Source organism: Clarias gariepinus, chromosome 11, assembly GCF_024256425.1.
Source record: "Clarias gariepinus isolate MV-2021 ecotype Netherlands chromosome 11, CGAR_prim_01v2, whole genome shotgun sequence".
Classification (NCBI taxonomy): Eukaryota; Metazoa; Chordata; class Actinopteri; order Siluriformes; family Clariidae; genus Clarias; species Clarias gariepinus.
Genome location: NC_071110.1, coordinates 23,941,391 through 24,062,188, shown reverse-complemented (window position 1 = coordinate 24,062,188; position 120,798 = coordinate 23,941,391). Strand labels below are relative to the sequence as shown.

General features: G+C 40.0%; 1 protein-coding gene and 1 pseudogene across 1 annotated transcript; both read left to right on the top strand.

Annotated features, from left to right (window-relative positions):
• Positions 1-12,000: 12,000 nt before the first annotated feature.
• sorl1 (sortilin-related receptor, L(DLR class) A repeats containing) lies at positions 12,001-98,898 on the top strand. Its single transcript, XM_053507264.1, has 48 exons — positions 12,001-12,310; positions 32,051-32,167; positions 38,120-38,242; positions 41,795-41,956; positions 42,268-42,335; positions 50,470-50,650; positions 58,009-58,110; positions 58,428-58,597; positions 60,522-60,714; positions 61,559-61,676; positions 64,856-64,929; positions 65,025-65,113; positions 66,447-66,625; positions 67,064-67,250; positions 69,489-69,617; positions 69,729-69,814; positions 72,170-72,342; positions 73,531-73,662; positions 73,762-73,853; positions 74,926-75,172; positions 75,267-75,405; positions 75,514-75,687; positions 77,483-77,596; positions 77,703-77,825; positions 78,062-78,181; positions 78,273-78,398; positions 79,114-79,224; positions 79,835-79,966; positions 80,138-80,269; positions 80,360-80,497; positions 80,684-80,836; positions 80,935-81,105; positions 81,821-81,949; positions 82,043-82,169; positions 85,215-85,384; positions 85,471-85,583; positions 85,954-86,058; positions 87,515-87,581; positions 87,770-87,846; positions 87,934-88,021; positions 89,509-89,693; positions 91,470-91,589; positions 91,689-91,853; positions 91,955-92,129; positions 95,215-95,321; positions 95,429-95,630; positions 96,199-96,411; positions 96,551-98,898. Exons 1-48 carry the CDS (start codon positions 12,044-12,046, stop codon positions 96,616-96,618), a joined length of 6,633 nt encoding a protein of 2,210 aa, XP_053363239.1. The 5' UTR covers positions 12,001-12,043; the 3' UTR covers positions 96,619-98,898.
• LOC128533745 (uncharacterized) lies at positions 86,517-86,677 on the top strand (annotated as a pseudogene).
• Positions 98,899-120,798: the final 21,900 nt, after the last annotated feature.

Here is a 120,798-nt window from a genome sequence, read left to right as displayed (position 1 = left end):
GTTCTCCCTGTGCTTGGTGGGTAACCTCTCAAAGTAAAAAAGACATGTAGATTAGCCTAATTGACGTTCCCAAGTTGCCCGTAGTGTGTAAATGAGTGTGTATTTGTGTGTACTCTGTGATGGATCGGCACCCTGTCCAAGGTGTACCCTGCCTTGTACCCTGCCGTAAGTCTCCTGGAAAAGGACCCTGTATACAGGATAAAGCAGTATAGACCATGAATGAGTGAGTGAGTGATCTATAAGAGCATTAGTGAGATCAGGTACTGATACAGTGTGAGTCTAGTATTCAGTCAGCAATCCAGTTCAACCTAAACTTGTTTAGTGGTGGTATAGTGGTGTTAAGGTCAGGGGTTGGGCCCAATTGGGGTTCTTCCACGCCAATTTTTTTCTTCATGGAGCCTTCATGAACCTCATTTTGTGTACCGTCATGTGGGAACAGGTTTGAGTCCTGTAGTCTCAGTGATGGGAAACTGTAATTCTACCACGCCCAAAAACAATAGCGCCCTTCCACTTTTTTGGGCATATATTAATCAGTCATCAATACGCAAATTATTATGCTTAACTGTGGTGTCAACCACCAGAACATTAGCAGCGGATCCTTTGGGTGCTGTGGGTTGCAGGATGAGGGGTTCGTTAATTAGACTTTTATCGAGACTTTTTTTTAGACGTTTATCCAGTGCATCCGTGGGTGTTGGATGGGACTGTGATCTATGGATAGCTGTGCTGCACCGGGTGTTCCAGTGGCAGCATTGACTTTACCAAGTTGTGCTGTATTCGCTTTTCGTGTGGGATTGGACAAGACAGGCGATCCTTGCTCCCTACAGGTATAAATGAGCCTTGGGTGCCCACGATCCGGTTTCCTGGTATATAATTGTATATGATTATATCAATAAATGTTAATCAAGGAAATTATACTTGGCTTGTTTATTATCTATTAAAAAGGACACAATATTTATTTAGCTGTAAATGTTATCTTGAATTGTGTGATATATACGTATAGTTTCAATTCTTGGTGTCTGAGTTTGGGTGGCATGGCACGTGACAGATGATGTCCAAAATTTCACTTCACTTCTCCAGTGCTTCAGAATACATATCGTTGGGTTAATGTCAATGATTTGGAGCTAAAAGTACCCTATATATGCAATGCTTTACTCATACAAGACAATGTTGTGTGATGAGAAGGAGTTACTGTGGAAAAATGGTGACCTTTAGTGGAAAATGAGGATGAGATTTTTACTTCATTCCACCAAATAAGATAAGTATCCTTGTTGTTCTGCATAATCATGTACTAATTACATCACAAGCATTCATTAGTCACAACATTCATTTATTTTCTATGCCGCTTATGCTGTACAGGGTCACTGGAAGCCTGATGGTGCTTTAGTAAATGGCAGCTTAAATTTCCGCAAAACCATCAGATGTCGCTGATGTCAGATCTTTAAAAGGCTTAATTCTTCATCTGCCCATTACTAATTATAATTTCTATATTTGAAGTGTAAAAAAGTAACATTTTAACCCTGGTGAAAATGTTAATATTAAAGTTTTTAAATATAGCAGTCAAATGATTTATTATGTATACAAATTATGTATTAATAACATTTTACCTTTCCTTTAAGGCACTGCAAAGGAAAACTACTTGAAATGTCTTAAAATTTCTCTTCCGACGTGGATAGTGACTTGCTTGACCAAGGGCATTTTAAACAAAGAGAAAGAGGTGTTGTTCTTTTTGATGCATTTATTTAACAATTTTAAATTTTAATACTTTAAAATGAAATTTTTATCATAGTTTAATAAACATTAATTTTTCTAGTTTACATAGAGTTTCAATCAGGACTCATTGTTAATAAATCTGTCAGTCTCATATTTAAACACAGCATCCTAGACTCCGAGACAATATTCACTTTCTCTACACTACTACACTGTACTTTCTCTTTACTACTCTATTTATTGTTGCCACAGGAACACCTAGCAGTGCTAACATCGATCTCTTTGTGTCCGCTGACTCCGAAGTATCTCGCTAGTGAAAATGAAATGTCATTAAATCTCTTGCAGAAGACACAATACCCTCTTGCGGAGAAGCACAAGAAGTGATGGATGACAAAAACAAATGTCATTTGTCCTGATTTTAGGGCCTATGTTAATACATTTGTAAGCCGCTTTTTGATTGACAGATTGTTTATTTCACTTTCAACTAATCTTTCCGGGAAAAAATTCATCAGAGGATTTTGAAATGGTTAAGGATCATTTCAGCCTATACACAACAGAAGAAAGCACCAAAGGAGAAGACAGCATCTATAGTACCTGAGTTTGTTTGTGGTGCAATTAGAAGAGGACATTAAAGGTGCAGTATAACAGATAGACTTTGCTGTTCTTCCAGATGATACAAGAAAGATATGGCCTACAAAAAGGTTTTTTCAGGTACGTGCAACTTGGATATATTTTTTTTTATTACAGATACAGTAGTAATCATTAATACTACCTCTGGTATGTAAAGGGCTTTTTGTTAATTTTCAAAATAATGCAAACAGTGTATAATTTTATTTTATAGATCTTTAATTCCTAACTTCTCTTTCTCCTTTGATGCTACTAAGCAAAGCCTGAGAAAGAGGTCTAAGCCTTTCTATTGATGACACAGACCAGTAGGAAGTCTAGAACTATGCAAAGGATATATCTTGTCTGTAATTAACCAAATCTACTCAGTTTAAGATTCTACATCGTATATAACAACTGCTCTCAGAAATAAGATGGATCCTGGTGTATCCCCAATCTGTTGTAAATATAAATATGAACGGTATTGTGTTTGCCTTATCCATTGCTTGTGGTCATGTGTTAAAATACAAAGGTACTGGTCTAGTGTTGTGGATGATAAGGGTGTATTATTATTATTATTATTATTGTATTTGTCTGGTTGTTGAGTTTAAATATTAACAACAATTCTCCAGGATCAGTTACTGCACCTTTAATTCTTAGATTAACTCTTATTGTGAATCCTCCAAAGAAAAACAAACAAAAAAAGTGCAAAAAACAATTCTCATAATATTAATCCAATAACCCTAACATTAAATAAGACATATAGAAATTATTTGGATGTGCGGTGTGATTTCTGATGTCTAACTCTGATTACTGGGTTTACCTCTGGCACTTTCTGTTTACCTCCTTTAACGTCTGCCCCCCTGAGTGTCTTTGGTGATCCTGTACCCGTCATTGTCCTATTCATGAAACATAAAAGGTGTTTAGAAATGTCAGATATGTCAATCCAGATTTACTCATTAAACCGAATGACACTATTAGAAATAATAATGAATAAATAAATATTAGATTAAATATGTCCATTTCAAAGCGGGCTCCTGATATTCTTTAATAACGTATGCTTTAATAACTGTCTCCATCTTCTTTTACTCTGAACAGTTCTTGGACAATCATTGTATTGCAAGTATGTTATTTTCTCTGATCTTTTCGTAGATAATTTTTGCAAAAAACAAGACTGTATCGAAAAGTTGAGATTTTGCACACCACAGATCTGTTCGCTTTTGCTGTATGTCCTCCCTTAGACACCTTAAAACCTGCCAGTAGAATTCGCTATCGACGGTCTGGCCCCTGGGGACGAATTTCCGATGGAGAATGCCGCGAATGTCGAACAAGACGATGAGCATGCACTTGGTTGAGCTGTAGACATGCCTCGCCTTTTTCAGCTGTGGGAATTATGGGCTCTTACCCATCATGCGGAGACTGTTGCTTCATCTCAGGGTCATACCCATACACCAGTTTGGGTTTTATCACCAGTAATGATCCTCGAAATGAAGTACGGGTCATTCACGGCATGCTGATGGATCTAGTCTATCTAGTCTCTTGGCAGACTTTGACGAGATGTTTCTTCTGCTCCTCGGTCAGCAGCCTGGGGACGAACTTGGCAGCAACACATCACATGTTCAAATTACACATGAGGATTGCCTGGACTATTATGTATGACACACCGACAATGGCAACAATGTTGTGGATTGTTCTCCAACAATCATCATGCACAAGTTGCTAACTAGTGTTCCTGATCTCTTGCCGACTTCCAGTAATGTTCTTCCGCTCTTGAAGCATGCATGCCAGTCCAAACACCTTAAAACGACTCATTCAAATTATGTGACACTTCTCTTTGACACAGTTTCAGACAGTTTTCTAACTAGCTGTCCATGATGACACTGCAGACGTGGTAACGCACATGGTCAGAATAGCTCTAGTTACACAGCATCCACTGTCCACAGGACGATGTCTTTTGGCTCACTGACTTATGAATGTCAGTGCTCCCTGTGACTGTGCGTGCAGCCTTGTGCTACCATCTGTTGGTGTCAGTCCTGAAGCTTTTAATACCACCTTGTACTTTGTGACTAGAAACTATGGTGAGTGTAAGCTTTTGCACTTCATGACAACAGCGAAAAATAATAATAATCAATAATAATAAATAAATTGAAATGAATAGAAACAGGCCTGATTAATATGGTTGCAATAGGTAACAATCCTAAACCTAAGAGATATTTCAATTTTAAAATGTTTTTAGTAAATTATATATCAGGGGACAAACGATTTAATCTATCTAGCTAATTGGCTAAATTTTATGCTATCTGGCTAACACTCGTGTTTGCTAAAGTACATTAATTTACCTCCAAATGTAAATATTCGGTGTAAAACCAGTGAAATAATGATAAATTATTTTGAGAATTAGCAACTTTACTAATCTAGTTGATTTACTGCGATAAAAAAATCAAACGTTTCAGAAGAAAGCGGCGTAAAGTAACTGAGCTCAGGTGTCCTGCTCCGTTCAATGAGTCGGTTCATTTGATTCAACTTACCGATAGGAATCGACTCTTCTGTTTCCAAACGACTTGTTGATATTTTATCTAAACCTGTCAATGTTATTATATTATGTCTATCACAGCGTAGGAGTTTGTAAACACATACTTACATAATCGATAAACCAGCAAGAGATTACATGTATGCGACGTCAAACACTATAAACATCACTGTGTTGATGTCATTGTGCTGTTTGTGCTTTAGGATACCAATTTATCGTGACACACAAGGTACTTTTCACTAAACAAACAGTTAAAAATATTTAAACATCTGAAAGATGAGTTAATTACACTCTGTACAGACGAACATCTAACTTACAAAACAAGCTCAAGCATCTATATTTATATTTATGGAAGTCGGTTCTTAATGATCAATGAGCAAAGACTCGACTCCAAGAACCGACTCCAAGAACTGACTCGTTCGCCCACACTACAGTCTGGGTTTATTGTACACAACGCTGCTTAAGTTAAGAGGCTATAAATGCTCATAATATAACTATGATTATAACTAATATTTAGTCAGTCGTGTTTGTTGTTAGCTTAACTTTATTTAAATAAAACTACAAACGAGTCTCTCTCTCTCTTTCCAGTCAAAAGTATGGATTTATTTTCTACATTCTAGAGCAATACTGGATAATTGAAAATAATATTAAAAAAACAAACTATGAAATAACACATATGGCATTGAGTAATTAAGGACTACAAGAAAAACAGATATTTTAAGATATGAAGGGCAGTTGTTCTTGAATAGTTCTTGCAAGAATGGTATTGTGTCAAGTGCTTTTGCAAACCCATCAAGCACCATGATAAATCTGGCTCACATGAAGACCTTCTGGGGAAAGCAAGAACAAAACGTACCTATGCTGCAGAGGAGAAGTTCATTCAGGGTTACCCCCTTAAAAAAAAAATATTTTTTTTAAATTACCCAGCACCTCAGATTAGAGCCGATATGAAGGCTTAACAGAGCTTACAGTAAGTAGCAGACACGTCTAAATAACTACTGTTCAAAGGAGATTATTGGAAATTTTGAATGGCGATAGATAGATAGATAGATAGATAGATAGATAGATATGGAAAATTATGTTTCTTACCAATGAGAGTAAACTAAGGCAATTTTATTGTGCTGTAAGCGTGAGGATCACAATTATTTCAATTATTACAAAATTTAAGTTATGGAGGATTGAAGATTAAAAAGCCTGCTATTCCAAAAGAATTATTATTCATTCATTTATCTTCTATACTATTTACTATTTATACTATTTACTATTTATGTACTATAACTCTATACTAATACTATAACAAATAACATAACCTGCATTTCTTTGGACTGTGGAAGAAAACCGGTGTACCCAGAGGAATCCCACCAAGCATGGGGAGAACATGCAAACTCCACACACAAACCCAAGGTGGGAATCTAATCCTCAACCTTGTAGGTGCGAGGCCACAGTGCTAACCACTATGCCGGCCAAAAGGAATTACGATTTTTAAATACGTGCAACAATTATACAGAAGATGAAAAGCATGTATTACATGTCCAATATACAATCATCTTAGAAATGAAATGCTAAGAGAGATTTTACTGACTCATCTTTTTCAAAATAGAAAGAGCTTTCAAAAAATAATGAAACTCCTGTAAAAATAGCCATCAGTGAACTTACGGTCCCATAAATATAGCCAGTGCCAAAGTGGAAAAAATGACAAATTTATTAACTTAACTCCTTTGGGATTAACACTGGCGAATATGGGTAAGAATCACGTAAATAAACTTAGGTAAGTAAACTGAAATTAATCTTACAAGCGCTTGATTTGGTTTGTCTTTTCCACACGCTGTACTGCATATGGCCACTCGGGGGCGCTCTTAACCACACATCAGTCCTGTCCAAGTGTAAAGCTTAATATCAATGGAGGGAAAACAGTTCCTAGACAACTTGTGCTTTTGATTTTTCTTTTTGTAATAGATTAAAAAAATTCTTTTTATCTCTATATAAAAAGTTAATTATGGCAGTATTGATTATGTCATCTTTTGCAACATAATGATAATATTTACAGTTATGCCACAAGTCCCAGATTAAGGGTATTAAAAACATTGTTTTTAAAACCTTATGGCTGCATTACATGAATGTACTGTTTATACAGTATGTACTGCTTTTGAATTTCTGAAAATAGAAGATAAAAAAACTCCTTTATGCAATAGTCAACATCACAAATGCAGTTGTGTTGTACTTAAGCACCAGGGATTGGGCTTTGTTTAAGAGAAGCATGTCAGGAACAATCAAGCTGCTCCGAAGACAAGTGCAAATCAGGGTCTCGCTACTGAAATGTTCATATGGCCCATAGCCACTCTTTTTCCCATTTTAAGCCTGTGCACATTTTAGGACCCAATCCATTTCATCCTAATGGAACGTCAGCCCTATCAGAGGTCACACATTGACATCAATATTAAAATTAAATATTCAGCCTGGTACAACAATGGGAAACTCACTTAGAAACAGGGAGAAAATATACAGACAGAAAACTCAAGATCAAATCACAGCCCATGGAGCTGTGATGCCACCCTGCTGCTGGAATAGAGACTACATGCATATACCGTACACCGATCCTATCAACCATGGCATTATGATAACATGACTAATAGTAGGTCCCCCCTTTTGCCATCATAACAAGGTGTTCTGACACCTTTTTATAACAAATAGCATTAACCTTTTCATCAATTTGATCCACATAGCGCTTCTTTTGGATTTGACTACACAGACTTTACTCCCCATGTGCATCAGTAAGCCTTGCCCACCCATGACCTGTCGCCAGTTCACTGGTTTTCCTTTCTTGGATTAGTGTTGGTAAATCCTGACCACCACAGACCAGGAACATTCCACAAGAACTGCAGTTTTGAAGTTGTTTGAGCCATCACAATTGTCCCTTTTAAAAGTCACTCAAGTCCTTATGCTTGCCCATTTTTTCGGCTTCCAACACATCAACTTTAGAACTTAAGGAAAAAAGGTTCACATGCTGCCTAATATATTCCGCCCACTTCCAGCTACCATTGTAACAATAAAAAATGAGTCGAATAAAAAATGGCTGTTTTGGAGCCAAATGGGGGACCTACTCAGTATTAGGCGGCTGGTCCTAATGTTATGGCTGATCAGTGTATATGTTCATGCTTACAATGAGAATGTCACAATGGCTGAGAAAAAGGGACCAAGTAAATAGGACAGGAAAACCAAAAAATTTACCAGTCACGTAGATGTGTTGTATTATTGCATTACATTTGACATAGGTTTGTTGTGCATGTTTGTGTCAATGTTAATCTAAATTAATTTAGATTTAATTAAAAACCTTCATGCTGTGAAATGGGTTAAACATTTCTATCCTAATAAAAGTAGGAACAATGAAATGAGTGGCCGATATAAGGCTACACATGGCTAGTTTTCCTTTAAGTCCTCACCAATCCATATATATTGGCTTATCTACTGCAGTTAGAAAATGGTGTCTGCATGTTGTTTGCAACATAAATTGCTTGTCTTTCACTTTCTTTCTTTTTCTTCCTGTTTACCTATATTTGCATTTTTTTTGTGTGTGTGTGTGTGTGTGTGTGTGAAGTGAAAAGGCCTGTTTTAAAAAACGGCATCAAAATGAATAGTGAGTCTGGTCGTGCTTTGCCTGCCTTATGCTGAAAAAGCTTTCAAGGAGACATGCTGGAAACCTTTCAGGAGACATAATCTTGCATAATTTAACACAGTTCCCTGTGCACTTTAAAATACATCTGTGAAGATTGCAATAAAGTTCACCCTTAATTAAGCTTCTGTATGGGTAGTAATTTTATATGTTAATGACCTCCCATCACTGGTCACCTTGGTGGGGGGGTGAACATGACATTTTACAGTGGTGAGGAACTCGGCATTATCAACAGAAGCTAATCAACACTGTGAGAATAAAACTTTTTTTTTATTTTTTTATAATTTTTAAAAAAAATCCATTGTGAAATATCTATAGTCTTTGGATCAAACCTGAGTTTTGGTTACAGATTTTCTGTGATCCTTCTGTATACCGATGTCCTTTTGGGCTTCATTAGGGTTCTTTGCTTTCCTCCCAACTCCCCAAAACATACTAGGTGAACAGACTAAACTGAAGTTCCCCTAGAATGCATGTGAATGCATATATTTCAGTGTGTGTTTAATCCCTTGCAATGAACTGGCATCCCATTCAGTGTGTAATGGATGCTTCCTAGGTATTAACCCTGTGATAGCCTTCAAACTCACCACAACCCTGACCATGATAAAGTTCCTATTAAAGCTAATATACATAATGAGTCAATTAAAAATCAGATTTGTATGAATGGTCACAAGCTATAATTTAATAATAAGCTTCATCTTTCGTAAATAAAGCATAATTTAAGTATCCCTGTTGCTTTGAATCGACTTTAGTTTCCTGGATACAAATGCCTCGTTTCTAGGGGCGAAGAAACCTGAGTTTAATTTCTTATTAAAAAATGCACATAATGCTTCTTTTTTGTTGTTGTTGCCCTTTATTTGACCCACAGCTTCTTTTATTCAATTTTCTTTAATCCCTTGCCATTAATCCACTTTAAGATGTCCAATTCAAGGCTTACATGACCACTCGGTCAATCATGAAATCAGATAATTATGGGATTATTCATGTCTCTACAAGCTGACAGTGCTTACACAGGGAAGGATCCAAACTAGGCCAGGTAAAGACAACAGTCATGATTACAAGGCACACAGGATAGACTACTGTTTGTGGGACATTTAAAAACACATACTGTATGTATTTATTTAACAGCTCATTCCACATTTATCTCAATGGCCTGCGGTGCAATCAGTGCTTTAGAACGTCCCAAAGGTATTCAGAGAGGTTGAGGTCAGGGGTCTTTGTAGGACCCTAAAGTCCTTCCACTTTAACCTTTGCAAATCATGAGATATTGGTTTGTCCACACGGCCACTATCATGCTGGAACCCTTTTGTGCATCTTAGTTAAGGATATGTCTAAAGGAAGTGTATCATGCTACTGCATAGAAATATTCTAGACAAATGTCTATGCTTCCTATTTCGTGCTTACTGACAGTTTGAAGAAGATAACACATAAAGGTATGATGATCTGGGTCAGTTGTCCATAAACAAATTAGGTAGGAGTGTCCGATTAGGTGTGTGTGTGGGTGTGTGTGTGTTTATACGTTATATCTCCCTTTATTAATGTATAGAAATCTGGGCCTCCTCATAGTCTGTACTGCTTTATCCTGTGTACAGGGTTGCGAGAGGCATGGAGCCTATCTCAGGAGCCTTAAGGCATGAGGCGGGGTACAACCTGGAGAGGGTAGCAATCCATTGCAGGGCACACATATATATACACATACATGCTTATTCATACACTACAGGCAATTTGGGAACACCAATCACCCTAATCTGCATGTCTTGGACTGTGGGAGGAAACCAGGGAACCTGAAGAAATCCGGCACACAAAACCCATGCACACAGACCACAAGGCGGGAATCGAACCTGGAACCGGGAGGTGCAAGGCGACAATGCCACCTGCCTCCTGTTAAGTTCTCCTATAATCTGTTTGCTTGTCTATGGGTCTATATGTCTGTCTGTCTATTAGTTTGTTTATTTGTCTGTCTATCTGTCTGTCTTTCTTGTCTGTCTTTCTGCATAGCTGTCCTTCTTGCCTATCTGTTTCTTTCTTGATTTGTCTGTCTGTGTGTTTTCTGTCTTGTCTGTCTGTCTGCCTAGGTGTCTGTCTCTATATCTTTCTGCCTGTCTGTCTTTGTATATACCTATGTTTGTCTGTCTGTCTGTCTGTATCTAACTATCTTTCTGTCTGTGTTTTTCTCTCTGTCTGTCTATGTGTTTATAGGTCTGTCTGTCTGTTTTGCTGTTTGTCTGTCTACCTATATCTTTGTCACTCTGTCTGTGAATATCTATCTGTCTGTGTTTATCTATCTGCCACTTAACAATCAATCATAACACACATATGTACTTATTTAACAGCTCACTCCACATTTATCTCAAAGGCCTGCAGTGCAATCAGTGCTCCAGGTCATCCTAAAGGTGTTCAGGTTGAGGTCAGTGGTCTTTGTAGGACCCTGAAGTCCTTCCACTTCAACCGTTGCAAAACATGGTTTGCTTAGTCCTAGCTGTATATCTGTCTGTCTATCTGTCTGTTTCTTTCTTTACTTGTCTGTCCTCCTGCCAAGCTGTCTGTCTTGTCTGTCTGTTTCCTTCTTTACTTGTCAGTCTATCTCTCTCTGTCTTGTCTTTTTGTCTGCTTAGCTGTCTCTCTGTTTAGTTGTATCTGTCTTTGTATAAACCTATCTACTTGTATGTCTGTCTAACTATCTGTCTATTTTGTCTCTTCTGTTTTTGTCTCTGTCCGTCTTTGTTCATAGGTCTGTCTTTCTGTCTGCCTGTTTAGTTGTGTCTGTTATTGTATATATCTATCTATTTGTCTGCATGTCTAGCTGTCTTTCTATCTGTGTTTTTGTATCTACCTGCCTTGCTTCATATCTGTCTATCTCTCTCTTGTCTTCCTTGCTGTATGTTTATTATTTATTTGTCTTGTCTGTCTGCTTTGCTGTCTGTCTATCTGTTTAGCAGTATGCCTGTCTTTTTATATACAGTACTATTTATTTGTCTGTGTGTCTGGTTATCTCTATATTTATCCGTATCTAACTATCTTTCTGTCTGTTTTTCTCTCTGTCTGTCTTTCTGTGTTTAGCTGTATGCCTGTCTTTTACAGTATGTCAATCTATTTGTCTGTCTGTGACTATCTTTCCGTCTTTCTTTCTATCTGCCTACCTATCTGTCTATCTGTCTGTCTATGTGTTATCACTCTTGTCTTTCAACATATCTGTCTGTTTGTCTGTCTATCTGTGTTTTTCTCTCTGTCTTTTTTTTTAGCTGTATATCTGTCTTCACATATACCTATCTTTCTGTCTGTCTTGCCATCTCCTGCCTGTCTGTCTCCCTCCCTGTCTAGTCTCATGTCTGTCTGTCTCCCTGTCTATCAGTTTGGACAGACCGTTCCACACAAAGGTGTCGTGTGTTATCAGTACGGTCCTGACGCTCGAGGCGCTCTTAAACACACACACACACACTCACACTCCAAACCACAAACACTCGCTCGCGCGCGCATACTCACACGCCATGCGCGCGCACACACTCGCCGTCGCTCGAGCGCACACACAAACAAACATGGCGGCGAGGCGGACGGGTGAGATGCTCGCTGTGGGTCGTATCGCGGTGTACTTGCTGCTATGGCTCGTTCCCGGCTCGCTTTGCTCCACGCTGCGGCTTCACCGCGATCCGGGCTTCAGGCTGCCGCAGGACGAAGGCTTTTCGCTGGTCAGTGCCCTGGACGAGCTCCCGGAGAGACGCGCGGAGCAGCACAGCGCGAGCCCGCACCGACCCCGCGCTCGCAGGAGCAGCACCGACACCGCCGTGCCAAAGGTTTACGGACGGGTAAGACAAGTTCGCCTTTTAATCCGTGCACGATCCGGGCGAAGAACGAAGCATTTACACGTCCTCAATCGGCGATCAATCTGTGTGTGTGTGTGTGAAATCTTTAAGGTTTGCCACCTGAGTTCACCTTTCAGTACAGCAGTGATCTGCTGCGACCTGCCTGTGTTTATCCTCTGCCTTTATATCATGGACTTTTCCCCTGGGAAATAACAGAGAATCATTTATTCTTAGGATCAGAATGATTTTTCGATTCTATAACTTATTTCTATCAGTTAAGGTAAAACACAAACATATATCACCTGCATTGTCTAAAAAAACAGATACCTGATCAATGATGATTCAGTTCATCAGCTCAGTCCAAATGCAATTTTAAAAAATATATAATTTTATATCTATTTTTTTTTATTATTACTTACAGTTTTGTACACCATTTATAGTTGGATTTTAAGGTCGGAGATACCTATTGCACCATAAAGAGTTGCCTTGCTCCCAGTGGTGTAGGACATGAACCTATCAGGGGGATTTATTAACCCTTTCTTTAATATTTTAGTACTATATACTTTTATGATGTGCTAAAATTAGTGAGAAATATTTCGAATCAAAAGGCTAATTCAGATTCAGATAAAAAAAAAGCCACTCCAATGCCCCCTTACCCCCCAAAAAAATTACATAAAAAAAAAAAAAAAAGCTGTAACATAGTTTCAAGGCATGGGAATCACAAAGGAACACCCAATACAATATCATCACGATACCTATCCGCTGATTCATTTTGTATTTCGGTTATGTAATTTATAATGATTTTCTACGAATCCCAATTTTATTTTTAGGATTATAAATGGGATATATCAGATAATCACTGAGATTATTTATAAAATCATTGTTTGCATAATTGCGATTATCTAAACAAAAATGTGCTCCTACTACCCAATCTGCAAATACATAGTTCAGAGTGCACCACCTATAGGATCATAGAGGAACTGCACCATTTTACCAAATTCAAATTCAAATTTTATTTGTCACATACACAGTCATACGCAGGATGATATGGACTGAAATGCTACCACCTAGAAGACATAACATATATAAACTAATTTAATTTATTTTAACAAAATTTTGGAGTCCGCATGGCGATACATGAGTTGCCACATCAAAGACTCACGGAACGTAACCAAATTGAGCCAGTCGCATCTCTAGTTTCTTCATATTGGTTGACATTAAATAGCAAGAACATTTTATTTTTATTTTTAGACTTGTAGTATATTTTGCCAATTTAAGGGTTAAAAGGATGTTGTGTGAGTGACCTCCCATGCTTTATTATTAACCTGTTGCTGTTCTGTGAAAGAGATCAAGCCTTATGTTTTTTTTATTAGTTTCTGCCTTTATTGCACACCTGTGTAAAGGCATCACATTTATTGAGTGTAAGGTGGAAATCCGACCGGGAATTGTTGCAAGGTGTAAATAAGATAAATAAGACGAAGAAGTTTCGCGACGATGCCACAATGATGTTGCAGATGTGCTTGTTCAAGTTGTTTCACTTTTCTTTTCTTCTAGGATTCCGTAGTGTTGTAACATGGAATTGAAATGCAGAAGTTGAAATTGTGCTGAATTGTGTGTATAAAGGGTGTGTGTATATGTGTATATATATATATATATATATGTATATGTGTATATGTGTATATGTGTATATATATATATATATATGTATATGTGTATATATATATATATATATGTATATGTATGTGTATATGTATATATATGTATGTATATATGTATATATATGTATGTATGTATGTTCAACAATATTAAAACATACAGCAGCTACTCTGAACCTTTCAGTAGTTGTGGTGAAACTATTAGAAATAGAAATGTATGGGGTATTAGAATGAAAAATGTAATCCTGGACCTACAAACTCGTATGTATTCGAGGGATGTTTGGTTTGGCTGAGACGACGCAGTCATGTTTTTTTTTGAAGCCATACAGGAATGTCGGACCAAATTGGCGAGAGGAATATATCGTTCCAGCTCAGATGATCCCAGCGTTTTACACCTCTCATGCCGCATGATCGACCGTAAAAGCTCCCGCAGCCCACAAGTCACAACCAAGCGGCCATTAAAGTAATTGGTATTGGTGATTATAGAACACAAACCTACTCATGTGGCTTTATAAACAGTAGAGCAAGCTTAATAAGTTTTTCATGCGAAAAACGAAGGCTATATTCCCCCCATGTAAAAAAGAAACATCGCTCACACCTCCATGTATAACCCACTGTGACATACAGTACAGTTGTAGCAAAACTAGGTCAGCTGAAAAGGATGATGTTCCCTGCCTCTTAAACTGGATAATGATTTGAATGAGGGAACAACCAGTCCAACCAGTTAGATCATTCATAAAAGGTCTCAGCTGCTGGTTCTTTTTTAAGTCTTTTATCATAATTCTCTGATTATACTGTGATGAGACGCAGACCGGACTCCTCGTAGAAAAGCATCAATTCTTGAATAAATGAAATAAATAACAAAGAGAATAAATAGATGAAGTGGGAGGAATGGTCTCAAAATAGTGTATCGCCATGTAACAATTTTGGCTGGTGCCGAGAAATCCACCCTGAACGATTGCAGCTTCCAGTCTGTAAAAGGTTCAGCTTCTAAATAAATTCCTAATCTTTCTGGTTTGTTATTCTTTCATATGCCTGACTATTTTTACTTTGGTTACCTGTTCCTCCAGATTGTCATGTGACTACCTGCGCAGGACGGTGTCCAGGGCTGGTATGATATCCCGGTATTTATAGCCTGAATGCTGATACACGATACGTATCGCAGTATTTTTTTTAACGAAGTGTTCAATTGCATGTGGTGAGCAGTCACAAGCACTTTTATTTAAACAGACTGTGATCAAAACAGACTGTGGGAATTAAAAATCAACAGTCTATATTAAATAAACTGGTCTGCGTCTAAGAATGCTTCTTTCTCAGGTTTATTAAAATAGAGTTAAATGTAAAAATAAAAAGATATAAGTACATATTTCCACCACAGCAGCTCTAACCCCTCAGGACATACACCTACAAGACCTCTGGAAGATGTTAGTAGCACATCCTTTAAGTGCTGTAAGTTGCAAGGTGAAGGCTCCATGGATCAGACTTGTTTGTCCAGCACATCCCATGGATACTCCATTGGTTTGAGAGCTGGGGGATTTAGAGGCCGGATCAACAACCCTGAACTCTTTGCCCATATGTAGCAAGCTGTGAGTGTTCTGATACCTTTCTCTAAAGCAACAGTGCTTTAGTCCTTTAGGATGTTTTCACATTAGGAATGATTGATTTGTACCATGCCCAGGAATGTTTGCCTCCCCCCTCTTCCCCGCATCCTCACTGGCCAGAATTTGCATTATATTTGGTCTCTGTTCGCAGGTACCCTTGCGTATTTACATTCTCCTATACAGCAGGTGGCAGTATGCTCCTAACTTGGTTCGGGAACCGCCATTATACAAGAGAAAAAGGGGATGTTAATCTTCGCGCTATGCCTTAGTTTATTGATATTTCAGGGAAAAAAATTATGAGCAATGATCTCGCATGCCTTCCTACTATATCAGCAAGTTCAGAGGATAAGATTGGCGCGTTCTACACGCACACTGAGATTTGGGAGGAGACAGAAGGTACCCATCTTAACAGCGATCTACCTCCACTATCGGGTACGATTGCTTCTATATCTGATTTGATCTGTATTGCTCCAGCAGACTCAGCCATGGTTCCCGAGCGTGGAACGATCATGTTCTCACTGATCAAAAAGAACCAGACTTTAATGTTAAGTGTTCTGAGATGATCCTGGGTCCCTAATGTAAAAATGCTGTTAGTCTGTTCAGCTCCTTCACCTCCTGATTTAAGCTTTTAAAGATCACTGAAGGGTGTCGTCCTTATTATGGCTAAGTAGCTAGGCTGAGCACTGCCGTAACTTAGCACAACTACTTTGTAAACCTTGGTATAATTACATTCTGGAACTCTATAATTACATCAGTTGGGATCAACAAAATTTCTGTGTTTGAGTTTTTTATTTATTAATTTTTTCCCCCAGTTTTCTACCTAATTTGGTCGTATCCAATTCCTCCCAGTTTGGAGGGCCGAAGACTATCAGCTCTCTCTAGACCTCCGGCTGCGAGAGGTTACAGCATCACCCGGAAATCAAACCCGCTATCTCCGGATGATAGGGCGAGCACTTTACCACTGCGTAAGAAGTTTTAGTTGTTCCTTCTTTCAACGCTAACAGCAAAATCTGCCTGGTTGTTGTCGTGGTACTTTTAAAAAGCTGTTTTTAAAACTAAAATAAGCGATGGGGGAGAAATGGTGTTCAGCGTAGTGGTGGAGAGAAGACAGTACAGGGTATTCCAAAGTCTGGAAAGTGTATTTAAACACATGAATTAGGACAAATGCTCATATTGCAGGCATCAAAAACCAAGGCACTGGTGTAAACGCTAAATACAACATTAATAATGTATCAGAGGTGGTGATGTTACACGCAGAGACGATTTCCTTCTTCAGTGCAATGATAGTTCTGGGCTGATTCAGATAGACTGCTGAAAAAAGCCGAGGCCTGGTTCTATTTAATCTTCTGTTGTTGTATTTGTTGTTTTGAAGTCACTGCATGTCTAAATTAAAAGGATTAATATCAAACTCCATAAAACTAACAATGCTCGTGGAGCCAGACGTTTGGGCCTGTATAATCTCTGTATCTTCTATTGATAATTGGATCAATGAAAAGCATATTGTATCGATGGATTAGGATGGAGAGAGAATGAATTCATTAGTGAGCTTGTAATCAAACTTTGCGTTTCCTCCATCGTTTAGTAAAACAGGAAGAACAGCTTTAGCAGCAGTAAACACACAGAACAGCTGACAGACTCTCACTGCCGTGCACAGGAAATCCTTTGTGAAGTGCTCTCAGAGGTCGGCATGGAGATCATATTAGTCAATATTAATAAAGATTCTCGGGGTGTTTTCTATTTCTGTTCACTTTATCGCTTTAGTATTAAAAGTCTGAAAAGTCTATACCTTCGAGGCTAGATACCGATGCGACCATGAAATGAAAATCTAACTATAACGAAACCAGTCTCAGAAATGAGTAAGTGAAGATGCATATACTGATATGACGTTACCAAATATACAAATAAAGGAATCTTCCCAATGTTTGTCAGTACCAGTAACCTTCTCGTTTTAGCTTGTGGTTTCCTGTCGTCACTGGTTTGTGTTTTGCTAAGACTCTGTTCCCAGGAGTTCCTCACTGATGACGCGTTAACACTTGAGCCTTGTTTTGACACGTTGGTAAGCATGAGAGCCACTAAACGTTTTCAGAACAGAAGCTTGATCTGGTGATGCACCGAACAAACAGAAGCTTGCTAGGAAAGCGATCTAAATAAAAGAAACACTTCTTCAATTCAGGCACTTCTCTAGACTCTAGTCCTGTTTTATGAAAGCAACACATTAACACTGATTATCAATTATGTACCAGGAAACGTGACCGGGCCATTGGCACCAAGGCTTACCCATGCCCGGGAAGAGCAAAGACCAGCCTGCCTGGTCCGATCCCACAGAAAAGTAAAATACATCACAGTCTGATTAAGTACTCATGGGACGTGTTGGACAAACAAGTCAGATCCACCTTGCAACCCAAAGCACACAAAGATAAGCACTAATGTTTCAACACTAGATACCTCAGCATTCAAGGGGAACCCACACAATCAATACTGGGCGTAATGTTTTGCTAGGGATGGGAATCACCCGTCACCACCAGATACAATATTATCACGATACCCAGGTGCCAATTCGATTAAAACTTCTTTCTATAAATATCCCGATTTGATATTACATTTTTATCCAATATTTTACAATTCTAAACCTTTAAAAAAGTTTTAAGGATTAAATATAGTTGCAAGCAACGATGAGCGGGCACAAACACCTTGTGCCATCGCCACCTGGGCATAACTGTGCCATCGCTTTTCTGCAAAAGCTAAAGGCATCATCACGTTAAGATATCAAAAATCCCTCCACAATTTTGCATGTCTATTTGGTGTATGTGTATTGTGCATATGTATATGTCTATATACTGTGTGTATATAATACAGTATATAATGTGTGTGCATTTCCTTGGAAGACACCCATACTTTTCCATGTTACTGGGAAACATTGGAATTTTGGCTGCAGTATAGATTCACACCAAGAATCATAAATACTAATGTGACAACTTCTCCTTAAAACAAACAACCGACATGTTTTTTGGAAACATTTCAACTAGCTTGTCATTCATATGGCTTTATGAGAAATGCTGCTTCTGTACTAAAGCCCTTGAGGCTTTGCATATGCCAGGAGCCGTACAGGCCCGCCTGAGGGTCTTAACCAGGAATCGGCCTCTTTATATACGTTCTAGACGGCTTTGTGCTTGGGGTCTTTCGCCCAGAAGGATGAGTGCAAATAAATGAAAAGCTTATGATAAAAGCAGACCAATATAAAGTGGGCAGTAGGTGAGGAGATTTTATTGAATTTCTGCTGAGAGAGAAAGAGTGTGTGTGTGTGTGTGTGTGTGTGTGTTACCAGTCAAAATAGTATGCTGGTTTTTTTTTTTTTTTTTTTTTTTACACACACTTAGACCTACCAGCTTTCATTTCAAGCGTGCCACAAGAAAGAACACAGTGAGTCATCGCTAGAGTAAAACCAACACAGCCCCCATGTCCCTGTAGTACAGGACGTTCATACCTGGCCATCATGATAGTGCCGATGAAGCCAGTGTGTCATGTGTTTTAACACATCTAATTAAAAAGAAATGGCTCCCCAGTGACCCAACAGATTAAACTTTACAAGTTCTGCTTTCAAACGCTTTTAAATGGGCGCCTCTTATTTATTTATGAGGACGGCTTTTTAGTTTGGCGTCCGGTTGATTGCATGCAAATCGAACTGCTGGCCGCGGTATCAGTGCTGCAGAGATGATGTCATCTTCATCGGCTTAATGCTTGCAGCAGTGGCTGTAGCAGCACTCGTTCTGTCCCCCCACCCCGGATAGGCAGGCGCACACACACACACACACACACACACACACACAAAGTGAGTTTGTAAAATTTTCCCGCACAAAAGATTGTAAACGTTCTCATGCAATTTTTGTACATTTTCACTCCTGCAGTCGTAATATTCAACATTGTAAAGGTCACGCAGCTTTTTTTGATGCTGGCATACTACGACGTTTGCCTGAAAAAAAGAAAGAGCTCAGCAAACTGTCCAGGTGAATACCATCCTCTTTCTGTCATATGCCAGGATTATATTGTCATGAGTAGATGATTGCAGCGTTGTAAACTTTTACGTTATTTGTCTTTCGTTCAGTGTAATGTTGAGTCTGAGAGCACGGCTGCTAAAGCCAACAAGCAGCTTTTTTTTTTTTTCTTTTTTCTGTGAATGTCAGTGGGCCATGGCAAAGGAAGAAAGCTGTGATTTACGCATCTTGGAGCACAAGTACTCTTATTCAGCAGCAAGAATGTTCCAGCTTCTAGATGGCGGGACAAGGCGGTAGGTAGTGAAAGCCAGCCGGTGTTCAATTATGGTAATTAAAGCCCTGGTATGAATGGTGTGAATAGCCGAGTAGTGGTGAGGCCTTGAAAAGCATCGTGTTTGTTCAAAGAGGAGATGGAGTTCCTACTTAATTATTAAGGTAATCGACTTTGAAAAAAAAGAATTTGGTAAAGCGATGAAGGACGTAGGTCTGGTTTATTTCTCACACGCTGTTGTAGGTTTACTTGGACGTATTTACATTTTAAGCTTTTGGCAATTCAGCCTTCTCCATCCAAAGGAAAAAAAACTGCTCACACAAAAAGATCAGGGTTTAAGAATGCTACCGATCAAACGCCAAAAAAATGTTTGTTTTTTTAAGTGTTCATATGAGGCTGTTTTTCACATACAGTATTTAGCATTGTCTCAGTTTAAATCAAACACTAGTATGTTTCCCCAGTGAGCAGGCCGAGAACGCAACAATCGCATTCTTTAGCGGTGAACCAGACATGCTGTGTATTTTTGGATGGGAGCGATGACTTTTTTTTAATTTTATTATTATTGCTTTGTAGTGCTGATGAGGTGCAAACTGATTTGGTATAGGACTGAGCTGTGGAAATGCAATGTTTTCTGGCTTTTTGGAAAGACGAGCGAAAAACTTGTTTTTTTTTTTTTTTTTTTTTTTTAGAAGATGCATCCACTAAAAATATAAATGTAAAATTCTACATGGTTTCCAAACTGATCTAGAGCCACTGAGGGCCACAATCGTTATCGCTGGTCCCAAATTACTGGATAGAAATGCGTGGGTTGCATCTGGAAGAGCATGTGGCATAAAACCTGTGCCAAGTTCAATATGTAGATCTGATGGTCTGCTTTGACAACCCCTTAACAGAAGCAGCTGAAACAAACAAACAACATTGACCATTGCTATTATCTAGGGGAGTAACAATGCATCGAGATGATGTGCTACATGGAAATGTCCAATTTACATTGTGGAAATCCGAATTCTATTTATGACTTTGCGCCATTTGAATGCCAAATGACCCAATGTGTGCATCCCTAGAGTTAGATACGGAGCACATGGTGGTCACATGATTTTGATATTTTGTATGGCATTATCAGAAATCATCCCCTCTTAACATGATCAGTGCTTCCTGATCACGATGAGCGCATTAGGTACGCCTGTTCGACTGAACGTTAATGAAAAAACCTAATTAGCCAATCACATGGCAGCAACCCAATGCATTTAGGCATGTAAGTATGTTTGTGATGATCTGCCGAAGTTCAAACGGAGCTTCAGAATGGGGAATAAAGGGCACTTTAAGTATCTTTTGAATGTAGCATTGTTGTTGGTGCCAGATGGGCTGGCCTGTATATTTCTGAAACTGCTGATCATCTGGGATTTCCATCTCAAGGATTTGAAAAAGTGAGCAACAGTTCTCTGGGTGAAAATGCCTTGTTGATGCCAGAGGTCAGGGGGAGAATAGCCAGAGTGTTTTGAGCAGATAGAAAGGCAATAGTAGCTCATAGAACATGTTGTTCCAACCGAGGTCTGGTGAAGAGCATCTCTGAGTAGTCAACACAATGAACGTTGAAGCAGATGGGCTACAGCGGCAGAAGACCACGCTGGGTGCCAGTCCTGTAAACGAATGACAGAAAACCGAGGATACAATTCGCATCCGCAGTTGGACAATAGGATGGAAAAGGGGAAAAACAGTGCCTGATCTGTTGAGACTCAATTTCTGCTGTAACATTCAAATGTTACGGTCAGAATTTGGCATAAACAGCATGAAATCATGGACACAATGATTTTATGTTGTCATCCTGACTTGTATTAATGGTAAGGCTGCCCGTGGTGGTGGTATGAGAGATGTTTTCTTCGCACGCTTTGGGCCCCTTAGTACCAATCGAGCAAGGTTTAAATGCCTGACTGTTGTTGCTGATCATGTCCGTTCCATGTCGAGCAGGATAACTGGTTTCTTGAACATGACAGTGAGATCACTGTATTCAGATTTCCTCCACAGTCACCAGATCTCAATCCAACAGAGCGGCTTTGAGATGTGGTGGAACAGGAGGTTTGCATCATAGACGGGCAGCCAACAGATCTGCTGCAACTGAGCAATGCTTTAATGTGAGCATGGACCAGGGGATCTCTGAGGATTGTTTCCAGCACCTCGTTGAATCTATGTCACAAAGAATTAAGGCAGTTCTGAAGGAAAAGGAAGGGCCAACCCAGTACTAGCACAGTGTATCTAATTGAAGCTGCCTGTGAAGGTGTATGGGCACACAAACCACGTCATGGCTGTTATAAAGGAGCTCTTCAGTAGGTCTTGAACAACACCTGCCCTGGAGCCTTTTTTCCCCCTCATTATCTGAGAAGCTTTTGATGTTTTAATCAATAATTTTCCCCAGATCAGCCATTCTGTTTACTGTATTTTTATGCATTTATTTATTATAAAGGTATGTTGAGCCTGTAGTACATTTTATTTTCAGTATTAAACCTCTGAGTCAAAAATTATTCTCACTCCGATTATATCAACTTCTGTTGGTGGCGTCTTATCAGCACTTTCCATTCGAGCCTACTGTCCTTGCTGTGCAGGTGCGAATGTGTTACATCGGTTCATTACAGTAACTGTGGTGCGAGCAAAAATAGATGCCTCACTTGTAATTTGTACGAAAGAAGAGTTTATTTTTTTGTGGTTTAAGGGTGTACCTGGTGCTAAAACAACTCATGGAAGAGCATAAACAGAAGGGTTTTGGATATTTGCAAGAAAATTTTGGACCGATACTCCAAGAAAGATGAAAATTTCTTAAAGAGAATCATTACTGGCGACAAGACATGGAATCATTACTTTGAGTCTGAGAGTAAACAGCAGAGTATAGAGGAACGGAAACGCCGACTAAGACAAAGTTCAAAAGTCATCCATCAGCTGGGAAATTGATGCTTACAGTTTTCTTAGACTCTCAAAGGCTAGTATTATAACATTATCAGGAAAAATATTCAACAATCAGGACTGCTATCCAAGGGCGTTGTGATCTTGCATGACGATGGCTGTCCACACACTGCTTGACACTCTTCGTTTTGAGGTGTTAAAGCATCCTCTCTATTATCCTGATCTTGTCCATCAGAGTTTAATTCGCTTGGTTCCCTAAAAGCAGCCCTACGAGGACAGAGATTCACTTCTGATGAAGAAGCGAAGACAGTAATGTTTTTATTTTTATTTAATTATGTTCTGTGAGAAAATGAAACAAGCTAAGCAGGAAAAAAAAAAGTGTTAATTTTGCTGCATGCAGCCGTTGATAGAGATGTGCAGACAGACTAGAATATCTGAGTGCATTACAGAGAAAAGTCTTGTTACATGTCTTGTATCTTGAGGGGTGCTGAGCTGTGCTAGAAGAATTGAAACACTACATGATGTACATCATATGTCAGTGGTGGATGTGTATAAATATTCTATTCAATTCAGTTTTATTTATATAGCGCTTTTAATAGCCGGTCACTGACGCAAAGCAGCTTTACAGAATCAAATAGAAATTATGGAAATGAGTTTGGAATGTGTGAGGAAATATGTATAAATCATAATGATCAGATTGTCTCTGATGAGTAAGCCGAGGGCAATGTTGATGAGAGGAAAAAACCTTGAGGAGGAGATGACAAAAGGAAGAAACCTTGAAAGGAAGTAAAACTAATCTTCATTTGGGTGACATCAAAAGGATTGATCACCAGTCATGCTGTTGTTCCGACCAACAGGGGAGGTGTTTAAGTTTATATGGAGTCCGGTTTCGTTGAAGGGCCAGGTACAAAAATGTTTGTAGGAAGTTCAGCCCTGAGTCTAAGGCCATCTTTACATAATCAAGTGGAACTATTTCCGCTCACCACAATGTGTGGGATCTGTGTCAGAAAATTTCCTTTCTGTCTAAGTAGGCATACTACACTTGCCAACTTTACAATTGCATCAGTAAGCTCATTATTATTATTTTTTTTATTCATCTTCCATACCACTTTTTCTGTACAACAGGGGTACTGAATTAAAATACAAAAAGGTGCAGTCAGTAAAATTTTCTTCGAACCTATCCAGATTTCATGTTTGTGTTTGGATTCAGATCTTCATGCAATTATTGTAAAAATCCAATCAATCTTTAGTGAATCTTTATCTGCACACTGCTGGGCTTTAAATAAATGTAATAGAACTTTTTTTTTTTTTTTTTTTTTAGAATTGCTCTGTCGTACAAGGCTCTCAGTTCAGGTTTTGTTTTCATCTCTAACGACCGGTATTTTGTCTCATAGTATCACTTCACATTACAGCTTTTTATTAGAGCCACTGTTTCGTAACGTATGAAACAAACTGGTTTTAGATTTCCGGCAGGAAGAATAAAAATCTACTGATCTGTTCATTTATCTTTCCAGTTCTTTCTTTTTTTTTGGAGTAAGCCGTGATGTGTCGAGCTTTTGTTTCAACGCAAACTATCGCATTAATTGGCTCTGTTTAGTGATGCGTATAGCCAGAGCTACTTCGAGGGAAAATTTTTTGATGCCTCCTGAAGTCTATTCCAGGAGACCCCTGGACTGGGCACATACGCAAAACAAACGCACGTTAAAAGCTATTTGCCTAATCTGTATGTCTTTGGACTGTCGGAAACTGGAGTACCCAGAGAAAACTCACCAAGCACAGGGAGCACATGCAAACACCGCACACACAGAACTGAGGCGGGATTCGAACCCTTGACCCTTGCTAACCACTACGCTACCATGCCGCCTTTTGTGAGCTCACGATTCTAAATGTGTAGCTGTCCAAGCACCAAAAATTTAGACATTACATTATAAGCTGTAGAGATTTGCTGCGGGGTCATGTGACAGCATTTGGATTGCAGGTTTTTTTTTTACAATGGTGCTGTAAACCTATTTTCTTCCTTGATGCATCCAAATATTATTATTTTTATTTTATTTTATTGTTTTGCCCAGTGGTTTTTACTTTGCAATAGAATATATAAAGGCTATAGAGTGAGGCTTGTGCTCGACGAGGGGAAGCGCTGCTAGTTTGTAGCATCAGAAGAGCCATCATATGAACAGCCCACACCCCGTCAGGGTTCTGAATTAAAGATGAGAAGGGCTTCGCCGCTCAGAATTTCAAATTGAAACGCTGACACATTTCATTTTCTTTTCCTCTCTCTCTCTCTCTCTCTCTCTCTCTCTCTCTGTTTCTTTGTCTCTGTGTCTCTGTGTTTTATTTTGCCCTCTTTAGTGTGTTTTGTCTAGGCGGAGGCTTGTTTGCGCTGTGTAAAATGTTCATGTGTAAAGTCAGGTGCTTGAGAGGATGGATTTGGGTCTAATATAGCTATCAGATACACACCTGCATTGCAGCAACAGGAGCAGCCACAGCAGGTGTTGAGGAGAACAGCCTAGAGAGGCATTTACTTCCGTTTAGCGTTTGTAATGGTGCACTTATACAGTATGACTGAACAGAGGAGGACTGGATGAAAAATAAACAGGATTTTTTTTTAACTTGCTCTTGTAGAATTTGAACTCTAGTATTTATAGAGTGGGAAAACCACCATGGTACATGAAACCCTGCCTGTGGGAATCCACAGTGGCTAGTTCGCTAGCTAGCTAGATTAGCTATCATCACTTTGTTTTGTTTTCCCCCCTGGCCAGATATTACAAATTTAACTATAAATATGCAAATAACTTGCTGTTTTTCTTCAGAACTACTCTTGGATCTACAAATCAGTAAGTTATTTGATCCATCTGAAGAAAAACAGCAAGTTGGGAATGCGATAGCTTGTTTCATACAACAAAATAAACTTTAATTAATTAGCAAATCTGGCTGACTAGCTTGGAAGCACCATTGGTAATCTCTTAGTAATTAGTGGATTGACAGACATGGCAAATTAGCAACCACAGACATTACGTTCCATATGTATATTTTTTCTAAAAAAGATTTTTTTGATTAATTAATTAAACGTAAAATTATTGTACAGTAAATCCCCTACATTCCGTCCGAAGAGATCATTCGTCAGTCCAATTTGTTCCACTCCAACAAACATTGTCTAGGTACTAGGATATTAACCCAATTTGCTATACACAGTAGAACACAGTACAAATCGTACCGATGGTTGAAAAATTTATGTTAAAAGAATAAGCAATGCCTGCCATCTTTTCACCTCGTTACATTCTCACTTTTGCCTCCATCTTAATTGCTTGACGCTACTTAGCAGTACAAGCTTTATCGCTGCTGTTTTACTCTTTCTTCCGGACATTCTGGGCTTGTACTGCACTTGCAAACGCTGCTCATGTGACAATGTACTGTACACGGGACATGCGATCTAACTTCCACGTTTGAACATGCACGAATGCATGTTCGTATCTTCGAACGTTCGTAACTCGAATTTTCATACGTAGGAGACTGTGTATTTTCTGATTTTTTTTTTTCAGTTTCATTCTTCATATAATTTTGATTTTCTAATTTATTTTAAATGTACAGGAGAAATGTAGCTTATTCAAGGCCCAGAATCAACATCTTAAAAAACAACTCCCAGGTTTACTCTTGTTTCATTTGTGTTGGCGCCATTGTGCTGTATCAGGGGTATAGCACCAGATTTGGGGCTCCTGGCTACAGTAGTGAGAAACACTGTCTGTCACATGAGCTACTTAATCAGCAAGCTATGACAAATAACAACATGCTGCACTGAACAAATCGACTCCTGTGCTGTTCTAGCATAAAATACTCATTCTTTCAGGCATATCAGGCTCACGTGTTCAGAATGAAACTGGGCAGAAATAAACTGCTCTCACGCTCTTGCTCTCTTTTTTTTTCTCTCTCTCTCTCTCTCTAGTGCATGCAGGGAGGTGGTGTGAGCATTATGTTGAGCGTGGTATGAGAGCAAATGAGCGTTTTCAAATCTTTTGAAAACTTTCTAACACTTTTGAGCTTGTGAAAACATAAATATATTAAGCATCTAACAATAGCGAGCACACAGCGTAATTAGTTTAATGCGCTGTTGTGTGAAGCTGTTGATCTCCTGGCGAAGTGCAGGGATGGCGGCTTACCCGAGCGATGGTGCCCGTCCTCTCTCACTCCGTCAAGGGATGCGCTGTGAGGAGCGGTGTGGTTTTAGTGGAGCAGGTGTTGCTGGCGGTGAGAGAATGTATCAGGTGTGACAGCATTGTGTCCGCATCGCGGATGAACAAGGCCGTGGTGGTGTTCGTTAAGGAGAGGGAGCTTGTACATCAGCTTATTGAAAATGGAATAAAGTTAAGTGGAGAACTTTATTCCGTTACTCCACTTGGTGCTACAAAAATGAAGGTTACCGTGTCGAACATTTCTCCTTTTATCCCCGATGAGGATATAGAGAGGGAATTGTCTCGATTCGGTAACATGGTGAGCAGTATGAGAATGGTTTCTCCTTTAGGCGTACAGTGCTCATGTTTCTGAGTAAGTCCACTCTGGACATCTCATTCAGAGTCACACATGAGGGGAAAATCATACATGCTGTACGCCAGCACATGGAGCATGAGGTGCTTCGAATGCGGGGACATTGGGCACAAAAAGTTCAGCTACCACATAGAGCACAGGTCAGGGAGAAGGCTGGGCCTAGTGGGTTCAGGGCAGTGGTGTAGGATGGAGCGGGCTTCAGTGTGGAGCATACAGGTGGTGTAGTGGTGCGGGATGGAGGTGTAGTGGTGCGGGATGGAGGTGTAGTGGTGCGGGATGGAGGAGATGCACAAACAGACAGTGAACAGATGACAGTAAATAAAAAAATGTGGTAAGCTAAATGATGGGTCATACAGGGAAAAAAGGCATGGAGAGCCCAGAGTGAAAGAAAGCACACAACACTCAGGAGGTCTAGTTTCAACAGGGGGCTCAAACACCGTAAGGGAACCAGTCTCATTGGGGGGGTTAAATAACATGGGTGGGGCAGGCAGTGTGGAAGAATCAACATCACTCTCAGAGCAAGATAAAGACTCGATGGATGAAGATTTAGAAGAAGACAACTTTTTTGATATATCAGATATCAGTGTGTCTTGTTTGGGGGGAGATTAACAGCTCTATACACTTAATGATATAGATGAATATCTGAAGAGAAAAATCAAAAGAAAAATCAATCAACATTGAAGACTATTTCACAGATGTTAAAAAATTTATAGTTGGTAGTAAAATTAAATGCACTACAAATTATGATCTTCTGAACAAAAGAAAGAGATGGCGCTTACAAAATCGCATAGTGAAATGGCGGCAGTCTCATGTAAATCACACTGGGTGCTTTCTGTTCTCTGTAATGCACTTTACATTTGTTTCTCCTTTCTTCTTTTACTTTCTTTAATGGATAATTTAAAAATAGGGTCCTTAAACATGAATGGTGGCAAAGGTAGAAGAAAGAGCAGTAATAGGAGACTTTATAACACAAAAGATCATCGATGTCTTGGTCATGGTTTCAATGTCAGTACTGGTGTGGCGATACTTTTTAATAAAGCAGTGGGCATGAGCGAGGTTGAAGTTACAGAATTTTTGAAGAGTCAAGTTTTAATGGTAAAAGCAGAAATAAAAAAAAAGTAAGTTTTTAATTTTTAAATGTGTATGGCCTAACAATAAAGGCGAGAGAATCCAACTTTTTAATAGAATAAAAAATACAATACAAAGAACCTTTAAATAAATCCACAATAGTAATGGGAGGGGACTGGAACTGGAGAGTAGACTTCACCCTAGACCGAAATAGTGAGGAACCACACCCAAAGTCTGCTGAGGTGCTCAACGAGCTTATGAAGCAGAATGGTCTGGTTGATGTGTGAAGGGATAAAAACCCAAATACAGTATGAGAAAATACACGTGGGTCAAAGTTAATGATACAAAGATCACTGCAGCGAGACTGCACAGGTTTTATCCCACAAAGCAGGCATTTCCCCCACTGGTTTTTCAGATCATCATCTGATTAGCATAGAGCTAATGATACCAAAAACAAAAAGGCAGTGCTGATACTGCATTTTAATATAAAACTATTACAGGATGAGATCTTTTTATAAAAATGTAAAGTTTTATGGAATGAATGGAAAGATAGAAAAAGGGTATTTTAGCAGTTTGGTGTAAGGTGGAAAAAATTCAAATAAAAATTTCTGCAAAAATTACACTGACTACACATCAGATGCTTTTAAAACCACTATAAAAGAACTCGTGGCCGAGACTATTCAAACAGAAAGCCAAATGGTCAGCAAGGACAACGTCAGAATGGGCTGTCTTCTGGAAGGAAAAAGAAAAGCTCTAAGCTTCTTCCTCCACAAACAAGGCAAAACAGCCCTGATCAGACATCGTATCTCCTGCATCAAGGACATGGATGCTCCCAGTGCTTTCTTCTTTAATCTGTCCAGAAAAATTAACCTCCAAAATCAGATAGTGTATCTGACACGAGTAGATAGAACAACAACAACTGAACCAAGTGAGATGATGAAAGCGGCCACAGACTTCTACACTCAGCTCTACTGTGCGGAGCCCTGTGATCCATCCTGCTGAGAGGAACTACTCGGGGAGCTTCCAAAGCTGTCCCTGGAGCTTAGCACTGTCCTGGATGCAGAACTTGAGCTACAGGAATTAACTAATGTTCAACAGCTCGCAACAGGACACTCACTAGGAATAGACGGACTGCCGAGTGAATTTTATAAACATTTCAGGAATGTAATAGGTGCTGATCTCTAAGTTTTTTAATCTGCTTTTGACAGTGGGAAGCTGTGAGCTGCACAAGGGCGGCTTTATCACTGATCCCAAAAAAGGAGACTTGGGGCAACTGAAGAACTGGAGACCAGTGTCACTACTATGCAGTGACCACAAAATACTATCAAAGTAGCTCGCAAACAGACAAACAGAGCATGCACTCAGTAGTTCACAACAGTCAGACCTACTGCATACCTCACCACACCATAACGGACAATCTTTATATAATAAGAGACATAATTGATCAATGTAAAACAAAACTGTATGAACTAGGTCTCTTATCGATAGACCAACGAAAAGCTTTTGATAGATATGACCATAAATACCTTTTCCGGACACTTGAATCCTTTGGTATAGGAAACTATTTTTTATGGTGGATTCAACTTTTATACTCTGGAGCTGCTCTTACACTTAAGATTGGCCTTTCCAAATGAAATGGGAAATTAGACAGGGATGCCCACTGTCTGGACAACTCTATAATCTCGCCATAGAATTGCTATACAAACTAAGAGTCAAGCTACAGGGTTTTCCTGTCAGAGGGTCATAGGAGAGACTTGTGCTGTCAGCATATACTGACGACGTAACAGTTTTTATTAAAAATCAAGGTGATCTTCAAGCTCTGACTAGTAACCTGAGCATCTACGCAAGAGCTTCCTCAGCACGTGTGAACTGGGAATTTTTTTTTTAATTGGGCAATGGCAAGAAATAGTACCCCCAATCTTGCCAGTTGGTCTCCAATGGGGCAAAGTCGGCCTCAAGTACCTTGAGGTGTTTTTAGGGACAGAAGATTTACAAAATAAAAACTGGCAGGGTGCAGTGGAAAAAGTGTGTGCCAAGTTGTCTTAATGGACCTGGGTCTAGCCTCAACTGTCCTACAGGGGGAGAGTACTGGTCATCAATAATCTGATCGCCTCCATGCTGTGGCACCGCCTCACTGTCCTTAAACCCTCTGAGACATTAATCAAAGAAGTGCAGAGGAAGTTGGTGGATTTTTTTTGGACTGGCCAACACTGGACCAGAGCCTCGGTGCTATATATACCTGTACAAAAAGGGGGGCAGGGCTTGATCGACCTGTCAGGCTGAATAAAAACCTTTAGACTGTAGGCTGCACAGAGGCTTAACTTTCAACTTTTAAAATAAATGTGAGATCCTTTTTATCTGTATTTTATTTCGTTTTTATGTGCTGGTTTTATAAACTGGGTGTATTTAATGTACCTTTTCGTACCTTTTAAACATTGCCCCAATACACCAGCTCAACACTGTATATACCATTTTTACTCAACCATTTTTAGTTCCAACCGTTTCATTGATCTGTTTTACTGAATTTACCTCAAAGTCCAATTGCTAAGCTTGTTTTCCCAATTTGCTAAATTAATGTTTTTGTGCCCTTTTATTAATCTATTTTACTTATTTATTAATTTATTCCCCTCCCCCTCTTCCACTTATTAATAACTAGTCTACCTTTTTCTCTTTGTACTCAAACACCTTGCCTTATTTATTTAATTCATTGATTATTTGTTTTTAGAAAAAGGATGAAGGAGAAAGAAATGTGGATACAAAAAACTTTGTAAAATAAAGGAACATTAAAAGTCAAAGTCTTTCTCGCTCTCCCTCTCTCTCTTTCTCGCTCTGCTTTTTTTTGTTTCTAAAATCTTTTATTGTATAGCACTGGATACCGCTACAGTATATCTATAACATTGCCTGAGGGTCCGTCACAGATTTGTTTGAACGTATACTAAGTGGCGGCGGTTCCATTACTGACCACAGCTCATAACATAAATTGTGCAACTAATTGAAGGTTCTCTATAGAGCTCTTTCAGTCACAAGATCCACAATCAAAACATTCTGGCAATCAGTCAGACCACAGATGATACCACCAAGACAAGTATTCATGAATCGTTGGCTGAATATTCCCCCATGGAATTTATTGACCATGTGATGAGAGGCCAGATGTTGAGAAACTTCAGTTACTGGATGTTATTTTTATCTAGCTCCAGCTGTTGTTTACGGCACTTCTGAGGATGGTGCACTGGTAGTGCAAGTATATTTTAGAAATGTACAGCTCTCTGATTAGGTTAGAATTTTAAACATGGATTTAATTGTAATCACGATTTAAGGTTAAACTACCATTTAGTGAAAATCGAAATATTGTTAAAGCAGAATGTTACCAACAGGGACTCATGTTTGTCAAGGGTTAGCCATGTGCCCCCACTGGATGGCTGATGACCACAAATCTCTCTTTTTTCTTTTTTTTTTTTTTTTGTCAAAGGAAAGCTGAAAAAACTGTCTTTGAGGCTTTTGACCCTTATGTGTTGTCTTTCTCATGCACTAAAATAGTCCTGTATTGAGAAACAGACGACAGGTTGTCAGACAAAATGGCGGCTGGCTTAGGATATGGATCTGAGCAGTCTTGTATTAATATACAAGAATAATATTAATTATCGTAAAAAATAATAATGTTTGCTTTAGTATGTCTTTTGTTTAGCCTTATTTAATGACAGTTGTTGTTTTTTGATTTTCAGGCTAACCTGAATGACTCTCATAACCAGATGGTTGTGCACTGGGCTGGAGAGAAGAGCAACGTCATCGTAGCTTTGGCAAGAGACAGCGTCGGAGCCACCGACCCCAAGAGCAGCTCGGTGAGTGTGTGAGATTGTGGTGATTGTGCTCGAAACTCATGACATTTCTTGCGAGTAGTGGAGAGAAAGCCTCACTCGTTCAGGTCTGCTACCCAGTGAAACCATGAGAGAACCGGGGCTTTATCTGTTCTTCATCTCAGATTGTGGAGGTCTCACAGGTCTCTCCCTGTCCTGTTGAAGCCACACTGTTATCTACACTGCTTGGCATCTTTTTTTTTTTTCCTCATGAAGTTGACACAATGCCAGCTTGTCTGACACAGCGGAGGAGCTGCTTTTGAATCAGCAGGAGCCATGGTGACAAATGCTGCTGTTTAACAGTTTATTCGTTACTTAAAAATGCTATTTACAGCTTTCCTACAGAAGGTGTACCATATTTGCACAACTCTTATTGGGGTATGAAACATTTATGTCTGTTTGGGACTCAATATATTTATTTTATGATGACAGTTGGTGCAAATGTTTTTCATATGCTGAAAACATCCCAGTGATTTTAGAAAAAGTTTATTAAAACTAGGTTTGCGAATTTCACAGATTTTTATTAACCAGTAGTCAAACGTTAACAATCAACTATCAGTTAATTATTAATAATTAATGACAACCAAACACACATTTCACTAAGTTTTATGAACAGTAAATCCCCTACATACGAACTTTCGAAGATATGAACATGCGCTCGCGCAAGAAGCGAGAGTAGAAGCAGCGGCAATGAAGTTGGTACTGCTAACAAGCGCCAAGCAATAAAGTTGAAGACAAAAGGGGAAATAATGATCAAATGACAAAGAATCAGTAAAAGAGCCTCTCCTAAGTGCTGCGTCTGCTAAATCCTCCAGTAATGCAGCTGAAACCCTGCTCAGTCGCTTCTTTTGACGTAACTGAATGGGTCGTCTTAGCGCAGGCCAATTATAAGATTATACGATCTCCGGAGGTTTACATTAGTGAGCTTCCTTATGCATACGTTTACACTAACTCTTGAGCATTTGTAGGATGTGAACTAACTAGAATTTATGAATGCAAACTTTTTTTGTGGTAAAACTCCTGCAAACAATGTAGAAGTTCTTTTAAGGTTTATTTATTAAACTGTATACCATAGGATATAATGGTGCTACAGAAGCTTATTCGTTTCTGCATTATAAAAAGTTTCAAGCGCAACTCGCACCCAGACGCATGAAGATTTTCAGCATAACGGCATGATGTCCGCCTTTTACGATTTGCTCCTCTTTACTTGCCTGTCTGCAGAATCTCTGTAAAATTACTCACTATAATAGTTTTGCAGTTACATGTCAGGAAATTGCAGTGCTGCCGAGCTATAGAGTGCTGACCTGTGCTCATGACAACATATTCTGTCTTTATTGGAGTCTGTCAGTTTGAAAAGCTCCATCTGTTTTTCACAGTCTCTGCATCTGACTTTGATTATATCATCCAAAAGCATGTCAGACAGTCAGTCGGACGTTTGCAACTCCCCAGTGTTCCCGGCTCTGTTTTTCATCTTGACCACAAGAAGTGCTGCTTTGTTTGGGTTCGGGGTTGAAAATTTACACAGAATGTGACATCGTTTAATGCGACATCCCATCTTTAAATGATCATGGTAGTAATCAACACACAAGCTGACGATTAAGGTTTCCAGAAGGCTGAGTAGGACTTAAATTAAAGAAACTTAAATTCCCAATATAGTTAAACCTTGGATTGCAAGCATACTTTCCGGTTCCGGAAGTGCACTTGTATATCAAGGTACTCGTATATCAAAGTGAATCTTCCCCATAAGAAATGATGGAAACTCATATTATTCGTTCCAAAGCCCAAAAATATTCATATAAAAATAATTAATACAAAATATAAAGTAAAAATAAAACTAATTATACTGCACTTTAACTTTGAAATGGATCGTGGCTAAAGTAAGATTAGTAAGGAGAGGACGAGAGGCGGCGACTTTCTTACACACGCACACACACACACACACACACACACACACACATATATATACACACACACTAATGGAATTACTGCTTTGTCGGCAAACTTCTTCAACAAGGAACGTCTCTAATGACACCGGCTTTTTATTCCTGTTAATAAAGAACAGTCACTACAGTTGGACACAAAGTAAAAAAATGCTTTACGCATACACACACACACGTGGTCACAATGGTATAGAAAACAGTATGCGCGCGCACAGATGTTGACTATACGAGATGACGCACATACACTGAGACATAAGCATGGGAGACGATTACCCACAATCTCACTGCATGAGAGAGAGAGAACAAACATTGGCTTAGTTGTGATCACATCACGCTCGGCAGACAAAGCATATATGTACAACTCGTATGTAAAGATCTCGCTCGTTTATTAAGTTAAAAAAAAACATGCCACTTTAGCAGCAATAGTTCCAGCAATAAGGATTAGCCTATTTTAGCGTAAAAGCAAAGCCCTGAGTTACAGTAAGTGTTATTGGTATCATGCAAGTATCTTTGCTTTCCAGGAAAAATCTAGTGCCACACATGCAAAAGTATGGAGTTTAAAAAAAGTGTACCCTTGACTAGGATTTGTTTACATGAGTGAGCTTTCTGACTCTACAGTGAAATGAGGAAGGTAATGAGAGGAAGTTTCCTGTCACCAACTTACTGGTTTCATGTAACTTCAGTATGTGTATTTGCGGAATCATATATGCTTTGATGTATTGTAGAACTAAGCCTAAGGCAGGAAGAGAAATTCGAGAACAGTGAGTTGACTTGACTCTAATTGTCTTCACACGGAAAATGGGGAAAAAATGGAGCCTGAATATAATGCATGCTGTAATGAAAGAGGAGCTAACTTCTTGTACGGTTTCATATTATTAGTTATACCACATTATTAGCGAAATATCATTGCTGTAAGGGAGGTACAATAAATCAAACATGTTCAGTAATCGGAGGGTGAATCACAGCTAAGAAATCGAAAAAGTAGAGGAAAAGATTGTGTTTTGTCCTATAACTTAAATTCCCAATATTTATGACATTAGACAAGAGAAATCAGACAGCGGTAAAAATATGACCTAATCGCAGTAAAAACATTCAGTTTAGCTTTTCTAATTAATATCTATTGATGCAGGTGTTTGTTTAAATTGAGAAAGTAGCTTTAAAGTTGATTATTCAATTCGGCACATAACTTTTTCAACATTTTGATTTCACTTATGGTGCAGGTCAAACTTTAGGCATGTATCCAAGTACTGCAAAAGTTTCAATAGATTGTCAATTTAAGGCGCATCCACCACTTACTTAGTTTGTAATCTTGCACATAACTGCTCATTACCTCACTTCTACTCAATATTTTGATTTAATTTATGGCACATGTTTAACTTCTGTCCAGCCAGTTTTGAAATCTGGCTGGACAGACATACAGACAGAACATTTTCTTAAACTTGTTTGTAAATAAACCTGAAAACACAAATTGGAATGACGAATAAGCTATGCCAACACAATAGTTGATTGTTTAAATAGAAGCTCTATTTGGTTAAGAGGTTAAGAGCTTATTTTGTAATGTACCTATGTAGCATAGCTATCATTGAACCAAGGTGCTGTTGAATCTTTAAATCTGAATAAAACAAGAGCGACTTGCATTACAATAAAGGTCAATACGAGAAGTTGATTGTTTTAAGGATGTACACAACACTGAAAACTTACATTTACAGGTAGTCCCTGACTTACGAACGAGTTCCATTCGCAAGTCGGATTTGTTCTCAAGTCTGACAAAGGGAGTCTTGTACGCTTTTGATTTGAATAAAGTGCATACAAATCTACTTGACTAAATCTTTGCCATCATGTGGCCAAAAACCATCAGGACAGCTTTATAGGACAGCCATTTTCTATCATCATGCTTCCAGACTGATGTATTCCGGACTGATGTATTGAACCCAGTGAGGCCGACTTATTTCTCCCGCACCCCATAGTATACATTCACTCATTTCTCCCGCACCCCATAGTATACATTCACTCATTTCTCCCGCACCCCAAGTATACATTCACTTGCACACTGAAAATATTGTGTATCTGGTGTCTATTTTTTGTACAATACACGTGAGCTACTTCCGTTATTTGTTCGCATCTACGAATGTTCGTAGAACCGTGGTCCGTTCATATCTGCGGAAATGTGTTATTTGAATATTCGTAAGTCTGGGACTACCTGTACATGGACCATATTTCTCCGATTAAAATCTTCCTATTTGAGATTCCATTTATTCTACTGTACAATCTAACTTTTTTTGACATGTGCAAAGTGCTTCTGCCCACTGTGAAGCATTTAATCTGTGAGAAATACAGCAGGAGAATGTATTTTTCTCCAGTTTTGAGGTTAGTTTAGGCTTCCCATCTTTTCCTTTATAGGCATGTTGCCTTCTTTGTTATGGTTGCTTACAAGCATCCAGTCTAAGGATGGATGCGTTTTACTATGTGTGAAATAGTGAGTCAAGAGATGCAGTGGATGAAAGCAGAGACAGGTGGGAAAGAGTGGTTTTCACCCAGTTTACAGATCAGAAATGGAAGCGAAATTTTCTTCCCGGAAACTAGTCATGTGAGTTACCCTGACATGGGGCAGACATGCGCAGAAATATATTTATTCCAAATAAAAAGGAACGATCGGATCCAACGTTTACATGGCTAATATTTACCTGTTGAACAGACGATCAAAAGTTTCACCACACCTCTAACAGCAGTCGTGCTGGATCGGGTCACACTGCTCTGACTGAAGTGTTTACGCCATGTGATTTTATTCCGATTGAGCAATACTTCCCATTATTAGTGGATATTAGGGCCTGTGTAAATGCATTTAATGTAACCATAAATGGATAAATAGTACAGCATGTCATTATTTAATCGATAAATCTTCTTGTACTTCTTTCTGTAAATCTCAACCATTGTGATTACACTCTAAAACGGTTTCAATTTGACTGAAAGAATTGCTGAGTTTTTTTTTTTTTATCTCTTTTCTTTTTATTTAAGCATAGCCATCTAAATTAATGTAAAGTAAATTATGTAATGACGTGGTTATTGCACACACAGCATTTTCTGCCTCTGCTCCTCCTGAATACAGAGGGATTTTTCCCGGCGGTTTTTCCCTCAGTTCGCCATGCCTCCCCAAAATACCTGTGATGCGTGAGAAACACTCCTCATGGATTCTCTGTTTAATCCATTTGAGCAACCATGAGCACACACAAATGACGCATTCTTCAGAGTTCTTTATATGTAGAAAATCAGTTTGCGCCATGTAACACAGTAGACATGATGGAATGTGCAGAACATCTATTATATTGTGAATTATGTAACCATGAAATTATAAATAGGACTAAAGATGATCAAACTTAAATATACATACCATCTTTTTTTTTAATTTCCAAATTGTAGTGTAAGAGAATAAAAAACAAATACAGTACATGACGGAGGATATGGGGTATATGATATATAAGGTATATAATGGAGTTGCTTTATTTCAATTCACTTTGTTGATTATTTTTTTGTGCCATCTGTTTAAGACTTTCCCGTGCAAGCTTTTCATCAGACTGTTATAAAGCACTGACACTCCTGTTATAAAGCACTGACACTGGAGACTCCTTCCATGTGACACAACCATCTTCAGACAACCTATGTAACAGTATCAACAATATCCTGTATTTGTTCCTTAATACATTTCGAAGTTGTTTGAATATTATTATATATATTATAATATTACATTTCAAAGTTGTTTGAATATTATTATATATATTAATTAGGCGTTATTGTAGAAATTATAAGTGTTGACCCTTGCACAGTTTTTTTTTTTTTTTTTTTTTTTTAAACACCCATGTCTGTTTTTTTTTTTTTTTCTCCATTTTTGATTTTAATGTTGTTAATAGCAATGCATACTACTACTACTATAAGTAAGTTTTGTTCAAATTGTGCGCAGTTATAACTATATTTAATTACTGTTTTCCTACGTTTCCCGCAGGTTTACGTGTCGTATGATTATGGAACTACTTTCTCCCACATATCAGATAAATTCGACCTGCCTAGTGGGAGCGGCAAGCAAGTGATCTCGCAGTTCTACCACAGCCCTGCTGATAACAGACGTGTGAGTATATACTTCTGCAATCAAATCTTACACATGGGCCTTAAAGCACTAATGAGTGAGAACAGTTCAGGTTGTTTTGATGTGCGAGTGACTGCTGTGGCCCATCCTTCTCTCAAGGTGCGAGAGAGAGAGCGCGAGGGAGAGAAAGAGAGACTGTTTGTAGAGGAGCTAGTTATGGGCGTGGGTGCATTCTCATGAGACCCAGTGTGACAGCGTGACTAATATGCTCGGCCTTGCCCGTAGCCGTCGCCCTTGGCACCCAACTTAATTGCCTGCTTCAGGGAGGAGTTGCCAGTTGCAAAGACACCTGGGAATTGAAGTGATGCTCTACTCCATGATTCTGCAATGCGGCTCCTCAGGTCATAGTCCTGAGCCAGACCAGGACCCTGAGGCAGGAGGAGAACTAACGATAGTATTTTGCACAATGCCGCGTTAGCGCTGTGCCATTAGGATAGCTTTCCATTTGTATTTTAATGGACAAATTTTCTTTAATAATAACTAAGAATAAGGATAATAATAATAATATAGACAAATGACTGACTAAATAAACAGCCTGTGCATGCTGGCGGGTTTTTTGTTTATTAATAATAATAATAATAATAATAATAATAATAATAATAAACCAAAAACCTGCCAACATGCACAGGCTGTTTATTTAATCAATCATTTGTTTATATTATCATCATCATCATTTATAATAATAATGATATCATTCTTCTTCTTTTTTATTATTATTATTATTACTATTATTAATATTATCATTAGTTAATATTAATAATCCTATCTGATCAGGGTTCATGCAAATCTAAGATAAGATAAGCGTATTCCCTAAAGAAAAAGACATGACTGTTCATGGACGTGTCTTTTTATAGCAGCTTGGTCTCATTAGTTTTACCTCCCTGTGGAAGTGTGTGTTTTAAATCACACATGGTCATCTGTGAGCAATGTGTTTTACTTCTTGCCTCTTTCCTCTGTCTCACTGTTCTTAATTTCCCGAACCTTGGTTCATCCTCCTTCACATTTCCTCTCGTACCGGAGTGGAAGCCGCTCTGCCGGTAGCAGGGGGAGGTTACAGGGCGAGCACGTCGATACAGGATCAAACGGATGACACAGAGGGAGCCTTACAGCTGCATAATTACATATAAAGAACCATGATCCTTTAACTATATTACGAATGCTTTCTTTGTAGTCTTTGCTTTTGATCTTTTTGTGTTATTCTTTCCTATCCAGGTCAGTTAGAGCTAAGGTAAAGAACTGTGGGCTGAAGAGATGTTAAGAATCTCTATGAGATTGTATGTATCACATATTTCTGTGGTGGAAATCAAATGATGATCCCAGTATAATTAAATGATGGGAGGATGGAAATTACCAGTCACTTCCCAATACAGTATCATGATACCTAGGTTCTGATTGGATTGAATCTTAAGATTTTATAAATGTTACATTTTGCTCTGATTTTGTTACAATTTTAAACCTTTAAAAAAGTTACGAGTAATTAAATGTAGCCTAAAACATTAATTTTCTTACATAGAAGTGGCTTTGAGCACCACGGCACGTGTGGCTTCTAATGTGTGATACATCGAGACCTGTGTAAGCGAGTACAGTTAGTAAGTTAAGACTAATTCAATGACGGAGTTAGAAGAAAAATGCAGATTGGAGAATTTTAACATGCACGATTTTTGATAATGTAACGCCATCAAAGTGTTTCTGTTGCGCCACTCGGAAGCTTCTGTGCTCTGTTTCTGTTATATTTCAGACTGATTGGCCAATCGACTGTCACGGCCAATCAAACTGACAACCACCCAATTCTGGTCACTGGCTGATCAACCCGGCCATCTTTATTATAAATGTTAAAATAGTTTTTAAAAAAATGTTTGTTTGGGGATACGCGAGTCACCCCGTAATTAAACTGCGATTCATAACTGGATCAGTTTTTGACTGTTTCTTTTGATGAGTAGTAATAAGCTCTGTAAATGTACAATACCCACTGCATGGCCAAAAAAAAAAAAGGCTAATGCTAAAAGTTTGCATTAGTGGCGGCACAGTGGCTTAGTGGTTAGCGCTGTCGCCTTGCACCTCCAGGGTCCAGGTTCGATTCCCAGTCTGGGTCGATTCCCGTCTGTGTGTGCATGGAGTTTGCATGTTCTCCCTGTGCCTGGTGAGTTTCCTCCCACAGTCCAAAAACATGCAGATTAGGCTAATCGGCTTTCCCAAATTGCACATTTCCAGTGTGCATGTGAATGTGCGTTGAATTAGCACTCTATCCAGGGTGTACCCTGCCTCATGTCCTAAGTTCCCTAGGATAGGCTCCAAGGCCCCCGCGACCCTATATACAGAAAAAGTGGTATTCCTGATGAAAGTAACTTTGTGTTAGACTATGATGTGCATTGTGGTCTCTTTTGCACACTTTTAAAATCCTGGAATCTGGTCATTCATTACATTCAGGTCATCAGCTGACTGTTTTTTTACGACATAACATTGCTGTGGGCGCTTTGCATGATGGGTGCATGCTCTTCACTTCTTACCCTGACGTGCCCATCGCTCTGGAATAGGGTCAATCTGGGCTCATCAGACCACATAATGGTTTTTTCCATTACTCCAAAGTTTAATATTTATTCTGGCTAATTGAATAAATAACTGAAGCATGTTTTTTTTCTGTTTAGCTTCACTTAGCAAGTGGTTTTCTTAAGGCCACACAGTTGTTTTTAGTCTGTGAGTTCTTGTCACATTGTGAGGGTGGACATGCCCTCATTTCATGATTAAACATAGCTGTGACTTCTACTGTTGATTTTTTATGACCAAATTATTCTTCCATGAAATAAGGAGTTACACAAGATAAGCTTTTTCTAGGTATTGTAATGTTGTCTTTGGTTGATGCAGGCTGATAATTTTTACTCTTTTGAAATAAGGGACTTTTTTTTTTTTCTCATCCGGCCACTGCAGTTTGTATAAATTTCAATAATGAGCCTAGTATTTAAATAGTTGGTTATGGAAGGATTCTACATATTCTGCATGTCTCAAATGGCACTACTCTATATGTTGATTAAAACCTACTGATACTAGATTATCAAGATTTAAATAAACGTTGAAATGCATGGTGCAGTCTTTTTTTTTCTTTTTTTCTTTTTTTTTTTTTTTGAGATGGCGATCATGACAATAGTCACACCAGCAGCAGAAAGGTTTTCTGTTGCTTGGTGCGAAAAAGCACTAAAACACTACAGTTTCGTCTTGGAAACCAGATGGACAGGGATGTTTTGTCCCTGAAGTGCAGTTAAGTGGACGTCGCATATAATCCCCCAAGCGAGTGTGTGAACAATTCTGATCGTCTAGCAGCTGTGCACATGCATGCAGTAGATGTGTGGTGTGATGAGTGGAACATATTCGCACCTTAAGTGTGAATGTGCATGTAGTCCTGTTTTCCTAGGATGAACTGAATCCACCCTAACCCTGACCAGACTTACTGTAATGTGCCCTCTAAACATGAATGACTAAACTGAAATGCATGAAAACACTAATTAGCTTTATATTTCTCCTCCTTCGTGTCGTCCTCAGTACCTTTTTGCGGACACCAAAAACAGTCACGTTTGGAACACCTTTGACTTCTGCAAGAGCGTCCAGAGATTCTCCGTCCCCTTCAAACCCACAGACCTGCTCCTGCACAGCAAGAAACCCAACCTGGTCCTGGGTTATGACAGTTCCCATCCAAACAAGCAGGTTTGTACCAAACGTTTAGACACGCTTGAGTGTTTTTGAAAGCAAGTTTTTCTTGGGAGTGATGAAATAGATGTTTGTTTTTTAACATGCAGGATAGCTATTTTAGTGTTCTGACTCAGTAGGAAATAAACTGTGCATTAAAATGTTATATTGCAAATCTTGGGCCAGTGGCACTTGTCCAAGCTGCGTGGTGATTCATCAGTGTTAAAGCCTTTAGCTAGAAGTTTCGGTCTGATTTTGCTGTATAATGAGTCATCAGCTGGGCTTGAAAACTCATGAACTTTTATCTGCTTCTCTTTTTTCTTTCAAAGCTTTGGAAGTCAGATGACTTTGGAGAAACATGGGTTTTGATTCAAGAACACGTCAAGTCCTATTTCTGGTAAGATCAATGATTGTAATTAAGTCCTGCCGGTGATTGACATAAGACACTCTGTGGAACTCTCTCCGGTTTTACTCCATCAAGAGTGGGAGGAGACCATGCATGTCCATTTTTATTATTTTTTTTTATTCCTAGTCATCCTGTGATGATGGAATATCCCCCATCATATCAAGGAAGGAAGGAATGGAAGGAAGGAAGGGATTAAATCCACTGATGGCATAAACTTGTCATTTGTTGTTGGAAGACCTGGCAGAATGTTTTGCTTTAGGTTTTGTGCTGGTGCAAAATTGACGGAGATACTAAGCATTTTGGTGAAACCGCTGGTCCATTAGAAAATAAAAAGTAAGCCGTTCCCAGGCGGCTGTCGTTTGTATCCGGTCTCTTTGCGAGAGAGTGAAAATGACCTTCAGTATTAACCGCAGAGGAAGTCGATGATGTACAACATTACAACATTCAGGTCGTCAGCTGACTTTAGTTTATTGCCACATAACGTTGCTCAGTCTAGCAACCCCAGATCATAACACTGTCCCCAGACAGGCTTGTACAGTGGCCACTATGCATGATGGGTAAATTACTTCATTTGCTTCCTTTCTGACCCTGACACGCCCATCACTCTGAAATGGGGTCAATCTGGACTCATTAGACCACATGACCTTTTCCCATTGTTCCAAATTCCATTCTTTATGCACAATAACACATTAAGGCCTAGACGCCTCACTGTTTACTGTCCAGATATCAATTTTCTAATTTTGTCAGTGTTTGTTGTATGTGGAAATGCTCTTACTTTTACTAATAAACATTACTGTGATTTCTACTGGAAATTTTTATGATGAAGCATCACCGAGATGTGTTCAAGTTTACTCTCAGCACTATCCTTATTGCACGGTTCATAATTCAACTCTTATTATTTCTGCAACCTTAGTTGTTATCTTTGCATGATGCAAACTAATAATTTGACCCTTCTGAAATGAGGGTTGTTTTAATTACAGGCATTGTTTCCAGGGTTTGTACTGTATGACTAATTCTATATTTAAAGGGGCGGTGGTAGCTCAGAGTGTTAAGGCACTGAGTTACCAGTTGGAAGGTTGATGGTTCTAACCGCAGCTCTACCACGTTTGAGCAAGGCTCTTAACTCTATCTGCTCCAGGGGCGCCGTGTAATGGCTGACCCTGCGCTCTGACCCCATGCTAGAATTTTTGCATGTTACCGTGAAGTGCGTGGAATGAAGGTGTGGGATTGTGTTTATTAACTAGATTTCACTTGCACCCTCATACTGTATGCGTGTATCAAAAAAATGTATTAAAAAATGCCTAATGATTTTTTTTTCCCCAAGGTTGATTTATTTTATTTATTATTTAGTGTATATATATATATATATATATATATATATTTTTTTTTTTTTTTGGATAAGGACGTTTTCCATTTAAATTTCAAAGTAGAATATCTTCTCTTCCTGTGGCCTAATTACCATAAAACAAAGCCTATACTGTATGTTACCCAACCCATTACAATTAATTCAGTTCATGCGTGCACAGACAAACACAGACAAAAATCCCCCAAACCATCTTGATGTGTTCTATTTCTTATCTTATGTCCCCGTAAATAATTTTGAGTAACTACCTTCAAAGTACAGACACGCCTACTTTACAGTTTTATTATATGTTTAGATCAATTTGGGGGAAAAATTATTTATTGATGATGAGTGTTTTTTAAACTTTTATATTTTTTTGTAAATGTTGAAATCTTGGTGTGTTGTGCTGTTAAATTACATTAAACTAAACCGTTTGTCAATCAGTTTAGATTTGATATAATAATAAATAGCAACAGAAAAATATATTTTTTTTAATTTCTACTGTGCGTGTTGTATACAGTTTGATCTTAAACTTGCGATTGAATGTAAAATGATCTTGGCATTAAATGCTGTACATTTTGGAAATTTGTAAGTGCCTTTGAATGTTAAACACTAACCTGCTGGCTGACATTCCACTATTATGTTTGTCTCTAACAGGCTAAAAATGGAAAGTTAAATGTCCTACTGGTTACAGACCAGACTGGTTTAGTTTAATTCAATTAAAATTTAGGACTTTTAACAATGGAAATTGGCGCAAAGCAGCTTTATAAAATGTATTTATTTAGGTTTAATCCAGGTATTAATTATTTATTATGTATATATTAATAAAGATATCAAATTTTTCATTCATCAGCCTGTTGCAAGTTCTGTAAAATAGGAAAAATAATCAATAACATATTGTATTCACATTTCTTATTCATGCCTTTTGGAAATGCGAAAGCACGAAAACATGCAAATTAAAACGTTCAAATGTAAAATGATTCAGATCAAAAATATAGTTAAAAATCTGTGAGCCAAGCTATATTAAGCTGATTTACTGAGATCTGATGTACGAAGTTGCTGGAAGTGCTTTATAAAGAATAGCTGTGTGAATGATGTCACATGCAGAATAGAGTGCGAAAACAATATGTAAATAAGGTTTAATTCTTCATATGCTGTTTGATCTCAGGAACCGTGACAAGTCTAAATATCCTGGAGGAGTAGATTAAAGCTAGCGTGTGTACACACACACACACACACACACACGAACACGTATGTATCTGCATGCCAATTATAACACTGCCTAAAGGTGGGAAGACATGTCGGAAAACTATTACAGGAACAAAACGAGTATAGACATGAATATGCGATCTAAAGGTAGATGAAAGTGAAAAAAATCATTTTTCCTGGTTTTCCTTTTATATCTTGGTATTTGGGATGCTGTTGAGTTCCTAATACGAAGGCAAATTTACTGCAGTGATGATGAATTAAAGTTTTAAGAATTGTTTTGCTGAATATTTTTAAATGGTAAAACTCAAATCAAACATTAATGAGTAAGCTAGATACAGTTCTGGAGAATTTACGAGATAAAGGTGTATAGATGCGTGGCATCCTGGGCAAAACGTGAAAACGGCTTTTTTCTAGGCAGTAGAGTTCCTGAGATATGGGCGTTCACCTATCCTGTGTGTGAGAGCGTGTGAGTGGAGGGGCGTGGCTTAGCCTGGTTGTCTTAGCAGTGGCTGTCACTCACACATCGAGATCTCTTCCAGTGACTTAATTGAAAGGTGACGGTGCTGATTTTTGCCCGGATATCTCGGGAACTGTTCATGCTCGAGCGTTCGTTTATTGGCGTACTCTGGAGATCCGGGTGAAGGTTTCGATCCAAGTTTTGGGGCAGTTTGTGCACAAAGCTTAGATCGAGATTCAGCGAGAGATAGAGAAACTGAGGTACTTTTTCACTGCTTCACTTTCTCTACGTTCTAGAAGGAGGTTCATTCCCTCTGGAGCATGTTTGGGGACACTTACTTATTTCTTTATCAATATGACCTTTTCCAATATAGTAAAGATGTTTTGAGCGGTTCGATGTGAAGTGTCCGTTTTTTATTGTTTTTTTTTTTCTGATCGGAACAAAAAGGAGCGAGCTACAGTAGAGCTGTGGGGGTTCGGCGCAGGTCACAAATAAGAAATTGAAACATAAACGATGCATTTTTATGCTGTTGCGCTTGGAAGATCTTGCAGAATGTTTTGCTTTAGGTTTTGTGTAGGTGCTTGCAAAATTGATGGAGATACTAAGGATTTTAGAGAAACTGCTGGTCCCTTAGAAAATAAATAGTGAGCCATTCCCAGGTGGGGAGGAGGGACTAGGCTGCTCCGCTTAATGGTCCAATCCCTCCATCTATACGATCATATGTTGACGTTTTGGGGCTAAAAAAGATGCAGTGGAGGACCTTCGGACGCCTCTACTTAAATAATTCAGATAAATAACGGCAAAACAACAAATTGGACAAAGCATTACACCTTGCTTACATGAAAACTGCTTTAAAGTATTCTATAGATTCTGTAAAATTATTTCTTTTTATAGAAATAATATATAGCAACCATAAAAATAGCATTAAGTAAATATCGCCAACCCCTATAGATATGTTTATTTTCCTGCTTTGGTTCATCTGTACTTTGTAAAAACCAATAAAAACCTCTACTGGTTGCTATTTAAAGCATACTTAAATACATTATTTCATATTTAGCGATGCAAAGGATCAGAAAGCGCAGAGCTTTTTATGAACACGGCTGCCGTTCGTATCCGGCCTCTTCGCGAGGGAATGAAAATGACCCTCAGTATTAACCACGGAGGAAGTCGATGATTATGTACACCACGTTTCAGGCGAGCTGCTGGGAGCTCAATTTGTTATTAGTGGGCATCAGCGTGCTGCCCTTTGATTAATGCCTGATTAATGGCTTTTGGGCTCGGCTGGACTTCTTTCTCGGGAAAAGCATCCAGTCATGAAGGCACCCCAGATTAGAAAATATAGTGTGGCTAATGAGTCTCGTCTCAGTGCTGTGATAAAGCCTTTGTCTTGCTCGGATGACGCAGCAGAGGTTTTATGTGGAACCATTTGTTTTATGTGAAACCACCTTAATACTTGATGGCGTATATTCATAAGATAAAAATATGAAATGTGTAGAATCCCTAAATCTGATTTGCACGACAAATAATCGGTTTGCAGGGATCATGTGCAGTATCTAAGCCTAATAGTAACCTGATTAAAAACAGAAAAGAAACATGTTGCTATGGTGAAGCCTTTTTCTTTTTTTCTTTTTTTTTTTTAACTATTAAAGAAGGAGTCTCTGGTGTTGGTGCTTTCCAGACTTGCGTCTTTTGTCCTTTTCCAGTCTCTTGGTAACATGACAAGCTGTATTATTTTTTTCAAGAAAGGAGAAAAAAAAAAAAAGAGATGTTTCGCAACACACACAGAAAAGCATTTCTTCTCTCTTTTGGTTTTCGATAACGCCACAGACATCCATGACCAGGGAGTCCAAGAGAGTGGGAGGAATGGCATTGTCTACTTACCATATTAATCACAGTGACTTTAGGCAATCATGGGCATCTATCATAAAGGCGTATATACAAAGTGGTGCAGATTGCGCTATCCTCTGTGTGTTGAGGCTGATTTATGCTTCTGCATCAAGTCTACGACGCAGGTCTCATGTAACCCCTGCGTACCCTGCGCCATACGCTCCACTCCACAGAAACATCACTATGTATCACGGCAATCGATGCTGACCGCAACAACTATGATTGATCCACTGGTCAGAAACCTATTTCCAGCTTTTTTTCCTCACCGAGTTGAACGTTGTGCTGATGGCCTCCTTTGACACCTTCTTTTTCTGCCTAGTTTCAGAAAACGTAATCGTTGCTCAACATGAGCTCCAACTCCAACAAGATCCGCTTGGGTTTCATTCACCAGTTTTGCATTACACCAAAAAAAAAGCACATTGGCATAGAAACCCCACTGCCAACTAGTGGTTTGGCGGTGTAATTGCAGAGCGATGCAGAAACACCAGCGCACAAATATCTGTTTTGTGAAAATCTGTTCACAGTGTTGTAGGCCACTTGTGTAGTCTGTGGTGTGGGCTCTGTGTGGACCTGACGCAGAGCAATAATCAGGATTTACTCTGCCTTGTGATGCAGTTTGAAGAGATGCAGTTTGCTGGCTTCACGTGTCTTTAGAGGAACCATGTAAGAGTCAGGTTCAATTTTTCCATGTTGATTGTTGGAGTATGAGAGGGGAGAGGTGGCTAAAGGATGAAAAGACTAAATTAAGGATGGAATTTTAAGAGGCAGGAAGATGATCAGCCATGACATTATGACGACCTACCCAATTTTAAGTAGGGCCCCCTTTCTGCAACCCAACAGTAATGCGCTGTGTTCTGACACCTTTCTGTTGGAAACAGCATTAATCTTTTTAACAGTCTGAGCTACAGTAGCTCTTGTATTGGATCGGACTACAAGACACAGGCCAGCGTTTACTTATGTCTTGGCTGAGCCTTGGCTGTCCATGACCCTGTCACCAATCCACTGGTTTTCCTTCCTTGGATCACTTTTGGTGCAACCTGAGAACATCCCACAAGAGTTTTGGAGTTGCTTTCACCCAGTCGTCTAGACATCAAAAGTTGGCTCTTGTCATAGTAGCTACAGTAACAGTATCTTATTACAGTGGCATCTGAAAGTTGGTGGGATATATTAGGCAGCAATTTAACATTTTCTCCCTGGAATTGATGTGCTGGAAGCAAAAGAATGGGAAAGTGTGTGGACTTTCATAAGGGCCAAATTGTGACTGCTAGACCAAAACTGCAGGTCTTGTAAGGTGTCTTTGGTTTGCAATGGTCAGAACCTGCCAGAAGTTGTCCAAGGAAGGAAAACTGGTGAACTGGTGACAGGGTCATGGGTGGCCAATTCTCACCGATGCACATGGGGAGTGAATGTACCCATGTCTTACGTACATCGCTGTTTTGTTTTTTAAAAAGGGGGACCCACTCAAAATTAGGCAGGTGCTGATAATGTTGGCAATTCACTAAGGTATAACAGGAATAGAATCAACTACAGGGTTGTAACAGAGTCACATCGTATCTTTAAAGTATGATCATATCTACAACCTGCCCCATCATGTTTTATTCCCTAACTGTAATATTGTACTCTGTGGATTTAATAATAATCCCCCAAGAAGCTTTGTTTTAGCTCGCAGCTCCACCTCAGGCGAATTACCGTTGCCGTTTCATGTCTGCCTCGAACACTTAGATTTCTCTAGCTGTGAATTGGGTGAGGAAAGGGTGGAACAGTATGCATTCTTGTCTCTTCCGTCTAATCCTTTCATCTGTTTGTTAGACGCTTCAAGGAACCGTCTCAACCACCAAGCCGGTGTATTTGCAGTAGGAGAGAGGCAGGCTTTTGTGCCAGGGTGCAACTGAGGTGATGAAATCTCATGACTCAAATCCTAGGCCTACTGTACTGAATCATTTCTACTCAAGGAGCTTCAGCGCCCTTGTGTGCCTCTGTGTAGAGAGAGATGTGGACCAAAGAAAGGAACCATTTCGAAAGAGATTCAATTTATCACATAGCATGAAAAATGATATAATTCTTAATATAAGTCTTTATTGAACAAATAATGTAAACATTTAGGGCAAATACAAGGAAGATTTTGTGAACATCTATATTTAATAACCAGGGGTGAATAATTTCTGTAGCTCCTGATTCATTAAACAGAAAGTAAAGGAGGTTAGGAGATATTACTGTATGTGAGAAAAATATATCTCAAGATTCATCTAACCAGGAAATCTCTACACAATTGCTCCCATTTTTAATATTTCGAATCATCTGATCCGCAACTGTTCTCCTAATACTGACGTCCTGTTTAATTTGCTTAATAAAGAAAAGTAAAAAAAAAAAAAAAAACGACATTTAAAAGCAATTTTTTTTTTAAATAAAATACTTCAGGAAAAGAAATATTGATTCAGATATACTGAATTTTTTCTGTATGTTATATATTGATGTACAGTATATATATTATTATTATTATTATTATTATTATTATTATATTTATATAATATACATAATACAATTTTTCTTTTCCTGTAGTTTTATTTACTTTTTGGTTCCTTATCCAAACAACATCATTAGTTTGTACTGTTGCTCTAGAAAAACTAGCTGAGATGGAAGATCACTGGGAAATAGGTGACTTTTATCCCTTCTGTGAGCACCTTTGGTGAAAATACAGCTGGACTGATTTGACTTCAAATTTAGAGCATTTAATGCACTCATCCAAGACGTTCACTGTTGCTTGGATACCATCAAGGTAAGACGTTTTCTCAATATATCGCAGCCATGATCTGATCTTCACCTTTGAAATGCTGGCCTCCCAGGAACTCCTTAAATATTCCAAACATGAGGAAATGGTTTGGAACGAGTTCAGGACTGTACGGGGGATGTGGCGATAACTCTCGGTCAGGTCTCTATAATGTGCAAGTGGTGTTGGTGAACGACTGTGTGTACAGTTAACACAGACAGTTGCATCCCTTCTGCATGTTGGTAACAAGTTATCCGTGTCACACTGTACAGTGGTTAAGGACTTCAATCGGTTGCATTCACAAGAAAGTTCCTCCAGTCCCGGTTTGACTCGGACGCCCCTTCGCACAGCTAGGGTGTTGACAAGATGGAGAAATTTGTGTTTATCTACGTTTCAGGGTGTCGATTGTACAGCATTTGTATAGTGCCAACTGTGATTTATACGACTGTGCATGTTTCCGTAGGGGAGTGGAGCCGTATGATAGCCCGACCACAGTGCTGGTCCAAAGGCACGAACCCCAGGGAGTCTCCAGCATTCTCAGCAGCACCGACTTCTTCCAGAGTGAGGAAAACCGGCGCATTATTCTGGAAAGGGTGGACAGCTTTCAGCTCCGAGACAAGTACATGTTCGCTACTACAACCAGGGTAAGACATCAATGGTGAAGCATTGCAAATCATGCGCTTTTAATGGAAGTACAATAGGATAGTGTAAATTCAAGTCTGGAGCCACCCACCATTTCTGTATAGTAAATTAGGTTATGTAGATTAAATGAACGAAAGGGGACAAAATGTTTTACTGTGACAGGCTAAATATGCAATTCAAAAATGTATTGTTTATGTAACAATCTCAGCAGCAACCTCATTTCCCCTCTCGTCTGTTCCAACCATTCAGCATCACCAATCATATGATCATCTGCATCTGTTTTTACCAATTCATGTCGTAAGCTTAACAAACAAGCAAACCTTCTGAAACTGGTCAGGTACAGGGACTAAAAAGCCGGAAAAGACTTTAATGAAGCCTGGAGAACTGTTCCTCATGAGTACATCAGTAATACTGGTGAACGTCTGTCTCTTTGGAAGCAGAATTAAAAGAAATGAGGTGTGGGTTAAGATTTTTGCACATTACTATAATTTGTTGTCAGTTGATGTTAATCTGTGCTCCAGCGTTCCCCCGGGCGGTGTATATGAACTGCAGCATAAGAATCATCCTCATCGGAAACCAGGCTCTAAAACCTCACCACAATCTCCGGGTTTTCCTCTCTTTGCGCTAGCGCTGGCTCAGTGGTTATGGCTCTGGGTTTCTGATTGGCAGGTTGGATGTTTAAGCCTCAGCACTGCCAAGCTGACACTGTTGGACTCTTGAACCCTTTCTGCTCCAGGCGCACAGTGTCGTGGCTGACCCTGCAGTCTGACCACAGCTTCCTAGCGAGCTCGGATACGCGAAGAAAAGAAGTTCACTATGCTGTAATTTGTGTGTGACATCATCTTTATTATGTTCTTGGGAGGAAAGAAAGTTTTAATTGGCTGATTGGAGATGTGTTATATTTAGTGCATGGCATGTTGGAGATTTGAATTAATAGTTAGTGATTTGAATCTCACTAGTGCCCAATGTGTGTTAGTGACTGTAGAACAATTGCCAGTTGTGCATGCTAATTAAACTGGTTAGTATAAAAAAAAAAAAAAACACTCATTTGGCAGCCAAAACTTTTGTTTTGCTGCATTCCCAGAAAGTAATTTTCCTCCCGCTAACAATGTAATAGCTTGGAAATTACAATCTGGCTTGTGATTTGTCGGACCATTTTTAAAGCTCTTGGCTTTGCATATGCAATATTTCTGGTGTGATGTGCATCATCAGTGGAAGGATAGAAGGACCAGAGGCCCCAGTGATGTGCTCATTTTTTTTGTTTTTACAGCACGCATCTGCTCATTGTTATCTCTACGGTCCTGTTGAATGAATTGAAGAATTAGTCGGGGGACAATGTGGAGACGCTCCTGGGCTTTTTGGCTAGAAAGACGATGTTAAGGGCCCACGTGAGATCCACTGTGATGTACAGACCGAGCAGCCAGGAGCCCTCGAGTGCCTCCATGACTGCTGTTTTTTGCGGCACAAACAGATCACAGTGAGTCTTGTGGAAGAAGGCAGTCGTCTGTTTTGCATTATCAAATTGTACAAAAGAGATTGTGGACTTGTAGATGGTGATCTCTCTCGATCTCTCTCTCTCTCTCTGGTCCAAATAAAACTGTAAAGGAAAGGAATTGGTTGCAGGGACTGATGGTTCCATGCAGTCCTGTGCGTCGAAGTACTAACGGGAACGAAAGTTCACAGAATAGAAAAGACAGTACAGGCTTTAGGCTGTTTTAAGGTATGTAAATGTTGTCCAAATATAAAGTTAGCATGGGGAAATGGCTCTATAAACATAATGCAAGGTTATTGATAAGGATGGGGGAAAAAAAAGCATCATGAAATCTTTTCAGTATATCCTTAAAACTAAAGGTTTGCTAATTATCTAGTTATTGTTTCTTTTCCTAGTTTTCTAGTAAAAATAAAAAACAAATAGTTCTGCTCAGCAATGCCATGTTATGATTAATGTCTCATGTGATGAAGTTATGAACGAAACCCAGAGGTGCCCTAAACATTGGGCGTAAATCCAAAGACATAAGTGACATGAGGGCCCTAAAAATGCTAAGGCAATTGAAAAGGCTTTGTCAAGGTTGGGGGCCCAGTATATTAGGCTTCTAAAGGGCCCAGAATCTCTAACAGCACCTCTTGTGGCAGCAGAGATAGCACTCCGACCATCCATCCATCCGTTTATCTATCTAGGATCTTATGTAGTCCAACTAGGGGGCGTGAAGGCCAGTGGTGACCATTGTTATTTATTCCCATTTTAACGTCCGTGGTAGGACCTCTGGTCAACTCTCACGCTAATAAGCCTACTCTGCATGTCTTTGGACTTTGGGAGGAAACCCATCAAACATGGAGAGAACATGCAAACTCCATGCACACAGACCCAAGGTGGGAATCAAACCTGGTGCGAGGATGACCACTAAGCCACCATACTGCCAGAGGTAGCTGTATAACATGATATCAGAACCGGACAAAGCCAAGAGATTTTATTTATTTTTTTTTTTTATCATAGTCCGTGTTGCCTGTGTGGAGAAAGTGAGGTTGTCCAGATGGTGGGGGTATGAAATCTACCCTGTACTGTATCTTGGGAATGTGACTTACATAATCATTGGAACGTTGGAAAAGGGTTTGGTTTCCTTCTTCATTCCTCTCATTAAGAGTTGAAATGCATGCTCAATTGATTCATCATCTTGTTACTAACTTGGTCAGTCTAAAACCTTTAGTTTTTCCTCCCTTGTAATATTGGCATGATGTTTTGGGTCATTGTCTTGCTTCATGATGACGTTCGTCCTAGTTAGATTGGATGTTTTTTTCTGTTAATTGAGACAGAACATTTTTTTTGGAGACTAGAATTTATTCTGCTCCTACTATCATGTGTTCATTGGCAGTCACGTGACCGCAAACCATGACACCAACCTCATCTTAATTGGCCGATGACGTTTGATGGATTGATTAACTTTTGGAAAAGACACGTACATATTTTTGTGACATAACCCCCTTGCTTTCGCATTCTCACATTATAAAAAGTGTTGCTGCGAACCAGAAATGCATCGCTGTCTTCACTTCTTCATCAGAAGTGAATCTTCATCCTTGTAGAGCTGCTTTAAGGGGACCAAACTGGCGAAAGTCTTATGGATCGAGATCAGGACTGTAGGAAGGATGCTTTAACACTTGTGCAGAGTGTCGACAGTCACACAGAAGTGTGCAGATGTGCATTATCATGCAAGATCCCGACGCCCTTGGGTAGCACTCCTTGAAGTTTAATCGGAAGTTTAGGCTTTAGCTCAATGAGCAACCTTTTTCCAAAAAAAACATAAATAAATAATTGCAGGTCAATTTGTTTTATTGGCTTTGCGCAATGCTTATTCGCCCTTTTATTCAACTCCTAAATGGCTCGTTTTTTTCCCTCCCTCATAGACATCTCGCTGGTCTTCATATTGGTTTATCCTGTTCTGTCTTAACATCAATCTTACAGAGTACACTTGTGCCAACAAGAAACCCCTGCCAATTAAAAAAAAAAGAAAAGAAAATGCTGTGGAAGTCATTTTTTAACGCATTTAGATTTAAATATCAGGAAATGAAAGCTGGCATTCTGATCCATCGTCTCATATTCAGATCTAGATCTCAAACCCGAATGCCTTCAGTGTAGAGCAAAAACAAAAGGATCAGCTTTGCTGTTTTGTTACAAAAGAGATTGTAAATCAGCTCTCCAGCCAATTTACCAGATAGTGCATTATAAAAATAGAAAACCTAGAGTAGTCAGCTGGGCGAGCAGTAGTCTAGCAGCAGTCATCCGCCGAGATTTATCACTTCGGCGGTGACGCTATGGTTAGATCCGGCACTTGCGTGCAGCTAAATGGAGCGTCTTGTGTTTAAGGCTCCTCCTGAGAAGACCAGGGTTTGTGAATAATGCACTTTGCCCATGCAAGGTTTTTTTTTTTAAACATTTTCTTGGCTGAGTCTTTACATCGCAGCTCTTGTAAAACGAAGCTGACATCTCACCAAAAATTGTTGCCGAGCACTTGGGGATAAAACAATCGCTCGTTGTTATGTTTATAGCTTTTAAAGCCACGCGTTGGTTTATTTTTCCTTCCTGGATTCCATTCCAGCCTGCGAGGGTTTGTTTCTCCACAAATTTTAGTTGTTACTCATGCCTGTGTCTACACTGGATCGTAACCAAGTGTGGCGACACAGTAAATGTTTGGACTGTTAAAATAAACCTTGGACACACTCATCTGTCGAACCCAGTACAGTGTCGGTTGGTCAGATCAGGCCGGAACCAGCTGTTCTGCACGAGTTACTGCGGTCTCCGATAATTGAACCTCCTTAATGAATAGCGTCGTACGTGAGCGTTCTTGGAAAGAGCGGCTGAAGTGCAGCTTATTGGCCCCGGCAGATCTATGTACTTTCGATGAACGTGTGGTTGGCGCTCCCCAGGGCATCTTTAACTGCTCGTGCACCGCTTACCCGTGTTCCGCTTACCCGTGCAGCCATATGGCCTTGGCATGTCTTCAGCGCTACGCTATACACGCATAGAGCTCATGCCAAGAAGTTACCGCGCACACAAATGTGAGGTTTCATAACTGCTAGGGCCTGTTGCATAGCCAAGGTTATGTTCATACTATGTTTTCATCACCTCTAACAAACAGGCGTTTTTTTTTTTTTAAATGCGCAGAAGAACTTACAAAAATAGCAAATCCTGTTTAAGTGCTAAACATACCAGTGAAACAAGAACTAGCCTTTCCTTATGTATTGCCACAGAAGTCTGTTTATAGCTCTGATTATGTTTCTGCATAACCTACAATACAGTTATTACAATAGCATAGTGTTCATATTTGAAGATGCCATGGGGAGAAATTACAGGGACGTCTAGACAAGCACGCAGAACTAGCGAGAACAATTGGCTGGAAATGTCCCCAAGCACAAGACGCAATTGCACAAGTCTTTAGGACTTGGCCCGGCTGCAGATTTCCAAGCAAAGCTGCTTTCTTATTGGCTCCAGAGTCACCAGCCAATCAGGGTGTATTTGTCCTTTTTAAGGAAATATCTGCGGTTCTCTTTCTATACACCGCTACGTCTCACTTTCTCACTAGTCCCCGGCTTGCTAATAGGATTAGTATAATGAATATCACAAGGACCTTTTGGCACCAAGACGCATAAAAGATTAATTAAAGCCCCGGAAATCTATAAAAGTACTGGTCAATTTTTTTCCTCTTTCATATGGTCATGTTAAACAATAATAATAATATGACTCAAACATCTCATTCTGCGCTTCCCACTTTTTTTTTTTTTTTCTCTTTCATCCAAGTAGATGGAGACGGAATGGGGGGAGAAAAAAACCACAAACAAAACGAGTTAAAATATTAATTATTCCACTTGCAAATGTACTGTGTGTACCGTGCTATTATTATCGATTGTTTCCAGGGCAGCTAGAGTGCGACTCAGGCTTGCTAATTGAGCTTGCAGGTCACATCACACGCACACACACACACACACACACTCAAACTTTCACTTTTCACGCAGCCTGATCACACCGCAGAGGTCTACAAGCCCGAGCTCCTGCTTGCGAGTCTGGTCTCTCTTTGCCAGCACAGTACGGCTCTTGTTTACGGACATAAAAGCCTCTCCCACAATGAAGGGAAAGTGCCTCGAGGAGCCAAGTATGCAGCAAGTCTGCTGGAAGAATCGGCTCCATTCATGCTGGCAGCCGGGTCGGAATTCGAAAGCTAATTCTCATTGGCAGGAGAGGGATCGATTCTCGGACTCGGACCACACCCGTGTGCGTTACATGTGTCTGTAGAGGAATTAGAGTTACTGCGGCTCCGTGTAAGCCGAAGCACTGCAGAAAGAGTGTATAAATCTTTTTTTATTCATTTGTTTTCTTCCTTCAGACGACGTATCATAAAACATGTCTATCGATGACAGTTGCTTATTCGGACGCCGATACTCACCACCATTATTCGGGAATTATTATTATTTGATAGAAACACTTTGATTGACAGAAGAAGGAACAATGAGCAGGAGAAGTGCAGTATCTCCTTCTCTTCAGTCCCTCGGCTCCTCGGCACAGCCGTGCCAGCTTTGCATATTCAAACCCAGCTTGTGGTCTTTGTCGTGGTGTTACCACGCCGCCGACTCTTTCTCTTCACGCTCTCTCAGCAACGCCGGCCCTTTCCAAACCCCTTTTCACGCCCTTCCCTCGCTCTCTAAAGCCAGATTGTGTTTTGGCTGCCCGCGACACCACAGCAGTCTGTTCCTGGAGACGGCCATTAACAAGCAGATAAATCAGGCCGATTGATGCTAGGGCCGTGACGAGAGGGTCTGAGAGAGAGCGACGACACTGCATGCTCTGTCTTTCCGCCAGAGAACAAGAAGCGCTTTTTCCGCCTCATCAAGGGAAATTCATTAATGCTGGGCAGATAGTTTGCAGCCTGTCAAGCTCCTGGCTTCCTCTGTGCCTCGCACTTAGGAGGAAGAACTCTCCCTCTTGTAGGTTTTTGGCTCGGGCCTCCATTATCATCTTGTGGGGATTTTAAGCCCGCGCTGTTAATCACGGACGGTGCATTGTGTAAACCGGTTGCGGTCCTAACAGCTGATTTATTATATAATGGTTATTTTAGCACCGGATTTTGAATATAGCTCGAGCGCCCTGGAAATGATTCGATCATAAAGGTTAAATCATGCAAATTAAAATAATGCCCAACAAGTCTGACTGTCATAGCTGATGTTAATGGTGAGCTACCGGCTGCTGTCCGTCTCAAAACAAGTTCAAACCAGTAGCTAACAGGCTGGTTCATTATTCGATTTGTCCGATTTATTTAATTTTTAGCATTTTTAGGTTGGGTTGGAATATTAACTTATTTTTTTGGCAGGACTCTCCAGTGTCAGTGCTTGTGAAACGTTTTTAGAGGCCTTATTAAAAGGTCACGCACCTAAAAAAAACTGTCCTGGAGAAAAGGAGCTTCTGTTTAAACACAAGTGCTAACAGGAGCTAACTTGCTTCATGGCTGTTGGACAACATTCCAACAATCGATGTTATTATTGGCAAATTATTGTAGCATAAAAGAAATGAACCCCTGATCTTATTTTAAAAGAATCTAACCTCAGGGTGGCAACAGTTACTGTAAGTCGGCTTCATGTGAGGCTGATGAAGTACAAAATTCAGACGACTCCATCTTATAAAGGGTTAATTTCTCTAAAATATCCGCACAGTCCACTTTAGGAGGGATCGGGGTGTCAGGACGACTCGGGGCAGGTTCTTTTATTTTTTTTACTGGAGTTACTGGAGTATTGTTTTATTTTCCTTTTTTGAGATCGAGAGTTTGGAGAGCAGCTCGATTGTGCGACTTGATTGTCTTATGTATGTTTGCTCACACAGACGTTGCTTGGAAGTCACGAGCCCCAGTCGGTACAGTTGTGGGTTTCCTACAACCGCCAGCCCATGAGAGCAGCCCAGTTTAACACTCGCCACCCCATCACCGTGAGTACCTCTGTCATTTTATCAAACCAGTGTTTCTAAAACATTTTGTTGGTTTTAAGAACCCTACACTACTTCTTTCTTTCGGCTGCCCCATCACACAACTCGGCACAGGTTTTACGCCCTCCTTGGAGCAACCATCCCATTCTCTCCAGGTTTGAGACGTGCAATGGCTGGGTAGCATGAGGTGTACATGTTTAAGCCGAATAAAATATAAATTGAATAAACGTGTAAAGTTTAAATGATCAGAAATTAACAGCTTAAATGGTAGAAGTCATTGTGCGTCAGTCCATGTGCCATTTTCTCTTCATGTGTCGCAGGAGTACTACATCGCAGACGCCTCGGAAGATCAGGTGTTCGTCTGCGTGAACCACAACAACAACGTCACGCACCTGTACATCTCGGACACGCAGGGGCTCGCATATTCTCTCTCGCTGGAGAACGTGTTGTATTACAGCCCTGAGGGGTCAGGAAGCAACACCCTCATCAGGTAGTGCTCTGACACGTGACTGACCGAAAAACACACACTTTAAAAAGAAAAAAAAAAAGGTTTGAATTAGGCCTCCGGCTATCTGGCATTCTGGTGCATTTCTTATTTTTGCGTCGTCTCCGCTTATACTATTTTCCCAGCTGTTCCAGTTGCAACAAATGAGTAACACACTTTTCAGAAAAACAGAGCAATTCATTTCAATTCAAAGCTATAGCCCTTGGCCAGACTGAATGCAAAAAAAAAAAAAAAGAATTAGGAAATGAGTGCAGCTAAAAATTTGTTTCAGTGGGAAAAGGAGTGGAAAGGGGACAAAGGAAATTGGCTTCTTGGAGCTTTAAAGTTTCAGCTTTGTGTACTAATAAAAAAAATGGCTATACTATGTATCCTTTTTTTAAAAGAATAAAAAAAAAATGAATGAAGAAAGTTATTCTTATATGGTGCAGAAAAATGGATATTAATAAATATAAATATTTTCCCATAGAAAATAATGTAAATGCATATAATCCGTTCCAGCTACCCAAATAAACATTGCCAATATTATACCAATTTCCAACACTATGTTCATATTTTTTAAATGTACATGAAGTAAAATATTAAATAAATAGACCTCACTTGACCTTAATTTATAATTATTCTTGGCACCGACTGCTTTAAAAACAAAACTGATAGTGCCTCTCTTATTTCTTGCTATTGTGCTTGCTGGCATTCTTCGGACCCACAATGCTATATATCCTCACGAAAACATGCACAAAATGCAAAAAAACCCACAAAAATATGTAAACTCGATTCGCTTGACTTTCCACTGACGCAAACAAGGTTTGTAGTACGGCCCCCAGATATTTTCTCTTACGCCGAAAATGCTTCGTATGCCAAGGCAGATTGCTTTCAAAATTTCAGTTCTTTTGGGGAAAATTTTTAAGGGGGAAGTGCATATGCCGAGGTACCACTGTAGCTCCGTTCTTGGATGCTCGTCGTGTCCACACAGAAAGTCTTGTCATTATGCCAGAACTGCCTGCTTCATATCTGAAACTCTCCCAGAAGTGTAGGAGGTCAAGTCCAAAGTTTTCCAAAGTATTTCAGTTTTCATGATTAGGTGTTCCATTTGTTGTTATGCAATACGCCAAATAACAAACAAACAAACAAACAAACAAAAAAAGCACAAACATGCTTTTTACAAGTTCATGTTTCCTACACCCTTCTGTACATTACTGGTATTTGCACAATAATGTGGTTCTGTGTTATTGTGTAAAAGCACCACCATGCCTTCTAAATTTCTTATGCGATTCTGATTGGATTCTTCTGTGAATATCAGTCGATATCAGTAAATATAAGTCCCTGTTTGACTTGAACGCCCCTCGTATAATCGTCACAACAGACAAGCTGACAGTCGAACCCATGGTCACTGCCGCCTAATTGACCGACTTCCTGTTTCAGAGTAAAATGCATTAGAATACACGGGCTCTATTGAGCAAAGACTATTTTCGCTTATGCGCAAATACTGTAGGGACTCGTTATTTATTATCGCTGAGGCCTCACTGTTTATTTCAAGCTAATAGAAAAGATTCTGCTCCCAGTTTATCAAATAGACACTCTAATTATTATTACCGCTCACATTGTATGTGCGTTTATCACTTTGTCCTTGAACATTCTTTCTGACTGCCCTCTCCCGCCAGTGTGATCTAGACGCACGCTTGTACTCGTGCAGCTCGGAGGCGGGTGGTCGCGGGACTCGAGCATTTTTCCTTCTTCCCTCGTTCAGCAAATAGTTACTCACCAAACCTCTGATCTTCAGCAGTGCGGCAGACAAAGTAAATGTAAATGAGCTGCCAGGACTTGGCTCGCTGGTGTTGACCTTTTTAGACATCACTTTATTTTCAGCTGTCTGTGTGTGTGTGTGTGTGTGTGTGTGTGTGTGTGTGTGTAGGTACTTTGCCAATGAGCCGTTTGCAGACTTGCACCGCGTTGAAGGCCTGCGCGGTGTGTTCATCGCCACACTCATTAACGGCTCGCTCAGCGAGGACAACATGCGCTCGGTGATCACCTTCGACAAGGGAGGCACCTGGGAGCTGCTGCAGCCACCAAATTCCGACAGCCTCGGGGGCTCCATCGATTGCCAGGTAGCACGAACCTGAACACCACCGAAGCGTTTAGAGCTTCTGGTGTGATGGAGTGTGGTTTCTGTGGGTGAGCGTGGGTGTTCTTATTGTAGGAGGAAGTGGTGAGAGTTTTATTCGCACAAGCCTACACTTACGGCCAGCTTATCTTATAAATTATCAACCAAATTAAATTATATGTAAAACAGATGGACAATTATTATATGTGCAAAATGATATGTAAATGAATGTAACTGTAAAAAATGTTTTGCATTAACCGAAACCAAAACAGGTGTGTGTATGAAATGTTTATAGTCACTGTGCATGGGTTGTTTGTGCATGTAGCGATGCACCTATCATGCATAGTGGCCACTGTACAAGCCTCTGGAGGCAGCGTTATGATGTGGGGTTGCTTCAGTCGGTCAGGTCTAGGCTCAGCAACGTATCATTGGCAATTAACTAAAGTCAGCGGACGACCTGAATGTACTGAATGACCGGAAACTCTGGGTTTCTTCCCTGACACAAGCATATTCCAGGACTCGAATAGAAAAAGAATGGTTCTGGGATCGACTGGGTTTTTTTCACACGTGAACCCATCCCCACATTGTGTGCGGTAATCAACGCAAAGTCGGTCAAATGAAATTCATGTGTTTTTGGACCAGACAGGGTAGCAAATGTAAATCCTGTTTTTTGAGGCATTTATTTAAACCATGTTTTTTGCTCTAAAGTTGGCATGGCTTGGTGTTCTACACGTCGTGCCAACTCTTATATTCGAACTACATATAATCACCACACACTGTAATTGCTACTGTACAGTATCTGCTAGTCTTTTAACTCCCTGTGTTTGTTTCCTCTGTCTTATTTACAGATTGCTAAAGGTTGCTCATTGCACTTGGCTCAGCGCTGGAGTCAGTTATTGAATATTCAGCTTCGCAGGATGCCCATTCTGAGCAAAGAGTCTGCACCTGGCCTCATCATGGCAACAGGTCGGTCATGTGATCGGCATCGGTTTCACATCCTGCAGCATGTTTTCTGAGAATCATCGTATCTGTACTCCTAGCCAAGTGTTTGTGTGTTGTATGTGTGTGTGTGTGTGTGTCTGGCAAGCGAAGCACGTGCTTCTATTACAACTATAATAAACACTCCATGCACTGAGTAATGATAGGGCAGGAGTGTGGGTTTGCTCTGGAGCATACTTCCTCGTGTTCACGCCTGCTGGAAGAAATCGACTTTCCTCTACTTGTCTCAAGGGCGCCCCCGTTTTTCTTTCTTTTTCTTTTTTTTCCCCTTTCCCCCTCTCTTCTTATTGTCTCTCTGTGTTTGCCAGCAGCAGCCAGCTCTTTAATTAAATGATTATTAGATAATGGGCAGCATGGAGATAGGAGAGGAGCAGGCTTTGCGAGGATGTCGGCCCACTTTGGGTGCTATCTCTCAAACACAGATGCACTAATTATTGCTGTTTAAGCCACAGGCTAATTAGCGCACATCCACAGTGGTGTGGTGGTGTGTGGTTAGGGGTTCACACATAGCCCGGGACGTTTACCAAGTAGCCAGAAAACCTCAGCATTTTATTACGAGGCAGCATTTACGGACACTCTTGAGCAGCCGCCACTGATCTCGAGCCGAGCCGACCCCACGAAGCGCGACGCAACTGTAATTCAAATTCAGGTAGCGTGTAAACAGGATCTTGTGTCTGAGTCACCGAGCACTGGAGGTGTCGTCTGAGAAACAGTGGATCGATTTTGCCTCCCAGGCTTGGGTTGTGGAGACGTGTGTGTGTGTGTGTGTGTGTGTGTGCGCGCGTGTGTGTGTGGGGAACAGTCATCCTCTTGCCTGAGGATCACAGCCAGGCATCGAGTAGCAGTGTTTACGGTGAAAGTCATGGATCTGATAGCAGTCTTACTTCCTGTCTCAGTTTCCTGTGCTGTTTTGTGGGCGAAACTCTTGCAGCCAGTTGCAACGGAAATGAAGTTCAATTCTACTCTCGTATTGGCATTAAAATTAAAACAACAAATTAAATATACATAATTTGTAATCATTTTTCTGAAATGCTTTCCTGTCATTCAGGATATTTAAGTGTCATTCAGGATATTTATGATCAAGCACACATGGGTTTTGGGTACACTATGCGTTGATTATTTATAACCTATTATAATATGATTTACTTTTGTAAACAGCACTGACACATAACCAGGGGAACGTGTGTACCCATCATACTGCATGTTGTTTTTCCATGAAGCTTTAATGATCTATCAATCTTTATATACTACTAAGTGTTACATTTATTATACTGATTAGTGCCGGTTTACAAGATCCCAATTATCAATCATATGCAAAGTTTAAAAAGAAATACATTGCTGCATAGGCACTAGAGAACAGGAAAAATCAGTTCAGTTACTTATCATGGTTCCTTTTTTGAGAAGTCCACTCTGATTCCAAAAATCAGTTAAAATTTTTTTTTTTTTTTTTAATAATTAAAAAAAAATTATATTCCTTTTTTTTATTTAAAGTTGTACACGGTTGCTGTTTCTCTATAATCCTACAGGTGGCGTGCTTTAAACTGTTCAGACAAAACAGCATCCTGTGCGGGTGAAGCGAATAATATGCAAAGTTTGTTCAGAATTGAAAAACTTAAAAATGTATCCCGAATTGTGATTTTAATATTTTAAACCTTGTGATACTTGGAGAATTGCACCAGCTAGGCATGGTGATATCGTATCAGGACGTCCCTGGTGATTCCCATCCCAAACAAAAGCTGGTTGTTTTCTTTGCTTTTCATAAGGCATGGAAAAAAAATGAAGGCAATTCTTTTTTTTATTTTTTTTAATTTTTTTTTTTTAGCTTAAAACTAAAGATTTTAGTTTTAAGCTGCTTTTGCTTGTGAGTTTGGTTAATAAATTCAGCTATGTGTCATAAATTTGGTGTAAAGCAAGTTTTTTTTTTTTTTACATCATGGCTGCCATAACAATTACCTACATGAATAACAATCCAGTGACATGCAGGACACAAAGCCAGTGTATTGTTAAGTAGAAGATTTAGAATGATCTAGGATGTTTTGTTGTGCTTTTATTATCTTTTTTGGTATCTACAGTGCAAGTGTTTTTTTGTTTTGTTTTTTTGTGGCAGGGTGAGGTAGGGTCAAAAGTGTAACTGATGTTAATAGGAAAATGTTCAACAAATGGGTGGTGTGATGCCACCACCTTTAGTTTCATTATTTTTCAATAGCAGCACCACCCGAAGTTCAAGTTTGTTTTTTCTTTTTATTAATATTTATTGCATTTATTAAAGAACATATATTTTTAAATATTTAAAATCACAGCATCAACTCTTCTAACACTTTTTGTTTGAACACATTTGAAATCCCTATTTTTTAATGAAAAATGTGTTGAACCTATCCTGATTGAGCCATCTCTGCCATATGGTTAAAGAAAAAATCCACGAGATGTCACTTTGTTTTTAAATCCTCTGTCTATTTAATTGCTTGAAAATAAACTGGATCTAAAACAGCTGTTCTGTTGCACCACTAGCACGCACACACACACTCTTAATTTTTTTTCCTTTTTGGTAATTTATAAATATATTTATGCCTTTACCATAAAGGAACATCTCAACCATTTGGAAGAAGCAAAAATGAGAATGAATTATAAACGGATTAAAAAAATAGAAAACAATTTGGCAGTGATTTATTTATTTTTTTTCTTACTGAAGGTGTTAAAGGTCTAAATTGACTCTCACCAAGTGCTGATACCCGAGCCTCCTACCAATAAGCACAGAAAGCCTCACCATATTAATAATTATATACATTTTATTATTTATATATTACATCTGCCACTCAAGTCTGAATATATAATAATGGGAGTGCATTATTATTAACCTTGCAGCTGCACTACTCTCAGAGGTGCTGTTATAGGAAATTAATCAACACTTTCTGACATCACTTTCTGAGATTCGAGAATTGTAATATTCTAGATAGATAGATTCTTTATTGATCCCAAAGGAAATTACAAAATATTTCCTACTTTTAAATGACCTGCATACATCAGTATATTTTTTTTTTTATAACTGCTTAACTTTCACCATGATATGAGTAATGACTAATCTGCTTGCCTTTCCTCTTATTTTTGTCATTTCTTTATACTACCTCATTTACACCTTCTTCTGCCAGGATCTGTGGGAAAGAACCTGGCGAATAAACCCAACGTGTATGTCTCGAGCAGTGCCGGAGCCAGGTGGAGAGAGGTACCGATACACTCGCGCAGTCTCGTTACTTACCTGATAAAATGATTCATTATGAGTTTGTAGATACTTATACGGAATCTAATGCTACACTACAGGCACTGGCTGGTCCTCACTTCTACACCTGGGGTGACCATGGGGGCATCCTGATGGCTATTTCACAAGGTGGCTCCACCAAGACACTTAAGTGAGTCATAGTTTTTTTTTTTTAACAAGCTTTAATGTATTGTCGAGAGAACCTGCCCTCATACTGACCCCTTGTACATCCACGACGCAGAGCCTTGATTCCAGCATCAGCAGCAGGCAACAAAACAACAGCAAGAGAAGTGAATTTTAAATAGAGAATTTCATTTTAGTTTATAGATACTACAACGATTGATGCAAAAAAGGCAAATAATTTGTTTTGAATGATTCCTTCAATCCAAAGGAACATGTAGTTGTTTCTTCCATTGCCAATTCTTATCTATAGTTAGTTCCTATTAAATTTTTGATATGCAGAAGAAATTGAAAACTATTTTCGTAATTATATAGAGACATTATGCCACACTCCATATTATCCAGCCACTGCATGCAGTGCCGGCCCCAGGCTTGAATAAAATGGGAGGGTTGCATCAGGAAGGGCATCTGGCGTAAAACCTGTGCCAAGTTGTGTGCGGGCCGCTGTGGCAACCCCTTGACGAGAGCAGCTGAAAGAAAGATGATCATGGTAAACAACGATAAACGTTGATAAATTTACAAAATCAAACAAAGATTATGGAAATGAGTATAAAATGGGTATGAATCATATCTTATTTGGGTGATAACAGGGATTGTTTTACACTTATACTATGTGTTAGGAGGCTAGAAGTTCAGTATATGTTATTGGAGGCTCAGGTACAAAACTGTAGGGAATTCCCGTCCTGAACTGTTGAGCGACAGAAGTCACAAGTCTTCAAGGAACAGTTTTTTGCATCAGTCGAGGCCGGAACCAAACCACACGAGGCCACCATGCGATGAGAATCAGACAGGTCCAGAGGGTACTGGGGGGTCTGGATCACTGGCAGTTTAAAAGCAGCAGACAGTGGGAGACGAGCAGAGAAGAGAGAGATGGCAGTTAGTTATGGACACTGTCTCACAATATATGAAGTAAATATATATTTCATGCAGAGTGCAAGCAGGCAGTCCGCCAGGACTAACTATGACAGCATAACTAAAAGGGAGAGCCAGAAGGAAACACAGACATAAGGGCGCTCTCTGGGTAGTAGCAAAGTAGCAGATGTACTGTAGGTGCCTCTGCTAAACTAAGGAACTGAGGATGACAGCCCTGAATGCTGACCTGTGTCCAAAAAGCATGTTGCTGTAGCTGGCTTCATGTGTTTCAGAAGGAGCGTGCGCTAGCCCTGACACATCCTTCTTCTCAGCTAATTATCAAACGAACACATTTTGGAAGGTGACACAGATGTGTTAAAGCAGGGAAGAAACAAACACTGCAGTGCTGTTCCTGTTCCTGAGGCTGTGTGTGTCACTTGTGTTCGGCGCAGGTTCAGCACCAACGAGGGCGAGACATGGAACGAGTTTCAGTTTTCCCAGCAGGAGGTCTACGTGTACCAGCTGCTGACCGAGCCGGGTGAGAAGAGCACCATCTTCACCATCTTCGGCTCCTATGCCGATCAGACGCACAGCTGGCTCATTCTGCAGGTCAATGTCAGCGACGTGCTCGGTGAGGATGAATAATTTTAGTTTTTTTTCTCCTTAGAAGTATTCATGTTTTTAGTTGCTTCCAATTCCTCATCATGGCCAAGTTTTCCTCATGACCTTGAGGGTTTTATGGCAAGGCATATAAAGCTAATATTAGTTTAGTTGGTCTCAGTTTTACAAGATGACAGTAGGACCAGTGCAATCCTCACTCAGTGTAGTGTGCGCATTTCATTTCCGCGCAGCATTGCAATATTTGGACATATGGGAGAAAAAAAATCAAATACAAGACAGTTTATAAACAGCTTTTTTATTTTTTTTTACATTTTCAGTTATTTAATCATAAAGATCACATCTGTCCATGTCTTTTTTTTTTTCTTTTTTTTTTAATTAGATTTCCCTTTCCCAAGGCACATCCTGTACTAGAGATCAAAGCTTTAATGTGGTTGTGTATTGTACGCAGGTGTGCCATGCTCCGAGGGTGACTATAAGCCCTGGTCTCCGTCAGATGAGCGAGGAAACGGCTGCGTTCTAGGACGTGAACTGCTCTTCAAGCGTCGATCGCCACACGCAACCTGCTTCAATGGCGAGGACTTCGATCGCCCTGTCAGCCTGTCCAACTGCTCCTGCACGCGTCAGGACTACGAATGGTAATTTGCTTCATGAACACTGACACAGTGCAACAAAAAGAATAATCACCCCGACCTAATTTTCGGTTTCTGTTCTCCATATTTGTTACAATAACTGTTTTCGGGATCACACAAAAATAGCTTTCTTTTATCAAAGGAAAAATGTTACACAACACTTATATGACCAGTGTGAAAAAGCAAAAGATAGCTGGGGATCAGTCTTTCACATAGCTGTAAAAGAATAGTGGCCCACTCTTTCTCCTTTGAGGAATGGCTTTAATTCAGCCACATTGAAGGGCTTTCGAGCATGCACTGCCCATTTAAAGTCCTGGCAGAGCATCTCAATGGGGTTCAAGTCAAGACTAGGCCATTGTATTCATTCTTCGGGACCACTGAAAGGTGGATTTACACTTCTGCGTTGTCCTGCTGTATAATCCAGTTGCTCTTCAGCTTCAGATCATTCGACTGGAACTTTCCCTTTTAAGCGTTTTCTGGTAGAGGACATCATTTTATGCCCTTGACCAGCAAAACATCACCTCATCATCACATTACCCCCACTTTGTTTGTGTATTCAAGTTGTGACTCAATAGTGCACAGAACCTTATCAGAAAAGGCTTTGGGGTCATCAAGAGGATTTTATGCTCCTCTACCATATGTGTCACGTCATAAGCTGTTTCCTAATCTGAATCAAGCGATACCTGCAGTTCCTTTGTTACTTCCTGGTTTAGTTGTAAAGGCTCTTTTGAAAGACTTATGGTCGCCTTGGCAACATCACATTATAGATTCACTATGATTCCAGCTTTTGCTAAAGAGGTTTTGATATATATTGATGTTTATATATAAAAGTGTTGGCAGTCATAGAGACTGGGTACTCTGTAACTAAATGATTATTATGGTTTCAAGTATGGCTATTTGTCTTTAATAAATTAAATGATCATTTTAAAACTACTTTGTGCTTGCTCAGGCTGTTTTGTTTGAAGGTCTGAAATGAGCAGGACAAATATGCACAAATAGAAGAAACTATTTTTTCAGGGTCCTGTACTTAGATACGGACATCCGGACTTCATTTTCATGAGACTTAAAATGCATAGAATGCGTCACTTTAATTCACTTTTATTTGTATAGGACTGTTAACAATGGCCAGTGTTGCAAAGTATTGTAGCTTTACAGAATTAAAAAATATGGCGCTACAATAGAAAAATGTAAGGGAAAAAGTGCTATAGTCTTTATAATACAGGGTACCAACAAGCAGCCTGCACCATTTGATCCAAGTCTGCATGGTGGATCATATGTTATCAGTTTACCGTCACACAAGATTATTTAGAGCTTTAGATCAGTAGTTGTATTTAAAAATCAGTGTAGCATAAAAGTACTCCATCCAAGAGGTAACAAAAGCATTGACTATTTTTATGCACCATGTTGTGATATTATATTTATTATCTCTGCAATATTTGTGATAAATTGAGCTTCAAATGATAGACTGGAATTATTACTCAAACCCAGTCACTGTGTGATCAGAAAGCTTACGTCTAACTAAATTAAGTGTCAGAATTAAGTAGAGAGAAATTAATAAGCATCTAAATTACACCTAACACACTCCTTAACTTTAAGCTGGTGTTTCTCATCGTTTTTTTGCTGAAAAATATAACTGTGTCAGCATAAGAGTGGAAACTAATACCATGCTTGTAAATTATGAAGCCCAGAGAAAGTAGCAGCGAGCCTAAAATAAAACCCTGTAGAACACCAAACTTTAATTTTGTACACCTACTGTAGAAGAGTCACCATTTACATCTACAAACTGATAACGATCGGTAAAATAGGACCTGAGTTGGGAGTTGATAAATGATAAAACATTTTCCAGTCTATCAAAGAGAATAGAATGAACAGTGGTGTTAAAAGCCACACTAAGGTCAAGGACCAGTAGTATGCCATTTATTACTTTAATCAGTGCTGTCTCTGTGCTATGATACGGCCTAAATCTTGACTGCAGAAGTTCAAGTGGAATTCCTAACCTTGAACATTATAGCATAAAAGTTGAGTCGAGTTTATAGGTTTGGCATACACGACTCCTGTTAGCCTTCATTTCTCTTGGATTAAATCACCATGTCAAACGGACACTAAATTCCAGCCTGTGCCGTTTCACAGGGCCTGAGGAATGCTAGATAAATTCTTCCAAATTGCCTTCAAGATTCATAGTAGTGATAAATGAGCGAGGATTGCACCTCTAAGAGTGTTCTCATTCTTATTCGTGTCTCTCAGTGATTATGGCTTCAAGCTAAGTGAGGACCTCTCCCTTCAAGTATGTGTTCCTGATCCCGAGTTCTCAGGGAACTTGTATGCCCCTCCCGTTCCTTGCCCTATGGGGACGACGTATCGCCGCAGCAAAGGGTGAGATAACGCTCTAATGAGAAATAATGAGTCATAAGTTCATGAGCTTGCAGCAGTAGCACCACCTAGTGTTGAAACGTCTCTGAAACAGGATTGTGTGTCTGTTTGCAGGTATAGAAAAGTGCCTGGTGATACCTGCACTGGAGGAGATGTCGAGGCCAGGCTTGATGGAGAGATGCTCCCATGTCCTGTCGGAGGTCAGAATCCCTGTGTCTTGAATCCTAATGTTCTTTTCTTCCCCCCTAACCATTTTTCCCACAAATACCAACTACTCAACCTTTTAAACTATTCCTACTAAATAACTATTTACCTTTTGAGGTAACATTACCTCAAATGCGAAAGAACGTGGACTGTAATCTACTTCAGGGGTGGAGATTTACTGGCCACTTTAATAAGAACGATATTTATGCTATTGTCCAATCAGCCATTCATGTTTACATTACATTACATTTAGGCATTTTGGCAGACGCCCTTATCCAGAGTGACTTAGCAGTGTCTTCTTGTGCCAGTCCCAAGTCTGGATAAATGCAGAGGGTTGTGTCAGGAAGGGCATCCGACGTAAAACGTTTGCCAAATCAATGATGCGAATCACAAATACCAGCGAGACGAGCAATGCCACTGAAGAAAAGACAGGAGGCAGAGTTGGAGGTAGCAGAGCTGAAGATGTTGAGGTTCTCCTTGGGAGTGACAAGGAGGGATAGGATCAAGAATGAGTTCATCAGACGGACAACCCACGTTAGATGTTTTGAAGATAAAGTCAGAGAGGCCAGATTGAGGTGGTTTGGACATGTTCAGAGGAGAGATGGTAAATATAGCGTTAAAAGGATGCTGAGGTTGAAACTGCCAAGCAGGAGGTCTAGAGGAAGACCAAAAAGGAGATTTATGGATGCAGTGAGAGAGGACATGAAGTTAGTTGGTGTGAGAGAAGAGCTTGCAGAGGATAGGGTTAGATGGAGGCAGATGATTCGCTGTGGCGACCCCTGAAAGGGAACAGCCGAAAGACAAAGAAGAAGAAAGTAGCTGGCAAGCAAGTATAAGCGCGGTATTGCACAGATGGAAGATGTCAGTTACAGCCGTTAGGTTGAGATATTAACACAAACTGCAATGTGAAGGCAGTGAGAGTCAGGTAAAGTGGAAAACTTCTCACACCTGAGGAGAGTCTGTCTAATTAGTTTTTGTGTTTGTTTGTTGAGTGGTGTGTGTGTACCAATAAAGATGAGAGCAGAGCGGAGAACAACATGGAGAGAGGGAGAAAGTGTGCGTGCATGCACAGAGCTCACAACGTGCTTCTGCATAATGTGTGATTCACTTGTGGCTCACGTAGGGAAAAGGAAATAAATTATCGGCTCACAACACCACACAGACTAACTAGTAGTGATGGGTCGTTCTTGAATCATTCGTTCTTTAACGTGACTTAGAAGAACGAGTAGTCTCAGAGAGTGATTTGTTCATTTTCTACCCGGAGCGCATGCGCAAATCATCGCAAAACCTTCATAGGTTATGTACAGGAAACATAAACGAGTAGTTACCTTGAAGCCTTTTCGTTCTGAATCGTTCGTTCTTGCCACGTGACTCCCATAGATAAAATGAAGTGCAGTACACGGGAAACGGAATTTAACGGTTCTTCTTAAGGAGTCTTCAAGTCCTAGTCGTTGGTTCCTTTGTCACGTGACTCCTATAGACGCTATGCAGTGCAATAGATTCAAAAGAATGAACGACTCAGACCAGAAGATATGAGAGGTGAGCTGCTCATTATTTTTATCATAATATGTCCTTACTGCATTGTAATATTTTCATTAATTACACTATAGCCAAAATTTGTGTATGCAGACGTATTGGCTGTCTGTTTATTACACACATTAATGTATGTGTGTTATTAATAATGAATAGTTTCTCGTAACAAAGTATTTAATGTAGCATATTTTGCTTGGGCCTTAGTTTTTGGTTAGCACATCAGCTGCATGCTATATGATGTTCTCTCCATTTTGCACATTTAAATATTCTTTGATTCTGACTACCTTACTTGTATAAAGTTATACTTTGAGTATGCCTGGTATCATGTCACAATATCACGTCATACGTGCATACCACGTACTGTACTGACACCACCTAGTTAAAAACCTTTCTACCAATGAACACTGCTTATGCCAAAGTGTATTGTGCTCAAGCAACATAGGCTTGTTTTCTTTTCCAGTTTCTTGAACCATGATTGATTGCTGCGTTTGACGCAGTGAATTCATCAAAATCTAATCAGTGCTTTGTGTACAGTAGATTGGGTTTGTCATTTGTTTTTGCAGTCATGATTGTTACGGATTGACTTTCAAATACAATCATAAGAGTTGAAAAAAAAAAAAACATAACCTGGAATATTGGTATGCAGCGAATGAGGTTTGTTCCTTCATTTCAACATTCTGTATACAGTTTAGCTGGAGCCGATCAGCTCTGCTTGGTTTACCTAATGAGAACTTACAAGGCTGACTAAATACTGTACATTTAGATTAATTATCTAGCAAATATACAACTTATTCTTTGTGATGTGTGCTCCCGTGTAGAGAGTAATGAATTCATCCTGTACGCCGTGAGGAACTCTATCCACCGCTATGACCTGGCTACGGGTATGGACCAGCCCCTGCCTCTCTCAGGCCTGCGTGAGGCCGTGGCTCTGGACTTCGACTATGAGAAGAACTGCCTTTACTGGGCCGATATTTCACTGGATACCATACAGGTATAAGCATTGTGCTGTGACTGCGAGTCGAATTAATGTCCTCAACGATTAGGAATATGATTTTGCTTCAAGACTTTTTTTGTAAGCCTTTGTTTGTCATATATTACAGCACAGTGAAATTCCTTCTTCACATATCCCTGGAGTAACTGGGGTTAGAGTGCAGGGTCAGCCATGATACAGCTCCCCTGGAGCAGATAGGGTTAAGAGCCTTGCTCAGGGTCCCAACCACTGTGCCAACAGTGGAGCTGGGGATCGAACCGCCGATCTTCCGAAACAGTAACTCACTGTCTTAGCCCTCTGAGCCACCACTGCCACTTGTGAGATATATAACGTATGATTTGACTCTTGGGTGGCATGGTGGTGTACTGATGTCGCCTTGCTTCTCCAGGGTCCGGGGCCGATTCCCAGCCAGGTTCAGTTCCTGTGTCAGAATTTTGATGTTCTCTCTGTGCTTGGTGGGTTTCCTTCGTGTACTCCAGTTTCCTCCTGCAGTCCAAATACTTGCAGATTAGGCTAATTGGCGTTCCCGTAGCGTGTGAATGCATGGGTATATGTATGTGTGCCCTGCGCTCGATTGGACAGGGTGTACCCTGTCTCATGCCCCAAGTCTCCCGGCCACTTCCATGACCCTGAATACCCCCCCCCCTGATTTTATCCCTAATTTAGTCATGTCCAATTCCTCCCCATCACTAGGAGGCTCCCACGTTAATGCTACCACTAGGTTGGAAGGGGTAAAGACTATCATGTGTTTCCTCCCAACCACATGACACCAGCCGACTGCATCTTTTCGAACTGCTCACTCTCACACACTCAGTGGACAGCACTATCCGCTCCTTCCGCTTGCGTGAGCTCACGGACGCCCCTGATTGGCCGTAGAGCCTTGATTAATGTGGAAGCACTAAGTACCTCTCATCCCTCCCCTCGGCTCGGCCAATCAGCTCTCTCTAGGCCTCCGCCGGCAAGAGGTTACAGCATCACCCGGGAATCGAACTCGCGATCTCCGATTGATAGGGCGAGCTTTACCACTTCTTGCATTATAGCAAGTCTTAAAAAATGGATTTAAAGTAATGTATTACGTATTTGTGATTATACAGGATTACAAGTTAAATAATGCTCATATAAATTCGCATTCATGTGCGGGAGATCTTGCAACCCTAATAAGCGCCGTATCTCTTTGCATTTCTATAGAGGCTGTGTTTAAACGGCAGTTCTGGTCAGGAGGTGATTGTTCGGAAAGGTCTGCAGAACGTCGAGGCTCTGACCTTCGATCCTGTCAGTCGACTTCTCTACTGGGTTGATGCCGGCTCTCAGAGGATTGAGGTAAATTATATAAAAAAAATATGGCATACTGTTAACACTATGATGTTTGTAATGCATTGGGTGCAGTGGTGTGTGAGGCAGTAACAACTTCTTGCTCAGGTCTCAAACCCTGATGGGGATCTGAGGCGCACTCTGGTCAACGCCTCCATCCTGGAGCATCCTCGAGCCCTGGCCCTTATGCCTGGAGAGAGGTATGAGAATCTTTTGGACTCGTTTAAAATCAGTTTTTAAAAACAAAAGAGAAAGTGTTCTCTTTTCTCCTTTACACTTTTCTCAAGTGTTCCTTTGTCATGTTAATGATGTATCCAGCATTAGATGTAGGGGGGATATCAAACGTTGGATTCAAAGTTCCAAAAAGCAAAACAGCGAATGTGTGAAAGCTTTTAAAGCGTGCTACGACTGAGGCCTGGCACATCAGTGATGAGCACAATCGTAAGGAAATGAAGAGATGAGACAGAGAGAGACTAAAGGGCGATTGCACTGCTGCACCAATTATTTTGCATAGAAATGAATTTCTATTGGTACCATTATCAGCAGGTGATGGGAAATTAAGAGTGAAAATATGAGACGTCATTTATCCACACTCTGGCTTTTTGAGAAGACAAATACAGAATTTTTTTACATGGACTTCTTGCCTATTTAATACACTTTGTCTATCTGACAACAAGCTTTCGTATTCCCTTGTTTAAAAATGTGCTGTGAGCCACAAATGCACCGCTGGCTTTATTTCTTCACCAGAAGTAAATCTTCGGGGCCTCCGAGTGGCGCAGTGGTAAAGTGCTCGCCCTATCATCTTGGAATTAGTGGTTTAATTCCCGGGTGATGCTGTAACCTCTCGCAGCCGGAGGTCTAGAGAGAGCTGATTGGCCGAGCTCTCTCAGAGGGGAGAGATAAGATGTACTTAGTGCTCCCACATTAATCACGGCTCTACAGCCAATCAGGGGCGTCTGGGAGTTCGCGCAAGCAGAAGCAGTGGATAGTGCTGTCCTCCGAGTGTGTTACGCCATCCCAAATAGTGCGTGAGCGAGCAGGTCGAAAAGATGCGGTCGGCTGGCCAAAGTGCGGATAATTTTTTTACTCCCCCTCGTAGACCATCCTGTTGATGAAATTCGACGGAATTTATTACACAATTAATCCTGGAATGCTGTTATAGGTCCTAAATGTCTTAATCTTTTTCTAGTCAATTTTTCTAATATTTGATCTTTAAGTATTTATGGCCTGTAGTGTTTCATCATCCTCACTGTATCATGCCATGTTTGTTAGCCTGATGTTCTGGACAGACTGGGGGGACAGGGCAGCTGGCGTATACCGCAGCTGGATGGACGGCTCCAACGTGTCCCGCATCGTGTCAGACGGCGTGCGCTGGCCCAATGGCATCACGGCCGACGAGCGCTGGCTGTACTGGACAGAAGCATACGGAGATCGCATCGAGAGATCAGACTTCACAGGTGGACAGCGCACAGTGCTCATGGAGGGGCTGCCACATCCCTATGCTATAGCCGTGTTTAAGGTACATCCAATTCCCATGATCTTCTATATTTAATAAATCAGTGCAGCAGCCAGGCTTGAGCAGTACTAGAATAAGTTGTCGTTTGCCTCGTCAGAATGACCTCTACTGGGATGACTGGTCAAGAATGGGCATCTTTAAGGCACCCAAGTCAGGCTCACCGAACAGCGAGCTTCTAGTGGGCAGGCTGACTGGTGTCATGGACCTTAAAATCTTCTATAAGGGCAAAGCTAGAGGTCAGCCAGTACTCCAGGTTTCATGTCTAAGTCATAGGAATGCTTCTTAACTGTACATGTTAGAAGTTATTTTTTTTGTCTGTCTGTGTGTGTTTGTGTTTCCTGCAGGTCATAACGCATGTGCGGATCAGCCATGTACGCTGCTGTGTTTGCCCCAGCCAGACCACAAGCACAGCTGTGTGTGTCCAGACGGAGTAGCCACTACCAGACTGCCCTCAGGAGAGCTTCAGTGTCAGTGTCCCAGCGGGTACCAGCTACAGAACAACACCTGTGTGAAGACGGGTGAGAAACGTATCTCACACACGTATCTCGCTCCCGTGAAGGTGTACAAACAAAGCATGGTGAAAACAAAAAGTTTGTATGCAGGGTCGCGGGGGGCCTGGAACCTACTGTATCCTGAAAACTTAGGGCATGAGGCAGGGTACACCCTGGACGGGGTGCCAATCCATCTCAGGGGCACACATACACACACACATACATACTCACACACCTATTCACACACTACGGGCAATTTGAGAACACCAATTAGTTTAATCTGCAACTCTTCAGACTGTAGGAGGAAACCGGAGTACCCGGAGGAAACCCACCTGGCATGGGGAGAACATGCAAACTCCACGCACACAGAGGCGGGAATCGAACCCGGACCCTAAAGGTGCAAGGCAATGCTAGCCATGCCGCCTTGTTCTTCAGTTACAGTTGATTTGTAATTCCTTCTGGCATTAGGTACCTGTTTGATGTAGGAATATACTGTAGAAGAGAAATCTTAAATGCACCGTAAAAGCTCGACCGAATTTCTTCTCAGTATTACAGATTGTAGAGCTAGGCTCTGATGTTGGGTAACATGTCAACTTTAGAACGTTTTAGCGAAAATCTCATTGGATTAATGAACTTGAAAAACAGGCATGTTTATAATAAGAATAAGAAGAATCAGGCTGTCAGTACATCACGCGAGAGCACCAGCCGTGTAAAACGAAAAGCTCTGCAGAGTGCCGCTTGCTGCTTTGCTTTGTAGCGTCGCCTCCGGTTAAAAAACGGGTTTTAATCTGCAAACCCGATTTACTGATTATCATCTAAAGTTCTTTCGGAGAGGTTGTGCTGAACGTGCTCCTCTTTCTTTGTCTTACGGGTTTCATATGTGACTTTCTTCTTGTCTGAGAAAAATCTGGATAGTTTAGAACAATGTATTTAAAATGGAAATGGCAAAAAAAGAAATCTGACTTCCAGGCATTTGCGTAAAGACTCAATACAAGATGTTGAGCTTTTCGTAATGTATCAGAACTGATGTTACACACGGAGATGATTTCCTCTGATTGTAATAAACCGCTGTACTGCAGATGAGAGAAGTCGAGTGGTGCTAGATCTGGTTCTATTTGATCTTTTATCATTGCTCCAGACTTTTGGGTCAACGTGTACTGTATATAATTTTCCACAGACTTCCTGTTGATTGTAGGGCATTATAATTACACAATATCACACTCTAGGGAGTGCTGTCGTGCTGAATATCAGCATGGCTGTGATACCGTCATAGGCACGAGGGAGCAGCCCAAGTTTATTTTCACAAACACCATTTATTGTGAAGAGATTATGATACGTTTGTTTATTTAACCAGTTATTTTGCTCCATCAACACAAATCTTTCTGCAACTAGCGGAACAAACTGGTGGAGCTGGCGACCATTAGTCGGTGTAACTGACGGGTGAGAGTAGCTTCAAGTTTCTAAGTTTTTCTCGTAAGAATTTAAAGTATTACATTAACATTTCTGTAAGTTTCTGTTTATATTTCCACTTATTTTTCTTTAGAATATCATCGTCAGATGCAAACGCTCAACAAACACTAAGTAGTGCCCTTGATCAGGGGTTAGATAGGGATTTGAGACTCTCTCCACGTTAGGGGACCTGCCTTTATCCATGCTAATGAACAACAATACTGTACATATAGTTTCACATCTCAATGCTGTTACCGTCTCTGTCGTATTTTCCAGCACCCATTGAAAGCCTCTCGTCCAATCAGATTACTCAGTTGGGACTAACTAATTGTTTTTTTTTAATCCCATTTATTCTGTCTCTTCTGCTCGACAGAGCACACTTGTTTGCCGAACCAGTACCGCTGCTCAAACGGCAAGTGCATCAGCAGCATCTGGAAGTGCGACAGCGACAACGACTGTGGAGATATGAGCGACGAGCAGGAATGCCGTGAGTGACAGCCGCCCTAGCCCTGCACAGATCTACCGCTCAGATAGAGCCGTCTCGCCTCCACCTCTGGTTCCCGGGGTTTACAGTTTTCTCTGTGTTTTCGCAGCCACTACTTCGTGCGATCCGTCCGTGCAGTTCCGCTGTGTAGCTTCAGGCTCGTGCATCCCTATGGCTTTCAAGTGTGATCACGAGGACGATTGTGGTGACAACAGCGACGAAGAGCACTGCGGTGAGCTTGTGAACGAGTGTGTGTGTGTAAGGGCCGTTGGAACAAATTCGAGTTAGGGCTGCGCAATATGATCACATGAAGTGTGTAAAATTGCATGCTTGTCATATATATTTTTTTATATTGTTAGGCGTCAATGCTTTATTTCATAAGTAGTGTGTGTGATTGAGCCTGTATGTGTGTCGAGGTGTGTTTAGTGTCGGTGGTAATATTGTTAGCCACGCTGTATGTTGTTGCAGACTCTCATCAGTGTGGGCCTGCCGAGTTCACATGTGCGAGAGGAGTGTGTATCCGTGACGCCTGGCGCTGTGACGGCGATAACGACTGCCGGGACTGGTCCGACGAAGCCAACTGCACTGGTGAGAACACGCGGCGTGCTACCTCAGTGAGACGACATGGTACTGACGCGCGCCTTCTCATTGCTTTTTCCCCTCTCACACACTTCCACAGTGGGCCATCACACATGCGAGAGCAGCAGTTTCCAGTGTCACACAGGTCACTGCATTCCTCAGCGCTGGGTTTGTGACGGTGATGATGACTGTCAGGATGGCTCCGACGAGGAACCCAGTCACTGTGGTCAGTCGCTGATGAAACACATCCACACACACACACCTTGATCTTTGTTAAATGGCCGACCAAGTGCCCTAACCCTAACTAACCTCCTTTGTGGTGCACTATATAATATAACATATTGAGGCAGGATGTTTTAGGGAGCCAGCGGTGTACATTTGCAGACATTACGGTTCTGACAACCAACATTATAGACAATGAGAGCGACGGCAGTAAAAGCGTCTGTGTTATAATTACAGCATGCGATGATGTCCGTTTTTTTCAATCAGGCTTTTGGATGAACAACTCATATTCGCTGTGCCTTAAATACACTGATGAAAAGCCTAATTGAAGACATTTTTAAACCTTTAGTCAGCAAGGCATTGCAATTAATGAGCTGGTTAATCAAAAGGCCAGCGATAATGACGAGGAAAAAGTCTGCTCTGTGATAAGAATTTTAACTAACGGTTGAAAGGGAAAATCTGATGAAATAAAAATGACACCCTACGGAAATAATCAAAGTGCAAAGAATGCTGGCAGAAACAAGAAAATCAGAAAATGTACATGGGTTTGCTTTGATTAGTGAAGAAAAGATTTTGTAATGCATTAAAACAGCAGAAAACTCAACACACCAGACGTCTGACGTATGAGTCTATTTTCTGCATCAGGTGGCATTGTGCTGTTTGAACTTTGACCTGTCCAGTCAGACACGTATGGAAGTACCTTATGTTTTACCTTACAGAAGGAGATCATTGTAACGGCTTCCTGTGTTCTAACGGCACGTGCTTACCTGCCAGCTCCCACTGTAATGGCGTAGAGGAATGCCCAGGAGGCGCTGACGAGCAACACTGTGGTTAGTATTTCAGTGTGCACATGAGCATTGGTGCATTATTTACATATTTTTTTAAATTATTATTACTACTTTTTTTTTCAACATAGTAATCATCTGTTGTTTATCTGACGTTGTATTTGCCAAGTCCCACTCTGATCAGATGATTGTTTTTAAACAAAAGCAGAATTAAAAGAGGGGGCACTAACTTTTGAACATGACTGTATTTACCACTTTATACTGTACTGCTAAGCATCTGATACTATTTACAGTAAAAACACAGAGACATCTAGTGTTTACTTGAGCATGGTTTATCTCAACCGAGTGGTAGAGATGGCTCAATCAGGGCCAGTTCGATACGTTTTTCCAAGATAACAAATGTGCTCTACCGAAAAGTTGTTCAGAACTTTGAAGGGATAAAGGAAAAAGTTTTTTTTTTTTTTTGTCAATTTCCCACTCATTAGAACTAAGGATATTGTATTTGGGTCTTTATTTTACACCCTTTAAAAAAAAAATGCACATTGCTGTTGAATAAGAGGAATAAACAAATAAAATGTTTTTTTTTTATTATTATTACTTTTTTTTCCTGCTGCATAGATGGTATATTTCAAACCCGATATGTGTGTTCTGACAGATCCGCTGTGCACACGCTACATGGAGTTTGTGTGTAGGAACCGAGCTCAGTGTCTCTTCCAGTCGCTGGTGTGCGATGGTACGAAGCACTGTTCCGACGGCTCGGATGAAGACGCTGCTTACGCCGGCTGCTGTGAGTCCAGTTGTTTGCATTGGTGCTTCCTACTTTTGCAATCCATGTTTTTCTATTTTATTCTCGCATGTTAATTGGATGTTAAAAGTTGCACTGAGTAAATCCAGCTGGATAATCATCTGATATCAATACGGAATTAATCCGATCTCCCTGTTCATGTCCCGGCATCAGCCACGCATCCCGAATTTGAGAAGAAATGCGACGCCTACAATTTCCAGTGCTCCAACGGCATGTGCGTGAGCCTGGACTGGAAGTGTGATGGCATGGACGACTGTGGCGACTACTCAGACGAGGCAAACTGTGGTAAGTGCCATCCTGTTAATCAACCCTAAATTACTGCTTGTAGTGTAGTGGTGTGGGATTTGGCCCTGAGTTCTGGATTCTCTCTCTCAGCGGGTTCAGCCACAGAGGAGCCGGGCTGTTCACGTTACTTCCAGTATGAGTGTAAGAATGGGCGTTGTGTGCCCACGTGGTGGAAGTGTGATGGTGAGAATGACTGCGGAGACTGGTCTGATGAGGCACAATGCACAGGTATGTAGTCTTTGGACCTGTCTTTCACCTAATGAAATGAACACACCCTGTTTCTGTTTAAGTTCTGTTAAGATTTTGGTTTCATGCTATACTTAAGCAGGTCTTCCTCAGTTCCTATTAAAGGAGGCCAGTGAATGTTATTTTAATCCCTGTAATTATTATTAATGTGTTTGTTCGTGCTTCTAGATGGACTCTCTCCCCATACTAGTGCCCCGGGCCCTGCCACTTGTGCCCCTAACCGTTTCCACTGTGGCTCTGGAGCATGTATAGTGAATAACTGGGTGTGTGATGGCTATGCTGATTGTCCTGATGGCAGCGATGAAGTGGGCTGCCCAACAGGTAGCCCAGTCCTGACTCCTGCACTCACTCTCTCCCACTCATACCTCATCATTGCTGCCTGTGTGTCTTACTCAAATGTGTGTGTGTGTGTGTTTTAGCCTCCAACAGCTCGGTGACTCAGATGCCCATGTCCACTCGTGCCCCTGACCCGACTGGCCGTTGTTCCAGAGGGCAGTTCCTATGTCGTAAGCCGCCCACATGCATCCCACAATGGCAGCGTTGCGATGGCCACCAGAACTGCCAAGACAACTCCGACGAGTCTGGCTGTCGTAAGTGTCCACCTTCGCTACCACACAATTATGTTTCTACAGTAACAACTAGCACAGGGAGCACTTGTGGGCTGTTTACTTTGCATAAGTTGTTAAAAAAAACACGTGTACGTGTTGGTGACATTCTATAATTAAAACATTGGATTATTTTTCATTCCATTTCTTCATCAATAATACCAATTAATGTAAAAAAAAATTTACAGTCATTTTTAAAAGTTATTACCCGCTCTTTTAATTCTGTGTTTAATTATATGTAAAAACAACATAGTAATCATCTGTTGTTTATCTGACGTTGTATTTGCCAAGTCCCACTCTGATCAGATGATTGTTTTTAAACAAAAGCAGAATTAAAAGAGGGGACACTAACTTTTGAACATGACTGTATTTACCACTTTATACTGTACTGCTAAGCATCTGATACTATTAACAGTAAAAACACAGAGACATCTAGTGTTTACTTGAGCATAGTTTATCTCAACCGAGTGGTAGAGATGGCTCAATCAGGGCCAGTTCGATACGTTTTTCCAAGATAACAAATGTGCTCTACCGAAAACTTGTTCAGAACCTTAAAGGGATAAAGGAATGAGGGTTTTTTTTGGTCAATTTCCCACTCATTAGAACATGCACGACCTCACAGACAATTCCCTAGTATTTCTGTGATTGATGTTTTATATATATATAAAAATCTCTGTCGATCTTTCTGCTCTTTGTTTAGCCACGCGTGAGTCTCTGGTGTGTGTGAATGGGACACTGTGTGCTGACCGGGAGGCATGTGTACTGGAGAGTGAAAGATGTGATGGCTTCTTAGACTGCTCAGACCACAGTGATGAGGATAACTGCACCGGTGAGAAAGCCCATACATATTTTATCCCCATTAAATACACTTGTGTTGTGGTTCCAGCTGGTTTAAATCCTGTCTTTGGTTTCTGCTCATCAGCTGACCAGCTGGTGTATAAAGTCCAGAACCTGCAGTGGCACGCAGACTTCTCCGGTACCGTCACACTCACCTGGTCCCGGCCCAAAAACATGCCGCCCTCCTCCTGTTCCTTCCTCATCTACTACAGGTATTATACGTCCTTAATCTTACACCTCACCTCACACGTATGGTCTTCCACTCTGAAATGTGTTGAAAAGAGTTAATCCAGTGGTTCTCAAAATGTACTCTTTTCAGACTCTCTGGTTGTAATAAACATGCTGATAATTATTGCACACATTTAAATTATGACCCTGGTATTTGATATTTTCTTAAATGAGTCCCTCGAGGACTTCCATTACTGTTATCGATGTGTATGTTTAGCGACACCTGCTGGCCATAATTAGCATATCTGCTGCGTTTAAAACACACCGACATCACAAAGTGGCATTTAACAGTAAGATGTATTCAGTACGTTTAATATATTTCATGGGTTTGGATGAAAAATTACCTTTAGCCCAAACGACTTTTACTGCCAACAACGTCGCTTTTTAGCCTGCGTTTACTTTTCCATCCGTTTCCGAGGCAAGGCTCGTTTATTTATTGTTTGTACAGTATGTCAAGACACATATGCATGAAATAAAAGTGCACGGAGAACACTGATCAAAATACAAGATGTAATATAATAACATGGAGTAGAGAGAGAAGAAAAAAATAAGGTCTATAAAAAGGAAAAAATGTTGCTATGATAATGTGTTTGAGTGACAACTGAAGTATAACAATCCTTTAATGGAGTAAATAATAAATAATTCAGGTGGCGTTCAAGTCAAACCATTCAAGTGATGAACTGTCTCGTGAATGAATTTCCGTAAAGTCTATAGATGAGACGAGATACGTGTTATGAGACACTTAAAACATTAAAAACAGTAAAACAAATGTTTTAAAGAAGTCTATACATCTATGAATATCAATCCCAGCCACTGACTTTTGCCCAGTTTTTTGCTAATGTTTGTACTAACCTGCGCATGACATCATATGAATAATGAATTTGGTTAATTCTAGGAGTAGGTGTAAACCTCAGACTTCAACCTCAGATCTACTGAATCCACCACTTACTTTTTGGTTCAAAGGGCAACAGTTCAATTATGCAATATTAAATGAGCGGGAGTGCCGTTATACTGGATATCAGTACGGCCGTCATGCAGCTGGCGACCAACAGTTAGTGTAATTAACCTGGGGGAAATTATTATTTTTTTAATTCTTACTAATACAGTGTAGCCAAAATATCAGGAGTATAAACCATGGTGGACAGTCCTGTAAAAAAAGTTCTTTATATTTTCACTTATTCGGCTTTTAGAATATAAACTTGGGTTGGGTTCCAAATAGCTTTGTGTAAATGGAAAGCTAGTGCGCTATGTAGCTATGATCACTTGCCCCACACTCCAATTAGTGCCTGAATGCCTTTTCATTCCAATCAGATTGCTTTGTCGATGCTAACTGTTGTATAGTATTTAATGATCAGTGGTGAACAAGTACATAAATAAGACATCTATGCTTTACATCTGCCGAATATATACAGTGGAACCTTGGAATACGAGCAGAATTTGTTCCGGAAGCGGCTCGTATTCCAAAACACTCGAAAACCAGATGAAATTTTAAAAACACACTAACGGAATCACTGCTGTTGAGTAAAAATAAAACAAATTAACCTGCACTTTACCTTTGAAATGAATCTCGACACAGCAGTGTTTCTGTGTAGAGCAGACAGAAAGAGTGTGTCTGTGAAGGTGAAAGTAGGAGAACACACACACACACACACACACACACACACACACACACACACACACACACACAGCAGGCAAAGAGCAGCCTAAGCCTTGAGCAGAGAGAGAACATTCTAATGAAACTCTTTCTTTCCACACTCACTGTACACACACGCATACAGACACAAAATAAAAAATAAAAATGTAATAATCAAATGTCTCTGTGTTGCGCCACACAACGAATCGATTATGAAATTCGTTGCCAACACTTTTAGTAATAGTTATTTTATCGATTCGTTGTTGCAGCCCTATAAAAGTGTTCCATTTAAATTTCCACTTGAGTAAAAGTGCAAAAGTACTTGCCTCCAAGTATCCATTAGTATAAATTTTAGTGAGTTTGTGTTTTCTAACCATTGTTCATACAGGAAGTCCTCAACTTACAAACCAGTTCGCTTCTGGGAGCATGTTTGTAAGTCAGATTTGTTTTTAAGTCTGACAAAGTGTGTCATAGCCACCTTTGACATGAATATACAATGTAAAGCATACAAATCTACTAAATCTAATTAAATCTATGTTCCCTTTCCCCACACTGCCATCATGTGGCAGAAACCGTAACCGCACCTAAGGAAATGAATCTCGCACGTCAAATGTAACAGTGTTGTCTCTGCGCCTTTAAATCACAAGGGGAATCCCTGTCTCAGAGCTGTTTTCCACTCTATTGGACTGTGAATTCTGTTTGGTTAAGGATTCTTTTAAATTTGGATTATTCACCATCGGGACAGCTTTACAGGACAGCCATTTTGTATTATCACGCTTCTTGGCTGTTTCATTGAAACCAGTGAGGCCGACTCATTTCTCACACATACAATATACCGGACTTTATACATTTTACACATTGACTTACACACTGAAAATATTGTATATAATTGTAAATATTGGACTGTAAAAATCTTGCACTGCAGTGTCTATTTTTTGTCAAACACACGTGGGCTACTTCCCTGATTTGTTCGCATCTAAGAATGTTCGTAAAACCTCAGTCCATTCAGATCTGCGGAAAATCTTAACGTACATTTACATTTAGGTATTTGGCAGACTCTCTTATCCAGAGTGACTTACTTTTTTTTTTTTTTTTTTTTTTATCTCATTACGCAACCGAGCTGTTAAGGGGTTAAGGGTCTTGCTCAAGGGCCCAACAGTGGCAACTTGGTGGTTGTGGGATTTGAACCTGGGATCTTCCGAACCGTAGTCCAATGCCTTAACCACTGAGTCACCCCTGGTAACTTGAATGTTCATAAGTTGCGGACTACCTGTATAACATTTTTATTTTCTACAATAGTAGATGATTATTGCCTTGGAGTTTCACCATGAGTATGATATGTCAAATCCTGTTTCACTCATCTGTGATTATTATCATTTTTTTTTTTCTGTCCCAGGCTGGTAGGGACTCAGCAGTGGACGACAATGGACACACACAGCAACAAAAGCAGTTATACCCTAAACGTGCTAAGGCCAGACACCACCTACCAGGTAAAAGTGGTGACGCAGTGCCTCAGCAAGCAGCACAAGACCAACGAGGTGCTCACGCTGCGGACGCCAGAGGGCTGTGAGTGACGCGCCTCACCATCTCACAAACTGCAAGCCTGGAAGCAGAATAAAGTATAACTTCTGACATGTGTTTGTGTGTTTCAGTGCCTGATCCTCCTCAGGCTTTGCAGCTAAGCTGTGATAACGCCGAGGACGGCACAGTGCTGTGCTCCTGGAGTCCTCCAGCTAATGCTCACGGCTTCATCAGAGAGTACATTGTGAGTTTCATTCCTCGTTTTCACATTTTTCTTTTTTGGCCTTACTACTGTTCCTTTTATTCTGAGAGTAATAAATTAAGCAAGGTGTACACTGGGAAAGACAAAGCAAGCAAATGAACCTTTTAACTAAGAGAATAGCTTATTGAAAAACTTAGACTTTCGACAACGTTAGTGGTCTAATTATTATTATTATTATTAATAAAACATTTACTAAATTTTACATAGCTTATTGATTTTTTTTATGTAGTCTACAAATGTGATGGATGGAAATTAGGTTATGAAAAACACTCGAGTGTATATATTTAATTTAAAACTGATTAATCAAATTACAATGTGTGTGTGTGTGTGTGTGTGTGTGTGTGATGACCAGGTGGAGTACAGTGAGAAGGGCAGTTCGGAGTGGTTTTCCCAGAGAAGTTCAAGCACCAGAACTGAGGTTAAGAGTTTGCAGGCCAGCACCCTCTACAGGTTCAGGGTAAGAATCAGCTCAGTGACCAAGACTTTAAATCATGCTGTGTACAAGGTGAACACAGCGCCCCCAACACACACACACACACACACACACACACACACACACACACACACACACACACACACAAACAAACAAACACTAAATTTCAGCTCGTTGTCTGAACTAGCAGGTCCTTCTACGTTTACAGTGTGACGAGCACCGTGTCAACTTTTATATTAGTGGATATCTCTACTGGCTCTACGTTAATATTCAGACATGACATTTGCTTCAAAAGTGCAGATGTTTAATTCCAGAACGTTGCACGAATTATTTAAGTTCACTATAGTGTTACTGTACGAGTGGCCACACAGCCCATAGCTTTTTTATGAGGTTTACAAGCTCTGACACAGGAAAAAGACATCCCGTCTATGGGACAGTGGTAGCTCAGTGCTTAACACGTTGGACTACTGATCCAAAGTGCATAAGCTTTACCGAGATTTTTGGCCATAATCGAGTGTAGTATCTGTTCTTATCGATTTAATATCTGATACGTCCCCCATACGTGGACCGTGCATTAAATGGATTTTTAGACTAAAGAGCTAAAACCTAGTATTGCAGTATCTCCAAGAACAGTGTATTCTTTTTATGGGGGGTGTTAAGGCTCTTCGTTACTGATCGGAAGGTTGGCAGTTCTGTTGGCCACTGTCGGGCCCTTAACCCGCTGCTCCAGGGGCACCGTAAAATGGTTTACCCTCCGCTCTGACCCCTGGTATCCACAGTGTGAACAATGTACATTAAATTCGAGCACTGTCAAAATGACATTGCTTTTGCTTTGATCCTCAAATGCTCACTAAATGAAATAAATGCATTTTTTTGGATAAGGACGTCTACCAAATGCCATATACGTTTATCAGCTATAACATCAACACCACCACCAGGGAATTGGAGAACATTGATTATCAATCACATACCAAAAAAAATGGTGAAAGGATCATAAGCATCATAAATGGCCCATCTAAACCCAAGTGGCCCAAAGTAATGTAAAGCCAATGCAGATGGAAAAGGTATCAGAACACCCAGTGCATCACAGTCTGCTACCTACGGCGCCCAGCAGACAAAAAGTTCAAGGTTGTTGAACTGGCCTTCAAATTCTACAGCTTCCAATCCGATTGAGCACGCGTGGGATGCATGCACGCGTGGGATGCACACCCCCAGACGTCCTACAGAGCCACGCCCTGGAGGCACAAGGGAACCTAAAACCTAGGGTTTTTGTAATGTTAATGACTGATTGCTGTTCTATAAATGCAGCCATGATTTTTATTTATTTTTATTTCTTCCATTTTACACATGCAGTGTGCAGAGAAGGGAAATCACATTGTTGCACCTTGAAAAATATGACGCTACAAAGATACTATCAATACCCAACTATAAGTCTCTCTCTCTCTCTCTCTCTCTCTCTCTCTCTCTCTCTCTCTCTCAGGTTGCTGCAGTCACCAGCAGAGGAGTAGGCAACTGGACAGAAATCAAATCCATCACTCCTCAGAAAGGTAATCTACTACAGATTTTAACTTTGAAATCTTTGTGTAGTCCTACAAAAATACCAGCTTCAATAACAACCACTCATTCTCCCTCATTTTGCTTTCAATGTGAATAATTTGAAATTAAAGCAGACATTTCGCTTGCTGCTTGTAGTGCGTTGCGAATGTGAACAGATTTGTTCCTGTTTTAATTTTAGCTTTGGCTTCTCCGGTTACAAACATCATAAGCATCGCAGACGACACGGCGAAACTTGCCATCAGCTCTGGCTATAAGGTGAGCAAACGTGGTTGTTCCTTGGTACTTTGTTCTACATTATTTAAGTCCTTTCCTTTTTAACCCTTGTCTTTATTGTTTTCCCAGGCTGAATACTATGTGGTGGTGCTGTCTTGGGTTTTCGATAAGCATGTGAAAGAAAACCGGAACTATACAGTTCGAGATACTCTTACAGGTACAGCCGGTGATCCTACCATAACCTTAATGCTAATACTGACTCCATCATGTTCATTCTGGGTTATTGATTGCTTTCGAGTTGTCCATTTTTCTCCAAAACACGAAAAAAAATTGTGTTTATACATATACCAATCTCTTCTGTGTGTGAGGTGAGTGTGTGTGCACTGTCTCATGTCTAGTGTTTCTCGTACAGGCTTCTGATCAGCTGTGACTCTGAACAGGATAAACAGATAACTGAAGATGAATGAACGAGTGCCAATTTCTTGTGTGTGACTTCACTAATATAGAAATTCATCATTTATTGATAGCCTTATTGACGGTAATGAATTACACATAGAACAGCGGTTTATCCAAGGCTTCCGGTTCTGCTGTTCATCAAGCCTTACACAAGCGCAGTCAAGTGTGTTTGGTATTGAACAAGCTGTGCATGACACACCCTCTGGGGCATAAAGACACATTTTAAAACAGTATAGTGCAAAAGTTGTGATCCAGGCCCCAATTTCTTTTTATTATATTATATAAAATTAAATGAATGAAATGGGAACAAACATTTTACACAGACAGGCTACAAAGTGCCTAAAGATACAATCAAAAAATTGCTTGTTTACTGTATGTAAAAACCTCAGCAGCAACCTCATTTCCCCTCTCGTCTGTTCCAACCACTCAGCATTTACCATCATCAGTATAGTGTAAATGATGAACCACTGGCCAAATCACCTGCACCTGTTTCTCACTGGTGTATAGGTTAGGCTAGATATGTATATATATTTTTTTAAATATTTGCTTGAAAACATCCCTCCAAAATCGGTCAGATACAGGGAATGGACTAAAAAATAAAATCCAAAAAACGTCTTTTAGAAACCCTGGAGAACTATTCAAGTCATTTAAATATACAATGTGTTAAGTACTCTGTATACGCCTGTTTCTCACCTACCATGCGGAAGGCCCGGGATCGATTCCCACCCAATGCCCAAACCCCAGCCACTGGACGCGGTGCCAGTCCCAAGCCCGGATAAAATAAGAGGGGTTGCATCAGAGGGGGGGAGATGGTGTAAAACCTGTGCCAAATGTTGTCTGGACCAGTCGGTCTTGGGTCAAAAATTATTAATGCCCCTAGTTTGAATGAGTGTATGGAAGTGCATAGGGTTCCCTGTGGGAAAAAAATGGGATTCCTTTCAGGACGTATTCCTCCATCATGCTCAGTGTACTCAGGAAAGAGCTTTAGATACTATGCAGACTACTGAGATAAAATGACAGAATGAATGAAGCATACAGGATACTTCTCACCCTGCACTGATTAGTCTCAGCGCACAGCCCCTGACAGACCTTAATTTAGTTCTTTCTCTCTCTTTTAAAAAAAAGTGTGTGTATGTAGAGAGAGAGAAATATATATATATATATAGATAGATAGATAGATAGATAGATAGATAGATAGATAGATAGATAGATATAGATGTATATTAATGTGATGGTTATGTCAAACAGCCACTAATCTGACAGCGGGGACAGAGTATGAGGTGGCTGTGTGGGCACATACCACTGTTGGAGACAGTCCCACTGCTCTGTCACGCCTCAAGACAACAGGAACACAGCCAGGACAACCTCTGCTCAAAGCCCGGGCGCTCAATCAAACCGCTGTGGACTGCAGCTGGACTGGACCCCAGGCACAGGTATAGTATATACACACTTACACATTTTCGCACACACACACACACACACACACACACACACACACACACGGTCCCTGTAAAGCCGGTCCTTTGACCTAATTAATAATATGCTAAACTTAAACCTAACCTTTACCTCAGTAAATTAAAAAAGAAAACTTTTTTTAATATAAAATATAAATAAAAAATGCACACATCAGAAGAGGAGGCTATTCCTATCCTTGCTGGCAGGGAGACATTTGGTCGCCATCAAGATTTAAAACATGCCCATAGGCGCACACACACACACACACACACACACACACACACACACACACACACACACACACACACAAAAAATGTTGGCGGTTTGTTTTGCTTAGAGCCGAATATTTTATAGAAATGTCTACATCTCTCTGTCACATGGAGCTTATAGAATCCGTTTTTAAGCTTTTCATATATTGGTGGATAGAAAAAAATTCCGGGGTATGAGGCGATTCACATAAAACAGCTTTCACATAATCCTCAGTTAAAAAAAAAAAAGATCTTTTTTATGAGATGCTGTTTTTCATTGCGCTAAGCTCAGCAGTAAGAACAGCAAAAAAAAAAAATGAAATAAAAAATCTGAGAAGCCTCGAGGTTGTCCAGAGTTCACAGGTTTTGCTCGGCTCTCTACAAGCGTATCTCTGCAGCCAGACTTCTGCATGCTTAATACTGTAAAACAGTAAGAAAGAGTAGTGAAGCTATAGAACGGTTAATTTTTTTTTATTCTTGTTGTTGCTTATTTGTAGTTTTCACTTTCTTTCCCACATGATATTTAAACAGGTGATCAAATGCACATCTTCAAAAGAAACCATGTAAACATAGACATCGCTGAGAACTGTGATAAACAGCTTCCCAGCACTGGCTTTGGCTTTTTCTTCGCAGTCACATGATGACCCTTAATAAAAAACAAGCTAAAAGCAGCGTCAGCATTGGCAATAGACCATGTTTATAATTCTTCATGATTCCTACATTATTTATTATTAGGATAATCACCATTTAATAAAACAACAGCCAATATATCTAAAGATATCCCTATTCAAGTCATGGGATTTTATTATTATTATTTTTTTAAGATCTGCCAAAAGCAAGTACGTCTCTTCCCGCTTCAATCGGCGCTTGTTATTTGGCTAGGGAGATATTCAGAGCTAGTAACTATGACAGTATTAAAAGAAACATAGTGATGTATGTGTATGGTTGTGTGGGAAAACCTGTCAGATTCTGGGAAAGATAAAATAAAACCCCCAGATAAATCAGGTTTTGTCCAACATGCATTGCAAAAACGAGTGCTTGTGCTTTTAAATTAACTGATCCCGGTTGTTCAAATCACACATGTTGGTAGAGTAACTCTTTCTGCATACAAAGGTACTATTATTTAGGTATAACAGTTCCTAATTTCCTCAAAAGCAGAATAGCATGTTGAATGACATGAAATGCATAAAAAATATTGAAAAATTTTTTTTTCTGCATTTTAATTTGATTACTGGGGGATTTTATCAATCTTATAGGTATTTATAATACCTAAATTATAGGAAATTTCAATATCACAGCCTGAATTAGTGAGGTTGAAAAATATCGATAGAACTTTTAAGAACAAATATATTTCTGAACAGCAGGTTTTTCAAAAATATGCAGCCACGTGTGATTTTCATGAAAGAAGAGTGCAGTGATAGCTGTTTTTTTTTTTTTTTTTTTTTTTTTTTTAAAAGGTTATGATTTTTTCATTTTGTAGTAATGACGGTTTGTATATGTTTGTAGATATACGGCGTGTTCTATGCCACATCCTTCTTGGATCTTTACCGCCGGCCGCGCAGTGTGAACAGCACCAGCACCAGCATAACCGTCACCGTGGAGAGCGATGAGCAGTATCTCTTCCTTGTATGACAGTACCCAAACCTTTCCTTTACTTACTAAGTTTATCAAGCTTGAAACAGTATGTCACATGTACAGAGGTGTTGATTAGTGTTTATTTTGCAGGTGCGGGTGATCGTACCATATCTGGGGCCTCCGTCAGAATCAGCTGTAGTGAAAATGATCCCTAATGAAAGGCTTCCTCCACGCAACCTGCATAAAGTCCTAGTGGATAAAACCCAGGCTACGCTGAAATGGCAGCCACCGTACGACTCCCCCAGCTCCCCTCTGGTAAGTGCACCTGTATCTGCTGGTCTGTTGATTTTGACATCGAAGGGCTCCAAATTGTCCTTGGCGTGTAGCGTCATAGCAGCATGTGTGGTTGTGTGCAGACGTATGTGGTGCATTTGAGGGACACGGTGCGGAAGACAGAGCGTGATTATAAAGTCACCACTCAGAACAACACAGTGGAGTACAGCCTCAAGGGACTGGAGCCTGGCGGTCGCTACAGTATCACTGTCCGCCTCCGCAACATGACCAAGGAGGCCAGCTACACGCTTAACACAGGTGAACAACAAACCTTGCACAAAAACCCAACACAGATCTCATTCATTTCATTTAGAACCATGCATATTATTCAACACCAACAAAACCCAGTGTGGAACTCAATAGCTATTCTACTACAGCTCCAAATATCTCTCAATGGCCATTAAAGCCCAGTGTGGCTCTTAATCCCTACTGAAACCCAACATGCCTCTCACGGCCCATTAGAACAGGGCATTGAACGAAACGCAGCAATCCTCTCAATGCACGTTAGAGTCTCTCAGTCTCTACATGTCTCTCAGTGCCCATCAACACCATAAATGACAATCAGAAAGAGCCCAAGACACCACTGCGTCTCCGATCCCAATGTGGCCCCCAGAACCCATAATATCTCAACCTAACTCTCAGTTTTTGAGAGAACCCAGGATGCATTTTAATAGCCATAATAGCAAATACCAGCTTTCATCTTCTAATCCAGCTCTTAATTACACATTAAAGTCCACTAGAGGACATGGTTCTCATGCCTGATATACAGTAGCTCTCAATCCAATGCAAATCCCAATGTATCATAGTGTCTAATTATTAACCCCATCAACTTGGGTACCAAGCTCTTAAAATCTATTGAACTTAATAAGTGTAGGGGAAGTGGGACCAGGACGTGTAGGTGGTTCACTTTAACTGTTAATCATTTAAAAAAGAAAAAAAATACATTTGCTCTCATGAAATAATCAGTCTCATAAAATGTTTCACCATATAATATTCTGGAATAATTGGAAACTCTGACTTAATTCAGGCCAAAATGATTAACTCAGGAAGCAGCAGTTTGACCTCTGAATGGTTAGTTTGAACAGTTTGGCTATTCGCAGGTCAGTGGTACCTCGGCATACAAATAAATCTGTTCCTAAGGCAAGTTCCTAAGTGAAAATTTCATATTGTGAAACACATTTTCCCATAAGAAATAATGTAAATGCAGATAATCCATTCCAGCCACCCAGAAATATTACCGATATTACCAATTTTCAACACTATAATTATATTTTAGCATATAAAAGCAATCAAAACATTTAGAAAAGACATGAAAATTAAGTTAAATATATATATAAAAAAAGACATTAAACCTCACTTAACCTTAATTTATATTTCATCCTCACAGCAGCTACTTTAAAAACTAAACTAAAAGTAACTCAGTTTTCCACTTGATCTCCTTATTGATAACGTTGCAGAGCCACATAATGGGTTTTTATAAAGCTGACAATAATTTATATTAATTGTGTAGTTTATATAATGTATTGCTTCATCAGTTATATTTCGGTGTTTTTACTCTCGCAAGACTTTCTCTCCAAATCACGAATGGAGTCCTGGTATGGGAAGCCGATACAATACTCCTGCACCCTAACACGCATACACTCACACAGTATACAAGACATGGGACTATAAATCCATTCACATACACAGAAAAATAGTTTGTATATAGTGGTAAAACATTTTATTATTTTATTTAGTATGTCTGTTTTGTTAAAGGTATATTTAGGGCCCATGCACTATAGGGTGCGCAGGACACTCTTGTTTTCCTTAGGATTTTTTTCCCCCCAACCTTTTAAAAATTGGCAGACAGGTTGGAATCTGCGCAGGGTAATCTGGATGGCACAGGGTGCTTGGGCCCGCTCATCATTGCTTGCAACCATATTGAGTGTTTTTTTTTTTTTGACTGGCTACCAGAAAGTACTGGAAGTACATGTGACCGGCTTGATCACTCGTATGTTGAAACTGCTTTGCGCGGCGAGGCAAAATCCAGCCAACATTTCGTTTCCCGAGTCAAAAATTCCCAAGTCGGGCTGTTGGTATGCCGAGGATTCACTTTATTAGTGTAACAACCAAGACGAAGCATTACAATCAAATGTGATGTATTTAACGAGAAACACTAATCAGCCAGCTGCTTAGGGAAAAAAATGTGTGAGAGAAGGAAAAAGAGAGCGAGAGAGAGAGAGTGTATGGTGTGCGCATCTGTGTTGGATGAGTGGGTGCATGCAAGAGTGCATGAACGATCGAACGTTCTGCCCTAAAGCTAGTGTAGAAGTGCAGATTCTCACTTAGCAGTTAAAAGAGAACTTTAAGAAGAACTAAATAATAGCCAATTACATAGTTCATTAATAGGTGCTAAAGGGATGCATTGAGACGAGGTGTCCACTTGTGTACGGTTTATGGATAGATGTGCCATAATCCGGCTGTGAATAGATGATGACAAGGCCCGAGTGTGAGACAAAGACTGCTGTTAGAGCTGTGCTGAATCCTAGCCTACGCATCATGCAGCGAGCAGTTTGAGACAGCTGAGATTTCCTTTACTTGTGGTTCATCTGTGAGAAGATTTAAGCCAGGTTCTTTTGATAATTTGCTGATGTGACAGGTACCTTTATAATATTGTTTATCCCATATTGGTAGCAGAAACTACAAGGGACGTTCAAGTCATACCGGGACTTTTGATTGTGTAAAATATGTAACCGAACACAGGTATGAGAGTAAAATCTAGCCTTATTTTGCTATAAAGTCCCTGCTACACTAATGCACTCATCCCAGCGTTTCACTAGTGCTTGGATACCATCAAGGTAAACCGTTTTCTCAGTATCACGGAATCATGATCAGACTTTCCGCTTCATGTTTGAAACTCCTTTAATGGCCCAAACAACCAGGAAACCACTTGAAGCGAGGTCAGGAAAGGTCAGGACTATATGGCGGTTGCGGCAGGATGTCCCAGCCGAGTAGCTGTAAAGTGCAAGTTATGTTGGTAAACGATTATGTGTAGAGATGCGTCTCTTCTGCAAGATATAAACAAGTTATCCGTCAAAGTGGACCCTGAGCCCTCTCGGCCAGGATCGTCATACGGCCTTCTTTAAAATACTTGTAAAATTCAAATGTTTTCCTTTATGGTGTCGAGTACCATTACTGTACTGTACTTAAAGTCTTCTATGAATATCAGAAGAAACTTCATCCCAAGTCCCGGTTTGTCTAGAACGCCCCTCGTAAATCTTTTGACAGCAACTGTAAAAGTAATGTAAGCTGGCATTAGAACTCATAAACATCCGTTAATATCAGCCTCCTGTCTCTTCTACAGTTCCTCTACCTGCACCAGATGCTCTCAAGATCCTTACGGAGCAAGACCACGTGTTCCTCTTTTGGAAGAGTTTGGCGGTCAAGGAGCGGATTTTCAACGAGAGTCGTGTACGAACTCTCCCCTCACCTACCATACACACCCTACACACTACAATCTCCCTGCAGACTCCTCTCTCCGGCAATGCTAACATTATTTCTGTGTCCGTGATCCACAGGGCTACGAAGTGTCCGTGTATGACAGCGTAAGTAACTCCACCATGTCGTTAGGAAACACCACAGAGACCTTCTTCAGGATCAGCAATCTGCTGGTGGGCCACAACTATACATTCTCAGTGCGGGCTTGCTGTTTGGTGAACGGCCAGCTCTGTGGCGAAGCCGCCGTGTTGCTGTACGATGAGCTTGGAACTTCAGGAGCAGGTACACACTTCCATACACATACACACAAACACACCATCCCTGTTTTTGCTGCTTCTTATTACAGTTTGCCATAATGTAGGTTTCAGGATGAACTGTTGAACTTGTAAATGAGCTTAGTAAGAAGTTGGATTCTCTCGACGAAGCATAGCTTGAAAAGATGCCTTGTACGCCTTTGACACGAAAATACAATGTAAAGCATAACAATCCACTTGACTAAATCTGTCCCCTTTCCCCACACTTGGAAAAACTAAAACAGTAATCGCAGTAGAACTGCAGTTCGTTCATATCTGCTAAAGTTCGCAACTGAAATATTCGTATGTCGGGGATGCGATGGCCAAAAATTTTACTGAAACAATATCACAACCTGGTCTGTGCTGGGCCGCAACCTGAACCGCAAAAGTAGTTAAAATTCAGCTTAGTGATTCACTGATTGTTTTGTGTGTTTACTTGCGTGTCTAAGCATTAGGGTAATGACTGTGTGTACACTATATGTACACATATACTGTTGACACAAGCACTGTTGAATGGAATAGAGGCAGTGCTTAACTAATCGATGTGCATGTTGCAGGTCCCAATGACGCAGCTGCGCATTCAGGGCATTCGGGTGACACGGCAGCCGTGGTGGTTCCGGTGCTGTTCGTGCTGCTGCTGTGTGTGTGCGGAGGTCTTGTGGCTCTGTACGTGCGGCATCGCCGCCTGCAGCACAGCTTCACCGCCTTCGCCAACAGCCACTACAACTCGCGCCTTGGCTCGGCTATCTTCTCCTCAGGAGACGAGCTCGGTAAGGATGGTGCACACTCTGCTTCGACTCGCTCACTCTGTCTCTCACACACACACAAGACGTTTTACATTTTACCTTGTTAGGCATTCAGACATTTGTCCTGAATTTTACAATGTGGTGTTTGTTCTTGGTCCAAAAGGAGACGATGACGAAGACGACCCCATGATTGGCGGCTTCGCAGACGATGTTCCCATGGTGATAGCATAGTCGCATACTTCGGAGCCACTATGCCCTTTTCCTCCGACTCACCCTCCCCTCTTCTTCTGTTAGTCACACCTCCTTTTACACGTGTATCCCTGCAGTATACCTTCACCCTGACCGGCTGATTCCACCACGCCCACCTCAATTCCCCCCCCAATAATCTGGGATTTCAGGATACAAACGAAGAAAAGGAAAAAAAAACAAGAGATATTTTTTAGGGAAAAAAAACTACGATGCACTTTTTCGGATGCGTAATAGCTTATTTTTATATACATAATATATCGTTTGTGGGTGATGGACTTAAGAAGAGGAAACAAAAAAATCGGAGCAGAAGCAAGCTGTGAAGAGGTTTGTCAGCTGGGCTCATGGACAGGGAAAAGACCCTACAGTCCCACCAAATCACAAACACACTGGAGCGTTGCATTCGCTTAAGAAGCCTGAATAAGCACCTATCAACTATCCACATAAACATACAAATTTGAGGAAAAAAAGCAAAACAAAATATATAAATATATATAGATATCAATGTGCAAATGAAAAAAATGGACCTTGTGTATGGCATTTTTTAAAAGGAGAGTGGTACTTAGGCTGTTGACAGAGTTGCACAGAAATCGATTGTTCTATATTCTTTTATCGTGTCACTTTGTCAGTAGACGTGTATATTTGGCCCACGGTACATTGTTAACATTTTGATGTTCTTCAGATCTACTCTTTTTTTTTTTTTTTTTTTTTTAACGTGTCTACATATCGCTTCAGCGCCTGTATAGATATGTTCTTTCTGCTTGTGGAAAATGTGAACTCACCTTGTGTTTTACAATATAAATTTTTTTCCTCACCCTTCAGGCATAATAGAATGCTGTAAGGCTTTGAAGAACGATTCATACATTTATTGTTATTTTTTATTTTTTAGAAATGTTCCTCACTTTTTGGGAATGTTTTAGTCTCCAAAGCTGACATAAGTGCTTGCTTGCTTAAAAAAACAAACAAACAAAAAAAACTGTAAACCTCCCTGAAATTTGATATGGAGCTTTTTCCACAGTGGCACTGATTTCTATTAAAATTGTTTTAATTTTTTTTGTTTTTGTTTATTTTTTTTATTTATTTTTTTTTATTTTTTTGTTTTTTTTTTGGGTCACGTTGAAATATCTTAAGTAATGGTGAAACTTTTACAATGTTCCCATTAGCTGTCATTTTAAAAGTCTTTTGATGTTCTCAGGGAAGTGTGTGTGTGTGTGTGTGTGTGTGTGTGTTAGGGCATGGTACCAGTGTTATCAGCCTGTGTAAATGGTTAGGGTGTTGTTTTTTTTGTTTCTCTCTCTCTCTCTCTCTGAGGCGGTCATTCAGCACAGCAGCTTTGTCTCTACACATCATTCAGGACTTTGTTACATCTTGTGCCAAATGTACAAGAAGGCAGAGAGAATATTACAGCATTTTAGCTTGACTGGGATTATTTTGGAATCAAAAAACATGTTGAATCTCATCGATGTCGGGTATTGCTTGCAAGCTTTGTTCATGAATGTATTTTTTTTTAAATGTATTATTTGAGTAAACGTTGAAAGCAATCACACTGATTACAGAGCCCACCTTTATTTCTCCCAAATTCCGACCTGTTCATTTTCATGTGGCAGTCAGTACGAGTGGGCTGATTTATCCGTTTACGTCATGTCTGCCTTCTGTACTTACAATAACTCAGCTGTGATTTCACTTCTTCTTTTTCTTCTTCTTCTTCAACTCCTACCATGTTTTGTGAAGTACGTGTAACCCCGACTGCACTGTTTTCTGTCTCGCCAGTAGACATGACTGCACAGATACACTTTCAGAATCCTATCGAATTTTCAGTTCCTAACTCTTCCACACGCGCTTTATTATAAACAGTTAGACTTGTGTGGTCATGTCTAGTCCATGGGGAAAAAAAGCCCAAACTACACATAATACATAGCTGCCTGCAACTTAGTGTCAGCTGTATTGTGTTTCACCCAAGCACCAGGACGAATTCTGAGCCACCGGTCCCTTCAAAAACCATATTTGTCCTCATCACTTAGTAAGTCTTTGTGATTATGTGTGAAATTTGCAATGTTGAAACCCACTGTTTTTTTTTTTTTTGTGTGAAATAGGATGCTTATGTATGCACAGTAAAGACATCCGGCACAGCCATGTTTGGATTTGATTTGATTTGATTCTGTTTGCCTGTGGAGGGTTTTGCGGACATGAATCTTGTGAAGAGGTACCTTCAAAGGTGTTTTAAGAACCACTTATGCTCAAATAAACACTTTAAAACTGTCGAAACCGGCTCCTCTTGCTCTCAATATGCTTACGTTATTATTTTTTTCCCGTCAAAGCTGCTTCGTTTCAACATTTCTAGGCTGCGTCCCAAACCGTATAGTACTCCACCGAATAGTATGTCCAACTCCAGTTTGCGGTGGTGTAGTATTTTGACGTGCTATTTAGTTATATAGTATGTGGTTTGGGAGGTAGCCTGAAGGCTTTACCCTCGAGGAGTCTGGGGGGCACAATTAAGAAATCGAGGGTCATGCAAATTTAGAAAAAATAAGCAGAGAGGGGTGCTGGATAGGAATAAATAAGAGGAAATGCAGCTGTTATTTGTTTCAGCTCATGTTCCTTGTGTTTATTCATGAGGTGGTGCTGCTTTTGGGCTGCAGTTGGACATGTTTACAGAAGGCCAGCCTCCTCCTCCTCCACTACAGCCTGTTTCCCAGCTCTGTTTGTTTAAACTCGCCTGCCTTTATTTATTCTCACATGTCACACTCCCACCCGCAGCCCAGACATGGTGGCAGTATGTTAGTAAGACTGTAGCGAGTAGGACGCTTGATGGCTGTCACACCGCCATAGCTGAACTGATGGAGACGTGTCAATCAACAGAGCGCTGTAGATCCTGTAATAAATATCCTGTAACATATACTCTTTATAACGGGGGGAAGTGCAGAAATATACAGAAGTGCAGAAGGTTAACCCGGGCTTGAATGCAACTGAAATCAGCCCCTTGTGACATCCATCTAATAAAGTATCGCAAATCAGTTAAACAGGAGACATGAAACTGTTCTTTGTTTTTCTTTTACAGTAAGATTGTTGTTTGTTTAGTAAGAAAAACCTAATTATGCACATCCCCTTCAGATGCAAATGAACCTCGTCTGTTAAAACACTCCAAAGCTGAGGGAACCAGCAGAGGTCTCTGATGAGTTTGGCTGTGTCTACAGTACATGTTCACCTTTCCCAGCTGCAGCTTCGCTGTTGGTGGGAAAAGCAGCTCGGTAACAGCATGCAGTGAAAACCGTCATTAGAAACATCTTTTAAAGAGAAAATCCCACTGCTCATAAAATAAAAAAATCATGCCTACTTAAACAAACCAGGCATAACATTGAGTTCGTCCCTCTTGTGCTACCAAAACAGCCCTGATGCGTATAGAGGTTTGGACTCCAGATCTCTGAAGGTATGTTTTGCACCAAGCCATCAGTAGTGGATATCCTGCCGAAAAAGGCCACTGCCATCAGCGAATGCTGTTTCAATGAAGGGTGTACATGTTTAGGGATGTGTGCTACATGTCAAAGTACAGTTACATCCACATGCTTTCCAGCAAAATATTGCCTTATAGTCCTTCCTAATGCCATCTCTTTCCCAGGTAAGCAATGCACACACATGCGGCCAGTCACATGGATGTAAAATAAAACATTCATTCCAGGGTCAAATATCTAAATATGGATGCTTTGTGGTCCCAAGGGAACTTCAGGAGAAAATGGAAGAAGGTAGATCAGGCTACCTTCTTCCATTGCTCTTTGGTCCAGTTTTGATGCTCATGTACCCACTGTTGGAGATTTTGCCAGTACACATGGGTCAGAATGGACAACCTGACCGGTCTACAGATACAGTAAGTTCATCAGTAGTTTGAGCTACACTAGTTCCTCTATTGGATCACACACGGACCTTCCCACCTGCATCAGTGAACCTTCCCCGTGCATGACGCTGATGCTGGTTAACCAGTTTTCTTTCCTTGGACCAGTTTCGGTAGATTCTGATCACTGCAGATCTCACAAGAGCTGCAGTTTTGGAGTTGCTCTGACCCAGTCGTTTAGCCATCACAGTTCGGCTTTTGTCAAAATTGCTCAAATCCTTACTCTTGCACTATTTTTTTTGCTTCCAACACATCAACTTAAGGTATAAAATATTGCCTAATAGATCCCACCCACTTCCAGGTGCCATTATATTGCGCTTATCATAATGGTCATAATGTTATGACTGGTTGTTTCTTTTTTAGTAGTTTTTCAGACTTGAGTAACTATTACCACATTGTAGCCTATTTTCCATAACAACACTGAAGCACACTAATCGAATAAATACATACATAACTTTTTTTTATAAATCCAAGCCATAGCTCCAACAGAGAGCTCTTAGTATGTGATGATTGTATGAGCTAAGAAAGGCTGTTTTGAATTCATGGTAGTATGAAATAGTGTTCCACAATATGAGTATTTATGTTTATTCGATATGACAATGACAAAAAATCTAATCAAAATGAAGATGGAAATTTGAACCATCCAGAAACAATTATCACTCTAGCATTACCTTACGATGCTCCACTTACTGATCACACACCTGTTACTCATTTCTATTCATCAGACTCGGAACACACATGCAGTACACTCACATTTGTGCACTTATCTAATCAGCCAACCATGTGGGAACAGCACAAATCATCATACATAAATTTATAAACGTACAGGTCAAGAGCACCAGTTGCTGTTCACATTAAACATTAGCATGTTGAAAAAGTGAGCTCTCAGTGACTCACAGTGACCTGGTTCAAGTATTTGCTACTGATTTCCTGGGACTTTCACACACAGCAATCACTTGAGTGTGCACATAATGGTGCCAAAAACAACGACGACAACAACAAGAAAAGAATCCTGCCTGCAGGCTGAAACACCTTGTTGGTTTGACAGCTCAAAGAAAAAAATTCTTTAAATGCGCAGCACAGCAAACCTTGAGGTGGGTGGGGTACAAGAGCAGAAGACCATGTCAGGTTCCATGTCGGCTAAGAGCAAGGACTGTTTCAGGTGATTGTCTCATATCATGGGTACCCAAGCTGAAAAGGTGAAGACTTCAGGAGGTCCACAAGAGGCTAGTCACAATTGCCAGAAGCGAATCAGAGAAAGAAGCAATACATCTACTGCCCTTATTTTCTGATTGTTAAGCAACACATTGTGGAAAACAAGTTACTGAATAGCCTTCCAATTCTTGTTCATTACTCTGATAGTCTCATTTTTTAAGTCTAAACTGAAAACGTATTTATTAGGAACTCATGGACATAGTGTTTATTGGGAAACTGGTATATTTGGACGTCTTTCCCCACTCCCCTCGATCAGTTAGGTTTGCTGATGGTGAAGTGACTGGTTTCTTTACATCCCAGGTAGCCCTCATGTTTATTTTTCCTTCTGGCTCTTTCTTTTAGTTATGCTGTCATAGTTAATCCCTGGTTGCACTCTGCACAAAATATACATTTGCCTTATACACTCATCTAAAGGATTATTAGGAACACCATACTAATACGTACTTTGACTCCCTTCCGCCTTCAGAACTGCCTTAATTCTACATGGCATTGATTTAACAAGGTGCTGAAAGCATTCTTTAGAAATGTTGGCCCATATTGATAGGATAGCATCTTGATGCAGTTGATGGAGATTTGTGGGATGCACATCCAGGGCACAAAGCTCCCGTTCCACCACATCCCAAAGATGCTCTATTGGGTTGAGATCTGGTGACTGTGGGGGCCATTTTAGTACAGTGAACTCATTGTCATGTTCAAGAAACCAATTTGAAATGATTTGAGCCTTGTGAAATGGTGCATTATCCTGCTGGAAGTAGCCATCATAGGATGTTCATTTCTTTATGACATGGTGGTCATAAAGAGATGGACATGGTCAGAAACAATGCTCAGGTAGGCCGTGGCATTTAAACGATGACCAATTGGCACTAAGGGGCCTAAAGTGTGCCAAGAAAACATTTCCCACACCATTACACCACCACCACCAGCCTGCACAGTGGTAACAAGGCATGATGGATCCATGTTCTCATTCTGTTTACGCCAAATTCTGACTTTACCATTTGAATGTCTCAACAGAAATCGAGACTTATCAGACCAGGCAACAATTTTCCAGTCTTCAACTGTCCAATTTTGGTGAGCTTGTGCAAATTGTAGCCTCTTTTTCCTATTTGTAGTGGAGATGAGTGGTACCCGGTGGGGTCTTCTGCTGCTGTAGCCCATCCGCCTCAAGGTTGTGCGTGTTGTGGCTTCACAAATGCTTTGCTGCATACCTCGGTTGTAACGAGTGGTTTTTTCAGTCAAAGTTCTATCAGCCTGAATCAGTCGGCCCATTCTCCTCTGACCTCTAGCATAAACAAGGCATTTTCACCCACAGGACTGCTGCATACTGGATGTTTTCCCCATTTTACACCATTCTTTGTAAACCCTAGAAATGGTTGTTTTCATTGCTTCACACTCACCAATTTTATTTAATTCTCAAGGTGACTGACCCATTGTTCACAGATACCCTTTATGTGATGGTAGGGCCCACAAATCACAAAAAAGATCTTATATATTCTCATCAATACTCCATCATCTATAGTTCCTGGCCCCTCCTGATTACACAACTGTAGAATAGCTGATCACCGTTTTGTGGTCCTGAACAACCACTGCATGCACATTGGAGTGGCGTAACCCACAAGTGTTCTCCTGATTTAACTTTACCAACTCTTATAAGCCAGGGTCGAATATTAGTTTGAAAGTTTTAAGTGTCTCAAGCTTAGAAGTCTTGAGGCTAGCTGGGGGAACACACATAACAGGTTACATGGAGAAGATCCACATCTTGGCTCCATGCAGACCCACCACTGGTGTCCCACAAGGCTTAGTGTTACGTCCTCTTTGGTTCTCCCTCTATACTGGTCTTTTGGTAATGTCATATACTCACTTGGGTTTTTCATACCACTAGTATTATTAAAACTACAGCAGGGGGCAGAGCTTTTTCTTACAAAGCCCCAAAGTTATGGAATAGTCTTCCAAATAGTGTTCGGGACTCAGACACAGTCTGTTCCGCCGGCGGCAAGTCTGACTCCTAAGGGTTAAGTCCAGGCTAAAAACCTATTTATTTAGCCAAGCATTTTTATAAATAGATTAGCCTTTGGTAAAGGAGCAGATCTGGGGGACTTATGGACGTAGAGTATTAGGTGAACTGGTATGTTTGGATGCTGTCTTCCCCACTCTCATTGATCACTCAGGTTTGTTGACGGTGAGGTGATTGGTTGCCTTACATCTCTGGAAGCCCTCATGTTTGTGTTTCCTTCTGGCTCTCCCTTTTTAGTTATGCTGTCATAGTTAGTCCTGCCGGAGTCTCTGCTTGCACTCTGCACTAAATATACATTCACTTTTTACATTGTTCGACTGTGACCATACCTAACTGTTATTTCTCCATATCTTTGCTCTCTCCTTTTCTGCTTTCTCCTCTCTCTCTCTCTCCCTCTCTCCTTTTTCCTCTACCTATCTCTCTGTCGAGCTATACATGTCGCTCCTGAGCTGCCAGTGATCCAGACCCCCTCTGCCCGCTGGACCTCTCTAACTCATCCTGGAGTCCTGCTTCTGGTTGGAGATCTCATCACATGGATGCCCCCGTGTGGTCTGCCTGGAATGCGTGTGGTGACTGGGGTTGGTTCCACTTTTCCATGAAGGTGGTCCTGTCCTCGACTGATGCAGACAGCTGTTCTCTGAGGACCTGTGACTTCAGTCGCTCAATAGTTCAGGACTGGAATTTTTCACAGTCTACCTGAGCCTCCAGGAACAAACTGGACTTTAATCTTACACATCTCCTCTTATACTGAACTTCCAGTCTCGCATATTATTATGCACATCAATCCCTGCTATCTGTTTTCACCCAGATGAGGATGGGTTCCCTGTTGAGTCTGGTTCCTCTCAAGGTTTCTTCCTATTACCATCTCAGGGAGTTTTTCCTTGCCACTGTCGCCGTCGTCCTAGGCTTGCTCATCAGGGACAATCATATAATTTTGATTCATACACATTCACATTTCATACAAACTTAAATCTTTTGATTGTGTAAAGCTGCTTTGTGATGATGTAAATCGTTAAAAGCGCTATACAAATAAAATTGAATTGAATTGAATTAATATGCTACTGACATGCAAATCATCCTCTCTTTCCCTTCCTCAGTCACGTGCAATGATCTCGGAGTTTGGCAGACATCTTATCTCCCTGGACAACTCTTAGATCTCGGAAAATTCAGACATTTCTATGTACTTGTTTAAGCTTTTGTAATTTTGTAATAAGCTTTTGGACAACTGCAACTTGCTCTTGGCAGATCTGCACTACATCCAACCTCTCCAACTAATTCCGAATGCAGCTTTATAACTTGCTTTCAAACTCCACAAGTTCTCACATGCTATGTCAATGCTTTCCCTCTCTACAGGCTTCATATGGCTGTCCACACCAGAATTGATTCATTTATGCTTGTATACAAGGCCAAAAAATGGACCAGTGCCAATCTAAATTAAAACATATATCACACCCCTCTCCCACACACTTCCTCCGAGCCCATAGCTCTGCTTGATTGGACCAAGTATCTCTCAGGATACAAGGAAGGCTCTTCTTTATTCTGGTACCTAGGTTATGGAACAAACTTCACTTGGCTGAACATCTGAATCAGCTTTAAACAAGGACTAAAGAATGATCTCTTCACCAAGATCTAAAATTGTAACTTTGTTATTTAAATAAATCTGGTCTTATATGGTTTCACTCTTTACTAACTTGCACCAACAGTGTTAGAATGTGGTAAACTTATATGGAAAAAAAATGGATATGACAATGACCTTAACATCAGTACTGTATATCATCCATAATTAAATGGAATGCAAACAATAGCTGAGGAATTCCTAGGAATCCATCAAGTGCATAAACATCATTTTTTCACCAAGTACAGTCTTATGCAAAAGTTTAGGCACCCCTTGATAAATAACAAATTCTGGTTATTTTTTAATTGAAAAGATGTCACAGTCTCTCTTGGAAAAAAGTGAACACAGTCTCTCTTGGAAATTGTGAAAAAATGCAAAATATTATCAGCAAACATTTATGCATAGTTACTTTTAATGTTATAAATTAAACAAAGCTAAAAAAATAAAAACATTATTGTGGAACTGTGCAAAAGTTTGGACACCCTACATAATCAATACTTAGTAACACCTTTTCTGGCAGATATCACAGCTTACAAACACTTTTTATAGTCAGCTAAAGGTCTTTCAATTCTTGTACTTTAATATTGTAGTTCTGTAATATTGTTTGGTCGTCTTGCATGCACAGCTCTTTTTAGGATCTACCCACAAATTTTCAATGATGTTTAAATCAGGGGACTGTGATGGCCATTCCAAAACCTTCATCTTGCGTTTCTTGAGGTATTCCATAGTAGACTCTTAGGGTGCCCAAACTTTTGCACAGTGCCATAATTACGTTTTTATTTTTGTTCAATTTATGGCATTAGACGTAAATATGCATCAATGTTTGCTAAAAATATTATGCATTTTTTCATTTCCAAGATAGACTGTGTTAACATCTTTTCAATTAAAAAATCACCCAAATCTGTTATTTATCAAGGGGTGCCCAAACTTTTGCATAAGACTCTACATAAACAATCATTATGTACACTAATTACAAAATTATTCAGTAATCATTTCTAAAAATGCTTCATATATATATATATATATATATATATATATATATATATATATATATATATATATATCCATGTACCTAACTAAACGTATTGGCACTAAAAACTAAATTCAAAATGCACCTGGTTTTATTAATTCTGCTTTTGCTACCAAAACAGTTCTGAAACATGGAGACATGGACTGAAGAAGACATCTGAAGGTGTGCTGTACCATCTGCCAGAAGTACAAGGTAGCTAAGTACATTTACAAAATACATATATATTTCATAAATCTTTACTTTTCGTGGATACTTTTTACTTTTACTCCACTACATCATACAACAAATATTTATACTCTCTACTTTACTATATTTCTGCATGGCATTGTATTACATAACCGGTGTGGTGCATAGTATTTAAAGTGGTAATATTGTCACTTGCTGGCTATTATGCAGAACTGCATAATATGCCTTCCCTAATCAAGTAGCAGGTGTTTGAACTAAGAAGTGGAGACGGTTGCAGATAGCAATAAAGCAGCATGCTCTTTAAGGCTTGTAAGCTAATACAAGCTTAGTACTTTTGATACATTAGCAAATATGAGGATAAGTACTTTTGTACTTTTGCTCGAGCAGAATTATAAATGGAGGACTTTTACTTTTACTTGAGTAATATTATCCCTGCTCCACTAAAGTACAGGCTTTGCATCATTTTCCCTCCTTAGCTAGCTAGCATCTTGACAAATGACAGTAGATCCTTTCATTCTTGGATCAAGAATCCTGGATCGGAGCTGTTTGTCCAGCACATCCCACAAATGCTCGATCAGATGAGGCCAATTCAACACCTTGAATTCTTAGCCTTGATTTTTGAGTGTCAGTGTGCTTTATCCTGTTCGAAAAGGCCACCAGCTGAGATGCCCTGTGTGTTCTGACACCTTTCTATCATAGCCACTACAAACTTGTTGGTCAGTCTTGAACCATCCTTTGTTCTGTTAGATTTATAGCCACAAAAACTGCATCAGGCCAGTATATTGAGTTTACATTTAATTAAATGGCCTCATTTGCTCAAATTATGCGTGTAAAGCGTTGCAATTTTTTTTCCACATAATTTGCATTTTCTTGGCTAGCACCTAGTGTGTCATTCATAATTTGAATATCCACTTTACTGATAACATAATTGAGTGTTCTTAAAAAGGCCCCATGGTGTGCAGCACTAAGCAAGACGTCTTTCTCCAGAGTAAAGCTAAAAACATTGGGATGTAATTTTATGCCACTCTATGTTTAGAGTCATGGCTGGAGTCTGAACGTTGTATCACTGTTTGTATCAACATCTGTATGACTGCATTTATGAGCCCTGTCTGATCTGGGTATCAGACAAAGAACATGACTTTAGCTGTGCAGTCAGTGCAGGTCTGTTAGATTTATAGCCTCAAAACTGCACTGGGCTGGTTGTATCTAAAGGGTTTCCTGTGCTAATACACTTTATGACCAGGAAAATTATACTTTTGCCATGTTAATGCGATGTCCTTCTCTGCCATCACATTTTTCTTGTAGGAATTTTAAAATGTGAGACGTTAATTGCTATTGCTAATTGGTAAACGCACCATAAAAAATTTGTAACAGCAGGATATGGCAGTTATAGTGAAAGCTTGAATTAGTACATAAATGTCTGCCTAAGGTACACTTTACATACTCAGCAGCCTAAAGTACACATTACAAAATAATTCAATAATGCCCCACATGGTTATTTCTATTTAAATAATTCTTCCAGTTGAGCAAGTCTAGACTGACTTAAAATGTGTAATAGTAAGCATTAATGTAAGCATTATAGATATACCAGTAGAGGGAGCATCTCTCCATAAACGTTCACAAACACAGACCTGAGTCAATCACCCGAACACATCTTGTATAGAGCTTTTAATTTATGGATAAGAAAAATTTAAAGAGATAAGTTGATAACAATGTACATACAATTTCAACATACAAAAACACTGACATTAAAACTTTGATTCTATTTTTAATTATAGTTATTTCTTATATATTTGAAATGTCTCACAATATGAGCTATTTATGAGATCCACTTACACGACAAGTCAAAAGTTTGCGCACACCTTCTAATTCAATGGTCTTTAATGATTTTTTTGTACATTGCTGAAGGCATCCAAAATATGCAATATTCTCATTCGATAATGAGATGCTGCTACTTCTGCTCTGTAAAGCCTTCAAAACGGCTCTAATCTGATGTGCTGTTTGTTAACTGGTGATTTTTGAGGCTGTTAACTCTAAATGAACTTCTTCTCTGCAGCAGAGGGAATTTTTTGTCTTTGTTTCTGGGAAGATTTTGATGAGAGCCAGTTTCATCATGGTGCTTGATGGGTTTTGCAAATGCACTTGATAATATAGTTATTGCAAGAAGAGCAGAACTTTGATTCTTAAAATAACTGTCTTTTGTTGTTGTTGTTACTTAATTATCTAATGCCATATGTGCTATTTCATGGTTTTTGAAATAATCAAGTATTGTTTTAGAATGTTAAAGATAAATCATGTCCAAACTTTTGACTGGTACTGTATATGTAGTAAATGGTATGAGCACATTTTACATAATGAACTTATTAACTTATCAAACATATAATAGATTAACATTATGCGGAAAACTGCATACAGAATACCTTCAGTTTAAAAGAGTGTACATCCTCTTTGGCATCTGATTAGTAAAAGAGTGAATCTGATTTGCAAGCTCATATTCTCACTGTCTAAATCCAGTTAATAATCCACCTTGTCTAATGTGCCCTAAGGCTCTTTACTCAAAACCAAGCTGATCCTGGATAAAACCTGTCTGCATGCCTTTACCAAGCTGCACAGGATTGCAGAAGGCAGGGATTCATGATATAGCAGCGTTTATGCTCATTTAAAGTAACTAAAACACATTTCCTGTTAAACAAATGGACTTTTGAGTACAAAAGCGCAATGTTATAGAAGGGATTTACTTATGGTCACTCTATCCAGGATCACTTACACTACATGAGGATAGGTTCCATTTGGAGTTTTGGTTCTCTAAAGGTTTCTTCCTAATGTCATCTCAGGGAGTTTTTCCTTGCCACCATCACATCACAGTTGTCTTGCTCATTAGGGACAAACTATTTTTGGGTATATTCAGAATTTTTATTCTTGCAATTTTCATTCTGCTTTGTGAAAATGTCCAGTGTTGAAAGCACTATCCAAATAAAACCAAATTAAATTGTTAGTTACAAAAAATAAATCCATGTGCATCATTTTCTATTTAGGGAATATTAGTAATTGTGTCTTGTGGACTCTTTTTTCCAGAATATAGGTATATTCAGCGTAAATAGCATTTATATATAACATGTTTACCAGACAAAGTTCGATAGAATCTTTCAAAGTCCTGATATTCTGTAAAAAATTTCAAATATAAAAGTTGTTAGATGAGTTTCCATCAACTATGCGATTTTGCCTGATAACGTTGTTGCAGGTTGTTCGTAACACTGAAACTGAAAGCTATGTAGTTAGCTAATCGATTAAAACCCTTAAAACCCAAGTGGCACACATCTGTGGCGGCAACACAGTATAGGTCAATGACGATAAAAATTTAATTTTAAGTGCTTATATGAAAGCCTTGCCAGACCATTAACTCCGCATTTGGGATTTCAGATATGTCAGGTAAAACAAAAGTTATCATTACTTTTATATTGTGTAAAATTTTACCACCACTGGAATATAGGAATGACATCGCGAATATGTAAAATCTTTAAATTATTATTATTATTATTATCATAGAAACCGCCAAAAACAACCAAAAAACACGTGATCATGTGTATCTGTGCTACTTCTTTGCCCATGTGACCCATGTTTACATTTTTTTGCTCAGTCATGTTTGTATAATGAAAAAAGATTCCGTTCATCATATTGCCTATTTTGTGCTAAAAAAGCATATGCCCTCAGTTTTAAGGGCTAATAAGAACTGAAGTATCATCTAAATAACTAATACATACCATTACCTCATATCTGACTGGGTGCCCATCCAGTTTGTGTTAACTTCTGGAATCTACACTATTCTAACTTAGCATTAGCAATTTTTTTTTACAAAAGCATGCTACTGGGTTACATGCAGTATGCAACTCATTAGCGTTAGCAAGTTAGCTTCATTTACCTCAGCATGTTTTTTTTTTTTTTTTAATTTGATGAAGTTCATGCCAACTAATGAGATGCCTGATTCTATAGGAGTGTTTGCTTACTCCAGCATAATGAAACATTTCACTGATGTAGGGCCTGAGGCGCTCATTCTCACCTTTGACACTGCAGGCTTGTAGCTTATCCATCTTCAAGCACACATAGATAGTTATTTTATACAGCATGAGAAAGTCACCTTAGATGATGAATTGGCATGGTTTTAATAGTTTTCCCCCTTACATTGATTAACTTGATGCTAAATGTAAATGATAGGATGCTAAACTTAAATGATTTGATGCTAAAGCACATAGAAGAAAGAGTAGAAGAGTTATATATATATATATATATATATATATATATATATATATATATATATATAATGATGCATTTTATACCTTTTCTCCCTCAGTTTCTCCTCTCTTATAAACGTGCCATTTCAGTGTCTATGTAAATGAGCTACTGCTGAGTCATGTCCCGCCAGAAAACATCAGAGGTGAGGGGAGAGCATCTTCTTATATGATGTCACGTTATTGGGAAAAATTGCTTAAGGTGCAGCCAATCCAAAAAGTAACGGTTGTTTTTTGTTTGTACACACTGTGGACACGTCAAAAAATGAGTAAAATGTGAATTTTGCATAATGGGTTCACTTTATTACTTTTCCACTGTGGTATTAATAGAGTATGATGACTGACAGTTTTTCTATCACCTTTTCTGACTTCAGCTGCACAAATGACAAGCTATAGTGTTTATGACCATTCCATTTGCGTCCAATTGGTAGTAAAAATAACTTCGCCTGTCTGTCTCTGCAGACACTGTTTGATCAGTACATGTATAGGGCATCAGGCAGAATGTCACATCTCAATGAGCGTCTGAACATGAGAAATCTCATTCCATTCATTTAGCTCCAATGTCACAGCCAATCCTCACCCACCCACACAAACATACGCACTGTGGAAAGTGTGGCATGGAAAAGGGGTGTGCGGTTGTGTAATCAGCCGGCAGAATAGCAGGGTCAGCCCACATTACTCCTCCACATGAGCAGCTTCCTGACCCTCTGATCACTGCAAGGCCAGAGGTCAACTAGCTAGTGACCGCATGAAGTCAAGGGCAAGTTTGCCAGCCCAAGAGGGAGGCTTTAAACCAAGAGTGGCAGTAGAGTCGAAAAATCGCCTGTTTAACTGTAACCTTTCAAGCATTTGAGTCTGATTACATGAATGACTTTGTGTTTTTGCAGGTGGTGACAGTTTGTATACATTCCTAAAACGTAGCTGCTGATTTACTTTGAAGTGAAAATTCCGTGTTTTTTCGGCGTACTCAAGTAGTCATATCAGTCAATGGCTGTTAATGAAGAGGTTTTGAAACAGCAGACTGGATAGAAAACAGGGACCTTGATTAAGCTTAAGGTCTATTTGGTTTGGAAAAAGACCTCAATGTTTTGCCAGTCTTCAACTGTCTAGTTTCTGTGAACCTGTGCCCGTTGTAGCTGATAGGACTGGAAACCAGTGTAGACGTCTACCGCGTTCTTGCCTTAAGTTTCGACATGTTCTGGGATGCTTGTACAGAAGGGTTATTTGAGTAACCGTAACCTTCCTGTCAAGTCGAACAAACCTGGACATTGTCCTCTGACCTCTCTTATCAGCAAGCCATTTTACCTGCAGAACCGGGTGTTTGTTGTTGTTGTTCTTGTTGTTGTTGTTGTTTTGATACCATAGCTGTAAACTCTAGAGACAGTTGTGCATTAAGATCTCAGGAGATTTTCTGAGAACATTTTCTGAAAATACTCAAAGCAGCCAGTTTGGCACCAGCGCCTTTGGTAAATCCAGTCAAATCCACTGAGATCACATTTTTCTCAGTTCTGTTGTTGATGTGAACAATAACTGAAACACTTGACCTGTAGCTACATGATTTTATGCACTGCGCACTTGCCTTACGATTTGATAATTGCGTGAATATGCCGGTGTACACAAATCTCACTTGTACAGATTTTGTTCTTTCCAATATTCCTGGAAAACTGGTCTTTAAATGTCTGTAAAATCTCGAGAGAAAGCCATTCTCATTTTTATTGGACAAACATGCATGTCCTTGTAGCCAGTGAAAGAGAATGGTGCTGCTCCTCTCCTAGCAACAGGACCCTTTAGCATTGTGATACGGAGAGCTGACACCCCAAATATTACGTCATGAATAAAGGGAAATTAACAGTTCCCCAGAAGGGAGGTATCACATTAGCCCTCGGATCCTTCTCTTGCATTTCTTCTTTTCAGTCCCGATAACTCTCATTGATTTTGGACATTGCATGTTAGAGACAGCTCACTAGCCTACAAAACAGTACTGTCCATGCAGACGGCTGATCATGCTTCAATCAACACTTTATGTTTAGGGGGAAAAAAAAACTTTAAAACCTTTGACACGCAACTGAGACTGCTATATTGTCATTTATTTCATTTTTATTGAATAAGTAAAGACAGATTGGTTTGCATCTTTTTAGCAAGTTTCCATTGAAATGGCTTTTTTCGGGCCTCTCAAACATATGGCATGCTTTGCCAGCAAGCACAAAGCCTCTCTGTCTCTCGTTACACATGGCCCCGCTCAGGTTGCTATGTTTAGCTTTAGAGAGGTGTCACTGTGTCTCCGTCAGCACCAGCCAAATGGCCACACACAAACATATAAACACTAGGCGCAGTTGAGCTGGTTTACCAACCCCTCACCCATTTCTTGGAGCAAGTACAAGACCAATGCTAAGAAGCCAGGGAGATATCCCAATCCTCTCGGGATGGTCCTCATCAGGGCTGTAAGACCACGGCCTCACCGAGCTTTCAAGTCCTTCTGTGAAATATAACTTCGTTACTGAGACCCAAGAGCAACAGATGGATGCTGGGGTATCGAGACGCTGCACGATTTTGCTGGGGTTTGAGTTTAAAGCAGATATAATCAGATTCCAGGCCCGTGGAAGAGCAACGATTCAAACGTTGTGAACTCGAGTCAAGTCAACATGTCCAGCTGTCGCAAAACTGCTTCCTTGCCAGGAGCTCACAGTGTACATACATGTTCACAAATAGGATTTAGGGTGATTTCGAGATGAAAGAGCTCAACAATTGTGTCTGGTTCTTGGTGCAATCTGCTGAGCGAGGAAAACATTGTGCCAGTGTGGTGTTATGTGTGAGAAAGACAAACTGGCTTTTCACAATCTCAGGCCTCAAAGAGCTAAACAAAGGAGGAGGATGGTAAGCTTATTGGTTCCCCTCATTTAAAAGGGCTACATAACCTCAACTAACCAGCCAGACAAATGTAGTTCCTTTGCTTTTCAAGGATTCCGTCAAACCGTATTTAGCTGCTACTTTCTTCGTGGGTTTAGTTTCAACATTTTTTTTTTATTAATTGTAAATATTTACAGAGTAGTGTTGGCAGACATGGGTATAGTTTGCACCTTTTTAACACACCAGGATAAGACGAAGCAAAGTGCCAAAATATCCCACATCCCACATACTCTTAGCTTTTCAGTTCCCATGTTTGAGATTCTTCAGCAGTCATGAGATTTATGTGCGGTAAATTTATCCCTTTCGATTCTTTCTTTTTGACTGTATCTTTCCCCCCAAAGTAGTTTTCATTCATAACATTTATTACTACATATAATTTCTCATATTTTAAAAAATTGCAGCCTAAGAGCAGTGTTGGGTGTAACGCGTTACAAAATAGTAAGAGAGTTAGAGGAACGCTTTTTTAGAGTACTTGGATGACCTTTTTGATGTATTAAGTAATCTAACGTGTTAGGTCCGCAAAGCGAGTATAGAGTTTTTTTTGCGCAAGATTTAGTGAGAACTAAATGGCACCATGAATCCCAGGTATGTTAGCAAGGACGGTAGCAAGAAGAAAAGAGAGCTGCTTTCAGTTTCGTTTTTAAAGTAGCCGATGCCAAGAGGAAACATAATCTAAGGTTAAGTGAGGTTTAATGTCTATTTATTTCATATTTCACTTCATTTACATGTCTTTTCTAAATTGTTTTGCTTGTTTTTATATGTAAAAATATAATTATAGTGTTGGTAATTGGTAATATTGGTAATATTTTTTGGGTGGCTGGAACTGATTATCTGCATTTACTGTACATTATTTCCTATAGAAAAATGAGTTAAAAAAATCGCCCCCGGGACGGATTAAATTTGTGTGCCGAGATACCACTGTAACACATTCAGTAAGCTCTATGTTAAGTTAAAAAAAATATATATGTGACACTCTTTAGTATATATATATTTTTTGACAAATGTAAAACATTCATTTATTCATTGCTTCACCTTTATTAACCACTCTATGCCACTTTGGCCACAGGATGGCTTTTAGTGTCAGACAGGGTACGTTAAGTATTCTGGTCTCTTTCACTCACAACATTCTTTAGGATGTGATCACCAAACAAAACAAATCCAGTGATTGGCAGTCCTGCACATGGAATTACCCTGTTGATAAGAGAGATCAAAGGGAAAAGGCCTGACCGGTTCAAGCTCACCAAATAGTTACAGTTATTCAAATAAGCACTCTTTACTGTACAACCATAGTTAGCAGAGACGCATCTGAGAACACACATCATGTCCAACTTGGCTGTGGTGTTCTATATCAGCAGACGGGCACTTGAAGTTCTCCCACTGGCTGCCAAGAACAGGAATCTGAGGCTAGAGTGGGCACAGAATCCCCTAAACTGGACAGGTGGAAAAGATTGGAAAAGAATCGCATGGTTTGTGTTAAATTTAGTAATTTAGTTGAACTTTCACTCACCATTCTATGTACATACATTTCAAAGACTGTTGTGGTTAAAAATCCCAGGAGTTCAGCAGTTTATGACATATACAAGTCAAAGTGATTAAGATCTCATTACTTCCCAATTCTAATGTTTGATCATTACCTCATGCTCTGGACATGTATTTGAATTTTTAATGCATTGCACAGTTTCTACACAGCTTGATTGATTGGATGATTGCATAAAGGTACAGATGTATACACTCACCAGGCACTTCATTAGGTACACCTATTCATCTTCTCTTTAAAGCAAATATCTAATCAGCCCAGTGCATGGCAGCAACTCAATGAATTTAGACATCATCCAGATGATCTGACGGATATTTATTCTGATCTAAAGAAGCATATTACATTTTTTGGCTAGTTATCCTATACATCAAAAGAACCAGTTGTTAACCTGTAAGTCACAGAGAGACTGATAACATTAAATAAATTAGCATTTTCTGGTTAAACATAAAAGTTTCAGCAGACTGTATAAATACAGTCTATAGGACGTGAGACCATATTAGGAATCAGGAAGCGCAATGAAGAGATTGTTTTATGGTCATAGATTTATGGAGAAGTTCACATCAAAACCATACAAATGTGCTCACCAAAATTGGACAATAGATAATTGAATGGTCTCGATTTCTGATGCAATGTGGCATACACTACATGAAAGCATGGATCCATCCAGCCTTGTATTTAGGGGTTCGGCCTGGTGATGGTGGTGTCGTGGTGAGGGGGATATTTTCTTAGGCGCCTTAGCAGCAACTGGGCATGGTTTAAATGCCACAGAATACCTGAGTATTGTGGCTGACCAGGTCCATCCCTTCATGATCACACGATGATCTGCTATATTATATACTCTATATGTTAAAGCTTGTAATTAATAATTTTTTTTAAACGCATTACTATTTTTTAACGCAAATGAATCACATGGTGGCATGTTGGCTTATTGGTTAGCACTGTCTCCTTGCACCTTCAAGGTCTGTGTTCGATTCCCAGCCGGGTTCAATTCCCGCCCCGTGTATGGGGTTTGCATGTTCTCTCTGTGCTTGGTGCGTTTCCTCCGGGTACCTCGGATTCATCCCACAGTCCAAAGACATGCAGATTAGGCTAACTGGCGTTAATTAATCGAATTGCCCGTAATGTGTAAATTAGCGTGGGTTTGAGTGCGCTGCGATGGATTGGCACCCTTTGCAGATACCCCGCCTCGTGCTCTAAGTCTCTTGGGAAGGGCTCCAGGCCCCCCGCAACCCTGTATACAGGTTAAAGCGGTAAAGATGATGAGCGAGGGAGTGAAATTAATCACATGACCAAGTTTGACCCTAATGGTTTCCCATAATCACAGTGCGGGTACCCGGCTGTGTGCAATAATGGCACGTTTAACATGGATAATACCATAACTGAGGAAAAATCATCAAAGATTCTAGATTTACCTTTTTTACAGAAATACTTTAATGCAAGACATAGGAGGTGGCTCTTGCAGCTAAGGCTCTAGGTTTTTAATTGGAACATCTGGGTCCGAACCCCAGTGTCGCTGGGTTGCCACACCCCATATTACCCTATCACTACATGCAGTGCTGGCAACTAATGTTTAAGATATGTTTACGATAATGTTTCCTCTAACCAATTTGACACGCATTTCTCTATTCCAACATTGCACGTTTAAAAAAACAAGTAAATCTGAGTATTTTAAAATTGTGATTAATCTAGACTATGATTGACTAGAACAAAATTTTGACGTGATTACGTCAATTTTTACATTAGTACATAATTACATCAATGCATAAATGTGATGCTGTCATGTCAATAAGGAATGTTGAATAAATTGACTGAGGAATTAAAGCAGTTCTAAAGGCAAAAGGGGGTCCACCACAGTACTAGCAAGGTATACCTAATGAAGTGGCCCATAGGGTGTAGGTGGTCCTTATACTCTCAGTCACTTATCGTATATACCGCTTTATCAATTCTCTTTTATGTGGATATCTCAGGAGACTTAGGGCACGATGCAGGGTACACCCTGGACAGGGTGTCAATTGATCGCAGGGCACACACATATACTGTACACTCACTCATTTATACACTATGGGTAATTTGGGAACACCAATTAGCCTAACCTGCAGGTTTTTGGGAGAAAACCGGAGTACCTGGGGGAAACCCACCAAGCATGGGGAGAACATGCTAAATCCATGCACACAGAGACAGGAATTGAGCCTGGCTGGGAATCGAACCCGGACCCTGGAGGTACAAGGCGACAGTTCTAACCTCTACACCGCCATGCCGCCTGTGTTCTTTATAATATGATAAAAAAATATATTTACATGCAATAAAGGTTTTTTGAATAATTTGTTTTATTACTTAGATATTATGTTAAAAATGTACATAAATAAATGTTAAATTAAGTCATATGAGATCATTCTTAGCATTATGAGAATAATTTATATTACAAAATGAACACAATCTCTCTAGAACATCAGAGGTCACATTAAAATGCTCTTAAATGCTTCCTGTATGTATAATCAGCCATTATTTCTCAAGGGTACCTGCAGCCCCTGAGGATGCTTGTTTGCTCTGAGCCTCGGCACTGTCTGTCAGTGCAGAGTCGTGGTGGCGCCTGGCTCAGATCTGCTACTGCTGCCAGGGACAGTGCAGATATTGTCATTTCCTCTCTGAATGAATTTCACCCCCCCTGGTTACCCCGCCTGCTCCAGCACATAGCACCCTCTTCACATAAAAGCCACGTTTGTTTTGACCCTTGCGGCACGGACGGCCATTGTTCTTCAGCAACTGTTAATATCCATCACAAATCTGCTTATTTTCAAATTCCATCAGAACTGCCACACAAAGGGATGGCTATTGCACAGAGCATAGACTCGGGCATGGAGCAGGCGCGGAGAAAGGAGGAGGAGAATGCACACTCGATCTTGCCGTGGTGCAACTCTGCGAGCATGACAATGGTGGCAGTGTGCAGCAGCGGTGTGATTGATAAGGATCATGTTCTGTAGAAGGGGGGCTGGGTTCGTCTCTATCGCGGATGAGCCGAGGGTTAAATTCGGACTTCACCTAACCAGATTTCAGCTTCGAATCTGGCCATCTGTAGAAGGTCATAGCCCTGATACGAAAGAGCCATGCCGATGCAAAGCCACCCATGATGATGGTTTATGTCTGAGCTTGCAGCCTTATCGGTTTCTAATATCTACAGTATATCTGTATCATCCAGAAAATGGCTCCTCTACGACACTCAGTTCTCTAGCTTTCCATCTACCATTCTGCAGGGAAATTCCACGGTCAGGGAAAGAGTTTAGATTGCTCTTGTGTAGCTTGGATCTAAAAATCAATGTTACAGAAATGCATGCCACCTCGCAATAGCTTCAATGGAATAAAATGATTAGATCTGTAAGCTTTGGTGCATGAAAGATGACAGAATGAGAGCTGGCATCTGGGTCTCTCCTCGGTGCTGCCATTCAATCTAGTGCAGTTTCAATTCTCTTTTATGTGGATGCCGCGTTTTATAATAACAAAAGCAGCTTCACAGAAATCTAGTTGCAGATTTAGATTGAGCGAGCCAGAGGTGACAGTGTTTTGAATAAAATCCCTGAGAAGACATGAGAAAGAAACCTTGAGAGGAGACCAGATATAAAATAAATAAATAAATAAATAAATAAATAAATAAATGAAAAACTCTGATTGTCAATGGATAGTGGGATTATAAATAATCATACCAGTACTGTACAGTATGTCGTATTAGTATGAACAGCATCGTTTGTATGATCACAGCAGTTGGTCTTAAGTACCAGGTGAGATTATACCCTAAGGAAAGGGTGAGATCTGTGTTTAAGAGGACACTGTTCCCAAAAGTCAACCCATTAATCTCCCCAATCTTTCGAAGGGAAACAATCTCACACTTAACTGAACATTTTGCATGAGCTGAATAAAATGCTGCCCCTACATATATACCACTAACTGTTCAACTTTCTAATGAACAGAACAGTCTGGAAATAATGGTGAGCATTCATAGACAGCAAGGTGTCTCCAGTCCGGGGAATGCTAATCAGTGTTCTAGTTCTCGCAGAACACTTTGCAGCAGTGTGTGCAGAACATCCAATTACTCGAGGTAAAAAAGCACTGTATATCCTGAAGTGTAAACAGAGAGTCTCATGGCCCTGTCCCGATGGATTTCGCCCTCCCTCTCTAACCTCATGATTAGTCCTGTCTCTGGCAGTGCACCTGATAACGGCTCACCTTCTGTAGCAGCCTCTTACTGTAGACAGACTGCTACAAAGCTTCTCTTATCTTTTATCTTTCTAGCCTTGCTTGTTTAATGGATTGGCTTGCAAAGTGAACAAAGCTACTTGAATCTCCTCCCCTTTCCTCTGTCCGTGCTTATCATTCGTTCATGCAAAGCAGCCTTAAGACCTGATAGTTTATAAACTGTCTGGAGAGGAGCAATTTTTGATACTAGATTAAGTATACAATACTTTTTATGACTTTTTTATTTATTTATTTATTTTTAGTTTTTTAGATTAGACTCCCTTTCGCATTATTTCCACTGCTTATCTGTTCAGTTCTTGAGAAAATGGTCATTATAATGTGCAGTCATTTCTTTGGGCTTTTTATTAGGTCAGTTCCAGGGCCAGTGGTAACCCAGGCAGATGAGACTCTGGAATGCAGATCAGAGGTTCGGGAATTAGAGTCTCGCCACCGCCAGGTCACGACTGTGGGGTCCTTTGGGCAAGACCATGCCCCTGCATGCAGCGCCACTCCCAAGCCTGCTTCTGGCCCAACCCCTATGATAAGAAGAAACGAAGCTCAAGAAAAAATAATAATTAAGTCAGTTCCCCTCCTGCATGGAAGGTGGCCATGTTTAATCATACCCAGTGATTCATTTAAATTAAATATTCGGTTCCCTGTGCTTATGACAGTATATGCTTCCTTTTAGCAGCTTTAATGTCTGATAGTAAAGATTTCTGTTGACGCTCATCTAAAGGCAGCTTTTTTTCTGGGATAGTGAATCTGAGTAACGGGGCAACTCAGTAGCAAAAGAATATTTGTGTTCATTTTCATAAACCAAAGGTAATAGCATTTGTAGGCACGCATGTAGGCATGTATGGCAATTGTGTGTCTGTTGTGGCCAAGTGGCAACTAGCCATTGCAAGTTTTTAACAGCACCAAGAAACTGAGCTACAAGCATGTGCTCAGTTTGGACTTTTTTCTGGACTGCAATAAATATTCTCGCTCCAGTCTTGCTCCATCTTGGTTAAAATGCTCACAAACATAAACATGTACTGCCTGACCAAAAAGAAAGAAGAAAATTTTACGCCATTTCAAACAGGTCGCATTGTTGGGATGCATCAAGCAAAGAAAACAACTAAGAAGATTTAAAATGACTGAAACTGGGTTAGGGAAAAAAAAAAAAAACCTGGAAGGCTAGTGTTGAATCATCAACTTTGTGGAAGAACTGTGGGCAGAAAAGAGTCAGAAATGGAAATCACTTAAACAAAGAAGTTGCAGGGTAC

Bases quoted from the DNA above. Each gene is read 5' to 3' on its own strand.
- sorl1 (XM_053507264.1), top strand. From the start codon at position 12,044: ATGGCGGCGAGGCGGACGGGTGAGATGCTCGCTGTGGGTCGTATCGCG. The intron at 77,597-77,702 runs GTGAGTGACAGC...GTGTTTTCGCAG, and splicing joins GAGCGACGAGCAGGAATGCC to CCACTACTTCGTGCGATCCG. The intron at 81,106-81,820 runs GTAAGTGTCCAC...CTCTTTGTTTAG, and splicing joins CTCCGACGAGTCTGGCTGTC to CCACGCGTGAGTCTCTGGTG.